The following is a 144,179-nucleotide window of genomic DNA, read 5'->3' as shown; positions in this document are numbered from 1 at the left end:
TGATAATATAATTGATATAAATAGCTAGCATAGTTAAAACTATAAAATTTGAATGTTCATACAATTATCTTATAATTTGTATTGTTATTTAAACATGCTAAAATACGATGTAATATACGCCAATAACTTAATATACCTACCAAAAAAAGAGGAAGTAGTTAATCCACTCTGCTGTATAGTTGTAGGAGTCAAGTGTGACTTGTTGTTATATTTTGAATACCTTTAGGCAGGTCTCTATAATGGATGTATTACATTTAAATTCAATAATAATTAATAAATCATTGCATTCGGAAAACTTTCCTGAGTGGAGATGGCCTGTCTACCGGAGATGGATTTAACAACTCGCCACCCTTATCCTAAAAATCAAACCAGGAATGACAAAATTTCATTCCATAATAACATGTTATATACATTATAGAACTATTATTAATTTTCATTTAACTAAAGTTTAATAAAAACGTTTTGATTCAAATTTCAAATACAATATTTTTATGTTTATTTTTACGTAGTAAAAATGTATATAAGAAAAAAAAAGCAGGTAAGTGGGTATCGCTCTGCTGTACATTTGGGGGTGGGGTGGACCTCTGACTAGGGTAAGTTAAATTTGAATGCAATGATAGGTATCATTGTATACGAAAAACGATTCTGAACGGAGACGGTTTATCTGTCTAGGATATATTATAGATTATTAAAAATTTTCGAATCTTAGATTTAAAAAGAACATTTTTTATGAATTTCTAGCTTAAAATAATTTGCGAATTTTCGTGATTTTTACGTATGTTGTGAAAATTAAAATTTGAATGGTTTTAAAAAAAAAATGTGGCTATATATTTCTTTTATTTTTCAACTGCTATTTTAAAAATATTTTAGTAGCCTTGTATTAAATTTTCAAATCTTAGATATAAAAGGAACATTTTTATGAATTTCTAGGATAAAATAACTTACGAATTTTTGTGATTTTTACGTATGTTGTCAAAATTAAAATTTGAATTCTTGTAAAATAAATTGTGGCTATATATTTTTAATGTTTTTCAACTGCTAATGTTACGATGTGTTAGGAGTCTTGTATTAAATTTTCAAATCTTAGATTAAAAAAGAAAAACTTTTATGAATTTCTATCTATGATAATTTGAACATTGCCGTAATTTTTACGTAGTAAGTCAATATTTGAACTTCAAATGCTAATAAAAAAAAGTATGCCTATGTATTCTTATAATTTTTTAATAACTATAAGAATAACTTACGAGAAAATTTGTGTTAAATTTTCAAGTATTTAGATTGGGCAAAAATATTTAATCGACACTTCAAAAAAAATATTTTACAAAAATTGAAAATTTCAGTTGTCTATAAATATCTCAAAAAAGTCAAAATATTTTAAAAATTAAATCATGTAAAGAAATTTCCAATCTAAATAACTGATAAAATTTTCAAGTATCTACGACTTATACTTTTTAAAAAATATCAAATATTTAAAATCGTTTCAGGATAAATCGTTATCGTTACGCTATTTTGTAAAAAATTAAAATTCAAACGCACTTACAATTTTTCATAGATGCATCGAGTTTACTCTATAGCTACTTGAAGGAAAACTTAGTGTTGTATTTTTAATCCTTATAGTTATAAACACAAAAAATTTTATGATTTTTCAACTTCAAAATTACTTGCAAATTTTCGCATTTGCGACAGATTTTGTAAAAATTTGAACTATAAACGTTTAAAAAAAAGGTTGTTACAAACGATTTTTAATTTTTTTTTTAGCTACAATAAGAACAACTCCTGGGGAACCTTGTATTAAGTTTTCAAGTTTTTTTGGTCATCCAACATTTTTTTACCGACACTTCAAAAAAATTCTCAAAAAAATCGAAAATTTCAGTGGTCTATAAATAACTCAAAAAAGGCAAAAAATTTTGAAAATTAAACTGTATATAGATAACACTAACATAAACATTTGGTGAAAATTTCAAGTATTCACAGTGATTAGTTTTTGAATTACAACCATATAAAAAAATCGATTTGGCCGAAAACTGGTTTTGCGTAAAAATTCCCATTTTTTTGTCATTTTTTTTTTTGTTTTTCTCGATTTTTTTGAAAACTGTTGGAAAATATTAACTTTTGACCTTTATAATGCACCAAGTATATTCACTTTTACATCGGAAACCACCCCCAAAGTTGGAAATTGAAGCATTATTTCGACTAGTTATGCTGTACACAGACACAAAAAAACACACACATCATTGTAAAATCAATACATCCATCACTTCGTTCAGAATCTATAGATATAAAAACATATCATATATAACGTACCTATTATAACGTATTACATAATATTATACGTATTATTAATAAATAATTTATCATATAATTAATTTTAATGTTAATTATTTATTATTTTTTACATGAGTTTTTTTTATTTATAGATTTCACTCTTGAAAACAAAATCCAAATACCTACACCTTTCAACATTTTTAAATTGAAAAATTATAGAAAAAAAGCAGGTAAGTCGTGATGAATGTCGCTCTGTTGTACAGTAGGTTAAAATTGAGTTACTGTAATGGATGGAATTAAATTTGAATCCAATGATATTATATTATGTATAATAAGAAAAACGATTCTGAGCGGAGACGGCTTATGTGTCTAGGATATATTATAGATTATTAAAAATTATCAAATCTTAGATATAAAAGGAAAATTTTTCTATGAATTTCTAGCATAAAATAATTCGTGATTTTTCGTGATTTTTACGTATGTTGTGAAAATTCAAACTTTGAATGTTTATAAAAAAAAAATCGTGAGTATATCTTTCTTTTATTTTTCAACTGCTATTGTAAAAATATTTTAGGAATCTTGAATTCAATTTTCAAGCTTTTCTACCCAATAAATAATTTTTTATCGATATTCATAGAAAAAAAAAACTAAAAAAGTTGAAAAATGTCAGTAAACAGCTCAAAACAAATCAAAATATTTTGAAAATTTTGAAAATTTTATCAAATATAGAAAATTCCAAATAAACATTTAGTGAACATTTCAAGTATCAAGGTCATTTTTCTTAGAGTTACACCAAAAAAAGAAAATCGCTAAATGATAAATCTAGTGAAAATCCAATGTTGTAAAAATTTAAATTTCAAATGCTCATAAAAATTTAATTTGAATTTCTGGTGGACATTTTTTTGTGATAACGATTGACAAACTTGTAAGGAATCTTGTATTAAATTTTCAAATCTTAGAATTAAAAAGAAAAACTTTTATGAATTTCTATCTAAGATAATTTGAACATTGCCGTAATTTTTACGTATTTAGTCAAAATTTGAACTTTAAATGCTTATAAAAAAAAATCGTGACTATGTATTTCTTTTATTTTTCAACTGCTATTGTAAAATTATATTTGGAGCCTTGTTTAAAATTTTTAAATCTTTAGATTTAATCTAATCTATCTTTAGATATAATCTAAAATCTATTTAGGATTCGATAGATATAAATCTTAGATATAAAAGGAAATTTTTTTTTGATTTTCTAGCATAAAATAATTTGAGAATTTTCATGATTTTTACGTGTGTTGTCAAAATTCAAACTTTGAATATTGACTTCCAAATATTGACAAAAATTCGTCAAAACCATGAATATTTGCAAATTATTTTGTAGTTCAAAATTCATAAAATTGTTTGTATTTACATCTAAGGTTATAAAATTCAACACTAAGTTTTCCATAAATTTTGCTTCAAATAGCTATAGAGAAAATTTGAAGCGTCATTATGGGAAAAATGTTTTGAGCGTTTGAGTTTTAAATTTTTATGAAATTGCGTAATGATAACGATTTATCTTCAAACAAGGTATATGTATACTCGTATCTATGATAATATAAGGTATTATAAATTATGATAACTACATGCAATGTTTTTGGAAAAATTGATTAACTATGCCTTATGCAAAATGCGTCCTAATTGAAAAGTAAATTATTTGTTTCAAAATAGAATATATGACAATATTTAAATATAATAGACTGTCAAGTCCTAGACTGACAAATCATCTCCGTTCAGAATCGTTTTTCGTATACAATGATACCTATCATTCCATTCAAATCTAACCTACTCTAGTCAGAGGTCCACCCCACCACCTAATGTACAGCAGAGCGAAATCCACTTACCCATTTTTTTTTAAATTTAAGAATGTTCATTACGTGAATTGTATTTTAAATTTTTGAATTATCGTAATACTACAACACATAATATTTACTCTCAGTTTAAAATATTTGTAGTTATGTTTTTAATAGTTATACTCAATTATACTACAATTGATATCTGATGGTGTGTTTAGTGTATTGAGTGCAATTTAGGGTAAGGGGAAAGGCATCTCCACTCAAGTTCGTCCATAAGATGAACAAGGACTTCATCAAGGGAGGTACGAAAAAAGAAATGTATAAAACGAATATTCCATCAATTATTATTTATTACTAAATGGTAGGTATTATATTTACATTACATTTTAAGTATTTAAAAAGTTTTTACATCAATAGATATTTTATTAGAAAAAAATTTTATTTATACATAATAATATGTTTACAGATCATTGTTTTAGTAAGGTTACAAGACAAAATAATAACTTATGGGGTTCGACTTCTCCCCTTCTGCCACAAATACCTGACATATCTATTGTTTATATATATATCAATTTAACATATTAATCCCTTCAAAATAAATTTTGGCCTCAGCCTGACTTACGTGATATTAAAATTCTGGCACCGCCACTATACCGCATTTCAAAAATAAAAAATACCTACTAGATCTAATTTGTTATCAGGTACTACATTCAATATTAAGCATTTGAGCATATTAATTTCTGCAGCATTTGCAACTGTTAAGGGAACGTTATACCCGCATGTGTTGTCTCCGTCTTAAACAAGTGCATAACATACCAAATTTTACGCTAAGCACATCACGTTTAGCTACGTGAGTTTAAAATTTAGAGTGAATTGACTTCTTATAAAAATTGAAGGTAACATTATTATCGAGGGCTTCTCATAGGCTTTTTATTATATTTTAATTTTAAAGCGAGTATTTGTATATCTTAAAATACTCATGATTCGCTTTAAAATTAAAATAAAAAGTCCACGAGAAATCTTCGATAGTAATCTTACCTTTAATTTTTATAAAAGGTCAATTCACTCTAAATTTCAAACTCACGGAGCTAAATATGTTCTGCTGAGCTTAAAATTTGGTATGCTGTACACTTTTAAGACGGAGACAACATATGCGCTCATAAGTTATCATAGTTGTATATTAGTAGCTTTAAAATTAAAAAAGATTAAAAAATTACTGCATCTACAAAAAGTATTGAACCTGGTACACACAAAAATCACCATTGTAAAACCAATGTTTAAGAATATAATATATATATATATATATATATATATTTAAGCATTCTCAGAGTATCTCAGCATTCTATCACATCTATTATATTTCTTAGGTATATTGACCTAATAGTTTATAAAGCATTAAATTAGCTATACATTATAGAGATGAGGAACATATTTTACTACAAATAATTTTATATGCATATGCGTTTACTATTCCATACAATTGCCATAAGAAATTAAAGTTATTTGATCCAAATACTCAGTTATATAGTAGATAAACGTACCTACTGTGGGTTTGTATGCGATGTACTGATGCACTTAAATTGTTATTAAAATTATATATTATTATAGCTAAATTCTCACAGTTAGTTTTAGGTAGGTACCTAATAAGTGTAGTGAGAAAACTATTGAGGTCATTCACCACTGGAATTCTTGACCTTCAGATCAAATAATATACATCGTATTATTATTATCTAAGAACAACATTTAATTTACATAATATCTAATAATATTCCAATATTATTTTACAGTAATGTAGATAATTATAGTCTATACTCAATAAATACTATGGTATAAAACTATAAACTATGTTTGGTTGATAAAATTTCCAAAAAAAAAATATTTAATAATAACTAGAAATGAGAAACATCTTGAATATTATAATCTGTGTGTGTATGTATTATTGTAAATACTTGATCAATATATATATATTTTTTATGTGTAAAAATATATATTATTATTCGGATATTGAAAAAATTAAAAACAATGTTCATAGTTCACGATTAGAGTTTAAGATGTTCCTTTCAATAATGAAATTATATATTGTTTATTAATAATTTCTTTTATTCAAAAATTTAACTGTTTATTAAAGTAATTAAATTTATACATTTCCATTGTACGTCAATTTAGTCTCAATGCAACAATTTAAATTGAAGTAAATAAGAATTGTAGTATTAACCTTAATAATACACTGCATTGATTTATTGTCATTTTGCTAAAACACTCAGCATTATATCAATTGATTTTCTTACAAACTTATTATAATTTTTTGTACCTACCTATTATGACGGAATTCCAGTCCCATGCAGTTTAAATATCTACACGTGGCTATTCTGCCGGTTAGTTTGTTTCATGTTCATTGTTCATTATTCGGGTCTAGTCGATTTCTTTTATCACCAATTTTTCGGAGAACTTTTGATAACAATATTCTATATAATCGATGCAGTAAAAAATTCCAAAAATATCGTTTAATATTTCACTTGTATTATTTAAAGCAGTTTTAAATTTCCTATATTTATCTTGACACCGCCGCGCCGCTACCAGCCAATGGTATTCAGCTTAAATAATATGACGTGTAACCTCCATTTCTATCGCAGACTACAGCCGTCTTAGTATCGCAGCACAAATAATTATATGCATATTTATTTATTTATTTACTTATCATGTAGTACCTACATATTCATTGGTTAGATATGGTATAGCTGCTGTATGCACATGTTTCTAGTGATATTCTTCTTTTCCTTGGCATTAATCAATCAGTTGAAAACTTCTACGAGCTGTATAGCTTGACCCTTGTCGAACCCAAATAATAACAACCTTCAAGCTACACAGATTTAGATTCTTTTTTACTGTGATCCATCTTAAAAATTGCTTTTAGTGGTGGTCTATATTGTTATGTTGATTTCACTAATGATCCTGCGTTATAAGATTTTTTTTTTATACACCATACCGCAATTAAAACTAAGTAAAAGTGGGATGGAAATTGCATACCCTCAGGCGAAAGTGGCAAAAAGATGGGATATTTTATACAGATTTTGATCCAGTAATCTTTTAATGTTTTCAAAATTAATGTTCACAATGATTTTTTGATGAACTTAAGCAATTATAATGTACTAAATACTACTATGAATTATTTTTGAATCGTATTATATAGTACTAGTACGAATTTAAATGTATACAATTAATATGGTATAATAAAGTCACTAGTCAGTATAAAACAGTACAATATTATTAAGAAAAAAGGGTTATCAATCTTTGAAACGTAAATATTGCTATACATATTATACAAATGTAAAATATAATAATAAATATTAAATTTCAATTTTTTCCAATGAGATATATTGTATATATATGTCGGCTTTAAAAAGAGAGACTAATTAACTACAATAATAACTGTCATTTTATTCTCAACAGTATAAATAATTACATTGGTTACAAAGAATCACTAAAAGTCTGGAAAAGGTTACCATCAATCATATTATTATGATAATTTAATGTTTTAGATTCTAAACTGTTCAATTTTCGACTTTTTTAGTATTACTCGTATTTTCGATTTTTAAAGATTACTTTCTTGTTAATCGAAAACCACGAAAATTCAATTTAAGAATTTCATACGTTTTTATTTAAAAATATTTTAAATAGACAGGCATGCACAATCTTTTTGTATGAAAACTAAAGTTCAAATCTTGATGAAACTGTTATTTACAAAAAATAAAGATTAAGTTTTAGTTATTTTGCTGCATTTCAAAATGAAAATACTCTATAGATTTATTGTAGACTTAACATAATTTGCCATTAAGTAAGTATATGATAGTATTTTTATATACAATGGCATTTTCAATATATTTAACTTATTTTAAGCTATTTTTACCACGTATATGTTTCTACCGTTACATAAATAATATATATGGTACGTTATTATTGACTTATAACTTATAAGTTTAGTAATAATAATAACATTATTAGGTATTACATAACATATGTAATGTTTATACCAAAATTTTGTTTTTTATTACTATTACTGCCCGAAGGAACGGTGGTTAGATTCTATTAACAGAGATTTAATTGTCTTGTTGATTTGATTTAAATAGCTTTTTTGTTTAAACTAGACTAATGCATTTTAATATAGCATTAGTTTCATTACGTTTTCATCGAAATAAGGTGCTTTATGACTATCTAATATAGTAAGTAGGTAGTAGCAACTATCAGAGTAACTACTATTATTCTGAAGATGATTGATTATTTGCCATTCTGAGTTTTATGAATTAATAATAAGCTTAAGAAAATTGTTGAGATGGTAGGATCTTTTTATAGAGCTTTTTTATCGTCTTCCTTTTGATGAAAAATTATTTTCTCGGCTTCGAGTCAATTCTTTATAATTTTCATGTATATTTTAGTGATACAAAATGTTAAGATAAAATTAATATTCGCCTCCTAAAAATTTAGTTGATTCTATTTCTACGGCCTAAGCAATATCATATCAATTACTCATTTAACAATTTTGTATTTTTGTATTAATTTTCTCAATTGAAAATTGTTGCATTTTAATCCCATAAATACACTGTCTTTTTTCTATAAAACATTTCGAAGAAAATTTGATATTTCACTCGGATTTCTTGAAACTGTATGTCAATGACCAGATGATCGATACGATACCTATCATATACATTATACGTAGTATATTTTTATACCTTATTGGAGCAGTTTCTTTGTGTTTCTTGTGTTCCTTATTTTTAGTGAATAAAATGTTGTAATTAAATCGATTCATCAATTATCACAAATATTTGTTATGTACTTTGTTTTAAATTAATAAATTTATAGATATATAATCATAATATTTATGTGCTAACTCTAATATTTATTGATATTATAATATATATACATATATATTATTATTGATTTTAAATGCTACTCGGTAGAAAAGGAAATTAGTTAAAATTATAATATTATAATATCTATACCGTTACATCGATTAGAACCGTATCTATTTTTTTTTTATTTTATCGTTAAATAAATTTAAAGTATTTCATTACAAATAAATCATAATATTGTAATATTTGTCATTAGAACATATTTTAATTTAATTAATTAATTTATTTTTTGCCGATATTTTGTATTCTGTAATCTGAAAATAATTACGCGCGGTGGGACGAAGTGAATCTTATAGGTAAAGTAGAAAAAAACTTAAAATACTCAAGGGATTTTATTTTATTACATAACTAGCTTTTATTTTAATTTTAAATTACTTTAATACATACGTATTAGTTATCAGTGAATAACGAAAAAAATTATGATTAAAATTTGTACATACACGCATTATAAACTATAAATTGAAACCAGTAATAATCAAAAAAAAAAAAAATATTATTTTTAAAATAAATGTACTTCTAAATTTTAATATGTTGAACATTTTTTCGTGATCATTAAAAGTTAAAAAAATAACATATAATTATATTAAAGGAAAGATAGATAATAGTTTATCGCTGTAAACTCCTTGGTTTAAAATATTTTTATAAAAATCATATTATGAATGACACTGTCTTGCGTCGAAGTTAACAAAGTGAAACTAATGCCCTATACAACACCTTATCATGACACTGAATCATGCTAATATATTTATTAATGAACTATTTTAAGCACCCGCATTTTTTTTTATAAGTGTTATAAAATATAAACTGTTGAGGAGAATTAATATTAGGTACCTACTCATTAATGTTAGTATAAAAACACAAAATTGATGTTTTGATTAAAAGAGGAAAGTTTTAGAGAATACAGTATTTTGGGTTTTTATCAAATTATCTAGATTTTTAAACATTTACGGATGTTTTCTAACCAAAGAAAGGTATCTATTGAATTAAAATTGTATTCAATAAATTGATAATTAGTTTTGACTAGAATCTATAAATGACTCATATAAATTATAAATTATAAAATAAAAATAAAAATGTATAATCAATTTATTTATTATTTATATGAACATGATATATAATTAAGATTGATAACTTTAAAAATGACGAATAGGTATTTGTTATGAACCATAATCGCTACGGTGGTAAATGGTAATCACCAAATTTTCTACTATCAATGTAATATCTAATATTTACTATTTTAAATATAATGTAAAAATGTAACTATATAATATAGTATACACAGAACTGATACATTTATTGTTTAAGATGACTCAAAAAGTTTGTTTTTTAATGCCTTTTAAACAATTCTGTATCTTTGTTTATTGTACCTATGAAAATATTATGTAACTGAAACAGTTTGAATATTTGAAAATATTCAGATCAAATAACTGTAATTATTTTTAACTTTTAACTTTTAACTGTATAATTGTTTATTAAAAAAAAATGTTTATATGAATAAATAGAATCATTTAAAGTTTAAATGCAATTTTTGGAGCAGCTGGAAATAATATTATCAACTCTTGCTTATTTTTTTTTATTTTTTTTACTATACGAGTATATTCACTAAAACTGTTTTAATTTAATTTTTTTCTTATAATTAATGACTTGAATGATAAATCATTTAGAACAATCTTTGATTTTAATTACGTATATTAATTACTATAGTTAGTGATTAAAATGAATTAAGTTTTTTTTTAAATTTATATTTGTTATTATTTTAAAACATTTTCTTAAAATATCTACCTTAAGCTTATGTTTCTTAATTATTAGTATTTTTATTTTTAGATTAGTGATAGTCAAAATTTGTTTAAAAAGTTAAAACCTAAATGATTCCAATAATTTAAACTGAAGTCTCTCTAAATAAGAAGTGAACTAATATTTATGCACAAGTTTAGCATAATTTCTTAATTTGTAATCGTTTTCGTTCAATGTGATCAAATAATGTTTATTTATTCAAATTTATACGATACGCAAGTTTTGTACGACTGTAGTTCATAGGGCTTTCTACATTTTATCATTTCATTTCAATTTAAACGATCTAATTTACACGAAATGGTTTTAATATTTTAAAGTTATCAACAATACGTTGATATTATCTTTTGCTTTCTAATCTATCATAATATTTTTAAAGATATTTTAATTTGAAATGTTTTTACTAAAATTGAAGTACAATTTGAATTTAAAAATAGCCTAGCCATAAGCGCATTAAAATCCTTTTTTAAAAATAATAAGTTGTCAATGTTGACATTATTTAGATTAAAATTTACATGTATAGTCGTACACAGAATGATAGAGATAAAAAGTGAATAAGTGAGGCATGAGAAAAAGAGGAAACTTTGTACAATGGACTACGTTTAAAGTATAAATTAAATTTAAAAGTTTTTGAAAATATTTATATAGAAGACACAAGATGTTTTGATGTTGAGTTTCTATAAAATTTGATAACAAGTTATATTTATTTGAAATTATCTAGGAAATTATTCTTAGATTTTTATTATTTTGACCGCGGTAAGTTTTTGTTAATACGAGAAATATATTAAATATTAATGACATTTATTCTATGATTAGTAGGTATCGTAATTTTATTCATAATATAATTTAATAATAGACAAATATCAATTGTTAGTTAACTATTAGGTGTGAATATAATATATCAAGCCTAAAGTGGACTTTTACAACATATTCGAGAGTATCTATCAAATTTCCGAAATTGAGTCAAAATAGGGCCAAAACTGAATTGTTTTGATTTTTATGTACCTATAGGTACTATAAAATATTTGATACTTATATATAATATTAGTCTATGTGTGTAAAAATTTAGGATATCATGAAGTAGGTAATCAAATATTATGATCAGAAAATAATAAATAATAATGATTATTAAAATTTGACGTTTAACATTTAATTTAATATATATTAGAAATTCAACAAAATAATCGTAAATGCGATAGTAATTATTATCGTGTTGATATTATTCTAATATTGCATGTTATTATTGGATATTCGATCCCCACTTAGTATTGAGTTACGATTTTCAAACTTCCTTGACAAACATTATCAGGGGTTTAATTGAGAAGTCAAAGAAACGGATTGTTTTTAAAATTAAAAATAGATAAAACTATAATGTTTTATTCTTCAAATGGCAAATGCTTACATTTGCTTTTCACAAGTTATATCGGTGACATAATTTAAGTTTTATAATAGGGATGTCAACGTTTAAGTAAGCCAATTTTTTTAATTTTAGGCCACTTCACTTCTCAACCTGTGCTTTGCATATCACTAATAGTATGTAAAAAAGATGGAATTGATCATTATTCATAGTATTATTTGATATTTTGTTTATTTGTTATTAATAATATAAATAATGAATAATGAATGTACTTACCTAAAAATTGCATTTTATTTTTGTGCATAAAATGCTTATTTTGACATAATTTTGTATTTTTTGTAGTTTTTTATACAATAAAATTTTATATTTCTATATTTTGATCAGTAAAATAAAAATGGCTATTTGGTCAAGTAGTAGATACAACGTGTTTGAAAATATTCAAACTAAGTAGGTGGTTCACAGATATAAAAATGTTGAGAACCATTGCTGTGTAGTTTATGATGTCCGAACACGAGTTAAAATTAAAAATATCCCTAGATAATAAAACGGATACTATAAATTTATATAAATAAACTTTTTTGTTATGTTATTTAATTTAATTGGTTTTTAATTGATATACTCAGTGGCGTAACTTGGAGTCAATCCTGGAGGGGGGGGGGGAAGCAGTAGTAAAACTAAAAATGCATAATATATATAACTAATCTTAGTTCGCATTGTGCTATTGTGGTAATAACTAATAACCCACCATGCCATCACTGTCATCTATCTGCAATTCCTTGTATTACGATATGAAGGCGCTCGGTTTATAATGATACTATTAATAAATAATAATCTTAGGCACTCAAAAAGTCAAAACGATAAATCTATTATTATTAATTATTAAACAATCCATTATGCTGTTTAATTTTGCTGTGATAAAATAGAAATTGAATTATAAGTTATAACTTTTAAAGGGGGGCAAAACGATACTATTGCCCCTCAATAAAATATCTGAAGGGGCAGTTGCCCCTCCAGATATACTGTTATTATTTAAACGTCAATATATTAGTTTAAAATTAATGTATGCGGTTTTTGAAAATCAGGACTGTATTGTACAACTATACAGGTAAGGTTAGTATCTACTTTTGGTTTTTTTGTAAATTTCAGTGTACAAACTTCCCAATGAACCTTGTACTGAATTTCAAGTATTTTAACGAAGGAACAAAAATGTTATCAGCACTATAAACACGGCGATATCATGCAATTACGATGTGTAAACAAGCTCTCCGTAGATTTTCTTTCATATGTAGTAATTGATCAGAGTTTTAAAATCTAAATTATTTAAAAATTTGAGGGTTTTCTCTGGTTCGTTCTATTTTAGAATATGATTCAGTTATTAATAGTCCTCATCAAATTAGCTTAGAATCACAATTAGGCACTGAGGCCTCAGTGTAACTTTTAATTAAATTATCCACAACTTCAAAAATAAATTACTTTCTAACTTTTAATATTTGCTTATAAAAAAATGTATCATAAATATTTATATATTACCTTACTAATAACAATGTGTGAACATTTCAAAGTACCTACAGATTTTTACCACCGGTAAGTTTGAATTCGATTATAAAATTTACGCCTTGTAAATGCGTTTAATGTGAACATTTGTCTGACACTTCGACGTAGAATTGTTAGATTAACTAATTACGTCAGATAGATAGATAAGTATAATAATTTTTTTTATTTTTTAAATTTGTAATCTAGATTATATACAATCTGTGCATTAAAGTACAATAAGCATAAATTATGTTTTTTTTAAATTATATATATGTATTAACTTGAGTGTCTTTAAGGAAGAACCAACCAGCGAAGGCACTTCGGTGGGAATTTACATATTATTTAGGATTTTTTTTTTAAATTTATAAGATCTCGAGGCTATTGTCGCTTGATTCTTCTAGGGGGTTCTCCAGGGATGGAGATGGGTAGTAATTTTTTAACATGATGGTTAGTGTGATTATGAAGGCGATTTATGAATTTAGTGTAAAATAGCTTGGCTGTTTCAATGGCTTTAGGAATATGGAGATCAGTATGAAGGATGTGATTAGAGATATAAGGAGGAGCATTGGTTATGAGTAAGTAGATTTTAGTTTGGCACATTTGTATTTTTTGAATATTCGATTTTTTAGCAGTGCCTCAGCCCTGTATATATATAGTTTAAATATTTTTAAAATTGTATGATTTATATAGATAATGCTAATATAATCACTCAGTGAAAATTGCATGTATCTACGGTAATTTATTTTAGAGTTACTCCCAAAACCATAATCTACTTTGCCGAAAACAGATTTTGAGTAAAGATTTCCGTTTATCTTTAATTTTTATCTTGTTTTCCCCTGCACTTTGTAAACTGCTGAAAATTTAAAATTTTGACCTACCGAATGCAGCAACTAGATTCACTTTTCCGCCAAGATACAGAAGTTGAAAGTCGAAGCATTATTTCGAATGCTTATCGTGTACACTGACACAAATAAAAAAAAAAAACACATTATTGTAAAATCAATACGTTCATTGCTCTGTTTAGAATCTAAAATGCAGTCTCAAAAACTGTCTTCAGAAAGATTACTTAAAATTGTAAATATATAAAGACTGTGACCACTTCAATCAAAAACTGCTAATAATTATGGAACCAATAAATAATAATAAAATACTTAAATTGTTTAAATTATCAAAAACATGAATATTGTGATGTTTTATGAGAATCATAATCACCGAAAGTCCAGTCATTTTTGTAAAAAACATACCCGATCTTTAATAAGCCATCTACAGCATAATAGAAACCAGGGCCGGATTAGTATACTCGGTGGGCCGCTTAAGTCATGAGGCCGCTGACTGGAAATAATATTGTATGTTAAGAGCTTAAAGTTGAAAAAAATGGAGACTATATTTTCGAAATGCACGTCAACCATAGTATACGGTTTTAGATGTTATTGATATTAAGTTTGTAAGTGGGCAGATAAAGTACAAAAAAATCGATTAACCGAATTTGTTCAATCCAGTCCTAATAGAAACAAGAGTATAACATTAACAAGAATAACATATATATCTTTACGCTATCAACTGAATAATGAAAAGTTCAAAGTTAATCACCAACACCTGCAGGTTATTGAAAATATAAAAACACCAACGTAATAATTAAATAATCACGTCACTGATAAATCGTGCATGAAGTGCAAATTAACGTAACCCAGACAGTAATACGATCGCATAATATTTGTCCACTGTGATTCTCACGCATCTAAAAATACAACATTCGATATCACACCCAAACCAGAACTTAGAAATCAACTAACCGAATTTAAAAAATACAATTTGAAATATCTATAAAATATCACGTCAAAAATAAAACCAGTTACATTTGAAATAATTAGGAGTTTCATATAAAAAACTAAAAATAAATGTTTATGGTTAATCTAACAAACTAACCTAACCTAAAACATCGAAAATTTCATATTTAGATTAAATATACTTAGCTTAAAAACCGCCAAAATATTTTGAAAATACCATGAAAAATTAGAAAACGTTAATTTAATTATTTGGTTATAGTTTCCGAAACTTTTTAAAACAACTGGAAAGTTTATTACTATATATGTATTATGTATATAACACTCAGCTCAGATTCAAAGATGCATATTATTAGGAAAAAAAAATAATGTTAATACGATAATTTCTATACAATGAAAAATGAAATACAATAATTTAAAATATATATTTAATACTTTAATAATAAATTATTATTAATAATTTATATATATTTAATTTCGTTTTTGTTACAAAAATGCCTAAGCAAATTACATGTGCTTTAGTTAAAAAGTATATTACAGAATTTGGGTCAGATGTTTTTTCAGCAGACCAAAATGTGTTGTTTTGTAATTTTTGTGAAACAAAAGTGAGCGTGGATAGAAGGTTTATTGTCACCCAACATCTTTAGACGGAAAAACATAAACGGGCAGCTAAGTGCATTGAAAATCGCCCAGGTACAAGTAAAATACTTACACAACAATTTATAACGGACACAACAAAAAAGTCTATATTTAGTCACGATCTTTGTGAAGCTTTGATGTCAGCTAACATACCTTTGAATAAATTATCAAATCCATATTTTAAAGAATTTCTATCGAAGTAAACTGGTAAAGATATTCCTTCTGAGTCAACGTTACGAAAAGGTTATGTTGATGAAATTTACGAAAACAAAATTCAAAAAATTAGGGTTCATGTTCAAAATAAATGTTTTTGGGTATCAATAGATGAAACTACCGATATTACAGGTATAGATATGTAGCTAATGTTGTTATTGGCATTTTAAATGAAACTGGGTATGTATGTAGTATGATTTTTCTTTTACATTCCGAGCAGTTGGAAAAATGTAATCATTCCACAATTTGTCAATTATTTGATAGATCAATGAACTTACTTTGGCCTAACGGTATTCAGCACGATAAAGTATTATTGTTTCTTAGCGACGCTGCCCCCTATATGGTAAAAGCTGGGGAAGGAATTAAATTATTTTATTCAAAAATAATACACGTTACGTGTTTGGCACATGCATTTCATAGGATCGCAGAAACTGTACGAGCAGGATATCCAAAAGTTGACAAACTTATCGCAAACGTAAAAAAGGTTATCCGTAAAGTACCTTCTCGCATTCAACATTTTAAATCAATAGCCCCATCATTATCGCTACCACCTGAACCAATTTTGACAAGATGGGGTACTTGGATTAAAGCAGCTAATTATTACTGTGAACATTTTGAGCAAATAAAATTAATTATCAATTATTTTGATGACAATGATGCAGTTTCAATAAAAAATTCAAAAAAGTATCTCTCGGATCAAAATATTGAAGCACAACTAGTATTTATAAAATCAAATTTTGGATTTTTACCAGATGTAATAACAAGACTTGAAAAACAAGAAATTCCACTGATAGATTCAATTTGTATATTGTCGAAGAAGCCAAAGAAAAATTAATTAAAATTAATGGAGTAATGGGAAATATAATAAAAATTAAGATTGAGTCTGTTTTATCAAAAAATAAAGGCTATAAAACAGTTTTCAAAATATCAGAAATATTAAATGGAAAAAAAGAAGACACATATGGCTTACCCGAAGATTTGAATTTAAATGATCTCACATATTTTAAAAACTGTCCAATAACATCAGTTGACGTAGAACGTTCTTTTTCTATGTACAAAAATTTACTCACTTTCAATCGACGTTCATTCAAGTTCGAAAATATCAAAAAATCTTTAATTATTCAATGCAATTTCCAAGTTAAAATAACTTATAAAATAATCAGTAAAAATAGTAAGTATAAAGGAAAATTTGTTTTATTTTACAGAGCCATTAAAATAAAGCCTTGAAGAAAACTGACGACCACTTTTAATAGTATAACTTCAATCTTTACTAAGATTTTTAAAATTCTTATAAAAGAATAAATTATTTTTACACATTTTTATTACACATTTAAAATAAAAAAAATTAATTGCATATTTGAGTGCATATAACATTTTTTATGATAATTTAATGCATTTTTGCATGCATATTTTCATAGTTTTCCATGCAATAAGTTCCGAGCCCTAAATTAATAATAATAAAATAGAATGGGTCTTTACTCCGATATAAGGTATTAGGATAGACAACGTTTTAATAGTTATCATACCACATACCAGTATATATATATATATATATATTATTAGTAATAATTAACAAGTATGTACCTAATAAAGTAATAACAGATTACAGATACATAATAATTCCGTTTAGAATCTTATGATTGATTTAAAGTTTTAGGAAAGTACTTACAGTAGCTTTTGAGATACTCGTCACACATTGACATTAATGTTATTAAGATAAGTAATAGCCAATAGATATATTAAGTAAACCAAAGTGATTGCATATATAGATTATTACAAATGTTTTTTCCCTTTATTCTTATAATTCAGTTAAATCATAAGCGTGCACATGGGGTGGGTCAAATGCGCATGGCCCACCCCTCGAGCTGATCGTAGAAATTAAATAGTAGATATTTGTATACATATTGCTAAACTTTAATAATAAAATTACCAACTACAATTTTCGATGATAATAATTAATTATAAATACATTGAAAAATGAATTGATAAAGTATTTTAAAATAATCTTTTCATGATTGGCCTGTCCCATCCTACAAAAACGGTCTGCGAACGTTTATGAGTTGAATATATTATGGAGCTTATATACTCTTTTACGATTTAAAAGTCATAAAATCACTAGGGTTATAATTTATAGTTATAAAAATAATACACCGTTTATTATATTGGTTGGTACTAATAGTTTATGAATCACGAGCATAAAGCATTATGTAGATTATTATTCATATATATTATTTATGATATTGAAATTTATGATATAAATATGATAAATACCAATAAATAAAATATACATTGTATGAATTTTGAGGCATCGATATAAAAGAAGTACCTATTCACTGGTATACGACATATGTTATTCATTTGGAACACACTATGATTTTCACACAATTTACAATTATATGCTAAACCTACTTATATGGAGTAGGATTATGCAGATTACATTAATATACCTATGCAAAGGATGTTCTGTATTCACATTATTACTATTTATTGACACAAAATACAATTATAGTTACTAATCGTATTGAATAGTCATAAATTACACTATTACAGTGTATTAAGTCATTCATTACTCTCATTCAATTCGTGTAATTATATTTTATTTATTTTTTATCATTTAAATTACGAAAAAGTTAAAATATATGATATTGTCTTTGTCATGTTTCATATTTAATTTAGTACTCATATTAAAATAGTGTTAAATTATGAGCTTACAGTATTTTTGTCGATTAATCGGTAAAAGTAAATTATTAACTGCAGGGAGAGAATAATTTAAATTCTTTAATTAATTGAAAATGAATTATGTTGTCTTTTTAGTTTATAAATAAATACAAACTTGTCTACCTTACAGCTGAATTCGAGCTTATATAACAATGCTGAATATTTAATTTATGTTAAAATGAATTATGGATTAAGTTGATACATATTAATTGAGAAAGTTATACTATTCACATACACATGTTTGAATCATCTTATTAATTAATTATAACGTGAGTTAGTTTTAAATCAGATGGCACACAGTCCACTCAATTTCAAATTTGCTCTATAACTACTTATAATGGATCAAATCCATCCTTATTGATATTTATTAAGATATTTTATGATCATTAATTCATCGAACATATGTTTCAAATACTACCGATATAGCATATAATTTAAGTTTAGATTCTATTGTGCGCAGAATTTTTAAAACGTGTTGGAAAGTTATGCACATATTGAAAATATTATTATCTCAAAGATGAAGGAGTAAGATAAATTATTTTTTGGGTTCGGATAGCTATTCAGGTGTAAGTATTCACTGTAGAAATAAGCTCCGAGATGACTGTTATTGAATTAATACAAAACTTAGATGTAGGTTTTTTGAAATAAAATTATTTAGATAATTAACTTTATAATTTTTAAAAACAATATTTTAAATTACGTGTAAGTCCATATGAATATTCAATGATGTGTACTTGATATCATTTATATAATTTTTATTATTAAAACTATTAACTATCCATGAACCAATTATACTAGTTTTTAGTGGTTTTTATTTTAAATTATAAAAGTGGTTTAAAATATTTGGAGATATTATGAACAAATACAATAGAAGAATTTTATAAATCATGATAAATGTATGTATTAATGTGTTTTTTAAATGCTACTAATCACTAGGTAGTTAGTAGATATACAGAAGTTAGTAAATAATAGTAAAGATAATAATAATAATAAAAGATAAGTTTCATTCAAAAATATCTATATCTTTACAACACTGTTCAGTTTTCTGTATCCATACACTTAATATTTATCATTTATATTACTAACGACATAATATTTCCATTAAATAATAGGCACTTAAAAAAGTTTAAACCGAAATAAATTTGAAAACAACTATTTAAATCGATATTTTTAAATGTATTATGTTTTTTGATTATTTGTTATTTATGTTAACGTATAATTAATGTTATAATACGTTATAGCACCCAACGTAATTACACCAAAATTCATTTTAACATAATTTTAACAAATGTGGTAGGCTTAGGTATTCTAATTCTTCAAAATGTGCTTAATGCAAGTCATTATTGTATGATAATATAGTATGAATACATTATAATGAACATTTTTTCCCCTCCCATATGTGAAATGTGTGGAGTGGACTTCACAGTAAAACATATCATCACCGAATGCCAAAAATACGATGACACGAGGAAAAAACACCACATATCACAACAAATCGGAGAAGCGCTTGGACCGGATCTCCAATCAATCATGAACATCCTACAATTTATAAAGGAAATTTAGCTATATAACCTAATCTAAGCCATACCATATAACATAAGTTAACCACCTTTGTAAACTAATTTAAGTTAATGTCAAACTAATGGCCATAAAAGCCGATGTTTTTTAGACCAATAAAAAAAATAAATACAAATATAATAAAATCTTTATAAAGTCAACAATTTTAATAACTTTTTTTTAAAAATAAGCCTCGACAGCGGTGGCCATTGGCTGACATTGTATACATTGTTTTTACATAATAATATAGTTTTTACATAATTTTTACATGGGTAGTTTTGTTTTAACATATTATTTTATATTACTTGTTTACAATAAATTTTCGATTTCATTTTCTGTTATGAAGTTAAGTGTCTATTTAATGGCTCATACGTTTGGACTTAATGATTGGTATAGAAATTCTGGGATGTTGTGTTCAGTTCTTGCAACTTCTATAATAACTTTTTATAACCATAGAAAAGTTAAAATAGCAAAACAACATTATAATATATCATTTCATATGAAATGATTAAACAATAATATAAGATTTTCAATAGCTAAAATATAAAAATATAGTAAACTGTTTTGGTGTTTTCATAGTTAATTTAATATCAATTTATATTATTTTATTTTATTTTTACGTTTTCCCCTTCCTGTATTTACAATTTAAAAAAATGTATGTTTATATTGTGGTATTTTATTGTTAGGTTGGTACATTTATATTAAATACGAAAAGTGAGTTTATATTTATTTATTTTTTGTAAATCATATTGATTCATATTTTCTAAATAAATAATTAGTGAAATACCATGAACGTATTATTAATTTAAGAGAAAAAGAAGATTTAAAGAATTTAGTAAAATAGTAAGACATTTTGAGAAAATAGTAAGGAAAGTTAAAATATTTTAAAACTCACAAATGGTTTCATTCTTTTGTAGTCCTATGCCACTGTTGGTTGTTGCTTATAAATACGAAATGTATGATATAGAATTAATTTGGATAAGGAAAAGTAAGATTGTTGAGAATAATGTAAAAGGATTTCCTTATAATAGAAATATAACACCAATGTTGGTGTTTAAAATGAGCTAAAATATCATAGATTTGTGTTTCTAGATTTTGATCACTGTGCTTGATGGCGAAAGGAAATAGCGAGAGAATGAAATCATTTATTGTTGTCATTAGAGAACAACAATAACTTGGAACGTTATAGCAGAACTTTGGTTGTACACATGGACAGTACCTATGTTCGTGACATGTCACGAAAACTAATAATTTTAGAAGAATGTCTATAATTCAAATTTAGGTCGAATCCTATAAAATATGATTCTACCCACTATGTAGATTGTAGATATATTCTACATGCGTTGACTATTTCATATAACATTATATTATAATAAAAATTGAAATTTGATTAGTTGGCTTATTTTTTTTTTATAACCTTTCAAACAGTTTATGCAAACACATTTTTTGAAACGGATGATGGGTGAATATTTAATAATGAAGCTCAATTTATTGAGCTACAAAAGTGTAAAATAATAATTTAAATAAAAATCTACGATATGCGCTTAATATTATTGTTACTTTAAAAATTGTATAATAGATAAACATCAATTACACAGGCTGTAGCAGAAATAACAGACTTATGCTCAACTTATAATCAATAATTTAAACATTTTTTTACATACAATATATAAACCCTTGCACTATATTTTTATTATACATTTTTTCATTTTTATTTCTTGAAACTAAAACTACAAATATTTAAGTTTGGTTCAAATCGTTTTGGAAAATTTCAAAATATTCAATTTTTAAATTTGATTATAAGAACAATAATTTTGATGGTAAAAATATTTATCTAAGTAAAGTAAGTAGAGCTTATTTTTTTTAGAGTTTTTTTTTTTAAATATGATTTTTGAAAGTAAATTAATTTAAAACATAATAGCTTTTTTCAAAATATTATTTATAGGAATTTTCTGACATGAGTATATTTCTGAAGTTATTTACTATCCATATATTTTTCGCAATTCTTTTCATACATTGAACTAACAATTTTTTTCAGATATTTTTATTACATCCTGTATAATATAATTCCATCTAATAGCACAACATTTTTTTCTACTGAATAGAAATTTGTTATTTGTGGCGTCTTCTTTAAAAAATCATAGCTACTGGCATTGTATGATTACACAAAAACGTATAGTATATCATACAATGAAACTTAAAAATAATGAATCCAGTACCAGTTAATGGTAATGTAAATTAGTACCAGTTACTACCAGTCCTTAAATTGATGTGGGTAAACTAAAATAATACTATGTACGTAAAGTGCTTATTGATTAAATATTTTTTTAATAAAAAATAAATGGCAGTAATTTGAAAATATTAAATTTTTTATTTTGTATTTTATTTTATTTACATTCGTATTTTATGGTATGGTTAAGAAAATACCTACGGACATATGTAGGCAAATATTATACGATATGTCACTGCAGACAAAAATAATGTCTTTAATTTATTTTCTTGTTGCCCAGCGAAATTTTGCTTTTAGTGTAGTTATATACCTCCATGAAAAATATCAAAAAAAAAAATGTTTAGGTTTTACAACGTATAGGTATACAGTTGGTTTAACGATAACTGATTCTGTTACATTCTTTATATTTATTCTTAGATTACATTTATTTTTAAAATATTTTGTATGAATACAACTCGGACCGCAATATTTGATCCATCTTAATTAGCTAAATTTAAAGCATCAATTAAGGATTTACTGTTTACTGATGGAATTTTGAACATTTAAAACTTATTTGACTTTATAATTATTTATAGATTTATATAATAACCTATAATAGGCTATAAACAGTGTAAGCATACAAAAAATATTGTAATCATTTAAAACTCAAGTGTAGTTATGTACCAATATAATTTGTGGTTAGGTACTTACTAATAATTTATCCAAATTATGAAGGTTCTTTTGTAGTGCGTTTATTGTTTATTAATTGTTTCGTATTAATTTGTTGTTATTTTTCTTCATACGAATATCGATTAATTATAAAGTAATTATGAATATTTTATCCTTAAATAATATTAAATATATCTAAAAATTAGATTTGTGGTGATAATGGTGATATGATTTATGATATTTTGGTTAGCAATTGTCAATTTACCTAGTGATCGTGTTTTTAGTGGTTCAGGACGTTTTATACGTGCTATATATTTTTAATAAAAATATGCTTGTATGATCTAAGTTTTCTAAATTTAATAATTATATAAATATATCAGTAAATATATTTTATACCTTAATTTAAACCTTTAAATATTTATATTTCACCCATAAATATAAAACCTTTATTATGTTGGAGAACATGTTAAAATAAGGAGAAATATTTATATAATAAAATATGGAAGTAAATGAATAGATTTCACTGAAACGTTAATTACACAACTTAAGGTTTATGAAGCTTTTATAAGGATGATTTTTTTTACTAAGTGTTCTTTAACTGTTTCAACGTTTTATCTCTTAAACTATATTAAATATTTTAAATATATAATTATCGGGAAAATTACCTGTAGGGAAAATCAAACACTTATAATGTTATAAAGATTAAAAAACTATTAAAATTTAAAAGTTTTAAATTTAAACATAATATAGTGCTTATAAGTATCTTGAACTCTTAAGAAAAATATATAATTTAGTTTTAAATTCATAAAATAAATATCTAAAAGGACAAATATATCTTTTATAAACACAATAAAAAATATGTGTAATTAGTGATGCTTAGGAATCATGATACTAAAATGTTTTATGATTCCTCAAAATCATGAAACATATCGAGAGAAATATTATTTCAAAACAAAATTCTTCATTCTAAAGTCACATATTTCAAAAGTATGTAAGAATAAAATACTTTATTGAACGGTTATATATCTGTACAGTGTACGGTAAATAGTAAATAGTGAAAGAATACCGCAGATACAGATACACTGCTAATACAAACTATGTGTTGTTTTGCACTGATTTAATAAGAAATGTTTACTCAATTATTTTAATATAATCAGTATTTTTATGTACCTAATATTCAAAGTATGAGTTTATAATAATTATTTTTTATAATTTGAATTTTTAACTATGCTAATTACTGAATAATGAATATTTCTTAATTGTGGTATACACATTTTGTTGACGTGATTGATTATACTCGTATATACATATATATGCAGTAATTTAAAATGTACATTTTATTAACTATTATAATTTATAGCTGTATATAGCTGTGTCATTATTTACTTGTAATTTAAAGTCATAATTATATTTCCGTTGTTTTTTTTTAGTACCTATGTTCCGCACTATTATTAAATTTCAGTTATCCTTAATTATGTGTAATCAATAATGTATTATGGTATATATAAATACTTGAGACCATAAGTGTTTATAGTTGAACACCAAATCTCATCAGTTACTTATAAACATTTCTTTTCTTCGTAGGCTTTGCAGTATTTGCTGCATGCTCGTAATCAGGTACTTCCGTGCCCACTGTTCATCATTCTTCTTTTTGTGTACAGTAATATATTACTGCCAATCGTTAATAGTAGGAACATGAATAACTCCTGATATTAGTAATAAAATTTACCACTTTAATAATATTTTATAAGACAAAAGTAAAAATTTTGCATCAATAATATTCTCAAAACCGCGATTAGAATAGTCTAACGTTAAGATATTTATTTCACTAAGACATTTAAAATATTTATACACCGAGGTATGTGATATGTAAATCTAACTATGATAACACATTACTGTCTACCGTCTACCTACATCTCGTCTCTAAATGGACAATAGTACATATTATTATTAATATACTTAGATTGAGATTAGTATGGTTTTTTTGACACTATAGCTTTCAACCTAACCAAAACTAAAATAGTAATATGTCGTCAAAACTCCAATTAGATTATACAGGATCCGTCTGGACAAACGCGTGTTTTTCAAAATTATGCTATGCTCAAAGTAATTTCAGTAAAAAATGTTTTATCATATCAAAAAATGCATACGCATATGCAGTTTTTTATATGTAATAAATTTTAGGTTTGAAATAACGTCAGGCATATGGCGCCCTTGAGCCACAAAGCTGGGATGCAGGCACTCGTGAAATGATCCTATCGCGTCGATCAGCATCTGTCCCGAAACTTTTCTCACAACTTGAGTGATCTCGTCTTTCAATTCATCAAGGGTTTGTGGTTTGTATTGGTAGACTTTTGATTTTATGTGACCCCACCAAAAAAAATTGCATGTACCATGTCAGGGGAGCAAGAGGGGCACGGAATATCCCCAAAACGTGAAACGAGCCATATGCATGACATTATTTTCAAAACCAAAATTTTGTTACATATAAAAAACTGCATAATATGCGTATGCATTTTTTTATATAATAAAACATTTTTTACTGAAATTACTTTGAGCGTAGCATAATTTTGAAAAACACGCGTTTGTTCTGACGGACCGTGTATTGATACAAAATATCACAGCAGAACTAATAATAATTATATTTTTATTTGTCAGTGTTTATTTTTTTATCAGTAAGTACTTACCACCGTTTAATAAGTTAAGACAATCAATATTAAGTATTTTTTATAACAATAAAATAAATGAAAAATATAAAAAAATAATATAAAATCGTATTGTTTCTAGTCACAATTATTAAAAATATATATCTAGAATTTATTAACCAGTAACATTATCGATACAGCTTAGCTCGGCTCACTGCTCGCATCTCACTTAAGTTTGTTATTATTATAATTAGTGTAATAATACATGAAAATTATAAATTACAAAATGTTGTTAATGTGAATGTGACAACGTCGCATAAAATATCCTATGCTCAATTATATTATGTTCAGTCTTACTTTACTGGAAATGAGTAACGACATATTATGACTAGATGAAAAATAATAATAATGAAACGTAATTTCAAAGAATTAATAAATGACATAAATATATTATAAGGTTCCAGACTTTTGTAGTGATCACTATCCAGCTATTGTTATATGATAATATTTATTGTTTATTTTAAAATTAATTTAGCTGGGTCACCTGAGTGTTAATTTAAGACTTATTGTTAATCATTATTTATGTCACTTATAAAACCTACTCATTGTACGAAACTGCATGGATTGAATTATAAAAAAAATAAAATAATAATGATAATAATATAGGTTTGACTTTTATTTGTAACACTATTGGGATTTAATCAATAGAATATTATATTTGTAATATGGTAAATTAATTTAGATACTATTGAAAAAATTATTAGAATTTGTTTATATTATCATTTCGTTAAATTCAAATTTTTGTTTTCTGTAAAATTATAAAAGTTATATGTCTCTCTCTATATATATATATTTATCGTTATTAATCTTATACATTAGAAAAATCAGAAAAACATTTCGTATAAAATATAAATAGTTACTTACACAGTTACATTTGTTTAATACTTATAATGAAATGTTATTTATTTTTATATTAGGGTTATTGCATTTAAATACCTAAATAAAACCCTTCTATAATATTAAGTCTTTACACATGCCCACATGGATATATACTTAAATACCAACGTCACAAATTCTTAAAACTATAAAATAAAATAATATATTATCCATTTACAAATTACCCATTTTTCAATTTGTTTATTACTGTTATATAAGGTGAAGACTCAGAAGACTGGAGAGGAAAAGAGACAATAGATACAGTAACATATGATCAAATGATTATCTTCAATTTTTAAATTAATAGGAAATCACTAATCGCTAATTTGAAAAAAAAAATGTAATATTATAGATTTTAATAATGTGAAATATTTCAATATTTAAAAATGACAATATTAACATCGTTCAATTATAATTAAAATGATAGTTTTATAGATACATTTATTTTTTAAATTTATATTGTAATACAATTTTTACAAGGTAAATTCTAAAATTTAAAGTTACTTGAAAAGCTGAAAACCGTGTAACCGATTACAAGTTACAAAATATGTAACTTGATTACGTGCCTACCTTAGATACACACATTTAACTGATAACTACCCAACCATGTCTATATACGCAATGTTGATATTATACACGACTCATATTTTGGATCATAATAAATAATATAGGTTTAGTTGTATATAGTGTTCAATTAACGCGCAATGAAAATACCTGAGAAAAACTCATCTCTCATCCGCATTGTCGGCGCCCACCCTTTATACCTTTCTCCGTTTTCGTCCTTATCGCCGTGTTATATCGTGTAAGACTATGTGGAGCAATAGTATTTCTTCCTCTTTCGTTTTGATTGCGGCAAATCCCCCCGGACTGTGCCGCCGATGCTGCTGCTGCGGTGTCGGTGGATATACTATATACTATATAAGAAATACCGCTGGGATATTTTATTAAAACTTTTTTTTTTTTCCGTCCACTGCATCGTCGTCCGCCGCCGGCCCGCAGTTTTTAATTGCCCTTAAAATTAATTTCAAAACATTCCCCCGGTGTTTTTAAAACTATTTGTAATAATTCATGGTTGTTTGCAAAAAGGCGATCGCGGCGGCGGCAGTTCGTGTCGGGAGGGTGTGCGCGTCACGGCGCAAGAAGGGGCTCCCCCGAAGTATTAACTCCCGAGTCCGAACGGTTGTCAGTCGGACGCGCGTCTTGGTCCGTGTTTGGTGTTCCCCTTTATCGTCCGTTTCGCGTGGTTCCGTACAATATACTTTTTATTTTTTACTATCACGATCTCGTTACGGGGAAAAGAAAAACGTTTTTTTTTTTTTTTTTTTTTTTTTTTTTAATAATACTTTTGCAATCTTTCTTCGACTACTTGTTGCGCAAAAGTATCAACTACTAAAACCAAATAGTAAGTAAGTGATTTATTTATATAACATAATAATATTTCTGTTGATACCTAAACTTTTATTTATTCGCGTTTTAATATTAAACGAAACTTTGAAAAATTACTGTAATAGGTAATATTTAAAACCAAAATCAAAATTCAAAGAATATAATTTATCCATACACATGTTGGCTAGTTTACGCAGTTAATTACGTAGACATTTTTTGATTATTAAATAATTTAAAAAAATAAAATAAAAATTCAACTAATTGATATAAAATGTAAAATAACTTGTAAAAATATTTTTTTGATAATTTAATATTGGTACATTAATTATCATCGAATACATATTTTAGTGTTTTATTGATGCTTAATAACTAAGAGATAATTCTATTAATAACCCACAACAATTTTAAAATTATTAACTGGATTAAGTTTTTTCTTTTAAATAAATATATGTTATTCACTATAGAATAGTATTAGTTATAAATAAATAGGTATGCATACTGATAAAATAATTTTTATAAGTTAAGATTGAAGATCGAAAATTAAATAGTACATTCAAAACATAGTTATTATAAATTATAATAAATACCTATAAAACTTAATAATTAATTTTAATGTATATATATATTAATATTACAATAATTAATTTTAACAATTCTGAATAGCTTTTTCTGTAACGTACGCTTTTTTTATATAAAATAAGCACAAAAGGAAGTATCAAGTATAGTTAAAAAACTAATTATCATTATTTTAAAATTATTACAACATTTTTACTTATTATTTTTATAAATATTAATTTGAATCACAAATCTCAATCTTCAAAATGCTAGTTGTGATTAAAATTGAGTAATATTTTATATTTATTAAATAGTTTATGTTTAAGTTTATTTTTGGTTAAGTACCTATTTATGCATCATAATAATAATAAAGTCAAAATCAATAATAAAATTTCAAGAAAATAAAAATATGATTACTAAAACAAATCGAGTGAACTCGTATACTTTGTAATTTAAAATAATTTTTACCAACTTAATTTTTGTCTAAAAAATCAGAATCAGAATGATATATAATATTTTTAGATATTATCATGCATAACATTAACGGTTTATTATCTAAGGTACCTACCATGTAATTTTTATTTTATTATTAGCTATCTACTAGTATGACTAGTACCACTTTATTAAGTTGATATATTTAAGTACTACGAATAAAATGTTGCAGTTTTGTAGCATACAATTTTATGAGTTACGTAATATTTTCTTCTTAATTACTGAACGATCTTTTTGGTATCATGCTGAACAATCAAGCATGCAGTTTTAATGTTACAGCTGATTAATCAAGTGAAATAGTAAAAATATTTTTACGAAACCTTAGACCTAGACTTAATGAAATTAAAGTCTTTAGCTATTATTTGGATACGCTCCAAAAATTGTATACTAAAAAAAAAAAATGTTATTTGTTATATCACAACCGTGTGTTCAAAACTATATATTTTCCAATTATCATCGTTAGTCAATGGTCATTTTTGTAGAAAAATAATATGCGAAACAATTGTAACCATGCATTGCAATGATTGTGTTTGCTAGAACAAATAGTTTACAAATAATTTACGATATCAATTTGTTCCATTGAAAGTTATTTTATTTATGTCCCTTTCAAAAAGTTCTGACCTCGTAAATTGAATACTTACACGTCGTTTATTTGAAGAGAAACGAAATGAAACCGGATCTATTATCAACATCCAAGAACAACATAATGCTTTTGTTTTTGTAGGTAATCCTTTTTTGTTTAGTAGCAAACCGAACTGTCGCGAACTTAAATAGGCCGATAGCGGTATATTGGTAGGAGCGGCTCCCCAACATTCCGGCGTACGTTGTACATAGAAGTGAAAAAAACCTTAATACACAGGATGAATCTATTTAAAGTGTCACACAGTCGGTGGTGTTATCACGTTCTATTGCCGCCTCGCAGCAATATAGGTACCGCAGACGCGGCCTCTTCAAGTCGAGGACAAGGCCTCAACCTTCAGCTCGAGAAACGTGACCAGAAGCTCCATGTTTTATACGCATAATAACAATAATAACGATTATTATAATACATTATCATTTATTATAAATAATACAAACGTTACAAAATATTCGTTGTGACTTGTGCTGTGCGTATATCACAGGTATATGCGCAGGTACATAAAAAAAAAAAATAGCATGCATAAAAAAGTATCGTAAAATTGTACCTACCTATACTTACGTCGTGGATTTTGGACAATAGTGCAATAATTAAGGTGGCTGCGGTACATTTGCATGAGAACGGAATACTGCCGAGGTCAATGTTTCGGATGGATTGCTGAACAACCGGAAAAAAAATGAAAAAGATTACGGAGAGCTATATTATGTACTGTGCAGGTACATGTATGATGATCGACGGACACCTTGCGCATTCCGGTTTTTCGCGCTTCAGGTTATGCACGAATTAATCATAATACGGGACCATTAAAACGTTGGATCAATAGCCTTTTCTACATGTTGGATAAGATCATGATTTTTCTTGAAAGTTATTGGACCCAACTACCAAAGTATTTGGCTGGTCGTGAACGTGATTGTATTAAATCGGTTTATTTAATATCATTGGCGTTTATATACATATAAAACTCCACATCTACCTCCTACAAATACTATTATATATTTTGTATAGGTAGTTGACTATTAACTATTATATGGTTGTTAAACGATTTTTATTTTTAAGATTAGGAAATGAGAATTCTGTTACTAACAGACTCTTAGAAAATTATTCTTTCAGACACGTCGTACGAATACAATATAGAAATTACTAATGTTAATAAATTAACCATATTTATTAGCAATTAACAACTTAAAAATATTTTAATTTCTTTACTCTTTAGTTATATAGAACTATGAATGAAATAAATTATCAAATTAACTTAATTTAAGTACACATTCCAAAATTATTTTTAAAATAATAATTTTTATAAGAAAATGAAATGCAATGCATTTTAATTCATAATATTTTTTTTTTTTATTTATTTTTTATTTTTTTTATTTATAAAAGAAATTTACAATCTATACCTTAGGCACAATAAGTAAATGTGAGACAGAATATATACAAGGTATCAAAACAATTAATTCATAATATAAACAAATTTTAAAATCACAATTTTTTTTTGAATATCACAAAAAGATATATAATACGCTTTTTTCTTAAGACTTGAACTGTACAATGTTTTTTAGATTTTCTTACGATTTTTCAATAACATTGAATACTCCACGGAACGTACAATACCTTTACATGGAAAGCAACTAACTGTTTAAACTCCAACATTTTACCATCGGGATTGAATTACTAATCTATGGAATAATATAAAATTAATGGTTTTGTTCATTTTCTTATAGATTCATTTTTATGAAATACAATATTGCCAAAATGCGTGTAATTTAAGATGAAAAAAATTATTTAATTAGAAATACTTTCAAGTTTGATTATACTTAATAAATTCTTATTATATTTCAAGGAATGTCTTAACTCCCATTTGTTGATTGATAGCTTAATAAAAATAGGTAGGTACTATAAATATTTTTTAGTAAACAATAAATAAATAAATAATATCTGCCGGTCGTTATCGTCGGTGAAACACATTTAAACAGATTACCATTAACAAGTAAATTTATAGTAAAAATTAAGCACCAATATAATTATAATCTAAAAAATAATTTATAATTTATTCCTAATGACATTTTACTCATATGGATAAAAATCATTAAGTTAATTTAATGTGTATTTGTTGTAAATTTAAAAGGGGTTTTTTAATTGTGAGCACAACAAAATATTTGTAATTTTTTTTTTAGTTACTAAATCATCTATATTTTAATATTTTTGCAATAATTTTTAAAATAAACGAAATAAAATGCATGATCAGATAACTGTATTTGATTGATAATATTTGAGCAATTTATTATTTTTTAATTCTTTTATTTGCTAATAACTCTAAACTGGTCATTATATAATTAATATCATTTTTAATTTTGATCGACTGTTAAGTATGATTTAGGTAGCTGGTAGGTATAAGAAAAATCAGGATTTTTTGATTACGAGCTACAGTTATACTTATAACGTTAAAAATATGTATTTAAAATTATTATAGGTGCTCATTATAAATGTAGCGAATGTAAATTTAATGGTCTTATTATAGTAATTATTATAGAACATATTGTTGATACCTATAGGTAATGAGTAGGTAATCTGTGAACTTCTTGTGATAAAAAAAAAAAAAAAATAATATTTTATTACTTAAACGTTATTTAAAAGTATTATTAATTAACTCATAATATAAAAGGTTAATAAATATATATTAATACAGTTCAAACAATTTTCGTAAGTATTTTTAATGTTTTTTTTATTATACTGGATTGTTTAGACTAGATGATAACTTAAAAAAATACACAAACAATGAACTTAGTAGGTACCTATACGAAAGGCCAAAGCAATTCAAGTTTATTAAAAATGTTAATGTAATATTTTTACAAAGATTAGGTACACAATAAAGATAATACATGAATTATTTGAAATAATATTTATTGAAATAACAAAAAAATGTTTTATTGAGTTCAGTATTATAGTAGTATTAGGATGAAATATACTTATTTCATATAAATGGTCAATAATGAGTAATATATTTATAGACTGATCATACCAAAATAAAAATAAATAATTTAACATTGTATTAAATTATGACATCGTATAGAATATTGAACAAGGAAAAACTTTATTTGTATTGCCAATATAGTTTCTTCATAACTTTAAAGTATTTGTCTTTCCATTCTTAACTACGCAGTGTTATAGGTAAAATCAATAGGTAATTGCCTATTTGTCTATCAACTAATAATTAATAATTAAGAAATAGGTGAGCCTATTCAAGGTTGACGTTATAGTGTACCTAGATTATTTTGCAATCCATATTTTGTGTAGGTGCCACGGAAATTTGAAAAGTGCATAAACACGATCGTAATTTATTGCCGGTTTATAGAACCAACGCCAATTATGCTAAACAATGTTTTGTGGTTATAAGGGTCATTACACGCTAAATTAACCCTTGGGAACCTTTTCGTGTAACTTTCAAAATGTATCTACAATATTTAGTTGGTGAGCTTCCGACAACACCCTAATGAAAAACGTAATTCGAGTATATGCTATTCATTAGACTAAACTTTGGTTTTAGTATTTTTGTACGTTTTACACAGAGTTAAGAAATAAAATCGAGGCTTATTCAAATTACAAACTACGGAGTTTGCGTTTTTTGTTCTTATCAAAGAAATATATGAAAAGGTTTGTAATTTAACTGTGGAAATTTGTCAAAATAGTGTTAGCAAATAAATTTTTATTATATTTTGAAGTTGGGTTATTTGTTCAATTCGACGCATACTCGTAATCAAAAAATGAAATGTTTATCGACTTAATTGTAAGCACCAAATCGAACGATTTAACGTTATTATATTGTGCATTATAAAGAGTTCTAACAAAACGTCTCGGTGTGTCGTACTTGTATTATAATATCATTAATGCAATTTTGCTTAAACTATTATTTTCTTTTCTTTTTTTTTTTTTATTAAAGTAGAAAAAAATATATATTATTTTCTTATGATTTTAAGTTATAACAGCTATTGATTTTGATGTATCAGTAACATGAAGTTATAATTTGCAATGTATAAACTTAAATGTTTTCTTAAAATGAATCAAGTATATGAGGTAAGAAGTTTAATAATACATATTATTAAATAACATCCTTGATTAGTATACACTATACCATAAGTCCATAAGTAGGTTTACACAATACGTATGAGTTGTATAAATAATGAAGGTACACGTTGTATATTAAAATTTTTTTGGCCTTTATAACATTTAAAAATATTTCCATATGATAAAATAAACGTATAAATGTGATTATTATATTTTTGTAACTACTTAAAGTTAAATAGATTAACTAACAAGGAAAAAAATGAAGGTAGGTACACATAAAATGTAAAAAACTAACAATTAACTGGTCGACAATCAGATTCGTTCTTTTGAAAATATAAACTAACGAAATTTATTAAAAGAGTATTTAAATATTTAATTTTAGTATCTCCATAGGTAGGTAATCAAAATCAATTTGGTCAACATTACATTAAATTTGGTTCTTTTTCGTAAATTTGATGTTTCATTGCATTGCTATTAAAATATCTATAACTGTTTGACAATTTCACCCAATATGTGTGTCAAATTTCTAAGTGTTAGATTTATGCTTAAATATGCTATGCAAAATGCAATTGCAATTATTTAATTCCCGAAAAAGTGTTTGCTGAAAGACAATTTTGCGTCATTTGAAATTTTCAATATTAGATAAGTTGTTCAAAATTGATTAAGTAATCGACTGAATCTAATTTACTTTTTAAGTCACTAAAAAACATGATAATCCAGTTAAATGAGTTTAAAATGAAAGTTCTGTAATGTATATATATTAACTTTGCATCCAAAATTGATCAATGCTTGACTTTTAATAAAGATGTGCATTCAATAAAGTTGCAGGGCAGGTTTACTGGTATAATTGTTTTGTCAGAAACGTCTAAGTAAATATTGAACCTTATGTGTTTCCCATATACTACGGTATCACACTGCGGTATCGAACTTTGCACAAAGTTCTTTTCAATCCATAAAGTTATATAATTCACGCGTTGCAAACGTTAAAGCTTTTAGTATTTTAACCACATCCAAGTTAACGATAAAAAAAATAAAACACAAAGTTTTTGAATTTAATTTTTTTTTTTACTACACTTTCCGGATGTATAATATAACTTGGGCCGGTTTCTTATTTTTTCGTTGAAAACCGTACAATTGAACTTTTATTTAAATGTATTGCTCCTCGTGGAGATGAAATAGTGAAAACAAACAAAAAAGTGGTATACGAAATTTATTTATTTAAAAACTTGGTAGGTAGAGACAACTTTTTCAAAATACAAAATATGCATTTAAAATATAACTACGTATACACAATTAATTTTTTCTCTCTTACAAGTCTACTACCTACTTTAAATTATGTATATTAAATTGAATAGTGAGTTTACAATGAAATAAAATATCAATTAAAGAGAAATGATTTCATTTTAATTTTATACCTAGTATATGTTATTCAAATTGGTTGTTTATTTTTGGAGCTTTAATTCCACAGGTATTTATGCACTTTTACTAATTCGGTATATGATATATGTATTTTCACAATACCATCTTCTAAAATGGCTCAACTCAATGATTATACTATTTACAAATTCTTTGGTCAGTCGTGTATGGTATGAAAATATGTACTTGAAAACTTCTATAGTACTATAGATGTATACTCTTTACATTAATTAACAACATACTAACTATAATATTATGAGCTTCCATTTTTTTCCTATTTTAAAACAAAAAATATATATTATCATATAAATATGAAAATTTAAATCATGTAAGTATAAGTGAAACTCCCGACTCTAACGCAGCTTGTTATACTATTATTACAAAAAATAAATAATAAAACCATCCTTTAGTTTTACTCGCTAAAATAATGATTAACACGCTATTACTTGCATCTCTCGTAGTCTATTAAAATTCGATGGAAACACGTTACTAAGTACTTGGGTGATAAATTTTTACAATGTACCTACCTGTCAGAAGAAAGTATTTTTTAAACCATTTTGAAATAATTACAGGATTTACGGTGAGATTTTTATTAAATAATGAGTAATGACTAGAAATAAATATCTAAATGATTATAAATGGATATAAATGTAATACGATTGTCAATAATAACAATTAGTTGTATGATGTCTGACGTCTGTATCTACTGTAAAATATAAGCTAAAAAAATTTTTAAATTTATAATAACTCTGCTTATAAATATATGGTTTATTTTAAAACAGTAATTTATAGTTAAGTGACACTTGATATCTACATAATATATTAGTCATTGGGTTTTATTTTTATATTTTTTTTCCTATATATTATATACTTATAGGCAGATAAACAATGAAATTTATGATATTTTAATTTATTGGCTTACATACAGTATGGCATATATAATGGCATATACATGTACAGAAATGAACTATTTCCCTTAGCATAATTTCGTCCTTCCGACGAAGGTTTGTGTGAACGACAGGTATCACAAATCGCTATTACGTTGTATAAGTGAATCGCATCGAAACTCCCAGCAGTAAACAAGTACACTTTGAAATAATTGACTACCAACTACCAAGCGGAATGATGTTCAGATATTATAATATTACATATATTTATGACTACGTGTGTTTGATAAGGAAACAGACAAGATTTTTTGATATCGTTGTCATCGTGTCACAATAATATATACACATTGTAATACGGTATACTTTATAATTAGGTGTTAGTAATAGTTCTATGATATAATTATTATATTTCATTGTTTTACGAGGAAACATGAAAAAATGAAAATAATAATAATCGTATATATTTATGGATACCTTACAAACCCATTATAGTAGCGAGTTGTATTATATTTTGGAGGAAGTCGTAATTAAAACTTGCATTGGCATTAGGCCATGTGGTTTTATTGATTTCTTCCATGTTTTAACGGATCACCGGTTTTCAGAGAAATAGAACAGTATTAAACCCGTTTTATTGCCAAAAAATAAAATACAAAAGCTCGTGTTCGTGTGGTAGAACACGCGCCAATAAAAGACATATATAAGACATTTTTTTGATTGTTCAAGTATATGTGTCCACAGACGTAACAAAAACATAATAATGTGCGTAAATCGTATTTTTTCCATGTAGACATTCAGTCACGGTACAACGAAATATTCGGCTACATGATACGAAACAAACAAAAAAAAAAATAAAATAAAATATGGCCAAGGTCGAATAAAATAATATACTGTTTTTTCGCAATTAAAACATAGTCATAATTGGTAATTAGGACCAAACTTGACTTTTTTCATATTATTATTATTAATTATAAGTTATAAACTTATAACTATAACGCGCGCAGTTTAAATACAATAATAAACTAGACGAACAGCTCTTCTGCCAGTGCTTAAGGTCACAATGTCTTTCCGTCACATATAAAATGTTATTAAATTTCAAATCATACAACTATGTGGCTTATTTTTAAGTGACGGGTAAATTTAATTTGTAGAATTCAATCAAACAGTGGACAGTATATGTCAGAGCACAAAGTATATAATATACTACCGTCAACCGACTATATTACACACCTATACATACCTTGTATTTACGTACTTTTTGAATTTAAGAATCAATGTCATTCATTGACAAACTTATTGTTATCTTTAAATTTGTTTTTATTGATCTCAGTCCGTTTCTAATTTACAAAAATTTATAAAATTTATAATCATAATATTAATCTATCATATGAACCAATTCCAAATCGTACAAACTAGTGTGACTACAATTTAAAAACGCGTCAGTAGTTTCGATAATATTGAATGGAATTAATACACCTACATTAATTATATCCATACATAATAAAATATAATACGAATAAAATATTTTTAATATTATCCTACTATACTTACTAGGGACAAAAAAATCTCGAAATTGTATTTCCGGAGATCTCATGTGTATGTAACAACACTTGTTAAAAACCTGGAACAGTTCATGCATATATTGCGTTAAAAAAAAAATAACACTATAGTAGGTACAAATATTTATGATGCTTTAACATTTTTTTTTTTTTTTTTTACTCTCCTATTCATATAAGCCTATTTAACGAAAACAGTTTCCATAATGATACACGCTATACCTTAATTTTTTTATATGAAAATAATAAATATTTTTCTTTGAAAAATTTCTGTAGAAAAGATTCAATTATATTGAATATTATATTACGCATTTACGTATAAGACAATTTTTTTAAACTTTTGGTGATTTGTTTTTTTTTTAAATAATTCCTAATTATACATACTTATAAGTGATAACTTAACTATTCAATCACAATGGTCTGCAAGTTGCCGAGGGTTATTTCTTTAATTAAAAAAAAAAAAAAATGAACTATTCAATATTAGTTCCTTGCAAGCTTACAACCTTTTTAACTGGAATACAAACGTACAACTTATCAAATTTTAAATTCAGGATAATCTATTTAAATATGTTGTTTCATATCTTAAAAGAAATTTACTTGCTATAAAATTTTTGAAAAAAATATACTTTCTAAGAATTTTTATATGTGAATTGTGAGACGAGTAAACTCATTTAAATACTGTAAATTGTTTATAATATTTAAAATGCTCGTAACCATGTATCAATAGTAAAATGTCAAAAAACACTTTGACAATATCCATCATTTTGAATTTGATAATAGGTCACTTTACTTTGATATTAAAACAACAGAGTAAAATGGATCATTCTAAACGTAAAATGTGCCATGTTATACATTATAGTAAAACGGAAAAAATGGGTATAACGTTTCTTCTAAGAAGCAATTGCCAACTATTAAAGTATCTAACAATGTTAAACGCACTGAAGCGATGATTATATTAAATCAAAACCATAAATAGCAATTAGTAAAATGATTAGTAATGTTATTAAGTATATTATATTAATGCTGTTAGGTTTGATTATTCTGATATAAAACAAAGACGCAAAAAAAAAACAATTTTCAGTAAATTGATTTAATGATTTGTATAATATAGACTACCATCATTATTCAATTCGTATAATGATATTATTAAAATAAAAAGATTTCTTAGAGTATACTTAGAAGGAAAAAAGAAATAGAGTTCTTCAACTGAAATAATATAATTGGTAGGTAATCTTTTAAAATATTGATACAAATTAGAAATCCTCCATCCGTTCGATAAAATTAAATATAGGTAACCCGCTTTATTATGATACAAATAAAATAACAAATGTCAATAGATGTTGTATTGTAGAATTGATGATGCAGTGAATAATACTAAAAATGCGATACATCCGTTTTTACGCTTTCGTTAGATTCGTTAAGAAATAGTATAATAGTTATGCTTGGAGATTATATATTTTAAGTACCGAGATGATATCTAGAGTTTAAACATTAAACGCATTAGTCCACAATCTGTTTTGTAGAGTGTCCTCCGGATATCCATACAGCCGTGGTGTCCTTGAATGAATAATTTGTGGGTCAATGGTTGAACTTTTGTTCTTAAGATCGGCAGAATGGCCATCTGTACATAATTTCAAGGTAGACATTAAACTATAACACGAATGGAAATCTCGACTATAACACGAATGGAAATCTCGACTATAACACGGACGTTTAGGTTTTGGCTGAACAAAATTTGTTTATAGGTATAAGCACCTAAATGAGCCTACTTATAATTTACAATAAAAAAAAATAAAAAAATGGGACAATATAATATATTATAGCCGGTAACAATCATCATTGCACACTGGCTATTATACTCGCGTACCTACACATGAATATTCGGTTTAAAAAACATTTGCCATTGCAAAGAAGAATCACCGTAATGAAAAATAATGGTGTATAAATCAAATGACGCCGTAATGTTCACTATATATATTATTATGGCTAGTGTGGCCACTAGCTAGGATCTCGACTAAAATTCATGTCACGTTTGTTACAGCTTCGGCAAAACACGCATTGCCGATAAAAACCTTTCACTGTTATTTCCTTTGCTTCAACTTAAGTCAACGTATACACGTATACATATATATTTATAGACGATTTTACATCTCAATATTGTTAATGTGATAATATTACTCTTTTGTGTTCTATTTTTATTCTCCCCAACTCATCAGTAAATTAATCTCGTGGTCGTATATCGACGAAATTTATATATAGTACCTACGTTGTAAATAGTCCATAATCCACATATATATTATGTACCTCTATATTAAACATGTTAATACTCGAGTTTTCTGAAACGCGCTCCAAATCTTGTATTATAACGATGATTAAACAAGTAGGTATCGATTTTCTTGTACAAACACTGCTAATTTGGCTTTAAGTACTATTATACCAAATTGTTATCGTTAAGAATTAAGATTATGGATGTTTAACGTTACCATTAACCATTGAATTACTATAATATTATGTACTTAGTACATACCTATTACCTACATACTACATAGTACTTCCTGGCTCCTATACATGTTTTATAATGAACTAATAATTAAAATGGTTATATACATAGTAATTAGTATTATATCATAATCGTTGAATTTTATCAAAATCTGAAAAGGTAAAGCGTAATGTTGCAATGTTGCATAATAATATGACTAAAAGACAAGGGTTAGTAGATAATTTTAAAATACTATACTCTCAAACAAACGCAGCAAAACGAAAATTGCTTTTGTTTTTCATAATATTATTATATGCCCATATGCACATAATATTTATAATTTATATGCTGTAAACCTTGGATATAGATTACTGCGTGTTTCCCATGACTATATTATTATTTGCACAATGCATTTTTATTGCGCATCTAATTAAAGATATTATAACTATGATAGTGGTCTAAGTTGTTTTTTCGATTATTACACTCTGTGAATATTTTCCTTATTTATCAAATATGAGCAATAATTTAACTTCCTTCAATTTTTTCTATCGACCGTTTACCGAACCAATATGGAAATACTCACTTGTTTATCATTGCGATTTTTTCATTTTTAAAATATTATCTAGCTACATTGTGCCACTGAAAAGTGTGCAATTAAAAAGTGCTTAGTCATATGTTTTAGTTTTTTAATTGTATTCTTTGTTTCTAGACAAATATTTAGTTAATATATTTAAAAAAATGTGTTATCTATCACGATGATTAGTAGCTTAATAAAATGGAAAGTAATTGGTTATTACTTATTATATTATGTTTAATTAGAATACCATTCAGGAGATATGGATAGGTACATAAAGAGAAATAATTAAAAACATTTGGTACGCCAGTATCAGTCGGTAGGTATTTAAAATTAACTGTTTATTGTAACCATGTTATTCTATATTGTAAGGCAAGTTTTTTTTTTAAATATCTATCACTATTATACAATGAGATGGTTCTTTTTAAGAATTCATCATGTGGGTATTGTACCTACATTTTTTTTAGAACAAAGAAAAATCCATTTTGTTTTTTGTTTACAATAATATTTGTTAAATCACGACGATCATAAATCATTAAGAAAGAACTAGGTGTCATTATACAATATAATTAGAACCTATTACTAATTGTCACACTGCTGTTTGAACGTTTGATCACTAATTGAAATATTACGGTTGAAAATAAAATAAATCATGAATCTTCATCAGATGTCCTAGCTAGGCCTATAAAGTGGTGTTTGTGTTTATGATAAGTGTTGTATACGTCTTGTACTTGTCGGTGCAACAACATTACGACACTTCAATAATCAGTTTAGATGAACCGTTACGAACCGGTTGTTAAATGGTGAACAAGGCCACAATTATACAACACTACATCTATAGGACTAGGGTCATCATAACATACCGCTAAACCGGTTCGGATTAACTTCCTGTGCCAATGAAGCTATGTTCCAATGAAGCGCCGTCAGTATCATTTGCAAAAAATAAATATCGGTTTTTGTCTAGTTGATTCTAACGCTTACATAATTTATATATATTTTATTTTATTTTTATTTTTAATTTAGATTTTATACAATCTGCACATAAAAAAAGTACAATAAGCATAAATGATGTTATTTTTCTAAAATTATTATATGTATTAGCTTGAGTGAAGAACCAACCAGCGAAGGTACTTCGGATTTATATATTTAATTTTTATTTATTCTTCAAGAAGATAATGAGCCCCATTGAACATTTAGTAAAAATAATGTAAAGTAATGTAGTTTAAATGTTTGATATTTTATTGTATTTTAAATGACTATAAATAGTTATTATTTTTTTCTTGTACGCACGTTTGTATATACAATATACATAGGAACCATATTATACATGTACATAGGTAATTTAGTTTAAACTTTTACCTACCACATTCTAGATTTTGTATATGATTTTCCAAATAATTTTTGAAAAAGGAATTAATAAATTAATTTATCAAAGATTTTTTCTTCTATAAAAATTTTAAAATAATATGTTTATAATACTATAATAATATGACATATATTTTTGAATTTATTATCGACCAAGGTCATTTCTGTGCTATTGTTTAATTTAGTGCAATTCATGAATGGGTATATAGTTATGTGTTTACCACTCAATTGTGAATTCAAAATGTATGTTTAAAGGAAATTATGAAGCACCTTCAAAGTATGGAAATACAATTTTGTTTTTCATAAAAATCAAGAATAAAAATCTGAATTTAATTATTTACAACAGTATTGTCAACTATAATACGTATAAATTATTAACGGTAAAATGTTTAAAATAGGCAAAAAAATGTTAATTTAGAATATTATTTATGGTAACCAGTTGTGCAACTAACGGGTCCAAAAATATTATTTGGAAGTAATCATATGGATTGTACGGATACGGATATGTTAATACCATTCGGGTCAAGGTTAATTAATTGTTTGTACTCTTTTGAGTGATGATCGCCTACAACACAAGCTTATAATAGATATAATAGATTATTAAAATGTTCAAACATTGTTGTATTTACTTTGAATAATGACATAGGCGTTTGTAAACATATTTAATACCTTCGAGGTCTTTCTATTAAATGAAAAATAAAATGATTATTTTGATTATTTCAAAATTAAAATAATAATATTATCAAACATGTGACCTCAGAGGAAGATCGAATTGTTTAGGTTTTGGTTTGTAGATCCGTTTACGGTATCTTAATAATATATTAATATTCATGGCTGAAATGCACAGAAATGACCAGAAGGTTGGATTGTATCCAGAACTGTAGTTGTCGTCATAAACATATAACCATAGATAGAAGAAAAGGTTTTCTGCACTGGCTTTGTAATCGCTTAAGCTCGTTTACTTTATTGTATAAATATTTTAAATTTAATACGTTTCGATTTCACTCAAATGCGTATTTCATAAAACATTTAATTAATCATTATCTGTATTTGTCGTGTTATTTATCATATTTATCACGATTAGTTAATACGTATTATGTGCATTGTGCTGATAAACGTTTTTGTACTACTACAAAATAAAAATATTCGCACTTGCTGATCATTTTTATTTATATTTCATTCGTTGAAAAAATTGGATGACATTTATTGAATTTTCATTTAGATTTATTTGAATAATGTGATAAGTACAGTCATGAATAGCTGAAAAAAAATTATAAAACTAATTTTAGATGGTTTTTTTTATTTTAATATTACATCAACAAATAATGATGTGTAGGTACTAGCACGTACTCATATTAGTTTGAAACCCATGTACTATATTATATTTATTATTTAGTAATTACCAACGTCATCAATAGTTGGATAAACTAAAATAACGAGGTTCAGTACCTGCGTTACAAGCAAATTCAAATACTAAGTTACAGTTAGTTTTTTAATTATACGAAATTAAAATATTTTATAAATTCATAATTTTTAATTTGAAAATCATTCTAACAATAACAAATAAAAATATTACAATATCATACATGTAGGTAATAATATTAATAGTACCTACTAGAGTCTTACAAATTATTTATATAGGTAACTAAAATATTTTAAATATTTTTTCTATAAAACTCGTTTGAAATCAAACAATCTTAACAATTTTTTTACTGACATAACTAATTAAACTAGTTTAGGTTTCAGTTTACTTTTCACAAAATTATATATTGTATTTTTAGTATTTGTGTTTTGATAAATAAATCTTTAATATAAATTAAAAATACATTTTAACTTATACAGAAATATAAATGAAATGAAACGATCTAAATAGAAATGTTGTTGACATAACAAATTAGAAAAAAAAAGTTTGAGCTGGTACAATTATTTTAACTAAATTATTTACTTTGAAATTATTTTTTAAAGGAATGAAGTATTTCTTTTACGAACAATTTGTATTACTGAGATATAATAAATGTACGATTTTTGTTTTTGGTTGAATCAAGCTATATTGTGATTTACCGTTAAACGCTTTATTTTATTCATACATGAATATAAAAAAAATTCAAACTTTTAAAATCGAACACCAAAGGGAAAAATATGATAATAAACTGCAAAAAGCACAAATTGCTATGGGTAATTTTGGGTATGTTTGTAGTTGTGAAACGGGAGCTAAACAAAACTATCGTGAAATTTGCCTGTGGAAAACGTATTCAATATATACATAGCGAACCCTCGTTTTGATTAATCGGTTGAAAACGATAACGTCAGCACGAAGTTTAAACCACTCAAACCGTGTAATGATAAAGAGGGGCGGTTGGATAAAGAGTGTTGGACTGGGTATACAATGTCGGTGGGTGGAGGGGAGGGTCGCTATGTAGGTAGGTGTAGGCTTTTACTCCTTTCTCCCTTTATTCATCTTTTAGTATAAATGCCATTTAAGAAATATTCACCCTTCCCGCAAATTATACGTAGATGTTGACCATTAATTATGGTCGCGTATTAATTAATAATAACGGTTTCTGTAATAAATCTGACACTGTCAGTGGTGTCTAACAGTTTCCTTCCGTCAACAGAGAATATATAATATTATTCTCTGCTCTACATTTAATTGTTACTGTGTAACAATGCTGACGTTCGGCAAACAGCTATATAACAGCTTTTCGTTTCGATAAATAGTTATTAATTACGTCTAATTGTATTTAATATCCACCAGTTTCTTTACAAGTATTTGATTCAATAGGCTCAAAGTTCATACGTAATCAAACAAAAACTCGAGGAGTAAAAAAAAACTGTAAATAATTAGACTCTAAGAATTAATTAATGTACCAAAGTATTATGTCATATTATGTACATATAACAATACATAATATTATGCCATATATACGATATACCTATACGTAATAAAGTAATAAAAAAAATCAAATGTTGACAACATTAAAAAAAACGACTTAATTGTATTTAATTAATTAGGTACCTGCGTAATTACCTAGTAATTATATAGTAATTATTTTTTTTATAATCTGTAATTTCAATTATTATTGAATATATTTATAACATAAACATTTACTGTTTACGATTTCAGAAAGAGTTAATTTAAAAAGTTTAAGTTTCAACTACCCGAATTTGTGAGACAATTTGAATGCGTCCATTATTAAATTATTAAAATCACGAGACCAATTTCGTTTTAGTCGACGGGGAGGGTTATCCGGGAGAGTCTTAGAGGATAGGTTTGAATGATTATTTGTTTTAGAATGGAATTTTTTATAGTGTGTTAAAGTGAGAACTTTAATATAACCTATAATTTCTACAAACGTAAAATATATTATTTTTACAGCCATACCTCTTGTGAGTATGTGTGTTATGATTTGGATGAAATTATTAAATACATTTGATAAACTTATTTTTGAAATGACACTATATGTCACTAGGGTCATGCGTGTCACCGATTGAATACATTTTCGAATTTATTATAAACTGATGTTGACCATATGACGCGACGCATAATGCATATTTTATACATAATGTGTGCAAGTATATAGGTATATACCATATAATACTAAAGTGTATATACAAACTTTTTCCTATCAATTTTGTTTTTCCTTATTGGATTAGCCATAGTGGACATTTATCTTCAACGAGTAAGTTTATTAAGACGTGCTTATTCATAAATATTGTAATGCTCAGAATTTTTTTTGACGTAATACCCATCATTCACTAAATAATTGTTTATCATTAGTTCATCGGCGTGATTCATTGTTATGGGAATATCTATGTATTTTAATATTGTATTATGTTTTTTGTATAAGTTTGACTAGACATTAGATATATTCTATGAACCTTGAAGTTTGCTCATCGATTTTATTCGTAAAATTAGATGAAATGGTTTTATTTGTACAAAATATCGTGTAAAGTCTATACTTTTGAAGAATATATTAGAACAATAATGTGTAGTAAAATAGTGAACCTATGGTGTAAACTGTCTACAGATTTTATTGGCTCCATTCTGGTTATTAGTGTTTGTACTATTTGATATTCAGGTCTTACAACTAAAAGTTACAATATTTTATACTTAGGTTTATACACTGGCTACATGTTTATTATATATATAGAACACGACCTTATGGCTTATATTGCCATTGTGCATGTCTGTCTGTGCGTAGCGATTTCTGTAACCATGGTTTCCAATACCATTGTTGATTTTATAAAAGTATTATTCCACGATGGTTTTTGCCTAGGATAATAATAATAATTTTTATATTTTGTTTTGCTGACACTATACAAAATAAATCTCCTATTATATTTCTATGACAGTTACTATTTTAAAGTTAGATATTATTTATTACATGTTATTTAGGCAAGTTTACCATATTCTACTTACGTAAATTTGAAACTGTTGAAGTATAATAAATTTGATTAGTTAATATAGAAGATAATATTGTATATTGTAATATTGCTTGAAACAAGTCATATTATTTTGGACAAATAACTTGCATAGTTGCGTATTATATAAAAAAAAACTTGGAATGTTTGTAAAGTGTGCTTATAATTTCTTGTTTGTTTTCGTTATTTTTATAATAATTAAAAACACAGATTAACTTTTAGACATCAAATCCGATATAATATATATTCATTAAAATAAAACTAAATTAATTAATTAAAATAGCAACGTAAAAGAAATATTGGTCCATTAACGCTGAATTCTGAACTCGTTTGAATATCTAATATTATTATTATTAACTTGCATTATGTTTTCTCAGTCTGAATAATAAATATATAATAATAATATATTTAACCCTATTGATGGGTAATTGTTTACAAATTTATTTTTAATTAATTAGAACCTTTTAAAGTAGTTTTCAAAACTGCTGTTGTGTTTCGAAATCTTAAATAAGTTTTGTAAAAACATAAAATTATTAAAGATCGAATAACATAATTAATTAAATGCCTACCTAACTTAATTGTATCATTCTTATATACTACCTAAATAAATAATTTGAGAAAATGACAGGTGTTTTAATTTGTACTTTTTGAACTTTATCAAAATAATTAAAAAGATTATTTTTATAATATGATTGTGTTATTTTCGTCTTAATTGTTTGGTAGTATTTTACCTTATGTCAGGAAATTAGTGTGAAAATTGGGAAGTATAATATTTTTTAGAGGATGAAACTTTTTCCCTCCAGCTTCTACTTGATAAATTACAATAATAAATTGATGTATAATACATAGTATACACGCACAATGCACAAACGAGTTGAGCATGATCTCAAAATGTAAATGAAGATAGATCATAATATATTATAAGAAATTGTATTGTTGAGAAAACATCATTCATTAATGGCATCTAATTGTTATTAAAATATTCTTCGAAATGATGAAAAGTCTACAGAAAGTAAACACTATAAGGTTTTGTAGACATTTCAATCTATTCAATTTATTTGCTATACCACATCCTATTTATCATTAAATTGACCTGGAAATAAATTATTGCTACGGTAGTATTCATACCCAGAAATATTTGAAAGGCTTAACCAACCTTTAACCTATAACACAAGGAATGTAATATGATGAGTAGTTTTGTTATTCATTTATTTTCTAGATCGTCGGGAATTCAATTCGTTTTTTGCGTTAGGAATGAATTGAAAATAAATGACGAAAAATATATTCTGTTATTACTATACTAGAAACGACCGGGGTTTCGTCAGTGCGTTTGTTTGATATTGAATAGAGGCGGCGAAGATCTTCCGTCTTTTATGAGCATTTATCAAAGTGAAGAATTAAATTTTTATATTATATGTGGATTTTCAATTATAATGTAGTTCTTCAAACATTTAATATTGCATATTTTGAAATCTCTCAGAAATAAAAAAAAAATTTAACGAATATGAATTTTTGCCTTTTACTAATTTAATATAATTATAAATATACTTCATATGATGTGATGTATATAATAAATACATTTTAATCAGCTACCACTTTCTTCAAAAGTCTTATTTTTTGTCTATATTTTCAATTTAACTTTATATAGGTGTTAGTGGTGTTTATATAAAATACTCTAAAAAAAAATGTGTCTTTTATCTAGAGTCAAAGGAAAATTATTTTATTTTTATTTATTTTTTGAAGGGGGTTGGGTGATAAAAGCAGTTCTATTCTAGCCATATTAAAATTCTAAAAACAATAATTATCTATTTATAAGTATAAAATTATAATAATTAAATAAATATTTCACATTTTTTTTCTTCTGAAGAATGACCATATAATTTGAAATTGTACATGCCAATAAAACTTGATACTACTTCAAGTTTCGTTAAGAATTATACCCACTTTCAAATTTTTGGTTAAAAATCGAAGTTTAATTATTTATGAAATTTCTGTTGCACACAAAAATGAAAAGATGGTTACTATTTTTACGGATGGTTTAACAGAAAAAAAATGTATTTAACAAGAAATGCTATCTCTTGACTAATGGTAGGTATGTATACTGTACCTATTGTTCATAGGTGATCAGTGATTATCACACAACGACTTCATAAGATGATAAGAACATTTCAATGAATAAAGTCCAAAATCGTTGATTTTAGAATTAGATTTTGGTTGTTATGGAGTGTTTCAGGTTCAAATATTATGTATTGATTATAATAAAATATAATTCGTCTGTTAGAAAATGAAAACAATTACTTATAAGTTATCAATTTTATTTGAAAAACTGAAAATGTTGAACAGATTTAAAATCTGTAAAATCTCTATCATAACAGTAAAGCATAATATTTTGTGTACCAAGAATGTGATAATTTTTAAAATTTTATAATTGTGCATGATTTAAGTGAAGTCCTTACAATAATATAATTTCAAATTTGACCAATAGCGAATTGGAAATTAATGATTAATTTAGTAATAACAACAATAAATAATAAAATATATATTTGTAAAAATTAAGTCTTTCTAGTTTCTATCGAACCTTTATATTTGACGAAGAAACATGATTAAGAAATAATAAAGCTAACAAACGAGTTTAGGTAATACATAATATTTTTACGAATACAAAAAAACAAAAACAATACTAGAAAATATGGGAGACATAGCAGTACATTATTATTATAGTGGAGCATATATATCGTTTCGGTTTCTATTCGGACGACATTTTTCCGACTCGACGAACACGACAACATATTATATAATGTAACGAACGAGTATACAGCAAATAACTATAGTACACAGTTGAATAATATACGATACCAACATACAGGGGATGTGTTCGATTAGCTTTTATACAACGATTTCAGTACCTATTTGACAACAAATATCCTCTTTCTGACATTCTATGTATTTGGATTTATAGTTTGTACCACTATTGCACATGAGCAATAATCGTAATAATTTGATTAATAATTATTATGATTGAAAATAATATGATGCTCATCATCATCAATATTAATATTATAATATCACCCTGTCTGCTATTTTATGGGTATCAATGATAAAAGTACAAAACACGACAAAATAATAATATTATAATTTATAATGCATTTTGTCTGTTATAATTCTAGTGACATTGCAGTACACCTACACTACAATATATTATAGGTACACATTTTTAAAATATCAGATGAATGTGATTATATTGTTATGTTTTCGCGAGAACTTGGACAGCTCCACAGCTCAATAAGTTTTATACATGTGGCAAGCTTTCCACTATATTCTAGAAAATAGTTTTAAATTTGTTTCACGGCTCGTCGCCAACATACAGTAATACGTATTTTCCTGGCAACGTGAATAATAATCAACAAGTATGTAACGTTGCATTATGATGATATACCGATATTCAGGATTTATGAGCTAATGCACGATGGACTAAAGCAATAATAATAATATGAATACGATTTTGAATATGAATAACGAGCGTACTGTCTACTGACATCATAAACACACATACACACATATATTATTATACCAATAATATTGCGTATCCGAGTAGGTATTATAGTCTATTATATTTTTATACTCGACGCCTTCGCGAATGTACAGGATGAACCATCATTTTTTTTTTTTTTTGGTACTTAACATCTTGATATTTACGATCGAGTATAATATTATAATATCATCATCATGATAATGGTTTGTACATTTGCTCACCTTACAGCGGTGGTTTAATAATAATTTAATTTTAAATTGTATTTAGGTAGTATTTTATTTTTTATATGTTTGCCCATAATATGATACAAATTACAAACATTTAAATATTATTGAGTATTATTGAGGTATCTATCATGGAGATCAAAATGTTAAGAGTATGCTATACCGTCATGTGTTGTCTCCGTCTTAAAAGAGCGAAACATAGCAAATTTTACGCTCAGAAGAACACGTTTAGATCCGTGAGTTTAAAATTTAGAGTGAATTGAACTTTTATAAAAATTAAAGGTAGCATTATTATCGAGGGCTTCTCGTGGGCTTTTTATAATATTTTGATTGTAAAGCGAGTTATGAGTATTTTAAGATATACAAAAAATTTACAATTTTAAAATACTAAAATGTGTATTATATTATAATATTATATATGCACAATATAATATGCACTCATGTTCCTATAGAGTTGTCCGACTTTTGTGAATTCTGACCACTCTCGTCGAGGGGGGAGGTGAGCTTTATACGAATATATAATATATATGTATATATCTACGTTTAATATAATAACGAGTTTACGAGTCCAAACAACGAAATGCTCTAAATTATTCAAATGGCACGTACAATTACCGAGGTCACAAAACTCAGACAGCCGGTGGTATCTGTATAATAGTAATGGACAATGGTAGTAATAGTAATAATAATAATATAAATTCAGGTGCGGTCGGAGTGGTATAATATAGTAATAGGTATATATAGATATATAGTATATTATTGTGGATCGCGGATCCCATTCGGACGGAATTCAATAATATAATATTTTTTTATTTTTTATTTTGACAGGTTCGAAATCCACGCGGTTGAGAGACGCCTATAAAATAATAAATAATATTATATTTATATATACCTGCGTATACTGTATGGGCTGCCGTTTGAACATATTTCCTTTTGATGCGATAGCGTATTCTCTCCGCAGTCTCTTCTTCACAACAGCTCCACGGTCTCCCGTACCCACCCGTTCAAATGTTTTCTGATTGCGGTGAGCTCCCAAAACCTTTTGCTTTGTGATGCACCTAAATACTTTTATTTTTCCTTCATATATTTTCCACCTTTCCGCATTTCTTTACTCGTATAATATATCTGTGTATATAAATATCGATCACCACTGTAGCTCAGTCATCTCGGTCCTTTTGTGTTTGTGCACGGTGCACAAACAGTCGTTTTAAAAAAGCTTCACCACGAGACCACCTCTTTTATTTTTTAAATTTTTTTTATTTTGGTCTACATTATAGATAATTTTTGTTCAATATTTTGTATTCTGTTTTCGGAATGTTTTGTTATTTACTTGAGTGTACGTGTTAGGTAATTTTTAGGTAGAGTTACCTACATTATTTTATCAGGCACACGGTTGAAAGTGCATGACAACGCGTGGTTGTCTGTATAGCACGACTTTTCCTGCACGTACCTCCAACCTACTGCTCCTAAATCATATTGTTACTATATCAAGTACCCAACCGCAGATTCCGGCAGTTTATCAACCTGAATAAACACTCGAATAAGACAATCGCATTATTTAAAATAATATAATATTTGTCGTGCACAAAAAATATGGAAACTCTACGTTCTGTAGAGTAAAAAAATGTGAAAACTACTGCAACTGTGATAGTGCTCGAAATACTTCGTGATTTTCGTCATAAGTACATATTTTTTATCCATTCGGATTAGGTAGGCTCTTAAAGATGGCACTTCACTTTTCCGTTGACGTAGCAAATTATTTCCCCAATTACATTTAGTTACTCATCTAAATGCGGGATATTATTTTAATCTGATATAACCACAGAGGTAATTAAAGTGATTATTCAATAAAATCCTAATTTTTTTATTGGCTGCGTTTACTCCCTTTATGGTGAAAATTAGACTCATTAATTCCTAAAAGAGTCAAAATTTAATTAAATACAGGGTCTTTTAATTAAAGTATTAGGTGCGACTAAAAAAGTAACGATTTTTAACAATATGTTCAACTATTTTATAATTATATTTAATACTTTTAAATATGGAACTATCATAAAAATATTATCAGTCTAGGATTCGTGACTTAAAGCATCATATTAACTTAAATTGGATATGTGCCTATAATTTTATATTTTATTTTCATATACCTAACACTTTATAGAAACTATTGAAATTTAAAGCATAACCTTTTGAAACATTATGTACATAAGTATTACTACTATTTATTTTCTTACTAATAATAAATGGTGTGTTGCTAGTTGCTATAGGTAACACGCACATCAATATGTATATGCTCTAAAATATTAGCTCGTTAAAACGAACAGTAAAGATTATAATAAATTTGGGTTTTGGAATGAATTTGTATAACTTATGTACTTGGCAACAGCTTTTTTAAACACCCAAGGGGTTAGTTCGTATAGGATTGGGTTATTTTCTTGCGTCTATGTTTGTAAAACTTGAAATCCGATCTACATTTCGCTTTATTTATTCAAATTTGTTACGATTATATAAACTATTTCATTTGTTTTTCAATTCCATTTGTAATATAAATAAAAGCACCGTTGTGTTTATAGTCCGAATGAAAATTACAGTATAGTGATAAATTTAAAAAATAATTGGTTTTGAATTTCGAGGATGCTTGATTAGAAACAAAAATACTATCTGTTAAAAGTTTAAAACAATATAATTCAAAAAATATATTTTGCAGGTGAAATAGTAAAAATTAATTGAACTCATAGATACATGAAACATAAATAATGTTTCTTGGAATATATAGTATTATATTATTCTGTTGATATGAATAGTATAATTATTATTAGTTAACTGAGCTATTTATGCATGAATTGATTGATCTAACTAGCAAGTAATAATTATTCAATATAATAATAATATAATAACCATAAATTACCAATGTTACGTATATGCGATATACTAATACTTTAAATACTTAGATTTTAATATTGGCTAAAGTTTTAAATTTCTCTTGAGACAAGTATCATTTTTTTTTTTAATATTTAAAATGAAAAATATTTTTAAAGTACTTAGAATACTTTTATAATATTTTAAATATTTTTTTTTGAAATACTATTTTTATGAATACACATTCTGACTTTTTAAGTAATACTTTCATAATTATTCAAGTATTTATGCCAAATACTTTTGAAAAGTATTCACTCAAGTCAGTTAAAGTGTCATTTTTCAATAATAACGAATGACTTAAAACAGGTAGATATATAGGTATTTTTCAGATAATTATTTGCAATTTGGTATATAATTTATTACTACAATTTATAAGTTAAGCTTGATATACCCAAACATTCTTTATTTCTACAATCAAATTGGGCTTTATCGTGTTGAATTTTTTGAACATATTTTTGCTAAACAGAAAATATTTGAAAAATACAATTCTAGAGCTCTGAGATAATACTTTGTACTGGATATTTTCTTCGCGTACTACTTTTCACAGCCTTAGGGACCGAGAGAGCTCGCTTACTCGAAAATATCGAAAATATCCGTCGTTGACTCGTTATAAAATCTCATGCCAGTTAGCCAGTTATAGATAAAATAGCTCTCAACTGCAGCAGTTTCGACCGTTATTATACTAATAAATATTTATAATTATTATAACTTATAAAGTAACAGCGTTTATTCGAAATTATTTGACTTTTCAAGAATATATTATTTTATAAGATCTTTTCATATTTTTTCAACAGATAAATCAGCTCATAAAATAAAATATTATGTTTGCCATTATTATTGTGAAATTTATGGTACGATACTGTTCCGATAATAATTTCTCCTATTCGTGTTCTCATCATGATAAAGTTTCAAGAAATCAAATTCTGTGTCAATTGTAACTTTGTTAGTGAAAAAAAAATAGTATTTAATTTTACAATAGTTTTATTATTATATTTAATATTTATGACTCCCTATTTCACACCACATCAGACGCGTTACACTGCAACACTGCATCCTCTCCCTGCACTTGTCGTTTTTAGCGTGCTGTTCTTGGCGCCTGAGTGTCTGACCGCGTTTCTATAGGAACGCGTAGTTACTTTGAGTTTGGCGCGAAAACACGATACTGTCACGTGCAAGATGGTTATTCAATAATTGTTATTGACACAGATTCTGACCATGTGGTACATTGGTACATTATCAATACGCCGTAAAATCACTGTATGATATAATACCTATACACATAATGTACCTGTACTGCAGCTAGCTATACCACAGAAAATAAAATAATGGATAGGCCATTCCTTTATCAACAACATAAGGGTTGGCGGGTCGGAATATAGATGAGAGACAGATTACTTTTATATACTGATCTCACTATGAGCTTTGATTGTATTATTGTTATGTAATTCATAAGACCTATCGAAACCTAAAAAAATATCAAAAAGTTCATTCCCGTGTGATAAAATCTGATGGTCTATCAATACTTTAATTCTTAAATTATCTAACTAATTAAAAAAATATTAATTCAATAATTCTATTCATCTGTGGGAAAAACCATCGTTCGGAATAAAACAAATAGGTAGGCACTACAATTTTATCATTCCAAGTGCTAACTTTCTGAGGGATAATTTTTTTTAGATTTTAATCGGTGATACTGATACTGGCGCATTGTTTGTACAATGATTTGTTTTTTGTGCTAGAGAATTTTTATAATAGAAAAAGATGGTTAGGTTTTTAACTTTGAGGGTGGTTTATAGTAGAAAGTTGGATCTAGTTGGTTTATTAGTTTTTAGGAAGACCAAAAGTGAAAATGCCTAGTAATTTTGAAAAATTATAAAAAATTATAAGAAATTAAAAAAAAATATGAACCACTCTAGTGCCACCTGATAAATAATACATAGTAAAAATACATTTTGAAGATATTCGTTATGATGTATTCATAAGCCATTTAGCCATAAAGGTGAGTACATATTCCACTATTTGGCTATTTATAATAATTGTAGTACAAATGGTTAATATTTTTTTCTTTTAAGTGTCAGCTTATAATTTTTAACCTTATCTCATTGTACCTACACTATCACGTGAATTATAAAACTTAAAAGTTTATTTATAATATACATTTTTTAATTTTTCGAGCAAAACAATATTTATAAAACTCATTTGTGGAGTTAATTTTCTTTCAAAATGATCCTGAATGATGTACTTTTTATTACCTAAATGAACTCTATTAAGTTCCATTTTCGCCATTATCAAATTAAAGTGTTATTTCGCCTCGTTAAAACCCAGTGCACAGGAAAATGTGGGATATTAGAATTTTGATGTTATGGGATTGAAAACATAACAGTATGTTTCATGAATATTTATTGGTATAATGATATTTAGGTACAATAGATAAAACTATTAGTATAGTTTTATCTGATCATTATGATGAATCTAGAATCAAGATTCACTGCTTATTAGTTTTTACTTTACTAGCTATTGCGAATTATCTTTTATAAACTTTGGTGTAATGATTAATATGAAATTTTCATATACATTTAAAGTTGAATTATTCATAAAAATTAACAACTAGTATTTAATACTGTAATATGAAATATTTAAAAATATTTACTATGCTTTTAAAGTCTTAAATTAATAATTACATCAGATTTAGAAATTTCACTCAACATATCATTGAATAGTTTGAATTTTAGTATGGGATTTAAGTTACAATTATTAATATTGTGGAAATATATTTAAATATTATACGCTTAAATAAAATGGAGGAAAAAGAGAAAATTTGTTGAGGAAGTCGAACCTCACTGTTTATTTTCATCCCTTTTTATTTTTAATGATGTATATGCTATGAAGTCTTAATTAAGCTTATTAAAGTATTACAAAATAAAAATAAAATGTCAGCAAAAATAATTTAAGCCCAAAGAAGGTAATTTATAAAAAAAAAATATAATATAATATGTGTTACCTATATCATAACATTTAAATATCCAATATTCAACTCACGTAACATATTTAAATTTGTTGTCATTATCGACCAAAATGTAAATATATGATTTTAGTTTAGGTAAAGAAATTTAAAAAAAAAACTTTTTATCGTAACAGTATATTGTGTTTTTTACAATATTGTAAAATTTTCTCATTAATAAGGACAGTATTGGAAATTATTATAGTTATCTAAATTCTGAGTTTAATAAAATGGTTTAATACAGTATTATAATATAATATTTAATTATTTTATATATTATTATTTAATATAAGGTGATAAATATTTGAGAACTGAGATGTACCTATCTAACTTACTTAACTGTAACTTTATATAATATGTATAAATATATGCTAATTCACTATTTTATACTATGTAGTACACAGGGATATTAAATTATTATAATACTAAATACTTAGTTGAATTATTTTCCAATAATATTGTTATGTACCTATACACATAATATTATCTGCAAACTAATACTCATATTTATTTCGTTTTACTCTGTATGTTTATTTTGAAAAGTCTTTGAATCTTGCTAAAGCTCTGACGCTATGTTAAATGCCATGTTAATACAACGTTAAAGTTCTTAGATATTAACTTAACTATTATATTATAATAATTAACTACTATAATAATAATTCATTTAAAATTATTATACGAGTATATATATATATATATAATGTATTTTATATCATAAACGAGTATATATTAAAATATAATGCAACATTGCGTGCGAGTGCATAATATAATGTCCTATAATAACTACTAATTTGTAAGTACAACAGTTTGATTTTGTTTTTGATTCGTTCTCTATAATAAACTAAGCCATTTGAAACTATATTATATTTGTAGGTGGGTTCCTACATATTATTATATATTTTATAGGTATAATAGGTACTCCACTAATATTGCGCATATTGTGACATGAAATAAAATAGATAGGCATCCAATTTGATAATAATAACAATAATAATGATAATTTGGTAGTCGGTATAGTATATAAAATTATTATTACTGCGACGTTGTATATAATAATATAAAATATACGCTTACATTATTATTATTATTGTTATGTTACATAATATAAACGCTTACGTCAATTACACACAGGCACACAGCCGACATGCCTGTAAAATAAAAATCTAGGGCTATGATTTCGAGTGTGTAATAACAATACCAGCAACAGCAATACCTTCACACTTAGTAATAATGATAATAAAAATAGTAACAACGCTGCTATATTATATTAATATTAAAATAATAATTATTATTGTACGCGTAGAGGAAACTATAATAATATAATAATATGTGTAATATACAATATTTCACGGCGATGGCTTTTACTTCCGATACTTCCGAGTACACAGCAGGGCAAGTGGATCCCACTACTAATGACATACGCATAATATTAATCATTAATATGCAGATTGGTACTACACCGAGATGTGAATTTTATTTTTATTCCGACATAATAATAGCACGCGCGTGTGCCCACCGCCGCACCACTCGCCGTCGCGGTTGCTGTCGGTCTATCGTCCTGTCGACTCTATCGCCGCCGACGTTCACGCCATTTACCTTTCGAAAACTCGTCCAAGGTCAATATCGTCGTTGTCGTCGTCGTCGTTGTAGTCGTCCGGCGTGACCGCGCCGAGCGCCCGCACAGGTTGCGACACGCGAAACCGGCAGCGGCTCCGTCGGCGGCGACTGCAGTCAGCTGTGCGTTAAATTAGCATAAACGCGCCGTGACGGTTAACCGCATTGTGTTAGCAGCAGCCGTTATTATAGGATTGACCCAAAGACAATATTACGCCGTTTATAATAATAATAACAACAATAATAACATATTCTTTGTGCGTGTCTCGAGGTAAATACACATTTTTCCTCCTCGTGATAATATTTCCCTTGTCACTTCTCCGCGTCACGTCGTTTCGCTTCCACAACGACGCACTAATATTTACACGTTTATGCGCGCGACGTCACTGGCAACCATAATAATAGCAATAATAATAATAATAATATAATATAATAAACCCATTACCGCTATATTATCATTATTATATCCATACGCCTTACGCATATAATATGTATTATAATGGTATAGGCACCTACGACCTACCTATACCTTCAATACCATCGTCGTTGTTCCACACGACGTTGGCGTACTTAAGTAATCCGTACCTAGGCAGGTACTTATGGCTTATGGCTATTATAATCATTATTTAGTACAAACTATAAAGTATCAACAGTACAATAAACTATAAAGAGTATTATAATATTGTGTTTATAGTTATGAATTTTTATATTTGTTGTTTTTTTATTTCTTACTTTTACTCAAAGCGATATCATGAATACCCATAGAGTAATATTACTAGAGTAGTACTACAGTAGTACCGTACAGACGGCTTAAAAGATAACAAATTTGATTGCAAAACACATGACTACAACTAGACAATAGAATATTACAATAATTTGGATTAAAAATAAAAAAATATTATACGTACCTATCTACAGTAAAGTTAAAATTTTATAAAACATAATTTAGGAAGCTCCTACATAATTTACGTAGATTAATTAACTTTGCGCGCAAAGAAGTTGTTTACAAACGAGAATGCATTTATACTAAAGAAAAAAATGACTTTGATTAAATAATTCCATTAAATAATCTCTACCAATTTCTACGGAATCCCTGCAGTGAAGTATTTCTCTTTTAACATATTTCGTAAACAGAGGCGTTATTGCGTTAACCGACTTTGAATAATAATAATATATTAAAATCAACGATTAAAATGAATAAAATATATTATGTTAAATAATAGGTAGTATCATAGCTAAATATATTATTTATCCATCGGTTGTAGGTGTATTGTAATATTAGTCTGAGTGTTAAATACCTAGAATGTACTATAATATAGTATATTATATGTGTTATCATTCTTAATGTTTAATAAAATTAAAATGATACGTGTCAATATTAAAAACAACATTATGAAATAATGTGATTCGTCTTATTTCATATAACAACGAATTTGAGTTGTCTAAATTGATATGAATATGATAGTATTACATAGGCACTACGTATTTACTCTGGTACAAGAAGTAAAATTCTCAATTAATTTTAGGTTAAAGATATATTAAAATATAAATGGCTAGGTATATTACATAGTTTTCTATAATAAATATTTAAATATTATGTATTTATGTTTCTATTAATGAAAAAATTAAATTAAATGAAGATTGTGTTTTAATAATATTCTATAATTCTCAAAAAAGTATCGTATTATTATACCTATTACAATAGGTACTTGTGAAATTATTATAAACTATACAATTATTATACAATACTATTACACCAACATAATGTATTTTTAGTTTTTGATAGGTTTTAACTTTTATTGAAATTATGCGTTAGAATGTTCTTTCAAGAAACCTTTAAAGAAGAGTGCAAAGGGATTTGAGTGCTTTCATAAAAGCGTTTTTTCAAAGTATAATTTTTGATACAACTAAAATACTTATTAAAAAAATATATTAATTGTGTTATAAAGTTATACATTTTGGCATTTTGTTAATTGAGTGTTGTTTTTGTTACAGGTGTAATATTATTATTGTGCCTATAGTAAATATTTATGAAAAAAACATTTTTATTCCTAACCAATGCTTTGAAAATAATATACATACTTGAAGTTTCAACTTTATTAATTGTTATAATATTTAGGTCATGAACTATACCGACAACAAAAAAGTCGAAACCATATTATATTCATTGAATTATTTTATTTTGTTCTAAAAAAGATTTTTATTGGGGAAATAAGGACAAATATCTTGAGCCGAACATTGTTAAATTTGAACATAGAGTATTTAAACGTTTTTTTTTACAATGTTAAGTTATAATATTAATTAGTTTTAATTTATAAATTACATAATGTTTTATTTAATATTATGAAAAATAATTCATCAGAAAATATTTTCATTCGAGTAAAAAAAAAATAAAGTTGGTTATATGTTTCATTCTGGTTCTATGTTAAATACCTTTTAGGCTTTTTATACACATAATGTATTATTATAAAAATAAATGATAATGTAATGTATCTTATATAAGCATTAAATTAAAATGATTATAAAAAAAAAAACAGCAAATAAATAATTTTGACAATAAATTTGGTGTCTTTTATATATCAAAATCTGGTAATTTATAATGTAGATATGCTACTTACAAAATTAATTGTAATGTTAAAATATGTTTGAGTACTTTTTTTATTGCTGATAAATGATAATAAATTCATTATTGAAAAATTTGATCACTATTTCCATTTTCTCAAGTACCTATATATTGTTTTATTGTTTTTATGTCATTCCTTTAAACTTCTAACCTATTTTATTTTAACGCATAGACTAACTACTGCAATTTAAATTAAGCCTAATCTAATATATTTGTTACATCTCATGTTTTTATCTCAACATTTTTTTTTTTAACTCCGAATAATTTGGGATCGTAATTTATTTTAAAATTTTATGAATTATATTTACCTATCCATAGTATACTATATTTATGATATTATGTTCAATGTCAATGTGTATAATATTAAAATTCAAAACATGTAGGCCATGGATATTATGTTTATTTGTGCATTTTTAATATTTTTTAAATAGTTTAACAGAAATAGAAGTTATATAGGTACCTAGTTTTACCCATATGTAATGTACACTGTATATATTTATATAATTAATTTATAATAATTTTTTTTCTTTGTTAAATACCAGCTTTAAATGAATGTTGTTAATTATAGTACAGTAGCTTAAATACATAAAAAATTCAAATTTTTATTACCTATACCTACAATATTGGAATAATATGTGTTATTTATTGTAAAAATAATATGTATACCTCCTTATAATTGGTAAAAATTTGAAGTTAAAATCAAAAGGTAAATCAAAAAAAAAACGAAGTTGTTTTAATATAAAGTTTTATAATAAATCATAATGTATAATTCTATTATGTGTTATACTACAATAGATACAAACGATCAATTATGTATGTTTGATATAATATGAAAAATATTTGTTATCTGCAACTACATTAAAATATGTTTACCTACTAATTAATATTTTTTTATAATGCGAGACTTATTTATGTATTTTGTGTTAACAACATTTTTTTTTATATGTGGTAGGTAGTATTAGATTTAGTATCATAATGCATATTATTATAACTGAATGAGAAAAATTATATTATCATTCTAAATTCTGATTTCCAATGTTATTATTTGTTGCTCACAAAAGTATAACAATTATATTTTTGGTTTAATATGCTGATCGTATATTCTCCCCTTTGCTACGCTTCAATTAACAGCAACAAAGATTAAATTAAGATCCCAGAGTGATTACTTTTATGCGATTTAGTTGTCGGCTATACGTCATATTCGCTGTTCCTTCTGATGGAATTTATTGGTTACATCCGCAATTCTCGTACACAACAGTAGTATATTTTACTGTAACAAGAAACTAACATTATTTTTACTGACGATATGATATGAACATTATTTGAGCACGTTATGCAATGGTTTAATTTTGCAAACACATTAAATTGATCGTATTATTATAACATAACATTATTATGCTTTTATGATATTATGTACTATGCAGCTATATTTTAAGTTATTTATGTATTTTTTTCTACCTTTAGAAAAATTATAATATTTTTAATAATTGCTGATAATCTTTTTACATCACAATTTAATTTTACTATGATTACATTTATGGAACCTAACAGATTATAACAGCAAGCACAAAAATTGATCATAAAATATAGTTTTATTTTTTAATACGTTTTGAATTAGGTTCGTCTCAGAAATATGTAATAATATATGATATTATGTAAAATATTTGAATACTATTTGTATAACTGCGAGTATTGAGAAATATTAAGTTTTCAGATAATTTAAATTATTTTTAAACGATTACGGTATAACAGAAAATATTATTTATGAATGCAAAATCTATTGTAGTTGCATGTATTTTGAGTTGCACTATTCTCCGCAAATTACCCAGGACAATTCAAACATTTGTACAAACGCCTAACCGTATTCGGCATCTAAAATAATTAAGCTATCGTAGAAGACATTTAGAATTATTTTATGTTTTAAACAGTAAGAATACTGCAAGATATATTATGCTCAAAAGTATCTATTAATAATTGACAAGCGTATGTTTCGTTATTTCTACGGTAGAAGCGTTGGCGAAAAACGATCGGTTGATAAATGACTTTGATTTTTAACCATCGTCATAACATTACCATTGGCGCTGCCAAATACATTTTTACCATTGTATTCAAGGTCGTATCCATATCAACTTGCCGAGACAACAAGTCATACCAGTATATTAATGCAGGTCGTTAACCCGAATGCGATACTCTTCGAATCAACCACCTCTTCGTTAATTGCATATTATAATATTTTTCCAGTCAGTCGAATTGGAGTTATTATCCACCCGCAGCACACTTTATATTACATAGCGTTCTTCATATTTGCACGACCACAGCTGCCGCTATAGCGTTATTCGTATTTGCATGCCCATTATTATTATTATTTTTTTTTTATGGGTACACATTATTATCATTATAGGAATCGAGTTTCATCATAACCGAATCATGTTCGCGGCACCAATTATTACCGTCTACGAGTATAGGTACCTACTACAAACACGCGTAAGATTTACACAATAGTTGACATGAATACACACGCGGATAATACATAATGTTAGTATTATATACCTATGCGATGTGACATGCAGATTTGTATTGTTGTACAATAATGTCCTATAGCGAATAGTTATGTTTTTAATTTCCCCATAAAACTGTTTATCAACTGCAAACATTTTGTCAACAACAACATTTCGCGTTGTGCGCGACTCGGATCGCATATTCGCGCAAAATTGATACGATCGACGCTCAGTGGAACAATATTATCGAGCAAATCAATAATTATTACTTTATAGAATTGTACAGGGTGACCATTTATCACTTAAGGAAGATATTTCTTCTACGGTGATTTTAGTTTCATGGAAAAGTTTATTTATGCGATAAGTGGATCCTCCCAATTTTTTTTACTAAGCGCTTCAATTGTAACGAATAATATATGAATAATACCATCTGATTTTACCTTATTTACACTTTTAAGGTAAGCAATTACAATTTTTATGCAACAGCAGTTAAACTTTGATCCCAGTAGAAATATCATGTAGGTAATTATAATATACAATAGGAGCAGCTTTTGATATGTCGGTATTTATACGTCTTATATAGGTGATTTACCTATCATATTTAAATTGTATGAGCCTAGTGATGAATGGTATGTAAGACAAATAGGTACCCACTTATTATATTTTTACGAACGATGAATAATAAAAAGTTCTAAATAAAAAACAGAACTCGCAATTTATGAAATGAAATATTTTATTTTATTATTGTATTTTTCAGGAATTTTGTTACAAGCTACCGGACCAAGGATCTATGCACCATAAACAAATGTAAGTTTTACGTAAATTTTACAAATAATTATTAGGTTAACTATAATTAATTTTAAATTAAACAATTTTGTCGGAAAGTGTTGCTAAAATTTTTTTACCCAATATTGCGATAGAATTACTTTAATTTAATAATAATAATTTATTTTTGAAATTCACTAAAAACAGTAAAAACTGAAAAAATGTTATCGTTAAAACTTCTTCAGCATAAAATCTCTCGATGAGTTTTTCAAAACTTTAGTTCATAAATCACACTTTTTTGTGGGGGCGAAAAATCTAATAGATTATGTGAACAGTAGTTATAGTATAAACTGTAGAGAGGTCTTCTTATCTTCAGAAGTTTATTATGTCTGTATCCAGTTTGACTTGTTTGTTGGCCGAGTCTGGTTAATAAAACTAATTGTTTTTTTTTAAATAAATAATTCACGTAACCAATTAGTAGCTATAAACTAATATTTAATGATTATACATTTTTCTAATATAAATATAATTTATAGAACAATTTTTTATCAGAAAAATATGAAATAATTCCTTTATTGAAACCATATATTGGTTTTTCAAGTTAGAAGTGCACACGATGTCACGGAAATTGCTCGTCCGATTCATGTTGAATTTTATTACGCAGGTTTACGGTAGTATTTCTTTATACATTACGGGGGTCATACTTCGATCTGATCGTAAAATCTCGTAATAGTTCTTAAAATGTTCAATACCGCCACTTTCGTTTTTAAAACTAAAACCCTAGTGGATTACGAATCGGTTATTATGCATTCATGCACAACAAAAATAATGATTTAAACATGTAAACAATTGTAGGCTAATAAACATTTGTATTTGAAGCCTTTAATTAATAATAAAAAAAAAAAAATAATGATGTGTAGAAACAAAAATATAATATGAGAACAGAGAACTATTAAGCAGTGTAATAACTTTATTAAAGCTCATTATGTTAAAGCGTGAGAAATAAACATTCAGTAAAAGTTACTATTATGTTAGGTACGAATGTACGTTTCTACGAGAGAATATAGTAATAGATTGGTATCTGTATATTTTATTCAAAGTATAGTAAAGTCACAAAGATTTAAAATTAAAATACTTCGATAGAAGTGTAAATTTTAATTGAATTTGGATTTGAGAGCTTTGGCATTTTCAAAAAAATCGTCCAATTAACAATTTATAACAGTTTTGATTTGAAAATAGAAGTTTGTATTACCACAAGATATTCTTTATTAATTGGTAAAAAAAATTATAAGTATTTAAAAATATAGTTATACAAAATATACTTCAAAATAGTATGTATAAGTGGTTAAGGATGATAAAAGCACGCTTGGCGAATCACTCTGTATTTATTATTATTTCATAAATTAATAATATCTCTATTAATCCTATATTTAGGTAAAAACAAAAAAAATATAAAATAAGTAAAAAAAAAACAATATATTTAAATTTTAAATGTTAATTACATATATTTAAGTATTAATCTGACCTATATGTAAGTGTTTTAAAAAAAAAAATTATATCATTAAAACTACGAAAATTGTTCACAAAATAACATAAGTCACATTTTGTATGCATGAAATAATTATTTTATAATGTGTTTTAATAGACAATAATATGATAATAATATTAAATGTTTATACATTTAATATCGTGTGACAGTATTATTATGCTACTAAAAACTTATTTCTTAGCATTATTCACTTTCAAATAACAGATTAACCTAAACTAATAATTTAAATTTTACAAACGTGACGTGTATTATTTATAATTATTATATTAATATATTATTATATAAATACATAATAGTTGTGTGTGAATATGAGTATACAAGTATGTAGGTAGTATACAGGGTGATTCATGGAGCATACATCACTCATTATTTCCAAAAGTGTAAATGTTTTTGGAAATATAATTTTACATAGCTTCAAGTCGTTTACAAAACCATGTTTTTATTAAAAAATTATATTTTTAACATTTTTTTATCCCTATAGTTTTTTCTTTTTTTTTCTTTTTTGAATGACGACATGTAGTTTTATTTTGATATTCCAAAACATAATTTTTTTTCTAAGTATTTTGATACATAAAAATTGAATTTAGGGCAAGTAGTTTATGAATTATAAATATTTTAAGTATAGATGAACGGAGTAGTGGACAAATATGTCGCGGAGTAACCCAGTACCACTCTACTCCGCTCATCTAAACTTTAAATACCTATATCTCGTAAACTACTTTCCCTAAATTCAATTTTTGTATATCAAATTACTTAGAAAAATATTCTGTTTTGGAATATCAAATTAAAACTACATGTTGTCATTCAAAGTAAAATACTTAAAAAATTATAGGGATAAAAAAATGTTAAAAATATAATTTTTTAATAAAAACGTTGTTTTGTAAACGACTTGAAGCTATGTAAAATTATATTTTCAAAAACATTTACACTTTTTGAAATAATGAGTGTTTTACGCTTCATAAATCACCCCGTATAGGTATATATAATATAATATATAGTTACAACTATAAAGTATGTAATATTGAACATTTTAACAAACTACACAGGCACACGAATATTGTACAAAAAGAAAAAATAGAATAATACCTTTCCTTCAATCTTTAGGATCCGTATATATCTAAAACTTGAAACTTTTCACAGCTTTATACACATTATTAGGCATTAGCTAAACACATAACCAATTTTAAAATTTACTACAACCTACCGTTTATAACTATATATATATTTATATACACATATTCATATACATTTCAAATATATAAAATATTAAGTATCTTTAGAAATGTAGCCCGACTCTGCCGGTTATCTGCTCAGATTCATGTTTCGTATACAATTATAATATAATATGTACATAATATGATATAGTCATTGAATTCAAATTTAAGATAATATAAATAACTACCCAACCAACCAATGACGAATGCGTAAAATTCAATGCTAGGATACCTATACTATACAGCAGAACGACTTTTCCGTATTTTTATTTTTAAAGTTCGATAGTATTTGCGATCTAAATTTTTGTGTAATTGTTATTGATGCCTATTTGTATTTTATACTAAGTGCAATGTGAATTGTGCATACTTATTTAATAATTTAATTTTTAAAGGCATTACATCATTACTTTGATTCACTACTATTATTGTATCCCATTAAAAGTACCTAATTAATAAAGATTTTATAATTAATTATTTTTGAATAAAGCAAAATTAAATGATTCAATATTCAATCATATAAAGTTGTAAACCTTATACTGTTATAACATAAATTCCGAGATAACAAATATATAAATAATTATGAACATAATACAGGGACCGAGTGTCGGGCACTCATATCATCGCTTCCTATAGTTCGGCATATTTTATCGTCACAATCATTCATTCGAAAGAAATAATAAACTATTAGGTTCGTGAATTTATAAAAGGGTTTATGGTATATTTTAATTTAAATTCCTCATGACAATTTTGAATTATTGTTTTTTGAGATCGATGAAAAATAGGTCTTGTTTAAAATATTTAAAAATAATGTTATATTAAATTGTTAAGTTTAAATAAATGAATACTGAAAATTATACATTTTATTCATATAATAAATAAATATAAAAATATAGACATTCAAAATTTAAAGGGTAGATACTATTTATAGTTAGAAAAATTTTCGAATAAAGCCTTTAATTAAATTTCCAAAAACAGTTTAAACTTTTTAATTTGGTATAAGATTTGAAGCTAGTTTTGTGGTAATATTTCTTGAATCCCAAACGTTTAATTTTTTTTATGCTGCTTTATGAAAATTGGAATACATTTACATATGCTTTGAATGCTGGCCATCACAATTTATTTTAGAAATTGTATTTAAATAGTTGTACGCAATTTTCTATACAATAAAATCAACTGAAATATCCCAAACAAAAAATTTCACTAAACTAATGTGTCCTCTGTTCAGTATTTAAATCAATAATTGACAATCGTTGCTATGAAATAATTTGAATCTCTCACATAATTTTTACTACAAAACGTGGTCGGTGTGTTCACAGATAAATATAAAAATTAAACATAATATATTAATGAAACTAGCAAATTTTCGCATAGTTCTGAATTTAAAACGGTTCCAGATAAGTTTAAAGGTTGCTTAATATTATAATTGTATGATGTATAACAAAATTTACAAGTTAACTTTTCCATTATTATATTTATTTTATTATTACATTACGTTTTTCACTATCTAATAGTTACATTGATTTAAAAATGAATAATGATTAAATATAATATGTTATTTAAGTAAGACAACTCTTAATTTTTTTTAAACTCACGTATATAGTAGTAACAATATCATTAAAAATTATTTTTATTAAGAACTTTTGGTTTCTATAGCTGTATCACTGGTGTGTCTTGCAGAAGTTCGCATGTTGTTTTATGTGATTAACATTATAAGTCACGCGTATTCGCTTTTATCCTTAGTCGGAAGTTTATAAAAGCAGAAATGCATCCGGTTAAAATACGTCATATAGGCGTCTTTTGGTTCAACTTTAAATCGTAACACAAGATTTTCTGTCTTTCCTCATTATATTCTAAAAAACTTTTTTGTTTGAGCAACTTTCCAATATATGAATTTATCAACGAATAGTTTTGTTTTTTAAAGGAATGATTACGGTTGTGTATTCTTAATGTAAATTATAAAGTTAGTTATAAACATTTACCGATCTACTTTTCAACAAAAAGCATGCATACTGAAGAATAGGTTTTATTAAAACTTTACACTACTACCTTGTCTACTCTTAGGGATATAGGTACATTCAATTGACTTTATTTGAGTAGATACCTATATATTCTGACTTTAACTACTACTTTATAATAGATATGTACAATATAATTATTATTGTTGTTGTAACATTATGAACTATTATGGCTATTCAAACAATTCTAATTTCTAAACTTGGGCTTTTCATTTTCAAACAGGTTGAATAAAAAAGTTGAAAGTTAATAAATACAAATTACCTATGTATTACATAAATTTAAACACAATATTGTGATATTAAAGCCATAATATGTATTTTAGGATAACAATTTAAGATATTAAGATGACGTAATATCATACTTAGTATTAGTTAAGGGGATTCAATTAATGTTTAAAAATAATTTTAAAGTAAAATTAAAATAATTTAATAATTAATAGGTATTTACAAAGTTTTCTACTTTTGCTTATTATTTGTTGTATAACTATGTAATTATGAATGAAAAAAAGTTTTAAAAACTGCTATTCGATGACATAATTCAACAATATTATAATATAAATACATGAAAAAAATACACAAAAACATATATTTATACGTCTAATAATTGTTTTGAATTTATTTATGACATAAATTTGATTATTGGTTCTGAAAAATTTTTACCGAGTGGCTAGATTTCTTGCACTAGATTTACGCAAATTTAAGTTTATTATAATGTAATTTTAAATGAACTTAGAATATTGATTAATTACATTGAATTATATTAATAAAATTTCCTAGTCAAAACAGTTGTTCAAAAAAATAAAAACTATTTAATGATTATGATAAAAATTTTAAATCACAACAATCATTTCATTTGCAATTAGAACAATTTCAAGTAAAGAATATTATGATGATAAATATTCTTATTTTGCATAAATATTCTCGATTAAAGTTTATTGTATATTCTTAATTTATGCTTTTGTTTCAAGATGTCCGTGTACTATTAAATAGATTGAAGAATAGTTAAATCAAAAGGGTGTTATGATAATATTTTGACGAGACGACGCACATTATGATGTAATATAATATGCATATTATAAACCATAAATTTATTTTTTCGCTGTTTAATATTCATATTCAGCTACACAACATGGTTGCTAAAACTCAAGTCATGTGGTCTATTTTTAATGATTTTTTAATGAAATAGATTATTTAGAAAAATAAAATAGACACAACTGAAAATAATTAATATTAATTATGAAAAAATTGACTGTTGTACAAAATGTAAGTCTATTAACTACGTCTAAGCATTTTAAATAATTAATGGCCATTTAAATAATGACATATTATTATAATTTTAGGCACCTATACATTATTGAAATAAATATTTAAAACGGTTTTATTATGATTAAATATATTTTAATGGATGTCACAATGAATAATAGTAGATTATAAACTTAATTACTTTAAATGTAGAAAATACTTGATAGTATTAAACTGATAGTATATACTTTTTCTTAATGCATATGCGGTAATAGTAATTATTAATAATTATTGCATACATAAAAATACTATTTTAAATACGATGATAGCTAATTAAACTTCAAGTTTTATTTATTTTACTAAATTGGTTTATTACATTTTTTTTAAAATTTGATACTATGTTATTTTGAACAAAGTTGTAATTACAATATTAACAATGTATTAATACGTTTATAATTTTTTTTTTGTACAGCTGAAGTTTTCTATTCTGCTTGTCCAAATAATGATCAGTTAGCAATTATAAATCCGAAAATGTTCATTGATTAGTTTAATGTAACTAACTTGCACAGTTCTTCAAATAAATAAATATCGACTTATTTATCGCTATTATCGACTGAAATAAAAATGAGTTTAATTTAAACATATTATTTTTTTTTTTTACGAGGCTATAGAGTTTCAATTTTTTTATAACTGGACATATGGTTATAATATTTTTTGTGAACATTAATTTATTTAACTATAACTATAATTTTACAATTTAGGAAATGCTAAGGTACCTATCTCGAATATCGTTAGTAGGTACATAATAATATATTTTTGGTCAATAATTGATCTATATTTCTATTATTTATTATAGGTATTTTTACTATAAATTATATTTTAATTATATAGAGCTCTAGAGATTTGTTGTTGAAATTTAAAATTTTGTTGTCTATTATTTTTAAAGGTGTATATGACATTTTGTTATTAAACTTTATGGTGAGATTAATATCAGAAGAGTTGATATGGCCATAGCATGTTTATTATGTTTATAACTCTCGGATGATGGTTTGTGTCATATATTATTTTTCAATTTAAATTTATTTCAAAAGTATTACAACTTTTATACAAAAATAGATAGTGTTCATATTTTTCTATACAATGATGTTGTTGAATGAGGAAATTTTTAATTGTAAGACTTGTTACATGTTTGGAATTATGTCTCGAGTGAATAAACTACAAATCTAGCTAATTTATTTTAAGAAAAAGATTGGATTTGGATTAGTTTGGAGCCTAATTTCTGTTATTGGAGAGACTGAGGACAAAGATGGATACTAACAATATTAGTATTCCATTTGTAGTATTGTATTTTAGTATTTTTATGTTACATTTTATTTGTTTGTGGGTAATCGTTTTTAAACATAGTTCACGACATAGCACACTGGTAAATACAGATTAATACTAGATAGCTACGTACATAAATAATTAGTTAAATTTAATACTAACAAACCAATGATTTAAAAATCAAAATTTTTGTATCCTCAAATAAAATATCGTTGTGTTTGTTTAAGTTTAAACTTTAGTTTTACTTTACCTGATGAAGGCGGTAGGTAGACTGTAGAATAATATTCCATATCATACTATCCTCTTTGAATCTACTGAATGAACTCAAATACATACAAAAAACATTTTTTAATGAAAATCCTAAAGTTTGTTTCAAGTATGACAATTGTTTACTAAAGTAGTTTTAAAGTAGTTTTAATTTATATTTTTGATCATTATCTTTTACATAATATATAGTGTATAATATCAATGATAAATCAACTTATAATAATGATTCATTTTTTTTTTTTTTTTGTTAAATTATTTATGATTATTTAGTTTAATTTTTAGAATTATTATACATTTTGCATTTTAAAATAATTAAAGCTTGTCAACATTTGAAACCGAATTGATCACTATTCACTATATAGTAGGCATATATTTTATAATATAAATATTATATTTTTGGTATTTTAAAATGCGCATTTAATAAATTAATTTTTTTTTTTAATTTAAATTTATTTTAAAACATTTACTTTTTTAAATATTATAAATCATTTGTTTTATAATACAATAATTATACTGAAGCCGCCAGAAATAGTGTAACGTAAAGCAGTGTACTGTCTGATCCCATAGGTATCATGTTTAAAATAATATTATTAATAATAATATTCGTTTCAATATACTGTATTTATATAAAACAGAAAGAGTATAGTATCTACAATGTCTCAATGTATGATTTTCTGACCATTTTGAAAAAAAAATTACTTCGTAACAAAATTTAAGACAAACAAATAATCTTGACGTCTGAAGCAAACTTGATATATCTATCATAAACCATAATAATGTATCATGTTTGGTGTAAGGTTCAAATAATATTGACAATTGTTGTTGTTATTTACCAATTTGTGTATATATTTTGTTAATAAACGTCTAAATGAATGTTGCAAAAATATTTTTCTATGTGTAAATCACTCGCAGTGGTCATACTATTTTTCACACTAACTTCTATTATAGTATTTGGTTGATTACACCTGGATGAAAAAAAATATATTGACCAGTAGATATAACAGCTATATACTCGTGATTGATTAGCATAATTGTATTAAAACACAAATGCGGCTGAATTGGCAAATTATGACGAATCGATTTGATCTAGCTAACTTAATATTATAATTTCGTAACACCAATACAGCTATAGCAATTACGATATTTTTTTCCATTTCTGAGTATGTCGAACTAACTAAATGTATATACATATCGATTCTTTTTAATGTTTCTTGGAATATAACCCCAAGGACTTACTGCCTGTCGAATCGATTGCTTGGCCCATAAATAATTTATTGCACCCCTCAAAATAAACCTCAAGAAATTATTTTATCAAGGATTATTTTTTTCCTATTTTCTAATTCCGCATTTTTCTCGGGCTATTGGGTTAAAGAATTTTACGAGCAATTTTATTTATAACACATCCCTATTGTATTTTATTAGCTACTTGATGTGTAGGACCAGAGACGACGAAAACAAATTTTTCCATTATTTTAGTTTTCGGGAGCAGTATAATATTGACTATAAATAAATATTGGTGTTCCATTTCTAGACACCTGTCGGCGGTGGTAGATTGTAATCATTTATAAATTTCCGGGTAATCAATTAACCCTACAAGAATTATAATATAGTACATAGATCCGTCAAAGTTTCGTGGGATGCCATACCGTCGCTATTCATCTATACCTATTAATTACAACATGATAAGAGTCAAGTATATGTACCACATACCAATTATTGGCCATACACAGCATTGAAAATTTCTATAATATTCATGAGATCTGCCCAATGACCGTTATTACCACGACTGTGATGGGGCTCTATAATAATAGGTACACGTACAGATTTGATCATAACTCAATCATTTTGGAGGGCTATACCAAAAACCCTTCAACGCCCGGTCGCTACCATGATTGTTCAACAAACGATTACGATGAGTTAAGCCCATTAAGGTGTTACCCAAATAAATTATATCACCGGTAATACTGCCTGTATACCGTCTATACACCTCATTATATTGAATAATATTGTTTGATTGTTTTGTTATTTAATTTGGTTAATAGGTAGGGCACGTATTTGACTAATCCCAATTGGAACGATTTTCATACGAATAACGCAATTTTATTGAACCATCATTTGACTAATGCAATTTTTATTTAATGTGGTGTAGATATTGCTATTAATTTCATTCAATATTTTGCATAATCCATAATAGTTATATATAAATGTAGATATAAAAAAATATCAACTACTATACTAATATAATAACTCAAATAATCATTATTTTTAAAATTTCGTAGGTAGTTTGTGTTTTTCAACTACCTATTTTTATCCGTAGTAATATATTATTGTTGCTTGCGTATAAAATGATTATAGGTAAATTTACTTTTTCTGAATTAATTCATTGATTTTCGACTGAATATTAAATATTACTTAATGAAATAAAATATGTATAGGTAATAGATTTATATATATATATAATGTATATAAATAATGAACTTAACTTTCATGACAATATGATCTCCAATTACTAATTGGATGTATATTATTACATAGTTTAATGTTAAAAATTATTAATGTTAATTAAATATTTTTTAAAAGAAAATACGAGATAGAATAATATTATGTTATAGGCTATAAGTTATAGCCAAAAATAAAAAATAAAGGTATATTATAGAGTAATTTAATTGGAACTTTAGTTAAAATATATTATATTTTGTTTACCTTAAAAAATATAAGTCTAAATATTTAAGTTTGACTGAATTTAATTAATATGTTGGGGTGTAATCGAGGGGATGAAATTGATTAGGTATAGATATCACATATTATTCAAGTAATCATTATCCTATCTTGGAAAAACATAAACAAAACATATATTATGCGTGTACAATTTTTTTTTGTTTTTTTTTTTTTTATCTCATAGCCTATTTTATTCTGATTTTTTAAAGATTTTAACAAGATATATAAAAAAATTATCTTAAAACCATATTTCTTGTTAGTCATCTTTTAGGCTCTGGTTTCGTCACGTCTCTCACTCACCGTTTCCCCTCCATTATAGTATCCAGTCCAAACTTATAGTCACGTATCAAACATTAGGTGAGTATATCACAACAAAATCTCAAACTCATTCATTTGTGACCACTGTAGTAACACAGTGATCCATAAACATACGTATACGCCAAATATATGATAATTTTATAGTATAGTAGTACGTTGTTATTAAACGGAATTGTTCGTAATGTGTCGTTCTTTTATTTTTTGTTTTTAGCGCTAACCTTTAGCACACAGTCCGGATCAGCTGATTGGGGCCATCATGATTGTCAACATTCACATCGGTCCGGTTGTACTTCTTTTAATTAACGCTGTCCATAATGGTAAGTTTATTTATAGTTGTTATTTCTTGTACAGTTGTTAAGTTTGGCTATTTTAATTTGGCTTGACAACTTAAAGAGAGTATTTTATAAGCGTAATTTGGTATTGTACTCAGGTATTTAAGATATTTGTGAAACTATTTAAGTTATTCGAATTAACGGTTAGGTACTACTAAAAATAACAAAACTATTATTTTTACTCAAGATACAAACCAGTGTACTTATATTATATTAGGTAAACTGAAAAAAAATCTTCCTATTTTTAAATAACATTATATTTTATATTATTATATTATTTTCAATAAATTTAACATGTAATTATGTTTATAAATATTTATACGATAAAAGACTAAATTTAAATCTACTATTATATATGAATATGCATTTTTTGTAAGTATCAATCAAACTGAAGAAAAATATCTAGATAACTATGTAGAGAATAATAATTTTTGTTTTTATGTTCTTTATTAAATATGTGAGAATAATTTTTATTTTTTAATCTTAGAAAGGTAACTATTTAATTAAGTTTTTGTTAATTATTTTCAATAAAATAAGTAACATGTATTACCTATGGCTTATGTACTTATACAAACCTATACAAAATGCCTGTTGTAGAAAAGACTGAATTTCAATCAAATATTAATTTGGAGATTTTTTTCCGTGAAACTTTTACCAGGGACTTTTTTCTTAATATCATTACATTATTATATAAGAAATAAGATATGTTTTCGAATTTTTAAAATTTTTGTAAGTTTTGTATAAAAGGTGTTCTTGGTTAGTTTAAATTTTTCATTAATAAACTGTTGACATTTCTGGAGATTAAAAAAAAAAGGCGTGTAAGTCGTGGATGTCGCTCTGCTGTACAATAGGTTACAAGTGGGTTACTGACTTACTGTAATGGATGGAATTAAATTTGAATCCAATGATATTATATCATTGTAAACGAAAAACGATTCTGAGCGAAGACGGTTTATCTGTCTAGGATATATTATAGATTATTAAAATTTTTCAAATCTTAGATTTAAAAAGAAAATTTTTTTATGAATTTCTAGTTTAAAATAATTCGGGAATTTTCGTGATTTTCGTGATTTTTACATAATATGTTGTCAAAATTCAAACTTTGAACGCTAAGTAATTTTATAAATAATTAACTATATTATCGTTTAACTATTAAAATATCAACGCATGTATTTATACTATTGTGAGTGGCAGTTGAAAATATTTCATTTAAAATACACATAGCAAATTCAATTTGAATTTCAAACACAATTTGTTAGCCTTCAAACATCGCCGACTTGTGAGTGCTCTTGTTTATGTCATTATTTTTGTTTTTATGACACCATTAAGGAATTTAATATTATGTTTTTACATAAAATTGTTTTACTATAGTATTTTCAATTCTGAGGAAACACTACTTTTATTTTACTAATTATTACTGTAATGTATGTAACAATTGCTTTGCTAATCATTATATTTCATCATCACATGCCTATTTTAATACAAGTTATTTGAAATGACACTGACGATACTGCAGGCGACATAATATTTTGCTCTCGAGAAATACGACTGAATGATTGAAGACGTATAATTATTCTTAATTTCAATAAAACTTCGATTGAAAACTATATTATGAACGTTAACGTATAATATTAAACCGAAAAATTGGAAATTAAATTATGTATATATATATTAATATATTAAGGAAATCAATATTTCTTCGTAGAAAGAGTCACGTAGTTTAATTAAGCGTCACTAGTCGTATTAATTGGGACGCATTAAAGGCATATTTTATCATATAATTAAACAGACATATAATCAATAGTAAGTTAATGTATTTTACGTTTTTCCCTTTTGTCGAAGATAAGACGTGCGACACTCTATATGCGCTGTCCACTGTGTAGTTATTCTTATTTAATATTTTGTATCCAATACTCGTCCGATCTGACATTTTTACCTGATCGTTGTCTGCACTTGTCGACTTGTCGTCATCACCTTTCAGTTCCGAATCAATAACGAATCGGAAGTCGGAGTCCGATGGAACAATAGTCGTCAAAACGGCGATTCGCTTAACGCGTTGCGGCAGTGTCGCGCATGTAGGTGGTAAAATGCTTTTTAATTTTAATGTTTAACGGGCGTTAAGCGAGATAGGGTTTAAATTTATGGAGTTTTAACGCGGTCAATGGTGCCCTCTTTCGCGGGCTCTGGGAGTGGGTCCAAAAACGGCGAACAATTAATACTTGCCATTCCTTTTAAAAGGGCGGGCGCCGCCACTAGATTTTTGCTTTTTTCCTTTGAATTCGGCGTAAAATGTCTGTGCGGGATTCAGCGCGCCTCACCACTGTCCCGCGGGGGTATCGCGCTGGAGCCAGATTAATGTGAACTTAATGTCTTGTATAGTAATTAGATGGGACGCACTAATGGCAAATCAAACGTCCGCTGTGTATAGTGTGTATCTATATACATATATATTGTATAATTCACTGTCTGACGATAGTGGTTCGCACGTCACTGTACAGCGCCTAGCATAATTTTTTTCTTTCTAAACATACGTTTTTCAACTTTCCTTGTCATTCACCGTACGTCGTTTTTAATGTGCAGCCTCTGCAGTGACTGTTAATGTAGTTCACGATTATCGCTGCGATTTACATTTTTTTTTCGCTCCAACGCCGTCTATAGACCGAAAATGAACTCCTAATGGGCACGTGTTTCTGTCACAAATTAGCGCAAACATTAATAACATCCTAAAATGTTAATTTGCATAAGCCCATTGTTTCGTATTTTATTCTATAGATGCAGATACTTAAACGAAAATTGAATAATATCGTTTTTAACTACTCGCATAAAATTGTGAACTGTTATATCTGCATATTTTCATTGTACACTCGAATAATTGTACCTACATAATTTAATAAAATCGTATTTATTAATATTGAAAATAAATGTAATATTAGCAAACATTGGAAATTATAGTTCTGTATATTTATGGTGTAGGTATATTAATCACATATATGCACGGATTGTATTTAAATTAAAAAATAAATATCTTATTATTAATGAAGTTCTACTTATATTAAAGAACGAGTTAACTAATAAATTATGAATGAAATATTTTAATATGATCTATCGTATAACGAATGTTATTTCATGATTTGCCATTGATCGTAGATAATAATAATAAATTATTAGTTACTTATTGTACGTCTTCTTCAGAAATATTAAGTTTTAGCTTATAAATGTACAGTCTGCGTTGAATGTGATGTATGTCATTTAAGTTTTTTAGGATTTACACGAATTAAATAATATTTGCAAGTACCTACTATTACTACTATAATTTTTTCATTGTTAAATGTAATTAATGTTTTCAATTTACCAATATTATCTACATTTCTCTTTTATTGCTTCGAATACAATATTTAATCACTTATTTAGGTTTATCTATATTTTAGTTATTTTTTTTAAGTGTTTTATTGTATGTTTATATTATTTTCAAATACAGTATTATCTATATAACATTTCTTAATAATATTATTAGGTAAGTTAATTCTATGACACACAATATTATATAATATTTTATGAAAATATAGGTTTGATTCGATGATGTTTAACAAAATATACTATATAGTTAGATTTAATTATTTAGAACGTTAATTCGTTGCATTTGGTTAATCAACTTTGCTATTTACTTTGTACAACTTGCTCTGTATAAAACATAATATCTTTAGTTAAAAATATTAATTTCTAAAAAAATATGTACATTGTTCTCGACTTCTTATGCGGCATATTTATTATTTAATAACAGGAAGAGTAGGTAATAGTCAAAGAATAACTACGGAGGATAAAAACATCGTTGTATTGTTAAGCAATTGAAATGTATTGTCATAAAAAAACATTGCGTTTTTCCAGTTGTATTTTTAAACACATTTTAGAGCAATTATAAAGATAATTTTAAAATGTTACCTAAAGTTTCTTATTTATAATTAGTCAGTTAGCAAAATTAAATACATACGATACAATGGTTATTAAAATAGATTAAATTACATTACAATTTAAATTGGCATTAAATAATTAAATAAAAATAATTATCTAAAAGTTAATATGCATTAGTTTTCATAATCCTTTTTTTATTTCCATATTACAAGTATAAATATTTATATTTGGAATAAAACATTATACAGGTTGGTAATTATTATAAAAATATAAAAATCTTTACCTAAAAAGTTGTTTGTTTTTTATCGCTTTAAATTCGCTAAATTTAAACCTAGTGCACATAATTATAAACGTTTAAATAGGTACCTACAATATTTTAAATATTGAAAGTTTATTATTATTTATATATATTTTAGTATAGTTAGGGATTTTTGTGATGTAAATATTCATTTTTTTCATTAATACGAGAATATATTTGTACATAATATCGTACACGGGGAAAAATATGAATAGCCGTATTACTCAGAAAAACATTACACATATCACAAAATAATAGCGTGTTCGCTTCACACAGAATTTAAAATGTATGCATTTTGCTATTTACACGTGTCTAGTAGCAGTGCCTTTTCATTCGGTCAATTTACGTCAAAATATGTGTTCTTTTCGTGAGCTAACGCTGACGGGTTACTTACACAAATTTTTTTTTTCATTTTTTTTTTTATAATATTCTTTTACTATTTTTCCAATGACACTAAAATATGTATTAGTCTGTGTGCTTCTGAAGGCCACGCATTTTATTACTGTGCCACAGTATCGTTCCGGCTGTTGAAGACCGTAACCGCTAAATGGAACAACGTCCTCATGATTTGTTGACACGGTTACGGGCAATGAGTTATGCCTATATATTATATATATATTAACCATTTTAGAGATAAGTGAGAATCAAAGAATAAATCATTCTGATGGCCAACACATCGACTTGTGGTTGTAGGTATGCTTACCTAAATTTAACAGGTATAGCGTATAGGTGGACATTTTCACTATTACCGCCGATGGTGGTTTTGTTTTGTTTTTATTTATTTATTTTTTATAAGTATGAGGTTACGATATTACTATATATTGTTAGTTCTGTACACCTTCTAGCCATTGCCTATCAGGAGCTAAATAGTGACAACTGACGTTTAGATAAACTTAATTAATTTGCATTATTGCTTATGTTTGAATCTACATCAATTGAACATTATATGATTGAGTGGTATTGCAGTCAACCTAAATGAATATTATAATATAGACAAATTAAATACCACACCAATTGATAAAGTGTCCATGAATAGTATTAATCATGTATAGTATATACATTTATTGTTTATGAATAATAATGTAGAACATTACCTATACCTACAATTGATTTTTTTCCGTTAAGAATATGTATGTTTTTATTATCATATGCGTGAAATTTGTCAGCTTATTCTCCACTTTATCCCTTTTCTCTTTCAATCAGTGATTCTTATTTGAAAATGTCTTTCAGACTTCAGATCTATTAGGTATTTCGATAAAATATTCAATTTTGCTTATTTTTGGGAATAATGGGTTATTTTTATTGTTAACATAACTGAGTTTTATCGTCACAAATTGAATTTTAAATTATAATTTAAAAAGGGTAAATAAAATAAAATTTATTATATCTGTAAACTTCAAATATATAACACGATATCTATTTTTTTTATAAATAAATTATTTATTTCGAATTAATAGTTTCATTATAATTTTTAATTTTTAATTAATTTAACAAAAAGAAATATTATGTTGGTACATTCATATAGACATATACCTATTATCTTAATCTAAAATTACATTTGAAATAAAAAAAAAACAAGTTTATTTTATTTTTATAAGGTTTATATTTTCCCGATAAGAATTATTATTAATCAATAGGGCTGGGATTTTAATGCCCTAAAAAAACCCAAAAAATGACCTTAAAAAAATTAACTAGAGTAATAAAACGGTGTTTACGACGACAAAACTCGTACTGAACGTCGAACGATGTCATCGGCCGTCGATTTTACCGACTTAAGATTATTTAAGAGGAAATACGGATAGTGTTTACTCAAACCTTGTCCAATAATATAATACGAATTACGAGTACCTACTTATAAATTATAATCTCTCATATTTATATAAAAACCACGATGGTGTAAAAATCTTAAAATTAAATTTCAAATTCATACTTGGTTTCCAATAACTCTAAAATGACCTAAAAACTAAAAAATCCCAAAAAATGCAAAATAAACTTTCTTATTCTCATTCATAAGTACATAAAACAAATTTGTGACCAGACGAGCATCGCACAGTAAGCTTTGGAAAACAATGCAAAGTGCATCGAAATCCCAACCCTATTAATCAATAATTAAATAATAAATTTTAACATTAAAGTTAGCTCTAAAGTAAAGTAGTAATAAATTCAAGTTAATTTATATGCAATATGTATTATTTTACTCGATATATATTCGGTTATTAATTTTGGTTTGATTACTTAGAATTAGGACTGTTATAAATGTTATAATGTTATAAAATAAATATTTAGTTTGGTAATAAGTTACTTCAATACTACATAATTGTGGCAATGTGGTTTTTACTTTTTAACTATTAAAACATTATATATTTGAGATAAAAATTAAAGAGTAAAGTTTGTTAAAATTCAAAATCTATTTTAGTTATATATATATAGGCAGGTACATAAAATTATATAAAATATTAAAATTTAACATGCCTATACCTAAGATTAGAATACAACAATAGCGTAATATGCTAAAATTATATTAAGACTATTTTAGCTATTTATAATGAATTCTCCTCCACACTACATTAATAAATATTTTCTTTATACTTGAAGGTAATAATGGATAAAATTAATATTTTTAATAATTTGAATGTTATAATAATATATAACATCACGTAACATATACTTCATTATTTAAAAAAAAAATATTAATCGAGAAATTAAAAAGTTAATATATCATTAATCATATCTATATCTAGTAAACAAAAAATTAAATCATACACAATTACAACACAACTTTTTGGTGAAGATAAACTATTTTTTGCTTACTCCAAATAATTCATTATTTGTATACAATGTTTTCTTAAAAATCTCTCTGCTATTTTTATGTACATTGTATGAGATTTATATTAATTAAAAACATTACATACTCGTCAAGAACGCATTGTTGTATTTTCAATAACACGGTGCTAATCCTATGTCTTTAAAACTCAATACAGACTTTAGGCTGGATTATCACAAAGAAAGACTTAAAAACAAATGTTTGACTTAATTAATTCTACTCCATATCTCCATTATAAGTAAAAAACAATAAAAGGGTGTTCAGATAGATATAAATTATATACATACACAACATTTTCATTTCAAGTTTGTTCTATTGTGTTGTATGTTAACTACAAAAATAAATAAACTTTGATTGATTAAATAATTTAATAAATGCATTCGCTGGGAATTATTTATCTATTCAACAAATTCAAAAAATAAATTATAGTATTAAGTATGCATTTTCTTATGATATAAATGTACACTATGATAATATGCAAATCAAAATTAACATTGACTAAGATTATAAGAAGTAATAAGTATCATAACTATAATAACAATATACGAGTATTATATGACGTATATTGAATATATTATTATATAACTATATTTCAATTTTATCCATTTTACTTATTCAAGTATGAAGTTGGAGTGTGTTTCAGTCATGAAGTGTTATTCACTTAATAAGGAGTATTCGGTTTTTATAATAACATAAAAATTATCTTGTACTCAGTATAATAATTTCACCAACCCAACACTTTTTTGAACAATGACTTCTGAAGTATACCTCCAGTGGATTACAAGTGTAAGGGATATTTTTTCCTTTAATAGTAAAGAATAATTTTTGAAAGAACCATGTTTCAACTTTCAAGTACTGTTTCGTGTGTTTTTTAAGATTCAAGTAGTTTTTTTGATAAAATAATTCTATCTTATATAGTTGCAAATAAAGGTCATCGTAATTAAAAATGAAACAAAGTTTAGAGTTACCTAGTAAAAAGTGCTTTACTACTGTGCAAATTAGGGATTTAATTTTTAATTTAAATATTTAAAATACTTCTTTATACTTTGTACATTCTTGGTAGATATAATAATATTTTAGTTTTTGAAATTATAACTATTTCAGTAAGATTTGAGAGAAATGTAGGTTACTACAATATTAGGCCTACAATGTTAGGTTGACACATTTAGAGTATTAAGTCTCATTGTTACATTTAATTAATTGCGTATCCATCGTTGGTTATAAGGTATAGTATTTCAAAGAGTGTAAAAATATACTCATGGTTTTCGTATTTCACTAGTTTATTTGTGCACATCGACACCTGCGAATGACGCTGTACTTTTCGAATAACTACCTACTCGCTTCGTTTGTACGATGTTTTATTGTACAATGTTATTTATTGATATAAAAGATACAACAGTGTGACCAGAACATGAAGATTTACGAGTGGATGCGACCCAGGTGCCTTATGGATGGTACTATTCACGGTGTCTGTCAGTAGTATTTTATAGAGTAAACACTTGTGTTTTGTTTTAAATTTTTAGATAAAATGTTTATACTTAGTTTATACATTTTTCCACGCTTATGGTTTACGCAAATAGATGGTAAAGTTTTACACAATTCACCATGTTTTTAGGAGTATAAATCTAGAACTATCTAATTTATTGTTCTTATTTTTTTTCTGCAGCAAATGTTTGTAACACACTATATTTTTATTCTTTTAAAATGAAAACAGATTTGTTTGAAAGCAATACATTTCATTAATCTTTCATAAAATTGTTTTATTTTAAAATTTAAGTTTTACTATATTTTTATTATCTGATAACGTGCATGAAAAATGTTGTTTTCGAAACCAAAAATAGTTCAATGGTTGTTAATCTTTATGTTACTTTTATTGTAAGCTTCATCAGTATGTCTTAACTTTAAATTGTATGAGTCTATAAAGTGATAGATAGATTTTAACCGTACTGGTTGAACGATTTTGTATTCTATGGACTTGATCATTGTCTAGTTGTAATGGTCTTTAAGATACATCTTTTAGATAACAAATATGTGAATATTATATTCAAACAACCCATACATGGTTAGACAATATATAGCAATAATTCCTCTATTGTTTTTCATTTACCCAATCAATACTATGCGAATTAGGGTGAATGATGTTTTATATGTAGACATATGTCTCGAAGGACGTCATGTGCTGTATGTTGTAATATTCTGACGTGTGTGGTGCTTTTGAACTTTGACCTAATTGCACATAGTATTGATAAAATCATGCGTCCCTAATGATGTCTACAATGTGATAATATTGGTAGATTAATAATTGAAGGTCGTTTTCAATTGAATTTATTGTTGTCTTAAATATTGAAATTAAAGTTATACTTTTTATTATTTTTAGTGCAACTGTTGGATATTGCCGAATTGCCGGTTATGCAAGAGCCCACTGCAAAACCTATACACTCTAAAGAAGGTGACTCAGCTCTTATGACATGTGTAGTAAGAAATTTAGGGGACCACACTGTATTGTGGAAAACTGAAAATAAAGATAGACAAGGTTTGAAAGTATTGACTGCAGCTGAATCTAGAATAACCGCTGACAGAAGGTTCGAGGTTTTACACGATAAAGGTAAGATTATATTATTATATGTTAAATAAATTTTGAGTTTGTACTTAAGTATTTTTTTCAAACTATAGAGAAAAGTTGTACACATTTGTATTTTTTTAAAGTTTGTTTGAACCCTTATGAGTCAATATTATGTACAATTCACTTTACCCCTAAACGTTCTTAAAAATGTATTTATAAACCCTTCTGTAACTGTTGACAAAACAAATTTGCTCAAAACTACGTAAACTGAACGGTAAATGGCGTAATACAATACCTATATACCTGGCAGTTTGCAAACATATTTTATATATATAGAATTGTATCGATTAAAACACATACTTGAAAGGGTCGTGATGGTAATTGCACACTCTCAAGAGATCGATAAATTCGCTTATTTATTCAAAAAACTTTTGTGGGTTTTGGAAAAAAAAATTAAATATGTACATATATCCTTGAAGGAGTATAGTTAAAAAACACCTTAACTGAATCGATTAGACTCTTTTTCCAAAGAGTTATTTAATCATGTTTTGATAGGGAATTTCTATTCTGAAACGGTAGTAGTAGGATAAAATAAAACGAAATAAGAGAAATAAAGTTCTCCCACAGAAAAATACTCGTGAAAACTTTTTTTATAACCCTAAAAACTTTACACTGTCCGTGAAGATTTTTGATCGCATCAAGACTTAAGTTTGCCACCAACAAATAAACCTTTAATATAATAAGTATGCCAGTTGGCAGTTTGGTGAAGTTTTGGTAAATTACTTTCACAATTCATGTTTGGAATCTTAAATAATTATCGAATTACCCTCTGGAAACCAAGAAGAACATACTAATGCATATGAATTGTATATATATAATTGGTTCTACTTTAGGATGTAAATTATCTCCTCGGTGAAAAACTTTTGATAAACGTCAGGTCTCAGGTCGCATTGTAACATTGTTAAATATTTTCGATGAATGTTACCCACTAATTGCAGTAATTAGTGACACTAGTATAATAATTAAATTATGCTATATATTGACGAAAATTCTTCTAATTTATGTTGATAAATATGTAAAACTATTTTCCAAATACAATTTAATTCGTTTTGTTTTCAACGGTAAAAATAAATAAAATTAGAGACTTATTATCTAAAAATGTAATAGAAAAATGTATTATATACGTTTTACAATGAAAGCTTTATGTAAAACCTATTTATACTCTTGTATGTGGTTGAATTGATTTCGCTCGAATTTCCTTTAGTTGATTGTTTAATAAAACAATTGAACCTTGTGTTTGAATTTGTAAACGAATTTATTATTTGTTGTTTATATGGCATCAAAAATATTCAATTGTTTGTCTTTGAATACAACAAGTATGATAACTTAAACCCGATAAATACTAACTGACTAAACAATTATTCGAAGAATTTTGAAACCAATATAAAATAAGATTGTTACAATGTAAATCACATTAATGTTTTCACCATCATCATATTGTAATATTCATAATAATTGACTGTAATATGTTCATATAATTTTTAGTTATGTGACTGTGAAATGGTGCGTGACCTTTTGAAATACTAATAATATTAAATTTAAAGTTATAACAGAAATAAAATTTAAAATGTATGAAAATAATTAAAACGTTTACGGAAATAACCAAAAAGGTGACTCATTAAATAACTTATTAAAGTTTGTACCATGATATTAATTTATACAGTTATTGAGCATTTTATTGTACAGATTTTTAAATTTTTAAATTTAATTTAAAATTTGAAAAAAATGTGTTTGCATAACTTACTTATAGTATTTTTGCTGTTTAATTAAACTAAAACTTTTAAATTAATATATACCTAATATATAAAACAATATATGTTTTCAGTTTAATGTAACAAGTTTACACTACAAGATGAACATAATTTTAATATAGGTACATTTTAACTTGAAAATTTATAAAAACATTTAAGTTTAAATATACATTATTCTTGTAGGAAACTTTTATAATATTTGAAAAGGCGAGAAAACGAGAATTTAGAAATTATAAAATAAATACACTTTAAATTAGACATTAAATTAAATCAATAATTCAAGTAAATACTAGTAGACCATATTATTATTAGGTACCGTAAGTTTTTGCACTACAATAAAACAACACGTGTTTGATTAATTTTTAGAAATATATGTTGTTTGTTTTAATATTTTTTTGATTCAAAATTTTAAATAAAAATAAAGTAACGTTTTTATCACTATAAATACTGACTTGACGTTGAGGATTAGCATTGTTCGGCCCTAACGGCTAACGCAATATAAACTCAATAAAGTTTCATTACGTATCTCGTGGTGTTTAAAATGTCTTTGTTGTTAATGGTGCAGTAAATTCAAAATTTACACTGCAGGAAATTCACAGTCCCGTCAATTTCTGTATAAGAACTTTTGGTAATTTGTTAAACGTGGTATACACATTTAGGAAAATCCCTAGATTATGAATAATTAATATTCTCGCCTTTCCGTAGCAGATAAGGGTCCTGGAGAAAACTCTCGTTGGTGTGAACGTAGGATAGTTGGGAAAAGGGTGGGCGAGATACATTGATGGATGAGAGGGGATAATACAGTTAAAAATATACAAAACTACCAAAATAATCATTAGGAATTATGTCCATATCGGTTATGTTTGATAGATCTTTAGAAAAACTAATGTAAATTTATCATTAACGAATAAGTAATAAATGATTCAAATAAATAAATTTCAAAATTCAATCGTGACTTTGTCAATGTGGTGCATTTAAATTGTAAATTAATTTAACTTGGAAGTTTCTTGATGATAATTTAGTATTGTTAACTTGAAGTTTTTAAATTATAACTACCTAATGAATAAATAATGATATTTATGACAAAAAATTGTTAAATGTGATAGACGATTAGACATTTTTATTATACAATTACTTTTATGCGAATGAATCTTTTATTATAAATATAGCACACAACGTGTTATATACGAGTAGTATTAATAGTTATTATTTCAGTTAAATGAGTGTCATATTAGGCATACAAAAGATTCAATAATTTTTTATATACATAGATTTAAACTTTAATTTAATCTATTGTATTTTTTCACTTATATTAAAACTTAACTAGTTAGTTCAAAGGTCAATTTAATTATTAAGAAATGATTTAATACTTTGAAAGATATTTGTCAAATTGAAATTTTTTCTTTTCATCCAATAACAATGAAATTAAAAACTATTATTTTATAATTACATTACAAAATTAAATTAAATTATAAAAATTATGCTATGATATATTATGGTATATTGATATTGTATAATTAATATGATAACGTTATGTATAGTTTAAAATATTTGTATGTATTTATTTAATTATGTGTTACCCTAATTTGACATTTCTTGATGAAATATCGTGTTTAAATATTGTGTGAAGACTAAAGAGCTGCATTAAAAATTAAACACACACATATATAATATATATACGTATATTGTACCTATAATATATTCACCTATTTTAATAAGAATGAGAAAAAAAAATTAACTTATTCATTGAGATAATAATGTAGAAATGTAGAACTTTTTATGTCATAAATCGATATATTATACGTTTTTCATAAACCATGACTCACTTATATTAGAGGGTAAGTTACTTTTTGAATTCAATATTTTATCCAATACAATATTGTATAAATGATTCTGTCGAAATTATTTGACGTATATCTTGAGTAGATTCAAGTACCATTTTGATGATTCATAACATATGTATAACAATAGCAAAATACAAAATTATACAATTTTCGTATTTCATGTCGTCTGCAGGTCTTACCTATATATTTTTTAGAGTTATACTCTTAACCCTCGAAGTATGAATGTATGTATTTTTTCAAAAAACCTTCGTCAACTGCACTCTTATATTCACAATATATTTATATATATATAAATATTATACATATATTGTGTTCTGTTCATACTCCGTATTCAATTTTTTTTCGATTTACAGGCGGCGACGTATGGGTATTGTCAATCAAGAATGTCAAGTTTAACGACTCTGGATTATATGCATGTGAAGTGAATAGTGATCCCGTAGTTAGATCTTTCCACTCGCTTTCAGGTAAGTTGAAAGATAATAATACATAGTTTGAATACATAAATAATACTATATATCTCTTAATAAAATAAAAAATCGATTAAATAGTGTTGTCCGGTAACCTGGAACCACCGTCACTTGAAAATGGTACTGCTACGTACTACGGAAAAGAAGACGAATCTGAACCGATTGACATAAAAAACCATAATTATACAGACTGCTGCGTAGCGAGAAACGTGAGCTCGAGTTGTCTGGGCTTTTGCAACATACAAAGCATATTGGATGGCACCACTGGACAAGACCCGGAAAACTGCGAACCAGACTTCAAGTCCATTGTAAAATGCATGGCAGGTTAGCACATAGAATTCCCTCCACTATTTTTATTTTAGTATTTTTCAACTAGTTTTCTTTTTCTGTCCCTTTGAACTCATCCGATCAGCAGACAGTAAGTTTTTATTATTATTTTTTTCGTTACAGATGGAAGAAATCATGTCCCTTGTTGCGTGCAAGAAGGTATTCCAGACATATGTCAAGATGTTTGCCAAGGGGAGTACACTCCAATCACGGATAATATAAAAACCATGGTCTCGTGTTCTCCGTATACTGAACAGACATTGGCATGCATTGTAGAGGGGATAGGTAAACATTATTGATTGACGTGAAAGCTACAAACGGAAAAGACTTAATGTGTATATATATATATATATATATATATATATATATATATATATACTATATAAACGGACAGGAGACTTTAATTTTGTTGTGTATTTATCATATTATATAATACACGACATTTGATGATGCAAAAAAAAATATTGTATTACATGGACGCTACTGTGAATTTTAGAGATTCTGCCGAGTCAACCCGAAAATGTACAAGTGGATGTAAACAGTAGCTCTACGATGTTCGTGACGTGGGACAAACCAACAGCCAACTCAGCATCGGTCAAAGGATACGTTGTTAATGTGACCATGCTCAGGTCATTTGACGGCATGAAAACGTTCCCGGACAACGACGGCAACAGCCAATCAATTGTCACGCCCCACAGCATCCAAGTCAAGGTACAATATAATATAATATGGATATTATGATGTAATTACGTTCTCACGTAAAAATTTAAATACCGTTTGATTATTAATTTACTAATTTCTCATGGAAAATTGTTTATTGCAGCTCACGTATAATGACGGTACCTATATGTTTATGTGTTTTCATAATTCAAAACGTGAACTGTAGTTGTAATACCCTAGGGTTCTCATGTGTGTATAAAGGGTCTGAGGATAAATTATTTTTTGGTTACCCTACTTTTCGTGTCTTTCCACTTACTCTCTCTTACTTTATTTCTAGAAATTTTAGGTAACTTTGTAAGTGCTTTAACCCACGCGACTACCTATTGTAAATGGCGAGCGTGCACTATTTACCTTTTATGACTATTATTATCACCCAAACCTGTTTCAAATAACATAAAAAAAATAATAATAATACTATTATAACTAATAAATAAAACAAGACTGAAACGTTCGAATGCATGAACGGTTATATATTCACGTAGCCTATGTAGACTAATGGATCGATATTTTTAAATTATTCTGAACGCACTTTGGGGACGCCGGAGTTTAAGGACGTTATATGAAAATATCACTAATTTCGAAGTCTTTTGCACGATCTTAACATTATAGATACTATAGTAGCCACCGTAGTCTCTGTTTTAAATAAAAACTATCATAATATATTTATTTTAAGGCCTGTATCCAATACATTTATTGATTAATATTTCTACAGTCAATTAATTTAAACCACATAAATATTAATGATAATCTAGCACGATGATAATATCTAATCTATTGTGATTTCGTTCAATATTCTTTTTCTCACTAAATTTATAAAATATTTACTTAAACACCTTTAAATTGTAACTAAATTAAGGCTTTTAGGATATTATGTTTTCAATAAATACATGTTATTAGTAGAAATAATAATACTATAAATAGTTTGTTTGATCTAATAAGAGCCACTAGAAGTTTCTTTTTTAACCCTGGAACTGAAATTATATACCATTTTTGTAGTAGTTTTTTAAATATATTTTGTTGTAAATTGTGATTAATATATTATTAAAATGAAATGTTTGTTTGTATAACACATACGTACATATAGGTACGTAATTCTACACTATGTGTACCTCGAAGCAAATTTTTTAAATTTTGCATTTTAAACATTAGTTTTCACGGTGATTTGTTGGTTTCAAAAAATCAATATTTTTTGTTTGCTTATGCATATGATTGATATTAGTTACTGAAAATAAAATGATTATTATCATTGTATATAATATGAGACCTATATTTTATATTTGGTCTAAACCATAAAAATATTCCTTTTTCGTGAGTAAAAAATCACTGTGTAAACCTCTTTTTAAAACGCAAAGTTTTAAATATTGGCTTCGAGATGCTCGTAGTATAAGATTATTAAGTACAAGTAGTTATGCACAAAATTAAATTTCTTAATACCATGAGTGAGATAGACTTAACTATGGATCGCTACACATACACAAATTTTCTTTTATTAATAGATCATATTATGTTTATGTCAAACAAAGAATTTGAATACATAAATAAAAAATGTTAGTGGGCGAAAAAGTTAAACAGGTATCTTATAGAATTCTAACCTCACTTTTAAAAAAGGAAGTTGGAAGTTCTTTTTGCACTTACGGGATCAAAAAAAAAAATATATATATTTATAACTCTAAAATATTTATGACATTTTTGTTTCTACTATTCAAATTTATTTATGGAAAACGTCATACTTTTAAATCCTTAATTTTGTTATATTTTAATAGACTTTTAAATAAATAAAAGTTTATTGTTAGGTAATATATTATACACTATAAAATGTAGGAAATAAATACAGTGAAACCGCCTTTAATGGACATCTCCAAATAACGGACGGAATTTTGGGAACGGTGAAATGTGTATACTGTCATTGTATTTCCCCTTTTAATAGTGGACACCTCCAAATAGCGGACGACATTTAAGCGACCGAGAGTGTCCGGTACTTAGAGGTTTCACTGTATTTCCAAAATTATTGTTTTTGTTGAATACGGTATATTAAATTTAAAATAGAAAAAAGTCGAAAATGCCTTTAATTTATATTTTGTGAGAAAAATGTAATAAATTAGTTTTATAATGATTTTTGATTTTTTTCCTGTTGAACTTTTTTGGGTAGTAAAATAAATGTTGAACAATGTAAACAAGTACCTAAGGATTTAACTGAGCTACACTTAGAAAAGGTTCTTGCTTGCGATGATTCATCATTGGTAACAAATGTATATAATAATAATAATAATATTAATAATAATAAGCCAGTTGAAACCTACACTGTGCCGCATTATCGCGGGATAAGACTGTAGAGTAGGTACTCACCTGAAAACCTGGTTTATTCGTATTATACCCGTATTGTTTTAATTATTTTTCTTTTTGTTATAGGTATTCAAAAACTCATATTCTATATTTACTTTTCTTATTAAAATACCCTCATCCTTTTCAAATTATACAAACTGACGATTTTTTTTTTAAATATTCTACACGAGTCGTATAGCCGATCTCAATCTAATGATTCATTTACTCATAGACTTAAGATGCCACTTGTTAAACTTATAAAAAATTTAAATATATTTTTGGAAAATAACTAGATAAAATTAAAAAAAAAAACTTAGTGCCCAAGGTACTTATTTCGTAACAGCATCTCATTAATTAAATTCTGTGACATTTTAAGATATCAGTTGAATAATTGCAATTGCAAGTGTAATTACAAATAGGTACCTAATATTATTTATATCTCAATAAAACAAATTAACTATTTCGAAAGTAACAATTAAATATTATTAGTTATTTTATATTAATCGTAATTCAGACTTTTAAGACTGAAAATAAGATTTTGGTAGAATAATATTCTATATTAGAATCAATGTTGTGTAACATTTTTAGTTAATTTAAGATTAGGATCAAAAATTTGAATAATTCATTATCAAAATAGTTTAAATAATTACAGAATAAAAACGAATGTTAAACAATTTATTTTTAATACGGTCATCATAATATGTATTCATTATACCTACTTATCAAAATATAATTTACACAATATGTATTTACTGTCTATGATAACTTATAAGTTCAATTTTGACTTGTCAATGTTTTGACCAGGTACCTGGATCAGAATATGAAGTCAAAATTGATAAGCTTATACCATTTACAATGTACGAGATAACAGTAGTGGCTGTCAATAAGCATGGTTCTAGTTTACCTTCAACAGCTATTCGTTCCCTTACGTTGAACAGTGATCAAAAAACATCACGTAGAACGAATACAGATACTTCAAAATTACCGCCATTGCCCGATATTCGATCATGTTGCATGAAAAAAGGCATAACACATTCAGCGTAAGTCAATTAATAAATTGTATATTGTAATATTAAAATGGTTTTTCAGTATTTCTTAAAATAAAACAAGTAATATAATGTATGTTTACATTGTCGATAGCTTATTAAATGTTAATAATTTATTAAGTTTGGGGTTAGTTCGATTAATTGCTAACCAATCGAATTTATTTTCAGTCTTATTAAAATTTTCGATTACTAATTCCTGAAGTGTATTATTTTTCCGTAGGTGTTTAGATAAATTATGTGACCCATCGCGCTCCGACGTAGCCGAAGTTACCGACTTAATGATATGTGCTCCGTGGGCTTCTCAAACATTCAGTTGCCTCACAAACGGTATAGATCACACTCCATGTTGCCGAGCGAGAGGCTTGCCACCGTTATGTCAGAACTTGTGCGCTGGAAATCTGACTCAAATTGATTTCAGTTACTTTAAGTAAATTGCAACCGATAGGAAATAAATAAAACTAGATACAATTTTACATATTATATTTCAGATGTTTACGGTTCATGGATGACTACACTAGCTGTCTCCTCCAGGGTTATGGCATAGTCCCATCAGCTCCAAGACGTCTCCGCGTTTCTAACGTTGACGTCAACTTTGCTTTATTCCATTGGGAACCACCAAAAGATTTAGCAGATACCGTAACACATTATAATGTGTTTTATAGACTGGTTGATGATGAATATGATTCAATAACTAATGTACATTCTCCATTTATTTTGGAACATTTGAATGCTAATACATTATACGAAGTTTACGTGGAAGCTGTTAATGGCCACGGCGCTGGAGAGCCCTCGCAAAGGGTTGTTTTTTCAACTAAAAGCCAGGTATATTTTTATTTCCTAAATTTTTATTCATATTACGTAGTCACAGATAAACTAATATCTTATTCCCAAATCAGCAAGAGAGGGAATATATTATTTACATACATACAAGATGCTGTAATAAAACTACTGTAAAATATAGTGTTATCTTTTATATACACAAAAACTCTCATCCTACAAATATTATGATTTAAAGAGAATTATTATAATCGCTAGTATTTTGAGTAGTGTATATTATACAGAAGTGAAATTGAATAGGTACACTTTTAGTGTTATCTAGAAAAATGTATTGTTGAAAATTTGCCAGAAATGTTTTTCTCGTTTTTGTATACACATGTTTACTATGACTTGTGATTTATGAATATTTATGTATGTTCTCAAAACCAGATATAATGGAAAATATTTGAATTATTTTATGGACAGGTTTACAATGAATGAAATTTGAGCGTTTTAAGATAAATAATCAAAAGTCGAATGTTCTGTGACTTTATACGTTAGCTAATAAGCGTTTCAATATATTTATGAAGTCATTAAACATTAATTTTCTTAGAAAAAATCTTTTCATGTCGATTATGTTTTTTTATTCAGATTTTAATTAGGTGTAGGTACCTAAAAATAAAAAATAAAATGTTTATACTTTCAATTTAAATTACTTATACTTCATCATAATTATTATTTTTAATATATTTGAAAGAAAAAATGGTATTATTCTTATATAATATGACAGCATATAGATCTAATGCATTTATGCAAATTTATGAAAAAAAAGCTAAAGCAAAGTAAAACATTTTTTCAATACACAAATCTATTATCTGCAATGTTGTCTATATAAAGTACTTAGAATATTTTTTAGAAAATGTGGTAAATATTTTGACTAAAAATAAAAACGCCTCATTGTTCACGAACTGCTTGCGTGAGCCGTGAACATTAAAATTTTAAAAATCGTTTGAAAAATCTCCATTGATCGCCACAAAATACAAAAATATATAATAGGGAGTATGATTAAAAAAATTACTGGGATTAAAATTATATCTGATGCATAAAATAAACGTCTTGAAGATATACTCAAATTTAACAAAATTAGATAATATATTATATAAGTTACGTTATTCAAGCCACGAGTTAATATTTTCTTTTTGTAACGAACAACAATCCGTTAAAGTCGTACATTTTTGTTGTGCCTGTCGTTTTTGATATACTTAATGGTTTATCCAGCGTGTTTGCTTTAAATTTTGTGTTAAATTCAGAAAACCAACGACTGAAACTTTTTTAATGATTAAAAAAGAAGATGAAGAAGTGAGCAGATCTAAAATATTTGAATGGCACAAAGGGTTTATGGAGGGTCTTGAAGCAGCTTGTAACTCCTGTGTTCTAATCGATCTACGATTACGAGAAACGTTGGAATGGTGTCAAAAGTTTTATAAATTTTTTAACTAAAGATTTATGCAAGCCATGAGTCTGTGCAAAATGGTTCTAAAATGATTGCCTCAAGACCAAAAGCTCACCGACTTGAAGTTTGGCCAAAGTCTGTAAAATCAAGCACAAAATAACCCAAAGTTCATAAAAAGTTGAATTTGGGTTTTTTGATTTCAAAAAACTGAAAAAACTAAAACCGGTCACAACACAAGATCAAAATTTGATATCGAAACAAAAATATCAACTCAAACTACTTTAAGTTGAAGACTTCAAAGTTCCGAAATTGTTTCAAAAAGTAGCAGAAAAGATTGCTGAGAGTAGTGCATAACATTGGGCAGTACAGTGTACAGTTAATACTTTAAAGGGGACTAATATTTAAAGTGTATTTGAAAAATAACAAATCAGGAAATTGTTTGATCATAGCATTCATAGCTCGTGTAATGCAGATGACGATGTAACATTAAAGCTATATAGTATAATATATATACCAAAGTATTATAATTATTTTAATAGCCACTATGAAATGATTTTGAAGCAAATTGATACTGTTTTCTGTTCAATTTTTATGTGTTTAATAACGTTTATCCATCTGTCCCAAGCAATCGTGACCGATTTGAACCGCTGTCGCTTATCTACCATATTCACATGGCTTGTTTCAAAGTTCGGCGACTGCGGGTCCACACAACGTGGTATTATTATTTTTTCGTCCTCCCTCAGTTCTCGAGCAATAATCATAAAATATTTCATATTTGGTAATCATTATTACTGTGTAAAAATACATAATATTATTATTTGTATTATTGTTGCCATAGATTGCCAATGACAGGGAACTGACCACGTCACCGTACAATCTGACCGACTGTTGCGTCAACATCAAATTGCGGCAGATGTGCATGCCCCTGTGCTCGTTCGACGCCAACATGACGGACGTGAGAAGCCTAGCTCCGTTCTGCGGTGCCGAGCTGCACAAGCTTATAAAGTGCGGAGCGGGTGGACGCAACCACGGCGCCTGCTGCACCCGTCGCGGTGTGCCTGGAATCTGCACGCCATTGTGTTCCGGAGTCGTTCCCGATTCGCTGTTGAGCGTGGCGGTCAACTGTGCCTCGTTCATTGGAAACGTCGTGCAGTGTTTTGAAGAAGGTCAGTGTTATGTTATTATTTATTTACTGACTTGAACTTGCCGTACTTACTGGCTAACGCCCGACAATCACAGTTCTATATAATATATAATACAAGTATAGTTACAAAGTTAATTTATAAACAGAAACAAAAAATATATAATTAATGACATAACGGAGTAAAGATTAATAAAATTAATAAAATCTACTCTTACAATGTAATATTTTATACAATAAAACTTACAAAAAGATTCGACAGAATTAAAATTGAATTAATCAATTAAGGTATCATTACTTATAAGAGCTCGCAGAAATATTTCGAGAAAAATTATTACTAACTAGTTTTGAGTATTTCTGTCTAAAGAGTAAAAATCAATTAGTAGATCAATTACATATCATTGATTGACGTCATAAACAATTTAGTAATTCTGAACATTCTACATACAATGTCTATCTATTGTCCAATCTATACAAGGATTTTATACCAGTAAAATAGTATTATCTCTATAGTAAGTCATCATATTTGGTGTGTAGGTGAACAACGGTTTATGTGTAAAATGAATGAGGTTGACGTGGAATACCACATTTGTATTATGTAAAGCGAATGAAACTATTTTGGATAGCTTCAAGGCATCGTATATGAATATGATACAGAGGATGACCTTTAACCAGTCTAAATTCTAGAATAGAACATACCTGTAAAAAGTAGGTACAATGTTTTTAAAATGTTGTTGGTAAAACATTTACAGGTCCTGATGATAAATCCTAAATCAAAAATATTTTGTAAATATTAAAACAATTATGTTATAAGGTAGAGCCAAATTAAAAAAGACATGGGTTTTAACCACCAGATGAAGAAAATATTATCTGAATAATAATAATAATAATAATAATGGAAAAATGACACACGAGATCTAGAAAATAACATTAAGTACTTTGCACTCTTCAATTTATTTTAACAATAAACTGTTTAATTTACACCAGGCTGATAAGAAATTTGAGTCATTCTGTAACAGGAATAAATCTGAAGACGATTTTTAACAATTTAAAATCAACACCAAACAGAAGTTTCCGAGAGATTAGAAAATGTTTGATGAATAATATGTAGAATGTTATGATGATTAGCTGTAAATGAAAACGAATATTTCGGGAGAGAAAACTCACCACTTCGAGTGTGTTACAAGATAATATTTTTTTACTTTTCCGCGGCAAAATGTACACATGTCGTGTAGGTATTGTTGCCAGTTGGTTATCACATCGGGCAAAATAAAACCTCAACGTCGATAAAGTTCACTCATATAATATATTTTACTATTAATGTGAACGTAAATGTGATGGGTCATAACACGTAGGTATAATGTGTGCAATTATTTCGAGCAGGACTTTTTTTATTTATAATTTCACAATCACTAGTCAGACTAATAATTTATTATAAAGTCTTCAAAATTACTCAGTAAAATATACCTTTAAATAGTATAATATTTTAAATACTAAATGTTCATTGTTTTAGAAATTTTTTAAACAATTCCTTATCAAGGCCCTTTGACAAATATCTGATGTAGGCTAATGTTTATTTTTATTACAACTTTTGGTGTATACATACAATTATAGGTATAAATGTGTTCGTTGCGTGTGGCAATAACGATTGAACACGATTACTCAGACTACTGCAGTGTTATTTTTATATTTTTTTTACTAAGTTATATTTCTCATAACCTTTATAATATTCTATGTGCTCCACAATTCTCCTGTCGTTTTACGCCATTGAATTTCCGTATTGCAATAAATAATTTTTTATTATTTCAGACATAGTTATTACTGTCTTATTAATCTCCTCTCCTTAATGTCACAATATTTTCAATTTTGTTAAATATGCAAGAACACAAAACGTGAAAATGACATATTTTTAATTGCAGCCATACCTATTTGTATATACATACAACTGTATTTTATGTTCACCGATCAGTAAATAGTCTCTTGAATCTCTTTAATGGTTCACAGTTATAATACATATTTTAATTGCTTTTTTGTGATTGTGTATTTGCACATAAATATTTGAATTTATCAGTTGCTTGTATATTACCCATAAACAAATAGATTTCAAATAATTTATCCATAGTAGAATGAACCTTTTTTTTTTCAATATACTTATGCAATGTCCATTAAACCTAAAATTAGGTATGTTTATTTAGGTATCTAAAATATTAATTAATTAATACCTAACCCATATTGTTATAATTAATGTCATATAATAATATAATTTATTATAACAATCAACAAAATTCAGCGCATGCCACTTTATTGCTTTTTAAATTATTATTTTTAAATGAGATTTGTTTAATTTGCATATCGTTACTATAGATGTCTGTTTGATATAATTATATCAAACACTTATTGAAATTATTTAAAGCGTCTTTTATAAATATTGAAAAATTAGTTTCAAATAATCAAAAATGTTGAAGTATTTTTTGCTTATATACTTATATCCATTATTCATATAGATCGCAGGTTTTTTTTAAATGTTATATAATAATTTATATCTTATGCCTTGCTCACACTATTATGATTTTTTGTGGTTCTAACATATTTACCAAATTACCCATTATTTTTTAATATTTTTCAATTTTATAGTAACAACAATAATACTATAATATATTTATATATTTCTTTATTTTTTAAACATTATAAATTAATATTATAAATTTAGTCATCATATTAACTTTGTAGGTACACTTTACTCTCATCAGTTGGTAAATGATTAATTAAAACAATACAATTATTTAAATTAATTTGGAGTATCTAAAAGTGTAAATTTTAAATAAAATATTTAAAAAAAATAAAAAAATAGACTCTCCCGCAGTCAAATATTAATGTGTAGAGATTTATAATAGATTTAAAATGACGAGTCATACATTTTAAAATATTTTAACGGTATACCTATTAATATAGAAAAGTCCTATCCTATCGGACAGTATGTATCAACATTTTACATCAAAGTTGATAATTGTAAAACTTTTTTTTTTTTTTTTATAAAAACTTGTTTAGTTATCCCGGAAACTAAAAGGTCAGCAAATTGTATTTATTTAAAATAAACGGATCTATTACACATAGCTGGTTACTGAATCTCCGAATACAATCTGTAAATACATTTTTCCGCCCTGTATACTGCATATTATAGTGTACCTATACGAAGGATATAAGTTTTACCTAATATAATAAGTTTAATTTATAATTTGAAACACTCATTATTTAAAAATATGATAACGCATTTGATAATATTTTTTTACGTACGTAATTTTAAATAGTTAAAAACGAGAATTTTCGAAAGTAAATATTTAAATATAATTTTAGATTCTGAGCGGAGCGAGGAATGTATTGATTTTACCATGATGCGTGTTTCTTTTTTTTTATTTTTTTTTTTTGTCTATCATCACGTTTTGGGGCAGTAAAAGTGCTTAGATTTCTGACTTCAGAACTTCGTTCGATCAGAAAGTGAATCAAGTTGGTACTTTAGGGGATCAAAAGTAAAAAATTCTCAATATTTTTCTAAATAATCGGAATAAACAAACTAAATATTCAAATTATCTTAGATAAAAATTCATAAAAGGTTTTCTTTTTAAATCTAAGATTTGAGCATTTAATACAAGGCTCTTAACATATTTTTACAATAGCAGTTGAAAAATAAAAGAAATACATAGTCACAATTTTTTTTTTTACAAGCATTCAAAGTTTGAATTTTGACAACATACGTATAAATCATAGAAATTCGCAAATTATTTTATGCTACAAATTCATAAAAATTATTATAATAATTTCACTTCACTAATCCTCTCTTAAAGAAAGGGAGAACAATTATTACTGAAAGAAAAGACATTCTCAACCAAGTTGATACTTTGGGAAAATATGGCGCAATCGGTAAACAATATATTTTTGAAATTAATGATAATTTGTTGAATAATAGAACTAACTTAAATTATTTTTAACTCAAATCAATTAAATTCTATATTTTAAATTTAAATTCAAACAAAAACAAAATTAAATATTGCTATACGAGTATTCGCATTATTATTGATTAAGTTAAGCACAGGAATCAAATAATATATTTTGTCTGATCGAATTTCGACCACTAGAAGATATACTAGTGTACCTAATAGGTACCTATATAGTTCTATAAACAAATTGAAATATATCTATTTCAATAGAATAATTGAATAAACATATCGTTTTATGAAAATGTATCACAGCCCAAATTTTATGAATAATTCCCACTATCCCTTATTTTAATATTAATCACTACACTTTAAAATGACGTATACTTTATTGTTGTTGTAAGGATATAAGTTATAACACGTTAATAGCTTAAAGATATTATCTGATCGTGCTCAATATATTATGAACTAATATTATATAGTGTTTGTATTCTAAGTTCTTAGATATTAAACAATAATTATAAGATATAGGTGTGTTCAAGTTGTAATCTTTTATACATAAGCCAGACTTTCAAAGTATACAATAGTGTTAACCCTATGTGAAGGGTGTAGTTATGTATTGCGTGACATGACTAAAAATAATGATATATTTTTATTGTAAATTACGCATTTTATAATAGTTTTGATTTATCTTAAATTATTTAGTTTGGTACTAATATTATAATTAATATAAATGAAATTCACAGGCACGGGAAAGTTACCAGGGCCAGTAGGAGACATGCACGCAGTGAAAATAACCAACAGCAGTGTTTCGTTGGTATGGAATCCTCCTAGTGACAATAGCAATGTAACCAGTTATGTAGTGCACTATCAAAAAGTCAATAACTCTACGGTGCACGAAAACACGATAAAACTAGATCAGGTATGAATTTATATTGGAATGTGTTATGGCAATATTTAATAAATTTATTTCTGGAGATACTAAAAGACGATTGGCTGTGCATTGAATAACGTAGTATAATATTATAGTTAGTATTTATGAATTGTTTGATAAAATCATAAATACTTGTTTTGTTAAGAATGGTTTATATATTATTGTGAAAATAATCTTAAAAGCTAAAGATATATAAAACGCGAAAGAGAGAAAATATGTGATGTGAATATTTATTAAGACAACTATGATATCTTATTTGTTCAGCAAATGGAAGTCAATGAAAACTCGGTGGTATTGATAAAATTGGAGACGGGGAAACTCTACAAAGTTTTTGTCGTATCGAAAAACATACATGGTACCTCTTTACCGTCATCTATACTCTTGCTCAATATTACCGAAACAGGTATACAATAATTAAACATAATAATTTCATGTATTTGTATTTACTAAAATTACCGATCCCACTATAGATTTGGATAGTAAAGGTGTTGTAGGCGTTACATCTCCACCACATTCATTGTCCGTTTCAGCTCACAGTGCCAACTACGTTACTATCACTTGGCAGCCACCCGAGTTTAGTCACGTGTCCGAAGAAATAACTTACAAGTAAGAATTTAATAGTGGTCATTTTGAGATGGATATTTTAGCACACGTATGGCCATTTACTCATGGTTTTATTGGTTTATTAACCGTAGAATTACTGAGAGGATAGTATAAAGTTTCATGGTAATTTATGAAAAATACTTTTTAAAGGCAATAAAATAACCCATTCTTAATGTCCGTTGTTATTATGTGGGAAAACTGGGCTTAAAGGACTATCTGAATTTCCCATTTGTGCTATATTTTATCAGAATACGACCGTTTTCGAATACCGTACTAAATTATCGCCTTACAAGGTATGAGATAGGTAACCTCGATATCGAATTTTTGTTTAATTTCCAAGAATTGGCTTAATTTCAAGACTTTTTACAAACTAAACGTATTTTTAAAGTACGTTGGTAAAATTGAAAAAAAGCTTAAAACAATCGTTAATCATAATAAATTTGTTAGTTTAAACTTAATTTTATTTAGTTAAATTTTTTTAGTTTTTTATTATTATTTTTTACTACACTAAAAATCTTGCAGATTTGTTATTTCTAATATCCATAAATAATATTGTAGTTTTAATTGCACTTTCACTTTATTATGTTTTTAACACACGGCTATTGTTTTTAAATCATTTAAATGTGGAATGATAACAAAATATTGTACTAACATACCAATAAAGTTAAAAAAAAAAGTTAAATTTAAAAAAATGGTGTTAAGCTCACCATACTTTTATAAATACATAATATAATTTTAAAATTGTTTGTATAATATATTAAATTATACTATTACAATTGTTCGGTTACTATAAAATGTAGTATGATAGTAGGTATTTACAGTAATAGGCAAATTTAATATACTAAACATGCTAAATGTGTACAACAATATTCGTACTCAATGATATTTAAAACAACTGTTTTCCCTAAAAAAAATGTGATGCATATTATATGTTTAGGTTGTATTGGAAATCAGTAGCGGAAACAGTATTCCATCAAATTGATGTAGCTGTACCCGCGTACACAGTGGACAATTTATCTCCAAACTCTCAGTACATCATTTACATAGTGGCCATGTCGAAGAATGGTAAAAGCTTACCGTCGGAAACATTGATTGCATGGACCGACCCCGCGTATCCAGCTTTTGTTGAGGTTTGTAATGTTTTACTAAATTACTATTTATTACAGTCAAGTAAAATGATCAATGAAATTTAGTTATTATTTTAATTTCAATATTTTAAAAGATGAATAGCTTTTGAAGTTTTTGACATATTTGATTCATGTAGTTTTATTAATTCAAAACTATATTTTAATAAAAAATAACATTGATATTGAAAAATATATTGTTAGTATATGTATACATATACTTACTTACTTCATACATCGAATCCCATATAGAAAAATAATAACTAGATGTACATTATATATAATTTCATATATTTGATATAATTTCACGTCAAAAAATTATATAATATTACATAATTGTATTACTCTTTACTCGATAAACAAAATGATAAATAAATCAAAATCCATCACCATGTACCTAGGTGGGTAGATAATGATAGGTATCATATTTATTAAACACTCCATGTTTTTGCTACACAATAAATACATTTTTGTCTACAATACATACTCAATTATGTAAGATGGGAATAAAATTGCGATACAAATCTAAGTGTAAATTAACTTGCAAGCGAAGCTATGGGCTTTTTCAGTTTTATGGGTTGGTCAAAACTTTTGCCCCGATCTAATATAAAAACTGAAATGACGCCATCGAAATAGTATTATACATGTGTTTGTGTATGTATGAATAAACAAATATTTCGTTAGAAAACACTCTATATTTATACGAAGTTTTTGTAACCGTTTAATATGATATTTTTTACAACAGCCTCCAACAGTCCATCCAATAAACTTGGTAATGGAAGGCAGTAGCATGACAGTGCTGTGCATTGCCATGGGTACCCCATCACCGACCATATCACTGTACATATCTGGAAGATTAGTCAGACAAGAGACTTCTAGACACATGGTGACTGTTATCCACAACGTTACACGAGATATGGATGAAATTTCGTGTTATGCAGATAATGGCTACGGTACACCTATGCAATCGTCGAGGAAAATCAGTATTAGCTGTAAGTAAAAATTTTGAAATCGTATTTTAGCACTTCGTTTGTTTTATAACTCCTAGTAGATATCAATCATAATATACATAGAATACTACTCAGATATTTGTTATGATATATCTATGCAATTAAAGCTAAAAACGCTACAGTAAGTACTTAATACTTATATTATAAACGTAAGATACTAATTTTTTTACTATTCTAATAATATTCTAATAACTCAACTATGTATTATTGGTTTATTTTGATAACTTTCAGACATTTTAAGTATATCTAAAGGCTAAAATGTAGAAACTTAGTAGGTACCAATAATTTAGCAGTTGTCAAACAAAAATTATTTTATTCCAAGCTATCTAAAACTATTCTAATCATTCATCGTCAGTACTTACTTAAATTGTAATTGAAAAAATTCGTAATATAACTTTTAAGATATATTTTTTATATTTCGCTTTTCTTTAACATCGTAGAAACTTATTTATAGTACTATATAGTTATAAAAAAAAAAAAAAATAATAAAAATTAAATACATAAATATATATTTAACCAACGAATCCAATGAGTATTATACATTAAGTATGCTTTCATGACTTTACAACTATCGTTGATCAACAAAAAAGACAAAATTTTATGGTACAGGATATTATTATTATGAAAATCCGATGATATATATTACAATATAATATTTGACATTTAGTAATATTGAAAATAATGCAATGACTGAAATAAACAATAAAGTAAAAATGTATGATTTCAATATTAATAACAACTATAAACAACTATATACATAGTCTATTATTATTATTAATAAAGGTTGGAGTATATTTTGGTTGAGAAGTATAAGTTGTACTGTTTTGCTTTATATCTTAATGACATCACATTATAAATAATAATAATAATAATACTTACTCCATATAATGAACTAATATTTATGATGACACTGCAGATCGAATCTTTTTAAAAATGTTTTCACATTTTATTCATGTTACTATCTTTTAAATAAATAGTTTTGAATTCCTTTAGAATATAATTAAAAATCTCGATTTTTACTGTTTTCTTATACTATCATAAAACGAGCACACAATAAAGGATATATTAATATGTAACATAAATTACATAATCATATTACTATTTTTGATTGTTTTTGTTAGCAAAAATTATAAAGGCTAAATAAACCTATTCACGCATTTCATAAGAAGCACGTAATTACGTTTAGGTCATAATTAAACAGTTAAATATCATTAAAATTTAAAAGTATATGTGTTCAATTATTAAAACTATTGGAGTGCATTAAGCAACATTCTGAGTATTTTGTAAATAAATAATGGTATATATAAAAGCTTTTGGATGGTTTATGGAACCTCGTGTGTCCAGTTATCTTAACGAAAATATTTGTAGTCAAAAAAAAAAAATTAATAAATTAGGTTTAAATACTGATGTTGTAATATTTTCTCAGTGGTCTTAACACTGAAAATTATATCGCATTTCTCTTTCTACACATGAACATCAGATAGCTATAATGCAGATTTGTATTCTTTTGTTGGATGTTGACAGTTTAGTTTAAAAAGAAAGCTTTGAAAAATCAACTCAACAATGTAATTTTCGTGAAACGAAATTTTTAAAAGAATTCTTTGAAGTTTTATGGAATGTGAAAAACGTGTATTTTTACATATTATATATTATTAATTTTTCTTCAACATTCATTGAAGACACGTAATATTTCAAAATTCAAAAATTTATAAAAACTTTCAGTAAGGTGTATATAATTTGCTAACTTTTCGATTGATAGCATTATATATTAAATATACACGTGTGTATGAATATAAAATAACATATAAAAGAAAAGTTTAAGACGTCTATTTTATGTATAAAACAACATAATATATTAAACTAATATAATAATGATATATAATATTGCTTTATATATTAATACAATGGAATTTAAGGATAAAAAATTAATTGTAATAATTCAACTCTGTTCGGGTGTCATAACACTATAGCGGTAAACTATATTTAGAGTCTTAATTACAATTCTCATGAACCGTTATACAATGTCAAAACACGTTTACAAACAGTTAAATTACTTACAAAGTTGTTGAAACTCGAAAGTTCTATGAAACATTATTCACACTGTTTTCTGATTTATCAAAGCTTTGGTTTTTACCTGACATTATAAATAAGCACTAAACATACGACATTTCAAAAAAGGAAGAGATATTTTTTCTTTCTAGTATTTTCGTGGCACAGCTTTAACACTTTCATCTTCTTTCCTACAAGATGGATGCTTTATATGCAATATATTTCAAATATACGGTGACGAAACAAGACAGGTCTTAAGTGCACTTGAATCATGGTTAAATAAATGTTGTTTATAGATGATAATTAAATTAAATTTGTCTCGGGTATAATTTCTTCTTGTAAGCAATTAGAAATATTTGTTTACGATAATTCCACCATTTAAAAAATTAGTAAATTGCTGATTTGTAGTATACTATTATTGATAAATATGTCGTTTTCTAGCAAATATTTCAAGTAAAAAACACCATTAACGAAAATTTGCCAGTTGTAAAAAAATGAATAATTCAATATAACATATAAGCCTGACACATATTTTTACACTAGACAACACTGAATAAAACTAAAGCAATAATGAAAAAAATATATTGATTTCAGTCCATCACACTTCTGCAGAAGAGTGAATTATGTTCTGTGATCACTCATGCACGAACATTTTTAAAAGCTTGGTTAACCAATAATATGTAATTTGAAGAGGAATGAAAATTAATAACGTTCCACGACAATAATTTTTTTGTTTACATGTAAATTAATGATTACGTAATGAGATAAAACCCGTGAAGGATTATTATGTTTAGTTAGTTTTAATCTCAAAGTGATTAAAACATTCAACCGTTGGGCTGTATTAAACTGTGTGCACATTTAGTTCACCCTGTACAGTGTGGCTGGTAAAGTGCTATAAACGTTTAATACTTAATGACGATAATTTCAACGGCGGGTAGTGGTATAAATTGTAGAACGAAATACATTTTAAAATAGAAGTTTGGACTTTGAAGTCATGTTTGTTGGAAGAAAATTTGTTATATCGTGCGTACGAGGTATATAAAATAGCGCTTTGTAACCATTCAACAAGCTGAACGTTTCCACGCGTACATACCGTCATCGGTAAACCAAGCACGTGTGTTTCGACCAATTCGATTCCCGTCTAGTAACTAAAAATCGCTGTGGCGTTATTTAGACGATAGGTCGGAGGACGACGAATCCTCATTGCATCCAATTGGGGTAAGTGCTGGGGACGCCTATAACCAACAGTTCTGCGTAAAATGTGCCACCCGGGTCGTTTTAAGGTCGGCAATACTCCGTTCGCATAGTAATAATAATAATATATTATATTATGTAATATTATTATTATTATGTACATAACCCGGTGGCCGTTTACCCTGAGAAATATATCATTTAAAACGGCGTTACCTCTCCCTCTGGGACAACGTGACATCCCCATACCTATGTGCGGGTGGTTTTTCACTCGGTTTACCGGAAAATCGCCGACACTACCACACACCACCCCTCGATGTCATTGTTTTATAACGTACAGTTAGTCCATCGAAGAAGCGATTTAAGTAAGCTCTAAGAGCGTGACGCGAAATCGATACTGTCATTCTCGAACCACCCCTCACTAGCAGTCTGTCAGAAATCGCATCAAAATTCATCATGGACCGTTTAGCTAAAATCGTGCCAAAGCATATAAAAAGGATAAAAGTGGGTTTCCGGATAAAAAGGATGTAATATAATATATATATATACACTATACAGGGTGTCCCGCGAGGATTTACTCATTGCGATATCTCACAAAATAATGGAGATATCAAAATTCTGGTTTTATAATAAGATTCACAGGGATGAGAATTACAATTATTTCATTTTTAAATTTATTTTAATGTTTTTGTAAAAAATTTAAAAAATATATTTTTTTATTTAATCATTTCCAAAACAAATAAAGATAGCCATTTTGTAGAGTTTATTTTACTAAAAATATTGACGTTTCAAAATTTTATTTTCATAAATTTCCTGATTTTTAATATTTTTTCTAGTTTTGAAGAAATAAAATATGATTATAAATTTATAATTATTAAGAACACGGAAAGTATTCGGCCGGTCGTATGGGATGCGGGTGGCACGGTGGGTCACATGTTTGATAACATTACGCTGTTAAATAATTCACAATTTTTCTCGAAACTATAAAAAAATATTAAAAATCAGGAAATTAATGAAAATAAAATTTTGAAACGTCAATATTTTCAGAAAAATAAATTTAACAAAATGGCTATCTTTAATTTTTTTTTGAAATAATTAAATAAAAAAATATATTCTTTAACTTTTTTACCAAAACATTAAAATAAATTAAAATATGAAATAATTGTAGTTCTTATCCCTGTGAGTCTTATTACAAAACCTGAATTTCGATATCACCATTATTTCGGGAAATATCGCAATGGGTAAATCCTCACGGGACACCTTGTATAATATGTTAAATATTATGAATATACATTATTATTAATATTTTTATTTTATATAATATATTATAATTTATAAAAGTCTACGAAATGTGGTTAATGGTTACCAAAAATAAAAGTTTAACGCAAACATATCTAGTACTATTCCACACACTGTTTAAACTCGATTACTGTGGTTTAACTGGGTTTATTTCAAGTAAATGAATGTATATATTGCAGTGTGTGTGTATATGTATACAATAGTTGAAGGTGTTTAAATAATAATCGCAAATTTTTACTCATATAAAAAAATATATACGTTTTAAAAAATACGAGTGTAATGACTAATGATAATATATTTTCGAAATTATATAAGAATTAATGTAGTCGTTTACTTTGTCTGAATAGATACTTTATAAAATCATTTAGGTGACTTGGTGTGGCGCATTGGCTGCTACCAATCACAGTTAAAATCCTTGCCAGACATACACGTGTTTGCTACCTACCGTAACAACTGTAAGCACAACCTACCGTACTAAAACCTTACCCCTACCACAGTTCAAAACCTTTAAAACAGCTAATGGCCTTAGTCACCAGGCTTCAGAACTAAAAAAAAAAATCGTTTAATGTTTTCCATATTATATTGGGATAAAATCAATACGAATCAAAAATATAATAAATGTACTTACACAAAACGCTTTTTGTACCTATATAATAATAATAGACTTAACGGTTAAAATGCGTTTAATAGAGTTATAGGTATTATGTTTTAAATAATAATATTTACATAGTAATATTATATGTATTTATATTTTGTCGTCGTCATTAATAATACTGTGCAACAATTATGATTTTGTACCATACAATTTAGACACTTAAAATAATAATATTATAACATCAGTACTACGTCGCATAATAAAATTATTCTCTGTAGCGGTGGAGTATGGAATATTGCATTACTTATATGCGTTGCAATTCTGGCATTAGGGTTAAATGATATCGAATTACTCTAAAACTGAACCATATTGGCTTCATAACTAGGTTTATATTAACGTTTGTATATCGTTTACGTGGCTGGATCCGATTAACCAGTGAAAATGGAGAACATTTTGTCATGGCATCTGCAGTATAATGAGTTTAACGGCGCGGCCACGTATTATTTTAATTTGCGGCCTTTACTCTCGTTATTATCTTCATTATATTTTTTCTTTTCATAATAATTCGTTATCGTCATAATATAATCTCGTTCCTAAAATAATATTGTGGTTCCAATGCCGTGTTTCAGACGTTCCCAAATTAGTGGCTTCGAAAATCACCATGGCCAACCTGGGTGACACCGTAACGCTCGAGTGCATGGTAGACGCACACCCCGAACCAAAAATGATGTTTTGGCGGGACGCTCAGGGACGGACGCCGGTAATTCAAAGTGGCAAACATGATGTGAATGTGATTCGGTCCAAGGAAGACTATACCAAATTTGTAATGGAGCTCACCATTAGCAAGCTGACCGAGACTGACGACGGCGACTACTTCTGTCACGCCGAGAACTCGTTCGGAAGCTCCACCAAACCCGTGTCAGTGCGCATCAGGAACTCCGTAAGTACAATTAAACACGCCGAGTCGGTCGTTATTAGAATATTTTTAAGTTATTATGGGTTGTGCTCAAGCGTTGTGTAGTATATTATCATGTATGTATGCATATACACGCCCTGTAATCGTGAGTATATGCAAAAACGCGCGAGTTCCGTGTTTGTTATCATAAACATTTAGATACATTACAATTTGTGGAAGACCAATCGAACAGACGTTTTGGGTTATTCAGCACCCTATATACGATCTTAGAAAATTCGGCATCCCGTTTTAGTCGTAGAATATTTGCTGCTTTGTGATGATGCAATAATCATGTTTCTAGATAGAAAGATAAACTCTTCATATTATATTACCTAAGTATTATAGTATTATATTCGGTGGGGTTTCCAAAAGATAATATTATTATACTAAATAAACATTTAAGGTACCTAATAATATTCTACGACATACAATACTTTCAATATTTTATTGAAAAATCACCGATATACTGCAGTACAGTATACTCTCGAGCAATTAGGGGAAATCAATGAACTGGTAATTTAGAATGAGGTCCCATCGTTTTCACAATTTTTTTTCACTCAACTGATAAAATATTTTGAATCTCTACTGGTTGGGTTGGCTTTAAAATTGTGGTCGCTGAAAAAATAATATAACAAATCAAATGTAGGTTGCTTTAAGGAGTGGTATAAGCACCTTTTAATGATTATTAAATTTAGGTGATTTCTATTGATTTCGTATGGATTTAGAAATAAAAAAAAATGAAATTTCAATTTTCTTTGTGATCGTTTTCTGATTTCTTCATCTCCTATCAAACATCAGTAAGATATAAAATATTCTTGATCAGACGCTCGACGGCTTAGTGAGGTACATTGAGGAAAATTGGTGGGGACATCACTGATATTATAGTCATAAAAACAAATAACACGATAGGGAAATATGGAGTGGGGCGAGTACTGTCTCTAAGCACCTACATCCTCTCGCACACATTACGTATATATACATCCACACGCGCGCCCCACGTGTATTCTTTTATAGGAATTCATATACCTATACAACCATATATATTGACGAGTTTTAGAGGGCTTAGAATACGCACGCAAATGACAAAATACGGCAATAGCTTAGCTGGGTTCAGTCCGGGGGCTTAGGACTATATTTTTTTTTTGTCACCCACCGACCCACCCCCGGAATGGCGACGAAAACACTAGGGCGGTGGGTTAGTTATAAATTATACGATGGGGCTCCACAGCGAACCGACATATTGTATATATAATGGTAATAATGCCGCTGCCATGGTTGTGACGGCCAGGGAGAGTCAAGTTGTGGAGCATTTGTCACGATATAGGATCAAAGGCCGCTAGGGGATTAAACGCAGCGGGATCGGTCGGGACGACGGAACCACGCTACTCATGCGTATATACTATATATACACATATATTTAATATTTAGCAACGCGCTATAGGTAGGTATAAACAAGACGATCGTGGTTTGGCAAATCCGTGTTAAGCTCGCCATTATTATTATAACCGACCGATATAATAACGAGAATTGATGGCATAATATGAACATATTGTTTCGAACTGACGGACAAAAGGTGATTACGACGTTTTTTTTAAATCCTTGAAATCGTCTTAATGCCCATCAAATATAATATACAAATAAATACGAACACGCAACTACGCAAGTGTTTAATTACGTGCGCTTATTCGCTAGAGTAATAGAGAGAAAGAGAAAGGTGAGTGAGACAGATCACCGGTCTCAAATGACATTTGCATATTATCCATTCCGTTCGATTTAGTTTAACCCGTCAAATTATTATTATAATATTATGGTCATACGAAAAACTTTTCCCGGCTACTGTGTAGATATATAATACTATCACAGAGAGAAAAAGTAATGGTATTATACCCGTATGAGTATCAGTATATTATGATATTCATATACAACGAATCGATAAAATACCTATATGAATTCGAAATTATTTATTATAAGTATGATATGATTCTAAATTTGTACAATATTTAAGTTTACCCATTAACGATCAACGAATATAGGCAAATGAAAATCTTTTACAGTTTTACTTTAGGGCGAATCTTGAATTATAATTAGTGTATAGATATCCAGATCGAAAAATAAGAAATTAGAACACTAACTTTTAAAGTTCTTCTATAAGTATTGTGTATTCTTATTATCATTACTATTTTTGTTCTTATATATATTTTAATTAATATTAATTATATTGTTACAAAAATAATGTTAGAACATCATATACTTAAATAAAATTTTAATATGTGTTAAATAGATAACTTACAAAATATTACATAATAATAGAACAGTTGTCAGTTATTACCAAGTGGTTAGTAGTCCCAAACAATTTTCTGATTAGTATGTATCTCACGATTTTAATGAATATTCTACCACAGAGCAAGTTTGAAATTGTGCTGGAGATCAGTTTATATTTGAATCTTTTACTGAAATTGGTGATGATAATACATTTTAAAATAATATTATTAAAACTTAATTATTCGTAATCGAAAATCGTCAATTTTGAGTAAAATAAAAACCAATCAAGTATCATATGTGAAACCATACTTTTTTCATACTGTACATCGTATTTCTGTATACTTGAAAACAATTATAATATTGCTTTTCCGCTTCCATCCAACACTCGACCTCACAACCACGATTTCAACAATGCACTTAATACACTATTTAACTATGCTCAATATCCATTAGCTGTAGCAATGCGTTCGATATAGTCTATCTCATGTCATATATTGTGTATACATATATTATATACATCTAACTATATACATTTGAAAAGGAAGTATATGCATTTAATATGGATCTGTATTTATTTATAGGTGACGACTAACAACGTTACTCAATGTTGCGTTCAACAAAATGTGACAGCCGGTTGCTTGGACGCGTGTTCTTCGTCGTATTTGGACATAAACGTGGCCATTGGTAGAGCTGATTGTTTCAACGATTTTGACAAGCTAATGAAATGCGCATCAGGTATCTACCTATCATATTTTGAATTATTAATAATATATAATTATTATATACATTGCATAGCAAATTGTCCATTGCACACAGTTTTTTTATTTTTTTTTTTTATTGAAACTTTGTGGTTTTACAATTTATTTCAACATTTACATATATATATATATATTTACAATTAAATTTTAATTTAACATAATATTGCACACAGTTAATCCGCAACATTAGGATATTTTGTTATACATACAATTAAAATATACATATTATTATATCATGTACATGATGTATTTTCGTGTTTCAGATGGGTCGGATCACAGAGCCTGCTGTTCGGATCGCGGTGTGCCCAGACGCTGTTTGGAGTGGTGTCGCGGTGAACCCGTAAACAACAAGATGTGCGTGTTGTCTTATTCCAAGTCCATACTGGCCTGCTTCCATGAGCTCAGAGGTATAGAAGCATTTAGTGCCCCGAGTATAATAATTTGTAATAGGTGTGCAAAATTGTTTCTTGATCCATTTTTTCGGGGGATGGGGTGGACGTCAAATTCGAGTATGGAGGATTTCAGAAATAAAAAAAAGGAAACTGTTTTGTTGAAATTAATTTTGAACACTGAATTATACATTTGATCATGAGTGGGTGGTGAGGTATTAATTAATTACCTTAAAAAACATCCATTTATAACCTTCATTACAACTGCTCGAGTTACAATATCTTGGTTGTAGATTGGTTATAGGTGGCAGTATTGTGATACAGTTTCCACCCGGCCCTAGTTTTTTCTGGTAAAAAAAAAAAAGGCTGGTTATGGAAACCAGTATTTTGAGTTATCCAGAGTAGTTTTAATTGGTATAAGAGACAGAAATATACTTTATTTCACTCTTGTAAGAAATTCATATTAAACTTTAAGTTTTTCCGTTCTGTTTATATGCCACCGAGTTAATTTTAGTACTATAATTACGTCGTTATAATCATATTTTATTGTGTTGCTATAGTTTTATTCAACATTTTTTGTAGATAAATTACCAGGGCCGCCAATTAATATACGTTTGGAAAACGTAGACTCACACACTATCACGGTCAAGTGGGATCCGCCAGCAAAGAACCCGCAGACCGTTGAAGTATACAGGTACGAGAGACTAAATTAACTATTATTTCACATGATTAAAAAACCTGCAAAGTTTGATAGTCATAATAGTAATATAATTTATACGAAGTGATCTATTTAACTTAATGCACTCTTAATTCTCAAGACACAAATGTTTTTAAAAATGTTTAGTTTACATACCTAATTTTAAGACATGACTAAATTTGGAAAAATTCTATTTCAATCGTTATCGTTTTTAAGTTTTTATTCCTTCAAAATGGATGCTGTCACTAAAAGAAAGTTAAAAATGATTTAATATATATATATCATCGTTTACGGTTAAATGGGAGGAAGTAATCTCGTATTCGAGAATGCCGAAAAAAACGAGTTTTCTATTCATATGATTCGAATCAACATCTGACGGGGGTGTTTAATGTAATGTAGTATTATAGTATCTAATATTATAGAAATGTTTTTCCTGATAATACGATTGCCTAAATCCAACAATTTTAGATTCTGATCGGGGCGATGAATAAACAGAATTTGCTTAACAATAGCGAATATTATCAAAAAATCTGGATATTGTAATACAATATTCCTAATAAATCGTTCTTACAACTAATAAATGTCAAAAGCACAATTTTTAATTCTGTATACCTAATTTATTTTTATATAAGTAATATAACTTGAAAATGTTGTATACAATTCTTTATAAACTAGTGTTACAGCATTCTAAAAGTATCAAAATAAATACGTACTATTCTTTGATGGATATTTTTCAAGTTCTAGTTTGGATATTTAAATGAAAAATAATGATTTTCCATCTTATAATATTAAACTTAGTTATAAAAAAAAAAAAAAAAAAAATACAATATGTATTAATTTTAGAGACTTGAAACTTTTTTGCGATATTGTATATTATTGTTTTATGTATGATATTAGTATAACATCACAATATAATATCATTCTATCTATACTCAAACTAATTTTAAAATATTTATTTCGTTCTAAGGTACGTTTGGATTAACTTATAAGTTTATTACAAAATATATTTATATTAAACGTATATACAAATAATATATCTTTTAATAAAATATAAACTTTTGATGTTTTTGGCGAAAATTCAATTTAATACTGTATTATTAATAAAAAAAGTAAATTGCAAATAGTAATCTAAATAAATTTTGAGATAAATTCAGAAATAAAGGCTGAGTGTTAATATATTATCGTTTTTACTCAGCACCGTATTACGTAAATAATGAACTATCATTGAATTTAAATTTATCCCATCCATTGCATTGAAAAGTCTTAATAGTTAGGTAAATATATTTGAAACTTTCTTTACAGAAGAGCGACAACCCCCATAACCTAACCCTTGTTTTTATACGTTATTTTGCAAAAATCAAACCATTTATTAAAATATGACTCACCAATATCTTACTCGTGACCCAATATTTAGATACCTTAACATAATATATTATAATCTAATATTCAATGGAATTAATTTTTTGAAAACTCAAATATTAGGTGAGAATACTAAAAGAATCAGCTAATTCGTTTAATTTGTGTATTCTGAACAGTGCACTAAAAGTGAAAAACTAAAAGCGGATGATTAAAAAATCTATCCTAAAAACAAGTATTTGTGTATCCATTTTTTAAAATCAGATAATACAGGCCAACCTGAAAAATAAGAGGGTAGAGGGATTTTAGAATTTTAGTGCGACAGCAGGACATGGGATACATTCTACGTAGAACTCTACGATTTTATGTATGCGCTTTTTCGTTTTTAGGGTATTTTGGAGACGCGTGGGCAACAACATTCCACCAGAAAAGAACGACACGAAGGAAACGTCCATGAAAATTAGTGGCCTTAAGGACGATTTGACATACGAGTTAGTTATCAAAGCCGGTAATTCGAGGGGCATGAGTACGCTGACTGAACCTATTAGATTTACTACTGCCGAAAAAGACGTCACGTCGGCGGCTAGCATGGGTGAGTTTATTTAGCTTGTGATACAAAAAAGTTGAAATAACATATATAAAAAAAATATTGTATATATTAGTAGTCGTAAAATGTTTACCGTAACGATGAAAATACCGATCGCAAGAATAAAAAAACAAGTTTTTGAAGTAGAATAATGTTTTGTTGGTTTTTACCAAGCGCTGGTATATTAACAAATAACAAACTTTACATTTAAAAAAATATATTATTGATGAAACATTGTAAACACTGTAATTAGACTATATATTATGGTTTATTTTTGACAGCTCCTCAAAACCATATTTTAAAAATATAAATAGTTTGTAGTATGTACATTCATAGCTTTTATTTCAATTACGGAAGATGGGATATATTATAAATAATGTTTAATAATTTATATTAAGATGAATAAAAATTATAAAATGTGCAAATAGTTAAATATAATTTAATTTATTAAACTTATCAATCTAGATGATAGTTAATTATACTTTTTGGTGATTATAATAATAATTAATCTGAGCATAAACCATTGGTATAACAACTCTGTTCAAAAATAAGATGATAATAATAATATAAAATAAAAAGTACAATCTCTAAGTCATCTGGGATTGCAATCTGAATGAAATTTTTATATTTTGTTAAACTCAAGTTTGTAGTAAATTGAATAAATATTTATAGTATAATTGAAAATTACACGTTTACTTAAAAAGTTAAATTATATTACATTACATTTAATTTGTCAACTCGTTAATGCATTGTCTTATACATTTTACTATGAAATACTTTTTTATTTTTTTTATTTCACAATTTGAAATACACAATCTGTACAACATAGCACAATAAGTATATATGATGTTATAATAGTAGCATGAATATTTTCAATTAAGAAATCACCAATGGTGACACTTGGCTGGGAATTAACGCTGTCTAGAGTCTAGAACTTGGTTGTTTTTATTTTATTTTTTTTATATTTATTTATAACAAGTCACGGAACCAGTTCCTTTTTAGACGACGCCCGGGGTTTCCCAGTATGGTTTGGGTGTAGAAGCTCTTTATAAATGTTTTTTGCTGATTTTGGTGGGTCTGTAGGCGATTATGGAAGCATTTGTAGAAATCTACAGCTTCTTCTGTCACAGTTTTCAATATAAGGTCTTTATGTAGGGTATAATTAGACACAAAAGGTAGAGCATTTGTAATTTTTCTAAGAGCAATATTCTGGAACTGTTGGATTTTGTTGATATTAAATACTTTAGTAGTACCCAACAATTGAAGACCGTAGGTCCACATTGGTTTTAGAAGTGTTTTATACATAAGAACTTTAACTTTTAGTTTAAAGTGTCTATTATTTGTAAGCAAAGTATGAAATACAATTTTAATTTATGTAACGTTTTCATAATACAAATTTTATTTATTTGATGTTTGTATTTGAAATAAGTAAAATACTTTAAGCTGTGTCTCATAAGTATTTGATTAAAACAGTTGGAAATTAGTAATTTATTAGTTAATACTCAATCGGAAGGAAATTAAAATATATTGTGGTTTGTAACTCAAAATAAAAGCAAAATAATACTTCTTAAAATTTGCTCTTTTTCATACAAATTTCTATGACAAGTTGTTAAGTTGTTGTTGTAGGAATTGATTAGATTTTTTTTATTCTTTCATTAGGATCCGTTTATTTTAGTTATATTTTTTTGCCAAGTTTTTTAATTATATTTAACAAAAGATAAAAATACATATTTTTAATTTATTTATTCTTTAGAATCATTAATTTAAATGAAGGTATAAAAATTAAACGGATTTTTTTTTAATTCTTGAATTACACGGCGTCCTGGGTAGGCTATTTAGCTACACCACTGCCGTGACATATTTTTCCGGTATCTTTAATATTGTGATATTTTGTTTATGTATTTAAAAAAAGAAATATTATATCCCACATACAACCAGTAAACGCCAATTGAGTATTAATATAATATCGTACTTTCAACAACACTCTGCATCAGAGCAAATAATTTAATAATATATATTAAAATTTGTACCGGATATTTCAATTATTAGTAATGAAAAAAGTTGTTCAATATTATTTCATACGTAAATTGCATTTTAGAAAATATTTAATACACAGTGATCTTACTGTGTAGACGAATATTATTTATAAAAGAGTCGGATCAAGAGAAGTTAAATTTTATATCAAGTAATATATACGTATATTGAATGCATATAAGTATAAAATAAATATTTAAGAATCAACAGTAAAATATATCGTTTCAGAGTTCATTATTTTATTGCATAGTTAAAATCAGTTTACCTGCTAGTTTTCTAAGTTGTAAAAGAAAAAAAATATAGTAAAAATGAATACTGTTTTTAATTGGAATTATATAATATGTATCCCTATTTTTGAATTAAGTATATCCAATTCAACGAAACCGTATTTGAATATACTCAAATTATGTTTGTTTATTATTTTTACATTTTAGGTGAAACCCGTGCAGATATTGGAACTATATTTGGTGTATTTGTCGCAATTTTGATCGTCGGAGGTATAGTAGCTGGTGTAGTATATTACATGCATGGCCATGGTAATTTATTGCACAAATCGTCAAGTGGTGTTTCATTTGAAAATCCAAGTTACCTAAGGGAAGTCAACATGGAAAATATGGTAATTATATATTTTACTTCTAAAATTATTTTTATTATTATTGCAACAGTTTTTTTTTTTTAGTTAGACATAGGTAAATTTATTTATTTTTAAAAGAGCAGTAACTGCATAACTTTTCATGCAAATATACCAACAATTAAAATTCATACTTTTAGCCAAACATAACTGTTTAATATCACTTGTTAAAAGGTCGAGTTTTTAAACATTAAGTACATAAACATAATTCATTACTAAATATATTTTATACGATACATCAAAAATGACAATTTTATGATAAAATATAATGTGTCGAATTTCGTACTTATAACTTTTGTTTTAAAAATCAAATATTCTATTCTATATACTTTTAATTTTACTAAGGTACATTTGCATGAATAAGTCTACAAAGTTCTCAACAACTTTACTCAGATTTACTCATGATACTTTTGATAGTGTACGTTGAACTATATTTAATTAACATATAAAAATTTCTATTGTTGACATACAATTGTTTAAACAATTAATATAAAAATAATTTGTAAGCTGGACAGAGTGAGTTTTTAAATAATTAAAAACCAAAAATAAATTGAAAATATTTCATTATTGACATTTAAAAAAAAAAAAAATGAATTGTGTACATATGAAATATTATGACATTTTATTAAACTGATTAAAAGGATAATATAGTTCATAATCCACTTTATTAAAGTAAAAATTAATTTCATTTATACTTTTTGGCTTATTTCTCAACAAGAGTAATAATTTAAGTACCTACCATTTTTGCAGTACCTATTATGTATAATATATCTGCATATTAGTTATTTCATATTGTTTATTAAACGAATTGAATACGTTTTTGTTTTAAATAAGTAGCATCTTAGCATTTACGTCATTTGTGCCTAGTATTGATACAAAAGTAAATTGTATAATATAGTATTATACTTATTACTTGAACAACGGAAATGATTAATAACCATTTCGATTGTTTAATAATTAATTAAGTAATAACAAATGATAATCTTACCCGTGTGTTACAGAACCATACTGATTTACCTTATTCGGGCACAGCTAACGGACTCAATACTGCCGAATGGAAACAAGACCATTTGCATACAGCTACCGAAGTGCCACCAACATTATACGAAGAACTTAAACTTGGATCAGACGGAGCTGGGTTTAAAAGATTGAAGCCATAGAGACTACAGGTCGGATAAACTATATCCCACTTTCCCCACTAAAAAAAAAAAAATACATATTATATATATTTATGTAGAAATCAGTGAAATCACATTGATTGTTTATATGATTTATATACGGTATATTGAATTTTATTTTAAGCACTAAGGACGCAAAATCGTATTTTTAATAACACGAAAAAAAAATATAAATACCATGTATTATAAAGGTATGTCTAGTTTTAGGAGGGGGGCGGTGGTTTGGAAGAGAGATCTACTTGTATCCAGTTGAATAATAATTTCTAATTCAGCGTTTTTCCATGTCGTGTCCACACTTTACTTTAGTTATATTAAACAAAAATCTCAAATGAACAAATATGATACGAAGCGATATATCATATCGTGTGTTTGATGCTTACATTAAAGGGCGTTTAAATGTATGTTGATATATTAACTGGTCATTAGATGAGTTTCTTTAGGGTATTATAATATATATTATATAAACAGTATTTTATGTTCACATGATATATGTGGTATTGATGTCTGAAAGCATCTTGTTAATAATATTATATTAATGTACCATACGTAAATAATACCAATACCTTAAACCTAACCGCTACTATGTATAGTCATTGTTAGGTATATAATATTGTAAGATGTTTTTATTTAAGTGTAATATTATTGTTTAAGACCTTTTTGTAAAATAAGAGAAATTATCTTTAAGACGTATTAACGTTGGTAACCACTGTGATCTCTATTATAATATCTATATATTATATAAAATATAAATATACAGATACAAAATAACAATTCGCACCCGTCGTATATTAAAATCGAATAGAATTACAATTATTGAAATTTTAATGAACTTGTGGTTTTTGTACAGTATATTATATAGGATTACATGCGAAAATATAAGAGTGTTTTGTTTATTCTCTGTTGTTAAATTATTTAATCTCTTACCTTTAAATGTATTATTCCTTGCGAGCAATGTGCGTGATATAAGTATGCAACGATAACCTTTATCAAATATGCATGTCTGTAAATGGAAAATTATAACAATTAGTCGGTGACTTATTTACGTACATTTAAAACGAACAAGTCTTTTTTTTCCTATTAGAACTGACAACAGAAGAGGATCTGTTTGCACAATACTACTCCTAAACGAACAAGTCTTACTCGATTATCTTTAGTATATTATTATACCCTTTAGATTTTATATTGTTTAAATTTTAATGAAAGAGGAAAATGGTAAGTACAATTATAATACTACACTATCGCACTTATCGCATTTATTAGGATATTTAATATTATTACTGCAGTGGTATATTGTATCGTAGGTATTGCTTTAATAACATATCGTTAGTGTCTAAATATTCATACAATAATAATTACAGCACATAATATTGTTATGATACCGCCCTAGCTATGAGCCGTACAATTTAATTGCTGCCGTATCAGTGTGGAATCGTTTCAATTTTAGCCAGGAATTTAATTAGATAAATGCTGGGAAGAATGAAGCAATTGAATTAAGATCAAGTTAATGAACTTTGAAAATAAATTATATCGTGAAATTTCCAGAAAGGTTGGGTATATACGTATTACCGCAGTAATGGGTGAAGGTGAGCGTTGCGTGTACATAATTTGAGAACGAGGTTTTTAAGTGAAGAATGTATACACGGCTGCAGGCGAGAAACAATTTGCCCGTGGAAATATTATTTCGGGAAGGGTTCTCGAGATGACTATTATCGTCGTGCGCACCGTGTGCACCGTGTAACACCTTACGTATAACAACAAATATGGTAGTGTGAGTAGCGGACGCAGTAACAGTGGTTATTAGGTATAGGTAGATAGTAGGTAGGTACTACTTATACATTATACGAATATGGTGACGCAAAACTTTTCACCAAAAATTATCATAATAATATGTCGTCAGGTTTTCCGATCACTGTTAATTGCTGTACATCGAATTTCGACAATTTATTATTCCGTGTATGGCAATTACAATAGGACACTTTGTGAACTGTTGGATCGTGTTTATAGGCGTGTTTCAATATGAATTTTATTTGGGTAATGTTCCCCGATATTGGCGTCGATGGCTATAATAATTCGGTAAAATCGTCTTCACCGATGTCATAATTGTGAGTCTACGCAAAATGCTTCCCGTGAAACGATGGAAAAATATTATAATATATGGGTACTTATATCGTTATAACCTAACCTATCGGACACCGATTACTGTTGTCCGTGATCGGCGAATATTGTTTACCCGAAAATAACTTATGTAAGTATATGGCGTACTTATACAGATTAAACTATACCTAAACAGGGTGATTATCCAAGCATGCTCACCTTCTTTTGTCTTTTTAACAACACAGTCATTCAAAATATGATTTTGGAATTTTCAAATATGCTTAAAGGCCATATTTGAACATTATCAACATATTTTGTACTACCTAAGTCCCATAGCAGGGGTAGCCATCCAGTCGATCTTTAGATGGATATAATTGATCGTTCGTTTTAAAGATTAATTATCCCAATATAGGCTTGCTCACATCAAAACCTTAAACGCACTATTACGCATTATAATATACAATTTAAAGTATTTTTATCATCAGTGAAGAAATTTCCCGATGGATAAATAATTTTTTTTTTCTTTATTAATAATATACACAATCGGTACAAGAGTTTGAGCTAATTGACAAAAGGAAAATTGAAAATTTTGAATGTAGAAGCCACCAACCGATGACGATTTTGTCTTTTAATTATTTTATTTTACACAATTATTCTAAATAAATAATAAAAGAAGAATTACTAGATATGCAATTCATTATTATACTGCATATTATTATAATATAAATAATAAACTTACTTAAATAAATAGTGGTCGATCACCAGATACTTAACATTTTAATGTAGCTCACTTACTGTAAAAGGTTGGCGGTCCAAGTCCTATACTATATACTTAATGTGAGTGTTTTGTGGCGATACAATAAACCTGAAGTTTATCAAATGATAAATTCTCACTTTATTTTGAATTATTCATTGGATAATTTTTCCGAACATTTCTGTATACACACTTAGTTCAAAATTCTAATGGTAGTTTTTAACTCGTTAAAATTTTTATTTCTTGGATGTATAGTCTTTTAAAATTGATTTACAAAAATAAAAAATGTATTAAAATAAGTGTAGGTATGTAATATCGGATATAGTAGTATTTATTATAGACTTACGTTTTTTTTTTTTTTTTTTTTATAAATTATAAACACTGATCAATAACCTAATAGAAATTACAGTCATTTTCAAATTACTATAGCCCATAACCCATCCTAAACTCCTCATCATGAACCTTTACTCTTATATACTAAGTAAAATGGCTCAATAACTACCCGTTAAAATTTTGATCTCGATAGTTAATATTTTCTAAAGAATTTTACGCAAAATAATTTACACTTGGAAAGAGATAATCTAGCTTGAATAATATATAGAAGTTCGTATCTCTACAAGACACTTCTTAAGTAGTAACAAAGCATTTGAAAAATTTGAAACTAATACTGTCTTTAAGTGTATATTTGAATATTACAAAAATCAGATTTTGAATAACTGTAGAATATTATTGAAGAAACAAAATAGTATGAGCATGCTTGGTGAAATCGCTCTACATAAAATGGTTTTATCCGTTGTTTGTCTGGTTTTTGTTTATAATTGCACCCGATGTACACACATTGCAGCTGCCACGACTATATTATTGAATCCGGAGAAATATTATTTTGACGAAATTCTTCTGCTCCACGGTCTCTTGTCGATAAAAATCTTTAACTGTGATGTACACTACACAAAGCGTTCTTTTTTTACGCGACTGTCGTGACAATAATATAGTTCGAGTTCAACCGTTTACCGTCCTATTGGTCTAGCTTCACACAGTTCGGCATAATACTGTAATCGATAATTCGGACGTACAATAATTATTACATTATGCACAGGCTCGTCTTATTATTGTACCAATGCTCGGTGATAAAAAACGAACATTCGATTCCTTTTTTTTTCATGGAACATACACACCTGACCACCACCATCACAACACCGCGGGTAATTATGTCTGAAGATAACAATGACAACAACAACAACAACAACAACAACAACAGCACATGATGTACACAATGATATACTCTATATGTATACCACGCGTGGTAATAAATTATAATAAACGTTTGGCGTGGCGGATTGATATGAAAATAAAATGTTGAATAATAAATTACTCGAGAACGGTAGAAATAAATTACCGTTTCGATCAATCCACGTGTTGTACGGACACGTCATTTAGATATATGTAATAATAAGTTATATAATTTATACGACACACCGCGTACAGATAATTATTGTATATCATCATTATAATCGTTGTGTTACCCACTCGTGTACGCGTTCGAAATTGTTTCAGACATGAAAAATGAAAAAAGAATTACAACGATAATATCAAAGATTTTATAAAACGGTAAAAGTTTATCGGTGGATATTATTCTCTGGAAAATCAGACAAGTGCAAAATTATACGGAATAATTAAAAATGCGGTCATTACAAAATAAGCTAAAACCGGGACAACAATTTTGCAGTAAAATGATTGCCGTTCCTGCTTTTACCCTTCCTTTTAGTAATAGGAGTAAAAAAGCATTTTGCGTTTTAGCCAGCGCGCAAAATGACATTATAACTTATAAGCACGAAATTGATACGCATTTTAATGTGTTCCGTGAGATACAACGGACAAATACTTAAACAGGGGAAATACTTAAAACCGTTATAATATACGCAGCACGAGAATGGGCGACGGATGGAATAAATTAATTTTAATTTAAAATGAAGTAAAATTATTCCGGGACAGTGTTACGCGTTATTTTGATAAATTTTTCAAAACGAGTGCGGTTCCTAGAGTTCCTACGATATTACTGTCACAAAAATATCGTGTGTGTGTTCCTAAACAACTCGTCGTGGAAACATCTATCAAATTAAGTCGGCGGCATGGAGCGATTTGTAGTGGAAATAATATAGCGGGTGAGTCGTGGATGTCGCTCTGCTGTACAAATAGGTTACAAGTGGGTTACTGTAATGGATGGAATTAAATTTGAATCCAATTATATATTATATCATTGTATACGAAAAACGATTCTGAGCGGAGACGGTATATCTGTCTAGGATATATTATAGATTATTCAACATTTTCAAATCTTAGATTTAAAAATACATTTTTTTATGAATTTCTAGCATAAAATAATTTGCGAATTCCCACGATTTTTACGTATGTTGTCAAAATTCAAACTTTTAATGCTTGTAAAAAAAAATTGTGCTAATATATTTCTTTTATTTTTCACCTGCTATTGTAAAAATATGTTAGTAGCCATGTATTAAATTTTCAAATCTTAGATATAAAAGAAAATTTTTTTATGAATTTCTAGCTTAAAGTAATTTGTAAATTTTCGTGATTTTTACATAATATTATGTTGTCAAAACTCAAACCTTGAATGGCTTGAATGCTTATAAAAAAATATCGTGACTATGTATTTCTTTTATTTTGCAACTGCTATTGTAAAAATATGTTAAGAGCCTTGTATTAAATGTTCAAATCTTAGATTTAAAAAGAAAACCTTACCTTTCATGAATTTCTATCTAAGATAATTTGAACATTGCCGTAATTTTTACGTATTTAGTAAAAATTTGAACTTTAAATGCTTATAAAAAAAAAATTGTGACTATATATTTCTTTTATTTTTCAACTGCTATTGTTACAATGTGTTAGAAGCCTTGTATTAAATTTTCAAGCTTTTCTATACTCAGCAAAATAAATTTTTATCGATATTAATTTAAAATAAACTAATAATTATCGAAAATTATATATGCTTATAAATAGTTTAAATTAAGTCGAAAGTTTTTTAAAATCGCATGGCTCTTTTAGAAAAATATTAAGAATTTCTTACTTTTGATCCCCCCCCCCCCACTTACCAACTAGATTCACTTTCTGATCTAACGAGGTACTGAAGTCGAAAATCGAAGCACTTTTACTGCCCCAAAACGTGATGACAGGGACAAAAAAACACACACATCATGGTAAAATCAATACTACATTCTTCACTCCGCTCAGAATCTAAAAATAATAAGTCACAACGACAATATTTATGGTTACCGTCCGATAATAATAATAAAAATAATAGCAACAATATTAATATTGTATTCGGACCGAAGTATAATATACGATTCAACTCGGCCATAGAGCTCTTTACATGATATTTTAATGACCAAGTCGTCCACTTGACTACCTATACTTTGAGTTCGGTTGATATCATTATAATATATAATATACTTTTTGTATTTGTACCTAATACAATGTTTTCCTCTCTCGCCGCATTATTATTATTATTATTATTACTATTATCATTATTCTGATTATATGATCATTACTGTTATTGTTATCACGATGTCAAAGTCTCTCGCGGAGAGAAAGTAATTACATTTTAAATGGTTTAACCATCCATTACTGTGCCACGACGACGACGGCTCTCACACCACCGTCTCGCGTGTCGTCGCCGCACTCGCTCACAAAGTGTGTTCGTGTGTCGTTATCGTGGCGAAGATTAATTACACGAGGCGACCGACTTTGTACGATATACCTACATTTTACCATTTTATATGTATATACATGCGGGAAAGTGGGAAAGACATTCGAATGTATAATATACAGCCATATTGCTGGACGGGGGCCGATACATTACAGACGTGTGGGATGAATGTTCGAAAAGTGAACGCATGACAATTGCGTGCAATTTGAATTCAGGTACACCGAGGGGATCGATGTTATCTGGAATTTCATTCAACTCTCCTCCCACCCCCACACCACCCTTCAACAACACCAACCGAAAATTACAACTGTCGACAAAAATATGTACTATACATATTACATATATTGTATTAAAAAAATGTATTAAAACAAATTCAGGGCCAAATTGGTCCGGCGAATTTGGTACCGAGTAAAATTCAGAGGTCCGCCATAATTTTGGGCCATTTAAGTCATGAGGCGGCTGACTAAAAGTGTGTTAAAATTTAAAAATTTGTAAAAATAGAGTCCAAGTGTTAGACTTCCACAGACCATAGTATATGGTTGTATGGATATTATTGATATTAAGTTTGTAAGTGGGCCAGATTGGACAATACTCGTTACGATTTTATTATATTTTATTATTACTAACGATTGACATATTTTTGACAATGTTTTTTCTCATCAAAATTTCAATAACGTACATATACTCGCAATGTATTTACCAAATTCAGGACAAGACATATTGTGGGATAATGTATGACGAAAAAAAGTATCGAAGGCGAGAAGATTATTTGCACTTTTTCCAAGCGCCAGTCGAAAAAAAAAACAAGAAAAAATAGAAATGTCAACATGAAAATAAATGCGTAACTATACTACCAATGTTTTCTAATATATTATACAAAATGAATTATATTAAAAAAAAAATAAATACATTTAACGATATGTTATGTATCAAATGTCAAACGTGCTATATTCATTTCAATAAAATAATAGCTGGTAATAATAATACAATCGATATCACTAAAATGTATGCAGAGATTTGAAAAAAAAATAATTTAGCTTCCCATAAAAGTCGTCTGGATTCAACACTGACAATTATTTGTCGTCTATGACATCACGTCGGTGTTTCAGTTATTACAGTATGCGTTGCAGTCATTGCAGTTTTCCACGTCATAAAATTATGTATAAATGTAGGGGGTAAAGATTCCCAACCCCTCTCTCCATAACCATCACTGAATTATTGTAATAGCTACCTACAAGTGCACGTGTAAAGGGTGGGATTTGAGGTGGGTAACTCTTAAGTTTTTTTTTTTTTTGTACCTATACGTTTACTGGTAATTCATCGAATAATTATAATAATAATATTATTGAATCACGTCGAGTAGACTCAAAACGTATATGTAAATTTTGCATACGAAAACTTTTATATTAAAATATACTCGCGTAGAATTTTTGATTTTAAATTTGTTCAGACATTCGTTTAAACAATGATTTTTTTTATTTAGCTTCTACAGGCCATTAAGGCCCTTCGTTGCTTCTACTAAGCCTTTCCATCGGTCTCTGTTGTATGCATCCTCAATTATTGCAGTTTCATCTACTTGCATTAGGTCTTTCTTTACCCGATCTATCCAACGCTGACGTGGTCTTCCTCTGGGGCGTATTTTATTTGGTTTATATACCACAACTTGTCTCATTTGGCTGTCCTTATCTCGCCATATGTGACTAGCCCATTCCAGTCTCTTTGAAACAAGATATTTTTGGATATTTGGTCCATTAAAGATTCTTTCGATATTTGCATTTGTTCTCCTTTCGTATTCCTCTGTTTCCGTATTATATGTGGGACCATATATTCTTCTGAGGACCTTTCTTTCAAATATTAAAAGCTTTGTCTCGTCCCCTTTAGTGGTGGACCACGTTTCGCACCCATACATTACTATGGGCCGTAAGTAGGAAATATAAAGCTTTTTCTTAGTTTCTCTGGAAAGAAGCTTAGATCTGAATAATTTACTCATTGCATAATAGCCACGATTTGCCGTATTTAGTCTCAATCTAATTTCGTTATGCATTTAATGCATATAATTTCGTTATTATTCAAATTGACTCCCAAATATTTAAATCTTCTACTTGTCCGAATGTATATCCATCTACGATGAGATTCTGTAATATTCTTGGTCGCCTACTCATGATCATATACTTTGTCTTATTCTCGTTTATATTGAGGCCCATTCTTTTACTAGAATTAATTTATTTATTTGTACTTTCTTCTACTTCGGTTTGAGAGTCTCCAAGAATGACAATTTCGTCAGCATATGCAAACAGTGTGGCGCTACCAGTTAGCTCCATTTCTCGCATTTCATGCATATCTCTGACCACTTTTTCCAAAGCGATATTAAAAAGAATGGGGGATAGCGCATCCCCTTGTCTTAGACCTGACTTGACTTCGAAATTATCTGACTCCATTCCCATGAAACGCACTTTGCATGTAGTATTGGAATTAGACAATGTAAATATCAATATTTTCTAGGTGTTTATATTACAACCACAACTTACTTTACTTTGCCTTTACTTTATAACCGTTTACAGTTTATTAGTTTAGTGATACCTATATTTATATTACATTTATAATAGTAAATTGCTTTTTTCCAAATCATCTCTCCCCGAATAATAATTCTTACATTCACATTGTATTGAAAGTTACAAAATATTAATTTTATTGTGATTTAAATGCACCAACATTTTATTACACTTTTTGTAAATTTCAAAAATAAGGAACCACAAATAACTCTTTTATTTAAAAACGGTCAGAATGTACAGAAACCTGATGTGTGTCACTCGTCTCGCTTTGCTCAGCAGGATAGTGCTCATATATTATGATGTAAGTGTCAAAGAAATGACACATTATCGTATGTGAGGATTATGGTTTGTTGAAATATATAATACATTATTTCTCACAGTTAGTGCGGAAATAAAATTTTGAAACTGTAGGACATCATATTATACGAACGCGTCGACTGCAGGCACTGTGATAACGTTGGGTGGGCTCAGAACTAAAAGGGAAATCTATGTGTATAAAATTGTTCTGGAAAACAATTTTAAACTTTAAACGGTTATATTTTCTTTGACAATGAAATATTTTAATGAGGTTGGTTCTAAAAAGTTATCGTAAAAAACGATGATTGGATTTCAGTTAAATATCGAAGAGTTCTACAGATAGAACCTTTTGGAAGTCAATGGATTTTTTGATTAAGTCACTTAGAATTTTGTTCCTAATAAAATATATATGTCTCCCACAAAAAAAAATCAACTTAGCAAGAGTGAAGGAGACGTGATAACTATATGACTGCATCTATTATAATAACTATATAATTTTTAATTTTTATTGAACATTAAATATTAAACATCAACAGCAAAGCTTTCAAGTATTTTGTTTAATACATAATGAATGATTTCTAGAACTAAAATTATACAATTAATATGGTGTTAATTTGTGTGACTAACCTTAATATTATGGTTATCGTTAGCATAACGTTGAAATTGTATTGTATAAGTTAGTTTTTCATAGGAAAGCTAACATATTTGCGATATTTTCAATGCCTGGTACAAATGCTTATTTTTATTTTTTTTTCGATAAACTAATCCGCACAATAAATAATATTGTACTATATCGTATTATTATATTGTGTGGTTGACATATTATCTAATAGTTAACATAGTTAACAACAGGAGAGTTCTATTTATATCACAATTTAATGACAAATTTTTAATATTATGCGTTGTTCATTTAGAATCTTTTAGTTCTCGATAACTGTTTAAACATAAATTTTAGGTATATAAACGGACATTAGTGAGCTCGAATTTAGTTATTAATTTCGTATTGATTTAACTGTATTAGTTATTAATACGAGTAAAAAAAATCAAGTTAGTTTTGAGTTCAATTATCAACTTTCTAGTCCGGCCCCAACACTATTTTATGCATACAAATTACAAATACAATTATTTCCTCGATCCATTTCACTGTATTTCTTTAATAATGCAATAATATTACACATAATATTATATTGTATACAAATCAAAGTATTTGACGGCGGGGACGACGACATTTCACAGTTATGCACACGGTCGTATCCGTCACTGTGTTATTTTAGTTATTATAAAAATCATCACGTTGGTGAATATTGTGATGCGCATTATTTCCTTAGCTAACCTGTATAGGTGAATCATCATAAATAAGGAGAAGAATATCCGGTAAAATGGTAGGAACCACGGGAGCTGACTGCCGAGTGTTAAACTTGTATCTATGCTGTGTGTGTGTGTGTTATTATGCACTGTATTATTGTTATCGTCGAGCTGTGTAACTGAAGTATGAACCGAGTATTATGAAGACGTTGTCGCGCGTAGACGATGTTCGTCGTGTTTCGTCTATTTCTTTATGGAAATCTTGGTGCGGAAAGCGTTGCGAGAGACAGAGACAGAGAGAAAAGAGAATATTATATTATGATAACAATGCGGTGCGTGCGTACAATTGAAAAAATGACGTTGCATTAACAATAGAACCTATATATATATATCGGTTGATACATTTTAAGTAAGAAACTCATTATTTAAAAATATATCTACGTTTTTAAAAATATTTTTTTTCGACATAATTTTAGTCGTTAAGAAATAACATTCGACGAAAAAAATTATAATTTTTATCGTTATCGTTTTTTTATGACAACACTCTTTTCAATTCTTCGCTAAAGGCTAGGTTACTTGCTTAGTTACATTTAACAAATATAAACTACACGTCCAACATTTGATATATATAAATCAAAGTGATTGGAATATTAAATAAAAAGTTTATGTTATCGTTCAAAAGTGTGATAAACCCTGAAAAATAATTACAATAAAAAAAAAAAAAAAATAGTAAAAACGTATTTTTTTTAACTACGCAAATTAGTGAATAAAAGAATTATTTTCAAAGAGGTAAGTGATTTCTGAAATCATCAGTGTTTTACGTTAAGTGAATCATCCTGTTGTGTTAAAAAATGTATATCAAATTATTATGTAGCGCAGATAAATGTTAAACGCATGGCAAAGACTAAAGACGACGACGACAGCGACGACGTTTACAAGCTCGATCGTTAGAGGCGACAGGAAATTGGACGGCGAATACAGGAAATTGATCTAATTATTGTATTATTATTATTTGTTTTTTTTTTTTCAAAAAACTACAATACGGTATTGACCAACTGTTGTTCGAATAAAATTAAAAAAGGAGTAATAATAAAAATAAATGCTTTGAATAAAATACCGCGCCATGAGCGGTAACTCATCCGGAATAAGCTGGAACGAGGATTGTTAGTCATTTGCCTGATTACAAAAATAAAAATAAAATTTCAAAATATAGTTTAAGTTGTGTATAAGTACCTATATGCATACACCACTCGACGCTCGTAATACCTAATAATGTGTAAGTGTCTACTGTCTAGTCGGAATGCAATTGCGTTGAGTCGAGAGATATTTTCTCGTTTCGTTTACCATAACCCATTTATTAAATCATAGCAAATCTACCAAAATTACCCACCCATTATTGGTTACATTAATTTCTTATAAATACCTTCGGATCATGGTTATGGTTTGAGAGTTTATTGATCATTTAAGCAAGTTATAATATAATAAGTCGCGTAGGTATAACATCTCGCTATATTATTTCTAGGGTGCTTTCAAAGAATTCGACTTTGTTGAGGTACTCATCGTCAATGCCATTGTATGCGCTATTACGGATGTGGTGCGCAGAAACTCTATAAAATACCTAGCAAAGAATTATACATTTGATTAAATTAGTTTTCGTCACTGAATTTATTAAATACAATTTACTTCCAAATATATTCATTTAAATATAGAATGCGCAAAACGAATATATTATATAACTTTATAAAATTGGAATAATTGTATGCATTTTCTTCACGACAATTCATTAAGTTTTATAACACAATATAATGATAATTTACATTTATCTTTTTGGTCTATACCTATATTAGGTAAAAAGTGGGTAATATAGGTAAAGATTGATTACTTTTTTATTGTTGATTGAACTACAGAAATGTTTGTTGAGAATATTATTGAAACCTTTATTAGAATATTTAATGTTTTCTTATTTAACTATAAATTAATAAGATACAAAATCTCGTAACCGAACATCTTAAATCAAATTATGTATGAAGATATGTATAAAAGTACTAGAAATCAACCAAATTAAGTAAAACTTGCAGATTTTATAATAAAACAAATTATATTATAGTTTATGATTAATAATATTACATCATCATTTTTTTTTATTGTAATCTGTATATGGCACTACAATTGTTTTATTGTCGTCGTTTTTTTTTTTAAATTTAATTTTATATGTTTTTAGATGGATCACTCCTGTTGTTTATCATAAAATAAATCATAAAATTAAATAGATAGCTAGCTCGATGTTAAAAGTTAATAAAAATAAATATTAATAATACATCACCCCCCAAAAGCACACATTAAATAAACTGGAGAAGTCAGTTCACTATATATTAGGAGTCGAGTGCACCCTGTCATCGAGAAGGTCACTGTTATGAGTGACTGAATGAGTTAAATTTAAATTGAGTAATAAACTATACAATACACGTTTCTGAGTGGAGACGTTTTATTAGCTTTTATATTTCTAATGATACTTAATTATTTACTTATATTGCTATATATTAGTAATTTATCATTAATAATACCGTAGGTAGATTGTATACTTATAATGAAAAAAATTAATAAATCACATATAATTTGACGTATTTAGTATTTACCTACCTATAGCTGTTATCAAAATTTTAAATCATAATATAATTTTAATAATTAATACCTCTTTATTAATGTGAAATTCGATACTCGCTTAGATACCATGTGCAATTGTGCATGAACATTGTGGTTCGAAGTAAAATAATTCAGATTTAATTCAAATTTTTATCTTGAAAATTTTACCATATAAAATATTTAAATTTAAAGTATCTAATGTTAATGATTTTTGAAATACAAAAAAATAAAATAAAACCGATTTTGTTGAAAATTGGTTTTGCGTAAAGATTAAAGTTTTTCCCATTTTTTTTTTTTTTTTTTTTTTTTGTTCATTTTGAAAAGTACTGAGATTTTTTTACTTTCAATTCCCTTCAACCTCATGCCAGTTAAATCCAATCACTCTGCTAAGCATCTAAAAAAAAAAATGCCATTAATAAAAGCTCAGTTCAATCCACCCGCTGTGAGTAAAATAAATAATCAACGGGGATTGTAAAATTCAGCAGACAAAAATTAATATTTTATGGATGTCTACAACGTTGTCAGTATGACAACATTTGACGAATACTTTTTCATAGTTAAATTATAATAATGTTTATATGGAGGTGAATAAAGGTATTTTCATTAACACAATTTGGAGTACAAGAGGTATATTGTAAGTATGTATTAATATAATAATAATCAATAATATCATGATTCTCATCATTTAAAAAATCTCATTTTACCACGGAAAGACTTCGGATACTGATAGTTGATACGATGTTGTTGAATTATTTGATAGCGCGATGCATGCATTTGTACATCATCGTACTAGATTTCTAACTAAGGACAAGTTATTGGGTTTGTTACAACGTGTACCGAATTATTTTTTTTCCAGAATGGACTCTCATAATGTAAGTACCTACCAACTATATATAGTAGCACATCAATACTTTTGCACGATTCGCATTCAATCGATCAAAATTCTATGTAAATTGTTTTTGGTGAGATATTGAGATTGGTACTCAACGCTGTTAAATGAATAAGTTATTTTCCAACAAAATTCGAAAATATAACCACAATACAATTATAAGGTCAATTTAAAATAATATTTTCAAACGCTCTTTTCTTACAATTACTCGTATTATGAAATTTAGTTTTTATTTTTTATCAATTGAATAAAATTTATCTCAAACCTTTTTAAGATTTAAATATTCATACTATAGTTCTTTTAATAATTAATTTCTGTCATTAAACCTTATCTTAAATTTTTATTAAAAATTCAATTAGTATTTTGATATCCATAATGACCATAATGGATGTCATTCATACATTATGTTAATTTTAAAAATCGTTGGCATTTTCTCTCCATGGGCGTATTATTTTTTGAAACGTTCACGAGTTAACGAGCAGAATATGTTATTTTAATCTTATGATTTTATCAAGATTTGTAATACTTAAAGAATATATCGAACAAATATTTGAAGAAAAAAATTTTCGGAAGGTCGAGCCCGATGAATTTATCCGATGAAATTGTTAATATAAATATGGTTTTGCGGCAAAATGAAAATTCCCTATTTTTTTTAGTAAATGTCGTTTTATCGCTCGGATAATATAATGCAACCGTAATATTGCAACTGCGTATAATCTAGTTAGTTGTTCAGTACCAATAAAACGTTGGCATGTGGTCTACCCGAATCAGTCATACGTCGGATCAATAAACTGCTCATTCATATGATACAGTTGCATCGTTGCATGACCAACTTGTTTTTTTATTTTAAGTATAAAAATATGCATTTAACCAGACTAATATTAATATTAATTATTTAAAACCGTAACTCGTAATAATTTCACCGAATACATAATAAATACTCAGGAAATGCATAGTACATTAAGGTAGTAAAACACATGTATAACTTATAAGTACGCTTTTATATTTACATTTTTGTTTCTAGTAACTTCAAAACATATGTACAGCCAAGGCCGTAACTGGAAAAAAATTTTGGGGGGAGGGGGTCCAAGATTTTTTTAAATATAGATACAAAACACTTTTCGTTTTTACATTAAAAATATAAAATTTGATTATTATCATTATCAAAAACATAATTCGTCATTATAATATTCAATTTATATAATAGTTAATTATTTATATCCATATAGAATTATTCAAATTATTTAAAAGTACAAATAAAACAATTTAAAATATAAAATACAATTTTTTCAATATTAAATTTAGGTATAAAATAATTATTAAGTTATAGTCTATAAGCATGCAATATGTTGACTATTTTATATTAGTAAAAAAAAGTTGAAAAATTAATGTCAGTAAACAGCTCAAAATATTAACATTCAGTGAAAATTTCAAGTACCTGTGGACTGCGGCCATTATTGTTTTAGAGTTACACCAAAATAAGAAAATCGCTAAAAGTGAAATCCAGTGAAAATCTAATGTTGTAAAAATTTAAATTTCAAATGCTCATAAAAATTTAATTTAATTTCCGGCGGAAATTATTTTTTTTGTGATAAAGATTGACAGACTTGTAAGAAATCTTGTATTCAATTTTCATATCAAAAAGAAAATTTTTTATGAATTTCTAGCTTAAAATAATTTGCGAATTTTTGTGATTTTTACGTCTTTTCTCAAAATTCAAACTTTGAATGCTTATAAAAAAAATTGTGACTGAATTTATTTTATTTTTCAACTGCTATTGTAACCTTATGTTTAGAGCCTTGTATTAAATTTTCAAGCTTTTCTACCCAAAAATTAAATTTTTATCGATATTAATTTTATAAAAACTAATTACTATCGAAAATTACAAATACCTATGAATAATTCAAATTAATTCGAAAATTTTTTTAATTTGCATGGTGGATAGAATATATTTATATAAATATTCGGTGAAAATTCCATGTATTCCATGGTCATTTGTTTTAAAGTTACATAAAAAACCAAAATCGATTTTGTCGAAAACTGATTGGGCGTAAAAATTCCCGTTTTCCCCTTAATTTTTAGTTTGTTTATCCCGATTATTTTGAAAAATATTTAAAAAAACACACACATCATGGTAAAATCAATACATTCATCGCTCCTCTCAGAATCTAAATAAAAATAAAAATTATTTTAAGATAATACAGATAAATTAAATAACTGCTGTTTTTATGAGAGCAACGTATGCGTGATTGTACGCTGATATGTACCGAATTCGTCATCATTTAATGGCATTTGTCGATGCGAATTTACAGAACTACAACGTATCACCTTCAATGCCTATTTCGTTTAAATTGTTTATAAAACACAAACGCATGGTATTAATATTGGTCAGATTTAATGTTTTCAAATTCTAAATGCATTCTAAATGCATTAGGGTCAGATTTTTTACGCTTACATTTCATGTTTATTTGTTGATTCGAATGGATGCATGTGTCGTAGGAATATAGTCAAATCAGGCATTTTATTAAATGCCTACGCATATAGTCAAAGAATTTAATGTTTATGCAATTTCACTATCCGCCTAGACATTTAGTTAAATGACTAGCCATTTGAATAATGCCTATTTCATGCCAGACAAATAATAAAAAAACATTTTGTATTATTTTAAAAATTTAATATATTTTCTATCAGTTATTTATTGCTATTTTATATATAAAAAAAGCTGTATATTATTTATTAATATGAAAAACACGTAGGTATATGAAATAATATGTTTAATTTTTTGTTAATTATTATTTAGTATTGTTTTAAAAATGAAATCATAAATATATTCAGGGAATAAATAATTAGATGTGATAGACATAAATGATAGTACGAGTATATTGTATAGCCTATATAGTCAGTATAGTCTATAGTAAGAGTAGTGAGTACCTAATATATATTCTTCTTAAATAAAAATAAAAGTTCCATTGTTTTTTACCTTTGAAAATTAACGTAGGTACTAGGCTGTATGAGAACCTTATATATATTGAGTACCGTGGGACAAATTATAATCTTATCGATTATAACGACAAAAATATGGCGTTATGGAAAAAGATACAGAACATGCGATTGAATTGTACAATAATTTAGTTTAGTACGTCTATTACGTTTAAATAAATAACTGATAGAAAATATATTTAAATTTTTAAAATAATACAAAATGTTTTTTTATTATTTGCCTGGCATGAAATAGGCATTTAACTAAATGTCTAGGCGGATAGTGAAATTACATAAACATTAAATTCTTTGACTATATGCCTAGGCATTTAATAAAATGCCTGATTTGACTATATGCATACGACACATGCATTAATTACTACGATGCTGTGATTAAGAACATTCAAACGGTTTTGAAGGTATATCTAGCTTCGTTAAAAAACTAGTCATTCAAACGAAATCCAGAGATCGTAGTAAGTGTCTAAGTACGAAATATACAAGTCATGCGTGGTTTGAAAAAATGAATATGTTTAAGAGGCAGAGAAATATGTCACAAAAAATAAGGCCGTGTTTTTCATTTATGCAAATTTGTAACTGAGTGAGTTTTTCCACCATAGTATTATACAATTATAAATTTAAAAGAAAAAAGATATTTATATTTTTATATTTTTAATCACAATCAGCATTTTGTCATCACGGATAACTATATAGTACCTATGTGTTATATACATTATAAAAATCAATACATTTTTTACGATCGTTAAACCAGGCTTAGACATGCGTATATAATATATGAAAGGTAGAATTATTTATATATATATTTATTAAAATTAATAACTTGTATATAATATTATTTACATTATTATGTAGGTTCTTAATGTATGAGTATGACACTCATTTTTGAGAAAAAATTGAATTTGATTTTGTTTTTTTTTTTTAATGTACATCTTAGATTTTTAAATATATCGAATATTTAACCAATATTTGATCATATTCATTCAATTAAAATCTTGTTGTAAGGGACATATTACCACCTGTTATAAATTAAAACATTTTTGATCATTATTTAATTAAGTATGGAAATGGTTCATTATATATATATATATGTATATATATGTGTGTGTGTATAAAGACAAAACGTGTATGGTTGTCGTTGTAAGTATATTAAGAAAAATTTCAGAGACTATTTTGAGAAATATCAGAAAATAAGTCAGAACCACGTATGACAATATAGTGATGCTTAAAAAACTTTTAAACATTTTTTGTTGATTACGCGATGTATAAAAATTTATAATTTTTTCCTAGTCCGGTAATACATTTAGTAAGTAAAATTAGAATATTTCTATTAAAGAAGTAGAAAATTACTGAATTTCAAATATAAATAATGTATATTAATTTTTTTAAATATCTACTGAAGTGTTGTCTTTAATAATTATTATAAGCTTTTGTGATAAAAATGTTTATAATGACGATACATATTGATTTTAGATTAATTGTATTAACTAAGTACCATTAAATTGAGTTGAATCTAGTTCTGAAAAGTATATTATAATTACTTCGCATATTATATCATCATTATCATATACATAACATCTTTTGCATATTATGGACAAAAGTTTATCTATTTAAATCGTTCAGTCAAGTTATTAATTATTATTATTTATTTTCAATCTATTTACGATGTTACAAAATTGTAATTATCACAATAATTTTCTCTTGAAAATTACCTATAGTTTCTGGCTGTTCAAGATACTTATATATAATTATGATATGTTCATACATATTTATATATATATAACGTTGAGCTAATTTAAAACTTCTAGTTCAGTGAGTGCCTGTATTATGCAATTTGGCAACATGTTTCAATATACCTATGTATATTGCGTGTAAATGTTTCAAGATTATATCATTTTTTCGATAAATTTGAATTAAGTTTATTTGAATTTTAAAGTAGGTATCTTTTTCACTATAGGTTGATCCTTCTATACGCTATTCGTTATTTGAAGAATTCGAAAATGTAACGATGAAGGAATTAAAATATTTAAGTTTTCTTTAATTACTTATATACTATGTAATATTCTAGCTTTAGTAATATTATTCAATTATTTATGTGTATAATAAATTTATTTTTAGTTGATAATTTTCAAATCCTTATTGTTAAGCCTAGACTTTACCGTTTCGCAGGCTTTAAACAATAAATGTAAACAATACGTAAATAAGTTATACGTAATTTAACAATTATTAATAAATAATATTTGAACTCATTATATAAATAAATTTGTGATGAAAAAAATGTTGTTATTCTTGTATAATAGCTGTACCTAATAGTTTAATTATGTGCTTCAGACTAAAAACAATTTTTCAATTTATTTTTATTTTTTATTAATTATTCCGCGGCAACTTAGGCCATTGGGAAGTGGTTGGTACTGTAGATTTATGGAACGGTAGGTGTGTTACACGTGGGTGAGTTATGGCAGAATTTTTATTGGGGCACCCGTAGGTTTCTGCCATGCCCCGGAGTGGGGGATGGCGGCACTTGTTCTCCGGGCACCATGAATTGCCCGGAGAAAAATGTCGCCCGATTGTCGAGGATCGAACCCGGTCCGGCTGAGCCACAGCCCACGCGTTAGACCGCTCGGCCATTTCGTCCCCCTTTCAATTTATTATAGATCCGCATACAGAGTATTGCTCCAATTTATAAAATAAAGCTTTGCATGTGATGCGTGTGATGGCCACACAGCAGGTATAGGTAATTATAGTTGGTATTTTTATCAACTCTCACTACCATTTTACTAGTCTTAAAAATTATAATTTTTTGTATGTAAATATGCAAGAATAATTAGGTATGGAACTTTTATTAATAATTATAAATGACCACAGTCACAGTTTTTTGCACTATAAAATGAAGTAGAACGTTTCAATCTATAAATTGTGAAGTAACAGAGATTATATATAATGCTGGAATCGTTACTTTAGAATTAATTAATTTCAAAAATAACGCTAAAAAACTTTTTGAATTGCTTTATAAACGCGGAAAAAACTTTAACAGTCTGTGGATGTAGAATTTATATAAAGAAAAAAAAATTGCTAGTAAACAAAAAAAACTCGCAGTGAAATTATTATACGAGTAAACTTCGCGGAAAAACATTATCAAATCGTTATAACAATTTCATTTTTCGACGATTTTGTTAAACTCCTTAGGGTAAGATTTCCAAAATATAAAAACAAATTATTTTCTTATTTTATAAACTACTCGTATTGCTAAAATGATGAATATCACTAAATCGTACCAAATAATTTTAATATTTATTTATGATTCATAGATTTTAGATAATTTAACTAATGAAATTAAATTCTGAAAACAAAAGTTATTAAAAAAAACATTAGTAAGTAATTAAGTTATCTATAGCTACAACTGATTTTTCGAGATTAATGAAATACAATACTTTAAAATATTTATATCACTAAGACAGTAAACATAATTAGGTATCAACAATAATTAATGTTGTATATGAAAAAAATATTACGTAGGTACTAGGTATGCAAAAGATAAAATATAAATGATTGTATTTATTGATTAATTTAATGTAAGCAATTAATATATTGCTATATATTGCCTAGTTAATTATTAACTAATATCGATAAAAATCATACATTTTTGAAGTGTAATAAATAACAATTATAAGATTAACAATATATATTTTTTTTTTTTAAATGGTAATCGTAATAAAAATAATGTGATATGATTCATTTGGCAATGTAGTAGGATAAAGATATAGTAAAATTAAATTTTCATAATAACTTTATTATTTCTAGATAAAAAAAAAATCAGAAATCCAAGTACCTCTTTTGAAAATCATAAATATAATAGATGAGAAAATTCTTCATGCTGTTGTGTATAGCGCAGAGGGGGTCTGTTTCTCAGTTGACATTTTAATGGGCATTTCTGCTAAAAGAAATTTAATGTTAAATGTATTTAGGAACGAAGAATTTGAATTACTCAGCAATAGTGAAAATTAAATAAAATAATTCAAATATTATGAATAGGTACTTGTTTATTAAATGTAACCCATTTATATCAGTGTATAATGTGATTATATTTGTAGGATGGAATGAGGGTGTCTTTTTTTACATAAATATGACCACAATATTGTTTGTACAAACACAAGCCCGCCTATACAAATTAAAATAATTATAGGTGTAATCTCATATTTTATCACTGTTCACTCGTAATATATATGAGGGATATAAAAAAATCTTACATTACATCGTGCTGCAAGTTTTTCAGTTTGTTTTAGCTAGAAGAAGTAATTTAGAAATCTAATATTGAATATCTACCACTAAAAATTTGAATTAAGATCTATTTTAGAATTTAGAATAATAAAATAATTACAGAAAATGAACTAAGACGATGAAAGTGATATATATTATACATAAGTATCTACATGTTATTTCACAGTATGTAGGTTCTTCAGATAAAGCTATAAAATAAAATAATAAATATTATTATTGAGATTTCATAAATTATTAATTTAAGAATTTAATTGTATGTATGTAATATAATAAAATACAACATAACATTAATTGGTTATTTAATTGGTACTATTTTAAAAACATTAAAACGTTTTTATATGTTTTAGACAAAGAATTTAGGTACAGTCAACTATCGTTATATCAAAACTCAAGGGACATAGATTTAGGTTTAAGATATCGAGTTTTACTGCAATGATAATTATTTCAAGGGAATTTAAATCTAGTTTGGCATAACAAAAAATTAAAAATGTAAACATTTAAGGTATTGATTATATCAATTATTTTAAACATAGAATTATTTATTTTTTATGGTTTACACGGATTTTCATTATACAATTCAATAATAATTGCAATCTTTATTTAACATACTTGGACTTTCAGTAAGTACCCACAAATTTGATGTAAATCATTAAATAATTTGTTAATCGCAAATCGTAATTCAAATACCCAAAACTAACGTTTAAATTATGTTAATATTTACCTAGTATTATTTTTATAAACCACTATGGTATCCTTATTTTTGTTAGACAATTTTACACACCCAATCTTTTTATCCTGTTTTTCGTTATGGATAAGCAGTTTAAATGGCAATACTCAGTATTACTCACTGCTTGTTACTGCTTTCATAATTTATTTTGATGGAAGTTTCTATAATATCATTAAGTTACGAGATAAGAAGGGTCAAACTGTGATTAGATTTAAAATATCTTCCAATGGTTAGTTTCGTTGTGATGGGCACGCGACTACGAAAATAATCTACAGATAATGAAACATTATTCTTCATTCAAACATTATTTATACTTATATATCAATATTTATTATAGCCACTGAATTTTATCATATAAATATTATACGTACAATAATTTCTTTGAACTAAAATTATTATGACTAAAGAAAAATAGTGTAATAATCAACATAAATAATTAATTATCTTGGGTGTAATGTGCATTTCATATAATTCCTCAATATTATGATTTATTTACTATAGTATTAAAAACTCGTGTAAAAATCAATAAATTTAAGTAGGTAAATTACATAAACATTTATTTAAATATTATAGATCTGACCTCAGAGATGTCCAAACAGACGTAGATACTCCAAGTTAGCTTCTGTAGACTATTAATATAGCTTCTATAGGCAATTAAGTAAGCATTTTAAGAAATCGTAAGCGATAACATTATTTTCTATTACCAATGTTAATAAACAATAATAAAATAAAACATTTACGTAACACTTTTCCGTAACACTGTTGAGGATTAAATAAAAATATATTATTTATATTTATAACGATATAAAAAAAATTATAAAAACTTAGAAATGCAATAATGGTAGGTATTTAAAAAATACTTGAATATTATATTTGAAAATAGTTTTTATTACAAAATACGTGTAAATATGGTTTTAATATATTTATAAAACATATTTCAGTGAAAAAATCTTTTTAGGTACCTATAGATATTAAGGGAAGCACATTATTAAAAAAAGTTTCTACATTTTTTTTTTTTATACTAAACTATTTTCCAGCTTTATGATATTAAACTAAAAAAAATATTTATATATTAAAATATCAATTTACTTTTTATCTTGTAATTTGAACTAGAATACAATTTTATACAGTTGTATTTATATTTTAAGAACGTGATTTAAATAACAGACAATAGGTAATAAAGTTATGAACATAATATAACAAGCACGTTCTGTATACTGTATATAATACGTACAATATAGTTTTAATCGTGTTAGAACTATCTTTGGAGAGGTTGGTTGTTTAGTTATAAGTTTTTTGAAGGAGCATAGAAAAGTTTGTTGAGTTGGTTTGAGGTATGTCGTTAGTGCTGTAGATTTCTAGCTGAGGTAGTTTGTTTTTTGACTAATGATTATCTGATTTGGGTACTGGAGTTTATGAAAGTCTTTGTAAACTTGAAATCTTTTATAATTAGCTGTGTAAGTCTTAACGAATATGGCACATTTTGCTGAATTTTTCTATCTTTTTGGTGCACCGAGTTCATTTGTAGTTTTCACCACATCGAACACACTTGATGGTTATTATATTGAGCATGAGTGTGGTCAAACGATTAAAAGCACAGCCATTGAGGATTGAGGGGCATCTTTCTTGAAATAACGAACTTCAACTTTATGATGTCAGAGACACACAGTAAAGTTAATTTGAAAATGTTGGGAGATACTTTAAATAGGTTCTAGATCGTTAAAAAAAAACATATTGATAAAGGTGACTTGATTAACCTGTGGACTATGAGTTAAATTTATTATGTCCCTTGTTTAGAAATTGTTGATAAATTATTCCCCTATCCCCTATG

At 26.8% G+C, this 144,179-nt stretch overlaps 2 protein-coding genes and 1 pseudogene across 3 annotated transcripts; 2 read left to right on the top strand and 1 right to left on the bottom strand.

Annotated features, from left to right (window-relative positions):
• The first annotated feature begins 15,959 nt into the window (after nt 1-15,959).
• LOC149058135 (uncharacterized) lies at nt 15,960-17,544 on the top strand (annotated as a pseudogene).
• A 10,685-nt stretch (nt 17,545-28,229) lies between these two features.
• On the top strand, nt 28,230-120,987 carry LOC107163952 (Ig-like and fibronectin type-III domain-containing protein 1). Of its 2 annotated transcripts, none has more exons than XM_089219452.1 (24): nt 28,230-28,453; nt 64,045-64,094; nt 74,910-75,015; nt 84,439-84,666; nt 88,633-88,743; nt 88,828-89,070; nt 89,197-89,358; nt 89,570-89,784; nt 92,920-93,155; nt 93,382-93,588; nt 93,650-93,983; nt 96,209-96,536; nt 101,190-101,365; nt 101,642-101,780; nt 101,848-101,983; nt 102,918-103,110; nt 103,850-104,096; nt 109,878-110,188; nt 113,047-113,200; nt 113,487-113,630; nt 114,195-114,306; nt 116,055-116,257; nt 118,720-118,901; nt 119,918-120,987. In XM_089219452.1, exons 3-24 carry the CDS (start codon nt 74,955-74,957, stop codon nt 120,074-120,076), a joined length of 4,281 nt encoding a protein of 1,426 aa, XP_089075578.1. In that variant the 5' UTR covers nt 28,230-28,453; nt 64,045-64,094; nt 74,910-74,954; the 3' UTR covers nt 120,077-120,987. The 2 variants fall into 2 exon arrangements, with proteins under 2 accessions (XP_089075578.1, XP_089075580.1); XM_089219454.1 differs by having other exon boundaries at nt 28,230-28,457.
• Nucleotides 120,988-123,949: 2,962 nt separating this feature from the next.
• LOC149058134 (uncharacterized) lies at nt 123,950-128,653 on the bottom strand. Its single transcript, XM_089220540.1, has 4 exons — nt 128,154-128,653; nt 126,784-126,970; nt 124,118-124,225; nt 123,950-123,991 (listed from the first exon to the last, which is right to left on the bottom strand). Exons 1-4 carry the CDS (start codon nt 128,651-128,653, stop codon nt 123,950-123,952), a joined length of 837 nt encoding a protein of 278 aa, XP_089076666.1.
• Between the last annotated feature and the right edge of the window lie 15,526 nt (nt 128,654-144,179).

Source organism: Diuraphis noxia, unplaced genomic scaffold (assembly GCF_037042655.1).
Source record: "Diuraphis noxia isolate RWA-SAM2 unplaced genomic scaffold, SU_Dnox_SAM2 contig0002, whole genome shotgun sequence".
Lineage (NCBI taxonomy): Eukaryota > Metazoa > Arthropoda > Insecta > Hemiptera > Aphididae > Diuraphis > Diuraphis noxia.
The sequence above is the reverse complement of the archived record's forward strand: the minus strand, read 5'-3'. Positions and strand labels throughout refer to the sequence as shown.

Excerpts from the sequence above, each read along its gene's own strand:
- LOC107163952 (XM_089219452.1), top strand. The coding sequence starts at position 74,955 with ATGATTGTCAACATTCACATCGGTCCGGTTGTACTTCTTTTAATTAAC. Across the intron at positions 96,537-101,189 it reads CGTGCAGTGTTTTGAAGAAG|GCACGGGAAAGTTACCAGGG; the intron begins GTCAGTGTTATG and ends TGAAATTCACAG. Across the intron at positions 103,111-103,849 it reads CGTATCCAGCTTTTGTTGAG|CCTCCAACAGTCCATCCAAT; the intron begins GTTTGTAATGTT and ends TTTTTACAACAG.
- LOC149058134 (XM_089220540.1), bottom strand. The coding sequence starts at position 128,653 with ATGAGTAAATTATTCAGATCTAAGCTTCTTTCCAGAGAAACTAAGAAA. Across the intron at positions 126,971-128,153 it reads ACGAAGGGCCTTAATGGCCT|TTGTAATTTTCGGTTGGTGT; the intron begins GTAGAAGCTAAA and ends TTTTGTCGACAG. Across the intron at positions 124,226-126,783 it reads CCCCGTCCAGCAATATGGCT|AGTATATCATTGTGTACATC; the intron begins GTATATTATACA and ends GTATACATATAG.